Source organism: Strix uralensis, chromosome 2, assembly GCF_047716275.1.
Source record: "Strix uralensis isolate ZFMK-TIS-50842 chromosome 2, bStrUra1, whole genome shotgun sequence".
NCBI lineage: Eukaryota > Metazoa > Chordata > Aves > Strigiformes > Strigidae > Strix > Strix uralensis.
In genome coordinates, this window is record NC_133973.1 from 52,968,375 (window position 1) to 53,084,922 (window position 116,548).

General features: G+C 41.0%; 3 protein-coding genes and 1 long non-coding RNA gene across 13 annotated transcripts; 2 read left to right on the forward strand and 2 right to left on the reverse strand.

The window, feature by feature from the left end:
- Positions 1-29,006: 29,006 nt before the first annotated feature.
- On the forward strand, positions 29,007-61,566 carry AP1S2 (adaptor related protein complex 1 subunit sigma 2). 6 transcript variants are annotated; one of them, XR_012627543.1, is made up of 8 exons: positions 29,007-29,228; positions 30,604-30,782; positions 38,252-38,360; positions 39,268-39,405; positions 47,863-47,957; positions 48,459-48,496; positions 49,023-49,055; positions 55,807-57,218. XR_012627543.1 is itself a non-coding variant. In XM_074858729.1 (5 exons), exons 2-5 carry the CDS (start codon positions 30,604-30,606, stop codon positions 59,595-59,597), a joined length of 474 nt encoding a protein of 157 aa, XP_074714830.1. In that variant the 5' UTR covers positions 29,007-29,228; the 3' UTR covers positions 59,598-61,566. The 6 variants fall into 6 exon arrangements, 2 of the variants coding, with proteins under 2 accessions (XP_074714830.1, XP_074714831.1); XR_012627542.1 differs by lacking the exon at positions 48,459-48,496; XR_012627540.1 differs by lacking the exons at positions 48,459-48,496; positions 49,023-49,055; positions 55,807-57,218 and adding an exon at positions 59,550-61,566.
- Positions 61,567-61,633: 67 nt separating this feature from the next.
- Positions 61,634-80,029, reverse strand: ZRSR2 (zinc finger CCCH-type, RNA binding motif and serine/arginine rich 2). Of its 4 annotated transcripts, none has more exons than XM_074858727.1 (12): positions 79,955-80,029; positions 78,014-78,093; positions 77,773-77,872; positions 77,400-77,508; positions 76,984-77,070; positions 74,919-74,957; positions 73,013-73,128; positions 69,915-70,128; positions 67,612-67,667; positions 67,324-67,433; positions 66,205-66,682; positions 61,634-61,845 (listed from the first exon to the last, which is right to left on the reverse strand). In XM_074858727.1, the coding sequence occupies exons 1-12, from the start codon at positions 79,999-80,001 to the stop codon at positions 61,842-61,844; spliced, it is 1,440 nt and encodes a 479-aa protein (XP_074714828.1). In that variant the 5' UTR covers positions 80,002-80,029; the 3' UTR covers positions 61,634-61,841. The 4 variants fall into 4 exon arrangements, with proteins under 4 accessions (XP_074714828.1, XP_074714826.1, XP_074714829.1 ...); XM_074858725.1 differs by having other exon boundaries at positions 61,634-65,041; XM_074858728.1 differs by lacking the exon at positions 74,919-74,957 and having other exon boundaries at positions 61,634-65,041.
- Positions 80,030-82,094: 2,065 nt separating this feature from the next.
- Positions 82,095-85,648, reverse strand: LOC141940157 (uncharacterized). The gene is made up of 2 exons (XR_012627898.1): positions 85,524-85,648; positions 82,095-82,736 (listed from the first exon to the last, which is right to left on the reverse strand). It is a non-coding gene; the product is annotated as an uncharacterized LOC141940157 (long non-coding RNA).
- Positions 85,649-86,809: 1,161 nt separating this feature from the next.
- On the forward strand, positions 86,810-109,379 carry CLTRN (collectrin, amino acid transport regulator). 2 transcript variants are annotated; one of them, XM_074858731.1, is made up of 6 exons: positions 86,810-86,936; positions 87,301-87,359; positions 92,992-93,077; positions 99,888-100,004; positions 102,757-102,951; positions 107,002-109,379. In XM_074858731.1, the coding sequence occupies exons 1-6, from the start codon at positions 86,870-86,872 to the stop codon at positions 107,156-107,158; spliced, it is 681 nt and encodes a 226-aa protein (XP_074714832.1). In that variant the 5' UTR covers positions 86,810-86,869; the 3' UTR covers positions 107,159-109,379. The 2 variants fall into 2 exon arrangements, with proteins under 2 accessions (XP_074714832.1, XP_074714834.1); XM_074858733.1 differs by lacking the exon at positions 87,301-87,359 and having other exon boundaries at positions 86,874-86,936.
- Positions 109,380-116,548: the final 7,169 nt, after the last annotated feature.

Sequence of the window (116,548 nt, forward strand, 5' to 3'; positions counted from 1 at the left end):
GAAGATGCCTGCTGACACCGCTGTAAAACTGCTTCAACTTAGTAGAGCAGTCTGTTCTCTTCTAATTTCAGTCCTGAAAATAGCCAGACCACTTTTACTAAAACTTTCTTTCCCCCGGGGTCTCCACCCCACTCCCCCCCAAAAAATAACAAACCTGAACACCTAATCAGTCTACAAACATTCAGCAGGTACACTGAAGTTATATGTAAAGAGCAGCAGGGTAGTAACATAACATCCATGCCAGTTGTAAAGCTGCAATAGGCCCTGGATTTTGCACTATCCATTACCCTTTTCCTAGAATTACTCTTCCATTAGATTTCTAGATGTCTCCTTTTATTTTGGTACTGAACATCTCAATATTAGTCAGTGGAGTTAAGGTGGTGTATTTAATGTATATTTTCCAATGATATTTGGAACTTAGTTAAGAAAACAGTTTGTATTTCTTTAAATACAAGCCCCAATTTACTTGATACCTGTGCACATATTCTGCATTCTAGTATACTGACTATAAAGTCCAATTTGAACTAACATTATATTGCATGACTGTCACTCATGATTACGCAGTCCCCTTTGCCCCTTGCTTTTCACAAGCATTAATATCTCTAGAATTGTACAGAGAAAGGAAGCCCTGAAATACCTTTGCTGGTTTTCTGTACATTTCTAAAAAATCTTGCAAAAGGAGTTATGAATATTTATTACAATCATATATTTAAATGGCTCTTATAACATCTTTATCCATAAATGAATACTGTATAGCACAGAATGAATAAGAAATTGCTGAGTATACTGGAAATTCTGTATAACTTCCTTTGCTGTTCTAACACTCCCCTTTTGCTTTGCCGTGGAAGCGAGTTACTGAAGTCTGCAAGCAGCTGGTTCACGTCACACCACAGAGGAATACATCAGTCCTGACTAGCAAAGCAGAAGATGGACTGTACTGTATAAGGAAGGCTGGAATTGAGCTAAGCCATGTTAAATTAATGGGCAAAGCTTTCAGAAATACTATTTTATACATGAAGCTCTGCTACTTTCACAAGTTGCCCAAAGCAAAACTCCTTAGCTGAATTATTCACTGAGGGCAGAGCAAATTCTTTTCCCCCCGAGAACCGATTTTCTAACTCCCATTGAGGATGTATATTCTTTGGTCACAGCACTCTCCTCCATGCTGGATGAGGTTGGATTGATGCTTTGCAGCTGCTGCATTCCTTGGTAAATCTTGCCAGGACAATCTTGACAGTGTGAGGCCAACTGATTTTCCAGCTGCTATTCTCTCGGCTGATCTGCATTTGCTAGGAGACAACAGATTTGTACAACTCGTCATCAGCTTTTTGCAGACTGCAGCTAGATATAGCATCATTCATGCCTATTAATCTTTGTGAACTAAACAAATTCAAACAGGAGGCAGGGGCCAACCTCTCCCCAGAGCATTAGTTAGTGCTGAAAGCAAGTAAGGTGGACACCCAGTGGCACAGGTTGAGAAAGATTCAAGGCACCTAGCATGTGCTGGATGTAAACTGTAACCTGAATGAACAATATCCATTGTCACAGTCTTCCTTTTTAAAGTTTACCACAATGACACCTCTTGTTTTCAGGAAGCCTCCAGGAACTGGAGCCTCCAGGAGCTGGTCAACCCAACTTCTTGCAAGTGCCGTGGAGCAAGACGTCCAAGAAGTCTCTACTTCTTGTGGCAGCAGGGTATCACCAACTGGAGAGTCCCTGGTACCTTCCCCCATGTTGAGGCTTGGTTCCTCAAGTGCACCTCACACAGAGCTCTGCAGGGCACAAAAGCGCCCCATGTAGGGCCAAGACTTGTGGCAGGATTTGGCAGGGGAGGGTGCCCGCATCCTTCCCCCAGGGGCAGCAGGGTTTCCCAGCTGCAGGATTTGGCACTTCTGACTCCCTGCTCTTGTGAAGCTCCTGCTTGGGGTCACCACAACCCCCTTTGTCACAACGCAGGACTCTCCACCTCCAAGAAGCTGCTGCTCAGCAGCAGTTTTGCCAGCAGGCAGTAGTTTCAGCACTTAAACAGATCTCCATTTCTCCAGAGCCCAAGTCCTACTCTGCCCAGCCACTGAAGCTGAACTTGCATTGTCCAATTATAAAACATAAGTAGAACTCTTAAAACCAGTAAAAGGTGAAGGGGGAAAAGGGACATGCTGGAAAAGATGGATACTTCTATTTGAGTTCCAGGTCTGTCACCCCAGTCATTAATTTGTCACCTGTAGTCTTGGCAATGTGCTACCACTGAGTCAGAGATTTTGGATATAATCAGATATCAGCATTGTGAATCTTTTCTCATAGCACAGGCTTTATAAAGCTCCGTAGCAATCCTGAAAATTATATGAAAAGCAGGAAGGCTCTTTAAGCTAGAAAAGATCTGCTTGGTAATGAATGCAACATCAGTGCATGTGCAGAGGAGCTGCCAGGACTGGGACGTGTCCCATTTAAAGCCTTTGTAGCTTGAACATCAGAACCTAGTTCCAGGGTAGGGGAGAGAAGGATGGGTACCTCTGCTCAGGAGGGAAGATCCATAAATGATCACAGGCAGGTGGGATAGAAGAGCTCGGTGATCTAAAGCTGTGCTGAAGAATTGAAGAAAAGGTAGGAAGGGCATCCTGCAGGCTGACAAGACAGGTAGGGCGAAGACTGTATGTTGGACAAAAAGAGAAAATACAGTCACAAAGGATACTCCTCGGTGTGGAGGGACTAGATTGTCAGGCCCTCATGCTATCTGAGATGTGGGAGCAGCTCTAATTGCTAAACATCATGGAGAACTGTACTTCATAGATTTATTTTTATCTTTCTTTTATGTGTCTCTAATTCCAGTTTCTGTAATCAAATGACATAATAATTTTCTTTTCTAGAATAATCTTACTGTTTTGTCTTTATCTGTTAAAAGACTAAGTCCCTCCTGACAGACATTAGGCAGTGACCAATCAGTAAGCCACAGCTTCGGGAACCCCACATGAAATGAAGGGAGTTATAAGAACAAAAAGAAACCTTCATTCTGTTTCTTAGGGGAGGAAGCAGACATAGAAAGATTGCACATGTATCTACAAACCAGTGGAGCTCTTCGAAACCTTGGTGTCCTCTAATTATCATTGCTGCCATTTCTAGTGGGACTTCTGGACAAATATGACTTGGTGAATAGCCCTTTATTTCTACAAAACCCTTCTAGAAAACCCTTTACTTATGTAATTTTTTATATCATCCCTATTTTGTCTCCAGCTATGCCAGCAAGATGCAAGTTTGTCTGATTTTCAGAAAGTTGATGGAGAAATATTTCAATCTGGATTTCCACATCAAACAGATCTAATAATTAAATAATAAGTTAAAAAAAAATAAGTAGCTTCAGTCAACTAGGCAAGTTCATCACTGCAGCAGACAGCTTTTTTTTTACCTCAGTTCATAACTATAATGTAATATAAAGAAACCTCTATTAGGAGATATTCTAAAACAACTGGACCTTCAATAGTTTCATTGAGTAACTCGGGAAGATGCCATGCAGAAGGTATCCATTGATAAATAAGAAGTATTATTTCCTGAGGTCTCACTGTTAACCTCTCAGGCTTCATCCAGGGGGTTTGGAAGCATACGGAAAAGACCTGAGCAAAAATCATTCAGACTTGGCAAGCTTTCCTCAACAGCAGCCTGTGAAAGAACCTATTACGGAATTTAATGATGGACTACAAGAGTTCATTGGCCATAAATTATATCAGTCCAAAAGCTGGCACAGGTTCCAGTTAATGAATTAAAATACTTTTGCCCTCATGAATGGATCACAGGGACAGAAGAATAATGAGCAATATAATATCTACTGAGTAATCTTTGCACAGCTATTGAATTTCAAGTGCCAGCTGTCAATGGTGTTTGTATTTTTCCTAAATTGACTGACTTAACCTGAAAAACTACTACTAATTGGGCTAAATAAGGGAAGGGAAGCTGACATGGGAAAGGTGTTCTGGAAGTCGGTTACAGCTTCTTGACAGGCTGACAGGAAAATGCCATTTCTGCAAACTCTCAGCAACATTGACATGATGATCACCTTTCCCCAATGCTGGGCTGTTCTCTCCCATGTCCCAACAGCAGCACGCTGTGCTCTTGGTTGTGCCAAACAAGAAGTTCAGCTCACTGCAAAATGTAACCCTTCTTCCCATCCTTGACCTTGGTCGTTTTGGTGATCCAGCCACTGCTCAGCCCCAACAAAGACCTTGGTTGGCAGAGCTGAGGGGAACAAACACAGGGACAGCAAGGGCTGGTGCAGGCCGGCAGGAAGCTGAGGTGGTGGCGCTCTTCAATGAGGTTTTATATTAGCAGGTGACATGGGTCAATAGGAGCAGTTCTCCAGAGTGAAACAGTTGTGCTGAGGACCTGATGCCTATGCTATACCCATCCTGCATCGGACGTGTATCCAGCTCTAGCCCAGCCTTGTAAACCAAATGCTCATCTATGGCTGCGATGCATCTCCAACCCTTCAGTTTTCCCAATGAAATCCAGTCCCTGCAACCCAAGAGTGCTCTGTGATCACCAATGTGCAAGGGGGGTGTCTGGGCTGGGACATTTGCTTTAAAAGCTCACCCCTGAGCTGAACTAATGCATCAATGTGGGTGTACCCTGCAGCACTACCGTAGCCCTTGTTCAGTCTCATCTGCTGCCAGCAGGATGGACATGAGGGCAGTCAGAGAGTCTCTTAGCCGGTCATAACACTGCTGCATCCATGCTAGTGGCCTCCTGGTCTTAGGTCCAGGGCCACCAATGGCCTCTGAAGCCTCTCGGCTTCACTGGCTTCAGAACCAGGTAGGCATTGATCGATTTAAACTTTTCACTACTGTTTGCCTCCTCTTGATTTTATCACGCAGCTACCAGAGGACTCCTCACACCTTGCTTATCTTCCTTGGTCAAAAGTAGTCCTTCTTGATCTCCACAGCTCACAAACCAGGTATCCAAGTGACACAGTGAAGCCTATGGCAGCATCTGGCAGCAGTGGGGCATCAGGAAGGCTCCACAAACAAAGCCATCCAACACACTTTTTCTCTTGCCCAATCGTCCTACAGTGGGAACCCTGCCTCTCCTATCCAGGCATTGGATGGGGTCCCTCAACACTGTTGGTGGAAGAAAGGAGGATGCATCAGTATTGTGTATGTCCTCCATCTTAAGGACTAGAGTGATAACTCAGCCTCCCCATTAACAGCAGGTGGGGGAAATGTATTCTTGCACTGTAGTCTTTGTTTGTCCTATTACTTTTAGGTAATTTAGGTATCCACATAACCTATTCAGTTCACTCATTTCCAAGACTGGAGAAAGAGAAAGACCCTGGTACGGATTCATGGATGGGATTCCACAGTTGCTGGTTCCATAAAAAGCCTGAGAACAGGTGTATGGCATAATTAATGAGCCTTCTTTTTTTTGAATGGGACACATAAATGACAAACAGATAAGCTAAAATGCCTTTTGTTTTTGCAAAAATGCACCAAAGAGCAGAGTGACTCTGCTTTCATTGTCACATTCTGGACACTGTGCAATTCCTATGCTACAGCTACATGGATGGTTCTACAGCATTACCAAGAGAGTTTACTGAGATTACCTTTTTTACAATGGGTGACCAAAGAATTAATAAGGATTATGCATTTAAATGATGTGCTTGATAGGAATATACTATTTAAGTCTATTCAAATTTTGAAAAGGAGCCTGAGACTTTCTTTACCTAGGTTTTAGTTCATGGCTTATTGTAAGAAATAAATACTCCTGTTCAATTATTTACAATCCTAATGTTGTTGCTTTCCTTTAATTGCTGAATATAGATAATATTTTATTTATACATAAATATATATTATGTTTATTCAGGAGTTAGGGGAGAGCAATAATTAAATACACACAAAATATCTGAATAACTGCAAGGTAAAGAAATTAATAATAACTGAGGAGATAAAATTATGTTTATATTAGTAGAAATATTATCTCCTATTTGTGACTAAATTCTGCCAATAATATATTACTGCTGTCTTCATATTTTGCACTACAAAATTAACTTGTCGCTTCTGCAGTAATTCTTCATGAAAGATGTATTAAGGCCATGTCAGAATTTCTATGTAATCAAAAATATTTCACAAAGGCAATGATTAAGCATTAGAAACTAAAAAAGAATATGACTACAGGATTGCTTTATAAGTGCATTTTTAGCCACTGAATCCGAGTGTGTTGGAGCCTGTTAAGTATTAACAGACAAGTGCTATGAAAGGATTATCTTGGACTGTGAGCAGGTATGGTGAGAGGCAAGACCTTCATGCTGGGTCTGAGTAGAACTGACAGTGCAATATTTTTTGATACCTCTGAGGTGAAAGCAGGAAAGTGGATGCCTATTTAATATTCTAAATGGACAGATTTTTTTGTCAGAACATAAAGTAAGTGGAAATAAAAGGAATATTTCCAGTTCTTAACAGTGTTCCCACATTCGACACTTATAAAACATTGTAGATAAACAATGTCGAATACATTCTTTTTTAAAATCCCTTTATTATTTTACTTGACAAAAAAATCTGAGAACTAGTTTGTGATGGCTTTTTACCCAGGAAATCTAACTAGTGGAAACAAGGAGTAGGTTCTAGCATGTGGAAGGATGGCGATGGTCTTGTGAGTTTTCAATTAGTCTTTGATTGAAAAGACTGTTTTGATCTTTCTGAAAGTGTCATTTCAGACAGAGTTACTGAGATGCTGCAGTGGCATCTTGTTAGTATCATCCATGCTGTTAGAGTTGCAAAATAATCCTGACCAGCTTCTACAAACTAAACTGTAAGCAGGGCTGGATCTGGTAAAAGCCCAGTGACTATACTCAGATGGGTTATTTTGACACAGGAATCCCCCATAGGAGCTGTGGTTGGTGCCCGGGTGCAAGAGGCTGCCCGTCCTCCAGGCTGCTATGTGCTGGTGGCACACTTAAATCTAAGTATTTCTCTCTATTTTTGGACTGCTAAAAGCTTCCTAGGTGACTAAGTACGGGTCATGCAATTTTTCATAAATCATAGAATCACAGAATGGTTTGGGTTGAAGGGGACCTTTGAAGATCATCTAGTTCAACCCCTCTGCCATTGGCAGGGACACCTTCCACTAGACCAGGTTGCTCAAAGCCCCGTCCAACCTGGCCTTGAACACTTCCAACAACAGAGCATCCACAGTCTCTCTGGGCAGCCTGTTCCAGTGTCTCACTACCCTCACCGTAAAAAGTTTCTTCCTAATATAAATCCATAAGTTTGAAATCGTAGTCAGTGAAGGGTTATGGAGATTCAGAGATAAGCAGAAATGTAAACTTCAGCAGAAACATCTGAGGGGCTTAACCTGTTAGATAGACCACCTGGGATCAAAACCTGCATTGACTGCTCTGGGTGACCAGCCAAAGCAGGACTGAGGATGTCACAGCATGAGATGAGCTATAGGCCTGGCCTGGGGACAATCACCCTGCTGAAAGCAAGTCTGTCTTTGGAGAGACTTTTCACCCACCCTGTTGGAGATATGTCCATTTATCTGTGTCAGCTGACGGAACAGACTGCTTCTCGCAGAAAGCAATGAGTCGGGAAAGGGCTTGACGATTACGGTAACACAGAAAAATCAATACATAAATATCAGGCTAGGGTTGGAGAGTGATCTTACCTCCATATGCAGCAGTTGCAAGACTGCTGCTAAAACAGTGTGCCAGGAAGGGTGGCAGAGGGGGACAATTCAAAGGAAGGACACAGAAAATGATCCAGAACAGGGAGGGGATTCTTAGGATGCAGAAGGATTGAGTTATTCATCTTGTTCAATAAAGGGTGAGAGGTCTTACAATCATTTTAGATAGGTATTTCCACATGAAAAAAAAGATGGCTTGGGAGTTACTTTTGCAGGGATGAATTCAAGGGAAAGAGGAATGAGGAGGACTTTAATAAGGTTGCAATCTACTGACAGCACTGGACAGGGCTGTGTATTTGCTTTGTTAGTGATACAGCAGCAACAGCCACACATTCCCCCTTCCTCCCCCAGAAAGCTGCACAGCTCCTCCAGCCCCGGCTCTTCCACCCTGCAGACAGCAGTTTACCAGGATTCAGCAGCTAGAAGCTGAACTCTGCCAGATAAACTCAGCCTTGAAATAGGACACAATTTCCTTGAAGTAAGGAAATTAACAGCTGGAATGATTTACCAGGGGAAATGTACAGGCTTGTAAAATTAAATTAAAAGTCTTTCTAAACTGGCTGTCATCCAGTTGCAGAGAACATGTCCTGTTTATGCAGAAGACCAGAGCGCATGAACACAGGGGTTCCTTTCACCTCCACAATCTGTGACAGATACCCCCAATGTTTATAGATACTCTGGTTCCTGAGTGTGCTGACTTTGCAGCAGCGTGTGCTCCTGAGCTGACTCGAGGCAGGATGCAGTGCTGCTCTATCTGCTACTTGCCAAATTTGGCAGATACAGGGAGAAGGGAAATTGATCACCTTCAAAAAAGAAAAAATGCATTTTCTTCATGTTTCTTTCCTAATGTCAATCAGTGTAGCAGCTGATTAAAAAAAGGGGGGGCGGGGGGGGGCAGAGAGAAAAGAACCAACATCCAGTACAAAATTTCATCCTTGTTTGGTCAAAATTTCAAGATAAGTATGTGGATGTAGAGAAATTCTTCCTTTGCAGGCAGAAGTACCCATGCAGAAACAGGTCACTTGGATCTCAATAACCAGCTCTGGCAGTTTGCATTTCGTTCAGCGTTTGGTGTGGCACATCTGAGTGAAGCCCACAGCGCTGATGTCTGCGCCTCGGCTGACACGGATGAGGATGCACCTGGGACGAATGGGAATGCCATCATGCCCTCCACTTCCTTCTCTGATCCCGATGCCTGCTGGCTATGAAACGGTGGTGTATCACTTCTGCCTCACACACATGCTGGCCAAGCATTAATGTGCATTCAGAGCAAGCTGTTTTTCTTGGGCATGCCAGCTGCAATGCAGAGTAAAAGGAAAGGCAAACAGGCACTTAAATGGGCTTTGAAGCCCTCATTGCGATGCAGCGAGAATAAAAGCTTCTTTGCTGCCAAAGAAAAATCAATTGGAAGCGGTACAGTCTCTCTTTTTCACTGTATCCCCTGCTTGCTCTCACACCTTTACTCTGTTATGTTCCTCCACAAATTGACACCAGTTAAGACGTGGCAGCACGCACTGTCTCGAGCTGTTACATGGCTGGCCTGGGAGAGCTCCTTGCTCCTCTCTTCTCCTAACTTGCCTTGATCATCTGCCTTCCAGCACGAAGGCAGATACAGCACGGAAATGGCAAGACCTTCCCACATCCCTCTGCTTGGTTGGGGTGTGAAGCTGGGTGCTGACCGGGCCACCAGCACCACTGGGACCCGTCTGAGGTTTGCCCTTCTTGAAGGTGAGTTTTGGTCACAGCACTGCGGTGGGCTGGCTCGGCAGTTTTGGCCAGGCATTTCCCATCATTGAGCCTTTGGTTTTCTCCCCTCCCTCATTTTTCAAGCTTTTCAGGTCTGGGGCTATTTTCTTTTGCTGGGCAATATACGGTATTACATCAAATAACAAATAAACAACCTGTAACAACAGTTTGTGTTGCTCCATTCCTCCCCTGGCTCTGTTACTTGATGCTCGTCCATCCTAGTCAATCCAAGCAGGTTTCTGAGCACAGAACCATGCGTGTGTACCCTAAACTGCACCCTTCCCCCCATTTTGGCAGAGCTAGTACTCCCCCAGAGCAGCTTCCAGGCAGAGTCTGGCAGTGAAGGCAGCAGGGTGCCCATTGCTAGCAGGCAGTGTGCCTACAGCTGCCTCCATCTGCAAGCCAGATGGTGAACTGGCACTGACACGGGCTGTCCCACAGCGGTCGGTCCTGATGCCAGGGAAGCTTCTGGACATGGCTCATTTATGAGTATAGACACATGGATACAGTCAGCATGCCCGTGCGTCCATACAGCACCGACACAGCCACTGTCTGTATGCAGATGGGGCATAGCTGTACCCAGAGAGCATGTCCAACAGATGCAAACACTGTTTTTTAAAACCAAGCTGGACTGAACTCATAGCCCAAAAGGAGTGTGAGGTAAAGCAGCTTCATATTCTTTTTACTGCTTTCATTCCTCAGCTGTTCCAGAGACTGGAGTTGCCTCTGACATAATTAGGGCTCTATTGCTCTGCCTATAATGTGCCCTGTGCCAAAGCTCGTGGTACCGTCCTTGTGAAGAAACCCTGATGGCAGTTATCCTCTATTGCTAAAAGATTTCTACAATCATAACCTTGGCTTTTCCTTCATTTACTGAAGAGGCTGGAATAAGAAAGTGGCTCTTTATGTTGGACAAAACATACCAGAGCATTGGGAACAGCGTATCAAAAGCAATAGATTGTGTCTTAACTTCATGGGTAATTCTTGAATAACCAACTGGACTACTTTGTACTCCAGGCAGATTTTGCATTTTGGTATTCTTATTACTCAGCTTTGTACCCAAGGTTGACAAGAGAGGAAATGTGGAAAATATGAGGTAGTCCTAACAGCTATTTATATCACCCTAAATTATGGAAAACATAAGCTTTCCCTTGAATAATGCTTGCACCACCTTTTTCCAAGCAGCTGCACAAAATCATTACATTTTGCAAAATTAATATGTTTGCTTGACTTTGGAAGAAATAAATTGCACATATCAGCATTTTGTTTTGATAACTTAAAAAATTATTATTATCTCCAAATGCCAATTTCTAGGTTATGATTAATAGCAGACAATTTTACTTCGAAACTGTCCAGTTTTTACTGTAAAAGCCCGTAGGTCTTGGTGGAGGACTTGGGTTTATAATGAAATCTGAAAAGGTTGATTTAGTTATTTTGCATCCCCGAGCTGGAAGGATAATCGAACTAGTTTCTCAGAGGAGCAAGCTCAGGCTTGCGAGATGAAAATCCGACCACAAGATGGCATCTCGTTCTCACAATAACATTCAGTAATGGGCAGGAATATTTCTGAAAAGAAAATGAAGCGGTGATGGGCATCTCAGTAAACCAAAACCATTTTAGACAGGGCACTCGCTCATAGTGCTGCCCAGCATGGCATAGGATTGGAGTAACAAAAGATGGAGCAATGAGCGTTTCGTCCTCTAACCCCACCCAAACTGCAGTTTCCTCCACTCTTGGGTCTTAATGAACATTTTGACCTAATGTTTTTAATTGCTGCAATAAAAAAAAGAAATCTGAACCCACCATGAATATAATGCAGGCATTTTGAGGCTTTTATAGGGAAGGTTGATCATTAAAACAGATTTGAGAACCTTTCGATTGTGAGTTCCTCCAAAAGACAATCTGTGGCTGATTTTCTTGACAGCAAAATACTTTGTCATTCTCAAGGATGAGACAACCGTTTTCTGTAATTCTTCATTTCCAGTACATGCCTAATATCTGTGGTATGTTTCCAGTTACCAAAGAGTGATGAGACACAAAATAAGGCTACGGGCTCAGCTGAGAATTACTTTAGTAATATCACCACTGGGAAAATGTGACTGGCTCTGCAATTGATATAGTATGAAAGCCAAATTTTAAAATACACACATTTTAGCTGACACTGCTGTTTAAAACAGAAGGCTTTAGAAAATAAATGTCTTTTATTTCTTATGTGCCCTATTAAGTAGTACCTTTCCAGTCTCAAAGCACTGTATTAATTACAGACTCAATGCATGAGTGTGGATCCTCTCCATCCTTGGACATTTCCTCTCCCCCAGTAGCGCTGTGTCCCTCTGTGCCAGCAGCAGTGCTCCAGGGACCCCAGTGCCACAGAGGATGTGCCCGCAGAGCAGAGGGAGAGGAGAGGCAGTAGGGCTTCAGGCTGCCCTCTGCTCCGTGGCATCATCATCATCAGCAGCAGCAGCACATTGACCTCCACCTGGTTTTGTCTAGGGTTTAAACAGGAGCCATGTGATGCTGGACGCAGCAGGGAAGAACTGGTTACCTGCTGGCTCGGAGCTGCCCAAAATCTCCCTCTTGGCCTGAGTCATGACTCTCTGTGCTGGAGGCAGCCAGGATTACAGGCAGCCCCTGAGAGCAGGGGACCGGGGGCAAGCAGGCAGAAAGCAGATGTGCTGCAAAGCGGGTAGAGTGCCCTGTGAAATGCTCTGAAACATCCATCTATTTAGACAAGAGAGTGTCTTTTAAATCACAGTCCTTCCAAAGGCTGTTCCTCTAAGGGCACACGTGTACATAACTCCTTCCTCAGGCACGCTGCCCTACTTGCTGCTGCTGTTTTGCTTGCTCTGAAGTGAAATATCTTGTAAATGTTCTGTAAATCACAACCTAAGACAGGAAAAACGCTGCATCCAGCTGAAACTGCAGTGGGAGTTTCAGGAGTGAGGGTGCTATCATCTGTACTGGATTGACAGCACCTCTTCACAAAATTTGACGTGGGATCTGTAATGACCATGAGAGGTCATGGACCCACCACAATGGCTCATCAGGAAGACAGCACCATGTTTCCCAGTAAAATACTGAGGCTTCAGCTCATCTGCTGAGCCATGAATATTGGCTGCTGCAGCACCTTTGTCTAATTGAAGGCTTTCACTAATACATTGGACAAGTATCCTGCTGCAATTAACATCTAAAATCTAATAAACAAAAGCACAGCTCTCTTCAGCTGGGGCTTGGAGAAATGCCATATCAAAGTTTTCCCAAGCTCTGCCCATTTTGTAGCTGTGTAAGAGACTCCTTGTTCCAAAACATGAAGTGAATGATTGTGTGCTACTCCCATGTTTATTAGTGGGAGGCAACAGTTTCCCAAGCCTTGTCTGTTCTTGAACCGAAAGAACCATGCAATTAAAAAAAAAACATTATCAGAAGTGTTCCTAAAATATCAGGGAAAATATAATTGAAATTGTCCTTTTCTTTCACACACTGAATTCTGTGTCATTTTTATCCAGCCTGTTTAAAAATGGTTCTGTTCTGTTTGCAGTGGGAAAACAATAGAGCAGACAATTTATTCAGAACAATCACTTATTTGAGATCTGTTATAGTCAGACAGCTTCAACAAAGCCTGTGTCATCACTGAAGCTCATGAATGCTATTACATATCCGCACACACCTAATGTGACATTCCTGACACTCCATTGCCATCTGAATAGCTGCAAAAAAATATAGGACACACTTCAGAGCTGAGAGCATCTTGCAAGGGCTTCCACAACTTAAAACATAGAATTGAAGGGTTTATTTGGATAAAATTTATTAAGAAATTTGTACTTGGAATTATTAATATTTTGTTTCTACTACTGTGGCTTAATTTCAGCTTTTCTCCTCTGCACTGTTTTCACCCAGGAGAGCTATTTCTCCATCCTGTGCTGCACCAAACCCCTGACACTTGGAGAAAAGCCACTCTGCTAGCAGAGCTCTCCAGAATTGAGTACTACTCAGGTAGACATGACTGCTTTGCTTACATAGCATGAGTCTGAGCTTCCCAAGTCAAAGAGGGAGCAAGACTGACCCAGGTTTGAAATCTTTGCTCATAGTCGTGGGACCAGCTCCTTCATTTACTAACACCTGAGAGCTGGGACTTCACAATAAAACTGTTTAGCCCTGAAGATTACCCCCACTTTTACATCTGTGACCAAATCTGGGAGCACACTTGAGTTCTGGTGACTGAACTAGAGCAAGAACCAATTATGAACTGGCCTCTCTCCCCACTTCGGTTCCCATAGGCAGAATGATCAAATGAGAGTTGCAATGCATCTGCAGCTAAGTACAGGTGCAGCTTCAGCTTAAATAGCTTAAACTGAAGGTTTTCCTAGAGTATCAATAATATGAGCCCATGTCCTAAAAGACATGTGACATATATACCATATAATACATGCAGGCTCCTCAGATTCCAAAATGAGCGGATCTTCACTAAGGTTGTGCAAATAGTACAAAAAGATAGATTAAATAATAAATGCAACATGTACTTCCTTCACTTAGTATTCCTTCAAGTTGGAACTGAATCACCTAAGATATTCACACAAGTCCCATAGCTCCCTTTCTGACCATTACACATCTATTGTTCTTGAAGGTCAGCCTACCTGACATGGCAAGTCCTGTGGTTAAAAGATGTTCCATTCATCATACCTCCTACCAAAAGAGGCCTGTTGACTCTCTTTCTCCCTTTATCCCAAAACTGCTCGCATGGCTCCATATGGAACAATCTGCTCTGGAGCTGCGACCAGCACACAATGAATACTATGTTCAGTGAGACCTCCCAGGGTCCACTTCAGTCATGATATCCAAGCTTTACCTTGAATCAGAGTTCATTCAGATTTGCCAGTCATCACAGGGAAGGGAAGCCATACAATGCACAGTCAGTATAAGCTTGGGAATGCTGTCTCTGTAGCTCCACACTTCATATTGGTGTCACACTAGTACGGTCACAGATTATAGCGAAAATCTTAGAAGCCACAGGTCAGAAGACCACCCTTCCTACCCATGGCTGCAACCTCTAACAGCCTGCCAACAAATACTTCTTCAATGGGACTTCTGTTTTTCATCTAAAAAGCCATCTTCCAGACACATTTTCCCTTACAGATGTTTTATCCAGACGCTTATTTCTACAGAGAACCTGTATTTTTCCTTCCTTATGCACCTATTCATTTGTGGTATAAGGCTTGCAAATGTTTTAATATTTGTTCTGTTTTTACATGGTCCATAAGCACATTATTGTGACACAAAATAAATGTTTCAGTTCAGAATGTATATAGCCTAGGGACAGATCACAGACACAGATGCGTCTCAGAAATACACCAGAGACTGGTAACATTCACTGATTGGTTAGCAAGAAATTTTCTACTTACAGTAGTTCCTTCCCACCTTGGTTGCAAAATTTATTTGAAGAATGGGATTTAGGAGAGGGTACAAATGCTATTGTTCATGAACAAAGAACGTATTTAAGCCTTGAACAGATGCTTGAGCATTGCTCTGATTCCACAATGAGTGGATCTAATCAATTAGTAAAATCAGTAACATCTCTTCAAAATGATGTTAAGGAATCCTTATCAAATGAGTATTGTGCCATCACGGTACACAGAATACGCTACAGATCAATTGGCCTATAATCTTCTCTTTTCCCTGTGAAACAGGCAAAGGTAGCACCACACTGCCAATAATAGAAATAATAGTCTGATGTTGTCATTTCTACGTTATGTCTACAACATACCATTAAGGAGATAAAATTATATCAAAAGACCACTTTAGATGGAAATGAAGAGGACTTCTCTCTGTTTCACTTCCAGCTGCCCCTACTGTGACTTGATTTCTGTGTTCAGACCGCAGTTTTCAATCCAAGATGCTGGTGCTGCTCCAAAGTGGTGGTGAGGATGTCCCATGTGATGCTCAAGGGATGGGAGTGCTGACAGAAAATTGTGCAGACTTCAGCACTAACCCATACAAAACCAGCCTCGGTCCAGCTGGACACCACTGGATACAGATGGAGGGATGGGACCATGAAGCTCAGTGCTCTCATATCTGAAAGTGAGATACGAAGACATTTAAATGAACCCCTGATTCAGCCTGTAAGCATCCAGACTGTATTTGCACAGTGCCCAGCACATTGGGCTTTGGAAGCTCTAGGGATCAGAAAATAATATTATCTGTTTTCTAGACAGGATTTAAATAAGCACTATAGAACTATTTTAGAAAATAAATAAATGCATTAATGTGCTGGGTAGCTTCCTTGACTCTAAATTAAAATGACCTAATAAAAATATCCAAATGTTTTAGTCAACTCACTTTTTTATTCACGTGACTTAAAAAAGGATTATCATGTGGCCATATTATTTATGTATTTTTCAGGCATGATTAAGAAAACATAGTGATTGGAAAAGTATTCCAACTGGGACAGATAATATTTATGTGATACGTGGGCTGATTGGAGATTTAAAAGTGTTCTTTGTTATGCTACAGCCAGTTATGAAACAAATGATCTGGCTCCAACATAAACTGTTACACTGAAAACATGCCAGAGGGAGACAGCTGTCAGTACATTAAAAAGTCATTTTCTCAGACAACAAAGACTTAAACCAATCATTTTATAAACATATTTCTTTGCCCAACCAGATTTCCGTAATTCTAATGGTTCGTCTGCTGCATGGAGAAATAAAGTAAGTTTTTGCTCATATGATTTGTCAGGAATTTCTACTTGGGAAGAACAGATGGTGCTAAAAAATTGAACAAGGATAACAGCATTATCAGGCTTTCAACTACAAAATCCATTCTTTCTACACACGTTTAAAATGGAAGCAATGCATACCACAAACCTTTGACTGTGGCCAATCCACAGTTTGCATTTAAATGACACTGTTCCCAGTGTCTAGGATCACACTTTGGAGTTACCTTCTCCAGTTTTGTGACAAAGGCTTTGGATTCTAAATTAATGGCCAAACTTGCCAGTGGTGTAAACTTGTGTATCTCTATTAAATCACTGGATGTAGGGATTTACACAGCATAAGGATCCAAAGTCACACTTTCCAAACAATCTATGCCCTATTTCATGCTGACCCAGGTCATGCTGTCTGGACAGGTCTTAGGGAGATTGGTCCTCCAGACAAAACTTGGAGCACTGTTTTTTTCCCCCAAATCATTTTGTATTACTGTAGCATCATCCAAACAATTATTCTTGGATCCCCCACTGTCTTAACTCCTCTTCTGAAGTATCACCTCTGTGACCCTCAGCCAGCTAGAGAAACCAGAGATCCTGAGTTACTCTGTCCTTCTCCACCTGCATATCCAATAGCCCAGAAAGTAAAGGTAGCACTCAAGTGTAAAAGCCTGAAAGCCCAGCCCTCTCACTTCAGCAAATAAAATAGAATTCAGCACCAAAGTAATCCATTACCTGGACCGCTCTGGGTTAGGGTCCCAAGAATCACAAGTACTGAGGGGACAAGTAATCTCAAATTCACTAATTCAAGCTGGGGAATTTATGAGAAGGGAATGGGGTGGCTTTACAACCCTGCTAATGTCTGTGCTGGCATGGATAATTTTGAGCTGACAAGCTATTGCTGGATAAAATATATTCATTTACTTTGCCTTTCACTCTTGTTCAGCAAGCCAAGTCTTGGCAGAGCTATTGTCCCTGGTTTTATGTGAAACTTATTTTACCTGTAATCTTTCCTTAATGGCACAGTTCCTGGTCTTGTTTTGTAGAAATTATTTTTCTTTTCTTCTTCTTGATGGCTATTATTCCCTTTTTCCCTTCCCTTCTCTCCCTTCTTCTTCCCCTCCTTTCCTCCTTTCCTTCCTTTCGTCCTTCCCTCCCCTCTTCGCCCCTTCCTTCCCTTTTTCCTGCACCTAAAATCTTAGCCCACTGTAGAGAGAAAAATGAAAAATGACCTGTACGGATGCTAAAGACCCAGAAGCCAAACAGCAAGGAAAAGGAACCCTCCAATGTATTTATTTGTAAACTGCATAATTTGAGGACAGGCTTCTGTGGGCTTTGAAAACATGGAACTGATAATAAGGTCACCCACTAGGATTTAAAACCAGGGCTGTCTCTACAGTGCAGTATTGAGAGTGGCAGGTGGCAGCTGTGCACAGATACAATCTGTTAAAGCAATAATAATGATTACTACTCAGTGCTCCTCTCCAGAAGCAGCAACACTAATGAAAATGTGATCTGCTCTAACCTAAATATGTCATTACCAGCGACTTCTAAGACAAGTCTAATGGCACTGGTTGCATACACCGCTGGCGAGGCCCACAGCTTCTGCTTCCTGAGAGATGGCGAGGCACTGGCTCCACTCTGCAGCACAGGGAGAAAAGAGCAACCACATAAATCTGCTTGTCTGGTGTCTGGCAAATCTGCCTTTTTCTCAGAGACGGACCCCGCATGTCTGGCTCTGTCTGGCTCTGGAGGCGTCTGCCCTGCGTGGGTGGGAGGGTGCCTGTGCCCAGAAGCAGGAGCTCCCCAAGCCCCAGAGCTCTCCCCAAGCGCCAAAGCTCGCCCTGAGCCCCAGCCAGGCATGGCCCCTTAGCACGGCAGCATCTTTCCCTGGCATCCCTTCCCTGGCCAGGTGCTGCTCACCCCAGCTGAGGAGGATGATTCAGCACTCAGTAGAAGACAAGTGTAGATGCTGCCAAAGTCTCCTCCAATGTGGTGATGTCTAAACTGGAGAGTTATTCAGGGCTCTCAGCCAGTTTTTAGCCTGCACCTATCCATCACCCACTCACTCCTCAGTCTGGTGATTTCAGCCTGGCACTGCTTTAAGGCCCAAAACTCACTTCATGCCCGTCTGTTTCTAGGACTGGGCGGATCTGCAGCAAGGCTGCAGGCAAGCTGGAGCACCAGTAGCCCTGCACCCCTGTCCCCCAGCCCTGTCCCCCTCGGCCACGCCAGGACTCTGGCACGTGGCACAAGGGCAGGTCCCAGCACACAGAGAGCTACTGGCTCCATGCTCCACTACACACGAGCGGGTGCAGAAACAATGAGGCAATGGGAGCATCAATCACACTGTGGCATGGAAATGCTCCCACTTTGGCTAATGTGTAAGCTCTGAGCTGCTCACCTCTGAGAGAGGACCTCAGCCAAATGTACAGCGGGCATATACCCTGCAAGCATTGAGTCTAAACATGCACATCCTGATCTTAAATAAAACTTGCTGTGAAACGTGTCAAGTTACACAGAAAGAATTTTTTTAAAAGCACACCTCTCCTAATTAAGGAGATACTCTCATAAAAGCTGGTTTGAGCATTTACTATATATAAATGAAAGATAGGAAAGGAAAAACAATTTTTTTTTTTCTCAGCCTCTTAATATTTTTAATATAAACAATTAAATCAACAGAAACTACACCTGTTTCCAGCTCAGACTCCACCTGGTTTTTATGATGTTGCATTGCCAATGTACACAGAATTTTCCCAGCAAGGAACAGATGAATGTAGTCAGTACCTCTTTCATTTTGCAAGTGTACAGTCAGTAATCCTTTCTCAGACACAAACGCGCACACACACATGCACACACACCCTTTGAGCTCTTGCTGCATGGAGGTTTCTGACGCAAGGCAGGCTGTGAAGCCAACTCAGACAGTGAAACGATGGTGGTGGCACCCTCTTCTCTGGGCCGATTACAGCAACATTCTCCCTAACAAGTGACTACCCTGTTCCTCACCACTTGCTTGAACAGGAAAGTCAGCTTCACTGTAAATATTTACAAAGCAAGCATTGGTGTTTCCATTTTCAAATCACTGTTTGCTCATTGTATTGCCCATCCCTTTGATGGTGATATAACTGATGTTTTCTTCTATCTCCACTTTGGTATCACAAGTAGTTCCATCCAGTTGCCTATGAAGACAGAAACTTTCTTCTTGAATTTGTGAGTGAATTAGGTATCCAAGAGAGAGGAGCCCAGCTGAATTAAACCATTTTGGTGGGAGATATACAAAAACTGTATATCCTGTATGACAACTCTAGATGTGATAACCTTAGGTGTGAGGCCTTCTTTTTGGGAAATTCAGCTGAGACCCCCATTTGTATTTATTTCTTTTCTTTAGACAGTATTTTTTAACCAATATGTATCATAGGCATCTATTTGACTAGCCACCTTCATCTGTCAGTCATCACCTCATCTTAGCCAGCTTGGGTGTTGCATGAAAATAAAAGGATAATGTGGGAAAAAAACAGACTAGTCTAGTTCATCTGCTAAATATGGTCTCTTAAAAAGAGAGCCATGAGATGAATTATGTCTATCTAGCAGCTAAGGTAGCATCTGCACCTGTAGCCTCTACAGGCTTTAATAGCCAAGGTACACTCTGTGCTTAGGAGAGGAAGAAACCTTCTGAAAATGATCGTTTGTGCACAGAACTATCACTCAAAGCAGGCACCCATGATGGAGAAACCACTGACCTCTAGTTTTGGACAACCATGCTGCTTTCCTGGTTTTGCACTTGCATCTATTTCCTTTTTTTAGCTACTTAGCTGTGTGATGAATTGTAATGGGAGCTGTTCTGGGTAACGCAAGGAAGAGTGGGCTAAAGAAGGCGAGCTGCTACATAAATTGTGCCGTTTGTTACAGCTTTTAAGTTGCTTAAACAGCCATACTGATGAAATGTTGGTAACCATCTGCTACCAACATTTGTAAATAAATATAAACCAACCTAAATATTCCCGGGCTTGTTGCTCTGTTTCAGGCATGGGTCTCTTTTTTGGTTGTTTTTGTTGTTCATGCACAGGCTTAATTTCTTCAGACTATTTAGCTGCCTGGGGGTGATCTCACTACGCTGTTCTTTGGTACCCCACAATGCAAATTACTCATGACTGAAGAGAGAGAAAGGATGCCTAATTCTGATTATTATTATTATTTATTACTGATATTATTTATCAGTGGCAAAGCAAGCTGTAAAACTGTAATTTCTTCATGGCAGACTGGGAAGAGAGATGAATGATAAGCTTTCTTTACATGAGTTCCTTTTGCAAATCTGAGCAAGTGGGACAAGACTGTTCTACTTACAGAAGGAAGAGATTTCATAGCATTTAGGAGCCCTACCCAAACCTCAGCTGTGTTTGGCTCTATAGAAATAAGAGACAGGATTTTGAAAGTTTTAATCTTTAGTTTTGGCCTGACATCAGGGTCAACGGTATTATACACAGCAGCTCTGGAACACGACTCATTTCAGTGCGTCCTCTCCCACGCATGCTTCCTCTCTGACTTGTGATCATACAGTATCTCCTTTGTTTCCACAACAGTTGCTTACTAGGAAAAATAATATTACGAAAATTGTCCTAGAAATCAGCTATTGGGTACTTCTTCAAGCATCTGCCACAGTAAATGCTACTTGTTGACTGTTGCCATCACTTTGCACCATAGTGCCCCAGGGAAGTAAAAGCTGCTCACTCTCAGGTCCAATTTCCTCTGCCTCTAAGTTAAGAGTGCTCAAAGGAAAACTCACATTTTGCAGAAAATGTTAAAAATATTATGAAGAAATGAAAAGACTTCTTGATAGCCAGATTTTCGTATTAGAGTGTTACTTTCTGACAACTGGTAGTTAAGTTTTACAACATGATTTTACAACTCCTCCAACACATCAAGGATTATGCACATTTTGGACATCTTTTTTTCTTTTATTGATGCTCTGCATTGAGTTATTATCTCTTATTGAACATGACTTCTAAATAGATTGGTGAGATGTAATACAGTAGAAATCTCTTAATTTTTTTTAAAAAAGTTTAAGTATTCCTTTCCCACTAGAGAGCTAGATCAAATATGAGCATAGCTGTATTATTTTGCACAAACCAATGATCTTTTTTGCTTCCAGATGACTGCAATGCTTATGAAAGCTGCCAGGATGCATTAAAATCATTCATGAATTTGTAATAAGGGTCTTAAGTTCCACATGGCAAGTATTTTGCAGTAGAAAGGACACACTGCCAAAGGATTCATCCTTGTTAATAGCACACTCTGCAGTTTTGAAACACTGGCCTTCCAGACTTGAGCAAGTAATTGAATGTCCTTTTGGCTTTGTTCCACTAATGACCCAATGGAATAGGGCAGAATCCTAAAGCCAACGAGTAAATGGGGTCTGCTTACTGGGACAGACCTCTAACTGTATTTCATATGCTACTACATAGATGGAAGTAAAAAGTGAGGCTTGCACTTGAGGAACAAAGTGTTCAGGGAAAAAGGAGGAGCTATGTGGTTCTCTTGCAGTGCTTTGTAACAAATACTAAGATTGGTATTAATGGAGTATGAGTGGAAGTGTGTGTATGTGTGTGTGTGTGAAAGTGCCAGAAAAAGCAGCAGAAGACGTATTTAAAAGGTATGCAAATGAAGAGAAGTAACAAACTGACCTAAAGATAAGGTATCAAGACAAAGAACAAGTCCAGAGCCATAAAATACCCAAAGGCAAGACATTAATGAATTTGTGAAGGGTGAAACCAAACAGTGAGGCAAAGTATCCCAAACACCATCCCCTCCTAGGGAGTATAAAAGCAAGTCCAAAATCAGTTCACTTGTCAATCAAGAAACCCAGAGACACAATGAGGACTTAACAAACAGCATCCTTATCCTCTGTGTGATCACACACATGATCTTGGCCAGACCATTTGAAAACACACATTTTGGTGCTTCTGAGTATGTGGGTGTGAAAGGGTAAAGGGAGACAGTCAGCTGTTTTACAGAGATTTTGTTTATAAAATCACATTGCCCTTCCATAAGATCTCACAGTGAGCTTTATCACACTCATTTCCTATGTTCTTTAGTTCTTCAAAATCCTTCAAAACCTAGATATTCCGGATACGCACTCTTTCAACTGATGTACACATCCCCCCCGACAAAAACATTTGCTGTAATTGCTGTTTAGCAGCCTTAAGGTAGGGCGAGGGTGGCACTGGGAAGATAGGCTTTACAAAGCAATGGCAAGAGGGGGTCTAGACAGCTTGAATAAGAATCCATATGGATAGAATTTTCTCACGTGTGGCCACAGCCAGCTTAAAATCTATGCATCACTTAAATTCTTCTTGAACCTTTAAAATTAGGGAGTAAATGGTTTACAGGCCTTTGGCTGCCCCAGTTTCATCCTCTTTAAACACTTAGCCAAAAAGAAAATGGCAATAAATGAAGGCTTTACAGACTGCATCGTCCCTTTATGGCAGTGGCAAGAACTAGGCAGATCTTGTAATATATTTTTTTTAGAATGACAGAGGAATTTGTACTGAGTTTTCCAGAAGGATATGAAATGAAAGCTTAGTGTAATACTGTAGGATCAGTGTGGAAGCTTGGGAGATTTAGGAGTCTGATTATAACATGGAACATTTTAGTTTTGGGTTACCATTTCATATTTAGATCAGCTTCCAAGTTTCCATGAAAAGTTTCTGTCTGCTGAAAAGACACATGCTATGCAAGACTGCATTTTCTGTCCTGGTTCACAAACCAACGTGCCAATCTGGGAAAAGTCGGAAGCTGGAAACTCCTTGGTGCAAAAGACATGTTGTTACCTTCGGAGCTGACCAGGCTCCACGCACAGCTGGATCAAGAGGCTTTGCAGGATCATCAGTTGGGCGCTGTTGCGGAGGCCCTCAAAACAGGTGAGGCAGGTACTCAAAGTGAGATTCAGTCAAATCAAAATTGCTTAGCACCCTGACAAATGCTAGTAAACTACAGGTTCGGGTGTCTGCCAAACAGAACTACTGCTGCACAGCTGACTTCAGAATCGCTAAACTTGAGAACGATGACCCAAAACGCGCACTCACTCACCCAACAAGGCGAGGGCTCTCAACCTTGAGGAGTGACCTTGGCGGTGTCCCAACCCAAGGGGAGGGTCCCTGATGGCAGACCCCCTGCTCTGAGGAGGACTGGCTCAGCCTGCCCTGTGGTGGGGCTCCCTTTGCACCCTGGCCAAACCAGGCCTGTGGTCGTACCTGGTCATGCCAGCTCTTGTGGGCTGAGGGCCCCGGTCACCGTAAAGGCGTGAAATTAAGGGCACAAAAATAACTGGCAGAAAGCCCCAGTCTTTGTCCGGGTGGGTGCACATGCCCCAGGCGGGTCTCATGGCAAGGGCAGACAGGGACATGTATGCCTACATGAGGGCTTCCGTGGATTTAGGGTGGTCCAACCATGCTCCAGAAAACCTACGCGCTTACTCTGAATGTGTCTGACTTCACAGGTGTCCTATCCAGAGTTGTGCTCTGGTATATTAAAAAAAATTCCTCGTCCTGGGGAAAACTGAGCAGCTCTGCACAAGCCTGTGCAATTACTTCTTCATCTGAGGGGATGGATCCAGTACCTACGTACTGCTTCACCTGCAGCACTTCACAAGCCACTGTGGCAGCTACTGCCTTCTCAGGAGACCCAGAGGATGAACAAGACACATGTGAGATGCTGTATTCAACAACTCCTTAAAGTATTGACACAGTCTCAGAAATCCCAGCCTCCTCTTTCCTTTCCTCTCTCCCTTTCTCCCAGCAACTACGTTGTGAGGCTGAAGAGCCAGGTTTCCTCACACACTTCTTTCAGAAACCATACCATTCTTTGCTGCACTGTGGCACAGTTTGTAGCAGTGGAGCAGGAAGGAGCATTAGGAGTCATGACACTTCCTTCATAAATGTCTGCAGAGCAGTTAATTTCTTCACTCCTGGGGCCTCGGAGCACTAGTCCAACATAAACGTTGAAAAACTAAAGAGAAGAACATCACCTAAGTAAAAGAGAGATATCTGCAGCTCACCAGCCCAACATACACAACACTACCTGCTGGTTTCTGGATGTCTTACTCAAATGGCTGCCTTGCACCAGGATCAGGCTAACGAACATGGTAAATAAGAGGAAGCCCTTGCTGACTGGCAATTACCACACTCCCTTACCTCATTTCTGCATGTTCAGATACTTTCAAAAGCAGGTTTTTATTTTTCAAAGCAAGTGACGTGGTTCAAGCTCTTTAATTCTCCTATCCCAGGCTGCAAGACCACACTTCAGCTTCAAACTATTCCTTCAGCTCTGAAAATTCACCTTCGAGGACGAACATCCGTGATGTTTGTTCTGCAGCTGTGCCTATCACACATGTGGCCTGACATCCGTGTTCCTGAGGGAGAGCCATACACGACTGTTAGAAACCGATCGTGTTTAAAAGAGTTTCAATGTCCAGAAGTCTCTTACAGGCAAACCTGTGACCCCTACACAGAAAAGACAGGCGGTTAAGGATTCCAGGCATGATCTGATGATTTACCAGCATCTAGCAATCAGGCTACTAGATTGCACTAAATAGTATTTCATCAAGAGAGAGAGCTCCATGTAAAAAAAGGAGCGTAGCAATGAAAACTGTCGTTTACGGTCTCCTGCATACTTACTTTGGCTCCACTGAGATTAAGTGTTCTGCATGAATCACAGTGGCACACCGATAGCTTGGCCAATGCTCAGACAGTACATCAGGGAAGAGAATTGCATATAATAACGCAACATCCTGTTTGGAGGCTTAAGAGGCAAAAATCTAGCAGTAATCACTTCCAAGGCTAGTAACTCAGTTCTTATTGCCTTTGTAATGACTCCACAGTTATTCAGTCAATGAAAATGGAGTCTGATATTGAGCATCAAGAAGATAAATTAACAATAAAATGAGTCTGACTTGTACATCCACAGCCTACTTTAGTGGAGGCCTGCAAAGATACAATATGCACCTTTAAAGCACGTTGCCCTCCTCTTTAAGGTGCTGAGATGGTTGAAAGGGAGGCAAGAGCAAAGCCTTTCTTTACGAAATACTGGGTTGCTTTCCTGAAGGGAAAAAAAAAGCTTCTAAAATTTAGTAAACAAATTTTCCATTGGAATTAATAAATAGTTCATATTATAAAGGCCTTTTGGTTTACCCATCATTTTGGCTAAGTGAAAACACAACAAAATTCTTTTAGGGGCTTCAGATTTGGCACTAACACCATGCATGAAGTGCCAAATGCCAGGATTTTTGCCTTATTACTTTTGGTGTAAGACCCAGTATTCCAGACAAACCTACTATATTCTAATTAATTATAAAACCAAACAGACACCCCCAAGCAACCAATGAAACAAACAAAAAACCTCCAGAATTGACATAAAGCATACCAGGCAAACTCAAGTAAATTTAATCTTATTTGATGCAAGCTTCCTCTCCCCTCCCCCCGCCTCCAGCTGCAGGCAGTTCTCTTCTGTGTCTCAAGTCATGCTGGAAAAAACCTCTTGGCTGGGGACCCCAAATGTCTTATGGTCAATGGACACATCCCCTGAAGACTTGCCTTACTTCTAAAATGGAGCACCAAAGATTTTACAACTACAGCAGTTAAAAAATCCATCCATAATAAACCAGGGGGCTATCATTCACGGCTTAGAAACGAAAATACTGAGCTCATTCTTTAAAATCCATCTTGTTAAAGGTGGTTATAAGACAATAAATAAAGGCTAATGAACAGAACACTCAGTGTCATGTCTAAAATTAGGCTGCATGGCATTCGCATTGTCACGGGTTTGTGGAATACTCAAAGGCTATTATATTCTTGTTTTAAGCATCATATGTATCTTTATCAGTTTGATAATTACAGCTAGGTTCAGTATATTGCTAGTTCAACGGGTAAGCAACAGTACAGGTTCTTATAGGAACAAATGATGGAGCCAGTATTAAGAGGGATAATTAGTACATATTGCAACATGGAAAAAAAAAAAAGCAAAAAACCCCCCAGCAAGTCTTCTCAAATTCCTGAAAGAAACAGCACAGACAGAAAGGAGAGCATTCCCTCTGTTCATCACTGCCCTCCTGACAGAGGTACTTGATCCTGAAACTGACTCACTCGGTTATTGTATCCTCACCTGCACAGCCAAAAGCAGCCTCGTTGGCAGTGCCCTGTGAGAGATGCCGCAAAGTGCCAGCACAGGAAAAGGGATGGGAACACGGAGCTGGGAATGAGAGGAGGGTGTGGGAGAAGTCGGGATTTAGATCATCTGAAACTGCCATGGAATCGCACCTTACGCTGCTTAAAATAAGAAGGCTCATTTTGAAAGAAATGAGTTAAAGAACGATCATATGAGTGGCAATCCGGGCAGGCTTGAGAAAATTGCATCCTCTGGCTGGAACAGTGACGAGGAGGCAGGGACACGCTGAGGAAGACAGAAAGCTTCAGCTGAGCTACACCTGGCCAGACACAGTTCCCACCATGCCTGACATACCACCTGAAACTGCATATAGCAGAGTGATTCTGACCAGGAGGAGATTAAATTAAGACACTCCAGGTTAAAGTCTGAAGAAATTCAGCCATGTAACAGAGACGAGGGAGAAAACCAGTGGAACAATGCCCCTGTATCACTGGATGAAACCATAAACTGAAACTGAGTCAGAAATCTGACAAATAATTAAAACAAAGATACAGGATCAAAAAAAAGAATCCATGGAGCTTTGAGACTGTGTCCTTATGATACCAACATACATAATGTTTCTTGAACCATCTGTGTAGTTCAGCTAATTTCAACCAGCTAAGCATTTGTAGAATATGTGGTTTGATCCACATGCAGAAATATTTCACTGAGCTGGGAAGTGACAAATCATAACACAAGTCTGGTGTGACTCCTTCAGAAATTCCTTTCTGAGCTCCTGTTACCATAATGATGCTAATATACTGGAAGTAGATCCCACAAAGAGAAATAGAAGTTGGTTGCTGGATTAAATAATAATTTAGAAGATCCAGAAGCACCTGAAGTGTGCATGCGCTCATGGGTGCTAAATAGGATGCTAAATCCAAGAATAGCAAAGTGCAGATTAGGAAAGAGATCATTTATGAAAGCTTTCTGAACAACAGGATAATGTAGACCGTGCAATAGCTTCACAATAAACAAGCAGAGCTGCAACGCGTGGCAACTACGGAGGACAAAATAATAACACTGGCATAAGGGAGGACCCTATGAGATAACAGATCCATACACATCTGTTCCTGTGCTTGATGAGAGGCAAGCTCAAATGAGACAGGATGGCTGCTAAACAAACATTAACTGTGACAGGAACAAGCCCCTAAGAACAGTAGTTCTCACCTTCTACGTGACCTCTAATATCGTCATTGCCTTCTCCATTCAGTTCGGTTTCATGCACGCCTCCTTGTCCTCAAGTCACTTTTCTCTTACAATTATAACAATGGGAAATATATCTGCAGTTTTCCTCAAGTACAATTGATTATAGCATTCCTTGAAATGCCAGAAAATTGGCTTTCCTTTCAGACCATCCACATTTTTACACAAAAGCATTTCCAGAACTGGTTTCTGCTGCCACAGCCGTTTTGTAGCCAGAAAGAATGGGCTCTTTTTTTTTAAGTGACAATAATAAAAAGTAATAAAAGCATGACACATCCCGAAGCGCTTGGAGCTACTCCAACCAGAGGGGTACGGAGGGGAGCACAATCTTTTTCCCCCAGTCCTGTCAATCACCGTGTTACACCATTAAAGGATCAGCTGGTTAAAGTAATCTTTTCTGACTACTGACACCTTCAATGCTGGTGGGGGCGATGAACACTAACGATGTAGAGAGCTTCAAGTCCTTAAAAGATTTAAGGTTCTCCAACTTTGGTTTGGACGTTTCTCTCAATTTCTTCCAACTAAAATTTCACTATGCATTTTCAGTCTATCTCTGTTAGAACTAAAAAAAAACCCCAAACGTCCAACCAACCAAAACCCCAAATCAAGCACCTCTTTAGCTGCAAACCGAAAAAAAGTGTCGATGAAACACAACACCGCTAAATATATGACGGCGGCTCAGCCTGCGAATCTAATTACCGCTCGCAATCAAGGTGACTCTGGGGAAAAAACTTCCCGGCCCCGGCCCCGGCCCCGCTCCCCACGCACCGCGGCCCGGCCCCCGCCGAGGCGAACCCCCCCGCCCCGCGCGCGCATCTGCCTCCACCCCCCCACGCGGGGCGCGCACGTGCTGGAAGGAAACACGGCGCGGCGCAGGCGCGCTCCGGAAGCCCCGCCCTTCACCCCCCGCCTCCGGGCGGTGGCGGCGGGAGAAGGAGTCTCCATCTCCGGGCGCTTGATTGACTGATGTCATTTCCCCAAGTCCGTGCTTCGCCAGCCCATTGGCTGCTTGCAGACCGCTATCTGCATCGCGCTTCCTGGTTGGCTGTTGCCGCGCCGGCTGTTGTCCTATCCTAATTCGGGCCACGCGGATTATGTTCTCTAACCCCGCCTTCTGCCCCAGCCCCTCCCACCGCCGCCGCCGGCCCCGCCTTCGCCGCCTTTTCCTCCCTCTCATTGGACAATACCGTGCTCCGCTCCTCCCGCCCACCGCTGCGCTGAGCTCCCCCATTGGGTGGCGACGAGCTCCCTCAGGTTCCCCCCGCGCTCGCGGCACTGCTCATGCGCTCAGCTCGGCGCCCCACCACCAAGTTGTGTCGGTTCCCCGTCCCCGCGCCCCCCCCCCGCCGCCGCGAGCCGCCGATCTAATAAAGTTTTGTTCGGGGAGAAACGGGGGGGGTGGGGGGGAACGGCGGCGGCCACGGGCCCCGCCCCCTTCCGTCCTTCCCCGCCTCCGCCTGGGAGCGGCGTCCGCCAGCCCGGCCCCGCCCCGACCTGCCCGAGCGGGGTGGGGGGGGAAGGGGAACCGTTGAGGCGCGCGCGCGCTCGCGCCGAGCTTGAGCCGGCGGCAGCTCCCCTCCCCTCCCCGCCCTCCCCTCCCTCCTTGCTCTCCCCTCAGTCCCGCTCGGCAGCCGCGGCGGCAGCAGTAGCAGCAGCAGCCGCCTGGGTAGCGGTGCCGCGTCCTCCTCCTCCTCCTCGTCCTCCCCGCTGGGGCACGGTGAGCACAGCCGCGTGGAGACGGGCTCGCCCCCCCCCCCCCCTCACCGCGCCGGGATGCGGAGCCGTGGGGGGCGCGACGGGACGCGGGAGGGGTTCTCGGTTCTCCCTGCCCGGGTGGCGGGACCCCTCCTCTCCAGCCCGCCCCGGGGAGCGGCCGGGGGAGGGGGCGGCCGGCCGGCGGCTTCTCCCTTTCGCCAGCCCGCAACGTGCGGGCAGACGGTGGCGAGCCGGGCGCAGCCCCGGCGGCCGCGCTTCGCGCCGCTCCGCACCCCGGGCTGGGACGGGCGGCGGCTGCCCCTCGCCCGGCGGAGGAGAGGGAGCGGAGCGGGCGCCGCTCTCCTCAGGGGTCGAGGCGGGCCCGCACCTCTGCGGCCGGCGGCGCGTCTCAGGCGGCCCGTCACTGCTCCCGCCTGGGGAGGAGCCGCGGCGGCTGCTCGGGGACGGCGGGGAGCCGGCAGCGGGTGTTGTGGCGGCGGTGCCGGCCCGGAGCGCTGCCCCCACGGACGGAGCGCCCCAGCACCGCCGGGCTTCGGAGCCGCCGCCGCTGCTGCTGCTGCTGCCGCCGCCTCTTGTCTGTGCTGGTGCTGGTCGGAGTTGTCACCCGGGACTAGGCTGGGCTTTCTCATCGTATTTCACGTCTGTCATATCGCCTGGGAAACTTCCTCAGCCCGATACAACTTTGAACAAAAAGGAAAAAAAAAGCCATTTCCTTTAATGTTACAGCTGCTGGAAAACACTGCCGACAAGTTCCTCTTAAAATATAATTGCAACATCACTGCTTTAGAGGAAGCGAGACCTGGAACATAGGACCGCAGGGAAAGCACTTAATCGCTACTCCTTTTGTGTAATGTGAGAAAAGACTAGGCTTTTCTATGCCGTAGGACTCTCCGTTGGGAGATTTAATGCCTTTTAAAGTATTCTGAGGCTTTTCAGAAAGATCTTAAGTGCAAATTGCTCCTGCTGTACGGCTCTAATCCGGTGAATTGGAAATGAGTTTGGGTGTTTGAAGAGACTGCTGTGCTGTTTTTTTGTCATTTTCTGTAGTAAACGTAAATGCAACCATAGCAGTGCCGGACACGGTTTGTGTGAAATAGGGGTGTATTCACTCGCTACCTGGTGGTTCTAACATCCGTTTCTGAAACTTGTCTGCGTTTTCTACTATTTTTGCTTTGACTGACCTTGTTCAGCAGAACCCTTTGTATTATTGCTGCTTCCAAATCTTGTGTAACATCTGCCACCGCTGTAGAAATACATAATGTAGTTAGGGTTTTGGATGGCTATCTTGCTTCCTGTTTGGTTTTCCTCACAGAAATCTTTTTATAACTAAGAGACTGAGATTAATCCTTTTTTTCTTCCTCCTTCTAATTCAACAGATGCAGTTTATGTTGCTTTTTAGTCGCCAGGGGAAACTGAGACTCCAGAAGTGGTATGTCCCATTATCTGACAAAGAAAAGAAGAAAATCACAAGGGAACTTGTTCAAACAGTATTAGCTCGAAAACCGAAAATGTGCAGCTTCCTGGAGTGGAGAGACCTGAAGATTGTCTACAAAAGGTTGTTCTGTCTCACTAACCTCGTAATTGCCATACATCACAAACAGTGTAATAAGTAGCAAGAAAATCATGAAGGTTGATTTTTCCCCCCCCCCTTTCCCCGCCCCCCCCCCCCCCCCCCCCTTCCCCTCTGCTGGTTATGGAGAAGACTGACTTTTCCCTTGAATCTAATTTGATAACCAAGTAGGAATCATTCATGTGTGGAAAATCACTCATGCGTTTAGAAATGTGCTGAAGAAAAGAAATGAGGTTTCCTTCTACTTTCATAAGGAGTGGTGGTTCTTGGTTTTATGTTTAGATTCACATGGTACATAAATGTGTACAAATATGAAGCATATAAGATTTAATAGGTGATAAAAACTAAATTTTATAAACATTTACCTCAGGCAATGACTTCATAAATCACCTGAAAATGTAACTTGCATTTAAATGCTCATAGAAATAAGGAAATTATTTTTCAGAGTACCTAGTTTCTTTTTTTGTTGGGTTTTTTTGTTATTTTTTTGCTATGAATACAAAAAGGCATTTCTCCTAATCAAAGAAATCATGGCTAGCTTTCTTTTGGTGGAAGTGCTGTATAATTTTCTTTGCAATAGTTTCATTTATCAGTTGTTCCTAACTTTTCTGGAAGTATTGGGCAAGCATTTTTTAGCTTTGCGCTGATCTTTAGAATGCATTACAATGTAGCGGTGTGGACATAATTTTCTCCACAAATAACTAATCTTCAGCCTGATTTTGTAGCCTGCATCTCTGCCAGCTAAAGCTGGTGCTATGAAACCTTGAGTTATCTCCTTTCCCTAGTTAGTTATAAACTTCAGAAGGTTTATGCATTCTTACTTTCTCATTGATACAGTAAAGAATTTGTGCCCTACAATAAATACTGCAGTAGTCTCTCTGTAGGTAGGACAGAGAGAACTGGAGCTGAAATGAAGAGTTTGTAACTTTGTTCCAGTGTACCAAATGGGTAGAATCGACAAAGTTTAGATGTTTTAAGTCCTGGTTTCATACATATATGAGTGCATGTAACATCATGCACATGAATGTTACCAGTCTGTGTAACGCATGTAGTTCTTTAATATGGGGAGGAGGAAAGAGGAGGAACAACGCGTAAGGCTGTGCTTAAAGAAAGCGTACACAGTTTTTCCTTCTGCCTCTTGATTTCCTCACAAAACTTCTTGTCCGTACATGTACTTCCTCAAATGCTTTGTGTGCTCCCTTAAGCCATAATGCCTGCAAGTGCTCTTTCAGCTGGGTTTTTAGGGGACTAGATCAGAAAAATTAGGCCTGAGTAGGCCAGTCTGTTCCCTTTCTTCCCAGTCCTGAACAGCGGTAGCTCTTCTGGTGGTGAGTTGATTCCACACAGCTGCTTTCACTTCCTGTCTGTTTATTGCTGTTAACAACTGCTTGTCCTTTTGTGTCTAGGAAACTGGTGGAAATTTGGGTATGACTGTTGAGTGCTGAAAGTTGTGATGTTCATGCATCTCAGTAGCGTGCTGTGGCTCCTGTGATCCAGGAGAATGAAGACATTTGCTGGGAGATGTATCCAGGCCATTTTGGGCTGGGTGTAGACTGTAGCCCATCTGCTAGACTGCTGGTGTGCACAGCTGACTGCAGTAGCCTACTTCACTATCTGCAAACCAATCTGGCACAGTTAGCCTATGAAATCTTCCATAAGATTAGCTTGTATCAAGCTAATGAACATCTCAAATCTTGTTTTACTTTTGCTTTTTTGGCATGTTTCGTTAGGCTAAAACATCGCCAGAAGGACTGGGTCTAAGAGGTGATAGTTTAAATTTCTGTATCTGATAACATTAACAGCTTTTAGGTTTGTGGGGCTTTTTTCAACCATCACACCGTAATTAGAGTTGATGAGTACCAACTAGTGTGATTTCTTTGAAATGGGAGATCTGTTATAGCTCAGAAGTAGATAATCCCAAGATGACAACCGTAATAGTTGAAGTCTAACAGTTTCTGAAAGGTGGGTGGCTAAAAGAGAAACACATCCACAGGAACTTTATGTGGTTTGTGAAATTGCAAAAGATGTTCCCAATTGCCCACAGACAAAAGACTCTTGAGCCTCTCAGTGTAAGATCTGTTCTTGTCTGATTTATTACTGGGAAGGATCTGAACCTCCTGGTGCAAATGTTTTTCAGTAAAAGCTATAAATAAAGTATGTGCATAGTGCTATGGTACCTGTTATATATGCATATTGCTATTATGAGTCTTAAATTGCTGAAATTGATGTGCTGTTCTTGTTTTTAGAGTGTATTTACTGTCAACATGTAAGAGAATTGACCTAGATATTGCAACTCAAAGAATGGTTGGCATTATTAGAAGTATACTCAAGGGTCTCATTGATGTACCTTTTTGCAAGAACAGAATGAACTCAAATGCAAAATTGGCAAGCCAGTAGCTTCTGCTGCCTTCTGATCCTTAACATTATCAAGAAAGCTGGACGGTTTTGATTAGCCTCCTTAACTCTGTAGCATTTCATCCTTATAAGATGCTTTCTGAATGAAACTTCAAGAACACAGAATTAAGTGTTTTAAAATCCATCTGAATGTGTGACTAACTTCTATTTTCCTTGGTTTCATACATGTAGCGTAGATAATGGCTGCAAAATAGGGTCAGTTGTTGCCGCCTTAATTTTTTTCTGTAGTGCTATGAAACACAGATGGAAGGTGCCCTGCTTTTGACATGGCTCATGAATTGGGATGTATGTATTCTGTAGCTGGTTTGGAAGAGAGTTTTTCAGCCTGGTAGACACCAGAAGGTTGAAAAAGGATGTGAGCTTCTAACCTCAAGAGACAAATAGAGATTTGAAGTGACTTGCTGGAAAAAAAAAATTCAAATGTGGGAAACCAACAACAATTGCACTTTATGAAAATAGGGAGGAAGTCATCTGCAGACAGCTGATTAGAAACTTGGCAAACATAGTTAATGGCTGCTTTTCATATTTTGTCATTTTAAAAACTAACTGTAGTGGTATTGGAGCATATAGAGCAGAAGTTCATGCACCTTTCCCTTTGTGGCAGAGAAATGTGTTAAATGTTAAAATTTCTAATTTTACTTTAAAAAAAAAAAAGGAGCTTAGGATGTGATTCCCCACCCCCACCCCTGAAGATCTCAGCTGTTTGCTATTTTAGCTTCTGGCAGTATGAGTTATTTTCATTGTGTAGTATACTGCAGTCAAAATCAGAAATTATAGAATAACTGTTTTTATCTGAATTTTACTTTGTTAGCATTTGGTTAACTGAGATCATGGGACTTGGTTATTATTGACTGGTAATTTGATTAAGGATTGTGGCTTTGGTTTTGTGTGTCAGTTTGGAATTGTATTTGTAGTATAAAGTTATAAAACTGTCATAGCTTGTGCTGCCCTTAATGTTGTGGCAATCGTCTTTAACATAAAATAACCATAATCGTAGGTTACATTAAAGACTTAGGGAAAAATAAGTTTTACAAGTTTCTTATCCTCCTGCCCACTGAAAGAAATAACGAAATAGCCCAGTCTGCAAGTAGTGAGCCTCTTAGCTCAAAGTATTGTGAACTGAAGGTGAAGTCATGTGGCTAGGGGTATGTCTTTATGTACATCTAAGGTGCCAGTTGTATCTGTTAAATATGTTACTATGGTGTTGATTAGGTGGCTCTGTAAAACTTACTGAATGTGAGGATTATGGTGAATTAGGTACTTGTGTTTGATTATTTTAATCTGATCAGGGCCTCTTTGTAGAGGATTCTAGTTCATGTGGCACTAGGAGGACCTCAGCATCAAAAAGCAGCAGCTTTTTCTTAAGAGGATTACCATACCAAGCTTTTGTTAATTTCTAAAACTACTGGGGGGTATAGCCTTGCTGAAATGAGAAACTGTAAAAGAAATGCTTCACTTATTCTTAAGTTAAATGTGTTATTGTTGTGGATTTATGTATCATTGACTGAATAGTGACTGATCAGCCTGTCCTAGAGTCTCAGAACTTCTTGTTTTATTAAAGAAATGTGTAAGTTTTTTGGAGGAGAAAAAAATCTTTTGCCAAACACAACTTTTTAGTGGTCCCAGTTTTCACTGGGTCACCTATCACCAAACCATAGATTCCTGGGCTCCCTTAAAGCATCTGTCTGCTTGGTTGTCATTTGCCGTTCAGCTCTGCTCCTGCCGAACTCTGTAAGCTTTAAATTCCTTCAGTTAGGATCTACATGCAAAGTGAGTTAGGTGCTGACAGATTAACGGCTTGCAGCTTTAGCTGGTGACAAACTTCCAGGGATTACTTCCAGCAGGTGTTCTCTCATCTAGTAGGAGAACACCCCTGAACTGGTAGGATTTGCAAGTTATGTTCTGCCCACAGCAGCTGGATCTCCCAGCAGTTACTGAACCTGGCTGCGAGCAGTGCACTAGCAGAGAACTCTGCCAATTCTGAGGCTTCCCACTACTGAACTATTGCAACTACTGAGAGGGAGCTTCATGAATTTGGTTCCTATCACAAAAAAAAACCCCTAAGGTTAACTGTCTGAAGGCAGGAATTTGTGTAATTATTTACGCCTCCTGTGTTTCCTTTTTTTGGTCTTTTATTCCGTACTACATTTTGAGGTGATATTTTCCAAACTATTTTTGGTCTCTGTTTTTGGTCCCCTTTCTGCTATGTGGAGGATGTTTATCATAAAATATTTCCCTAAATGAGTGTAAGCAGCTGGGTTGGGTCTGAAGATTCTGTGAATAATACCTAGAGACACCCCCCCCCACCCCCCCACCCCCCCCCATTACAATAGGAATAAAAAGGGCAGATTGTTTCTTACAGACTGCATGACATTTGCTGCTGTGTGATGTGGCATACTTGACTATCAGGATTTGCCTTTTCATTGGGTGCATATGAAAGACAGGCTTCTGTCAGGCTCATTAGGAAGAAACAATGCTTCTGCAGAGCAGAAATCTTTTTCAGCCAAGTACAGTAATCTACTTGTCTTTGTATGGACATTCTCCATGTAAGCTTCTACACTTGGCAAAACCTCTTGTTTATCTGCTGTAGACTATATGTGGACACTTTTCTGAAGCTCTGGCCTGCAGAGAAAAAAAATTACAATAAACTATTGCCTTTGAGAATTTGTGTCTGGAGAAAAGTATACCTTTGTACTATGCTCAAGCCCTTTGCAATGATGGCTGACTTGTTTATACTCTTCCACTATTTGCCATGTAGGCTTATTGAATCTGCATTTGTTGGGTTTTTTTGTTGTTTTTTTTGTTGAGTAGTGATCCATTAGTCACAGTTGCTACTGAAAAAACAGTTTGAAAAATATTTTTTGTATATAATGATAGATACCTAGGTCTCCATTTTGTGTTAAGATGCTACTGTGTAGTGTCTGGTTTTTTGGTATTCTTTCTCCAAAGCTGCAGTAGGAAGAGCTTGAATATGTAGTCTAGTCACTAGGGGCCAAATAAAGTCTTTGAAAAGTATGCTACGTTTTCTTTTAAATGAGGACACTGAGAGCAGACCACTTTGTAGGAAAGTGTTTTATGTTAGGTAGTCTGTCTCCCTCTCTCTCCCACCCTCATTTCCGGGTATTTGCATAGAATAGTTCAGTGCATCAGGAGACTCTTAAGTAGTAGGGAAGCACAAAGGGACTGCCCCGTGTGGATAAATTTCAAATATTTGAGTCAAACTTGATTTGATAAGGTCTGCTGGTATGTGATTCAACGTGTGTTTAAGCACTGTAATGGAACAGTTTAACTATACTTCATAATCAGTGCTGCTTATCTGAATATGAAGAAAGCTTTGTTTAGATGGATTTGGCCTGAGTGCTGGTAATTAGCATAAATGTCAACTAATGTGCCAAGCTCTTTTTTTCTCTAATGAAATACGATAACATGAAGTTTGACTTACAGATTCCTCAGTAGGTTTGAAAACGTTTTACTTTATAGTATCACTTCCAATATTTTTTTTAAATAGCTTTATCTAAAAGATGCGTTATACAAATTGAATCTTGCAAGCTGCTACAATGACTGTAAGTGTCCTTGAAAAATTAGGGAGGCACAAACACAACAGTGTAAAATCCAAAGAACTGTGCTCAGATAGGACTTCTGATGTGCTGGTCACCATGGTAAAGAGATGAAAGAGCAAGGGAGTTAGTGTTAAGTCCTAATGGAGGTGTCTAGTCTCCCCCCCTCCCCCCATCATGTTTTGTGGTAGGATGGAAAGAAATTGTAGGCAGTAATTTTTTTTTTTGTAATAGTTGAAACTTTTGGATAGAAGTTATTCTTATTAGTTGTTCATGGTGAAGCCATAGCAGTTTCACTTCGAGCAGAGTGGGGGAATGTTCAGGTCATAAGTGATGCTAGGTGAGTGGCTGGGAGACAAATTTGAACATACTACAAAATACAACATTTTTTTGCAGGACTTCTAGCCAAAAATCCTGACAATTTCTTTGGGAGCTTACAAAGTCCCAGCTGATAAAATATGCCTAACACTTAAAAGGTGTATGCAATTCTGTGTGTGGGAAACAAATATGCATCTTAAACTTGGGATTCACATCTCAATGACTTATTTTTTCAAAAGGTCTGGCTACTCAGAGTGCTTAATGTGGCCAGTTGTGCTCTCTAAACAGCCAAACAAAAGCTGTTTCTGGTTCAATTATCAGTTACAACAGGTGTTACTTGAAATCTCATTTGTGCCATGTGTGTCTGTATGGCATATGGTTTGGGCACTTTAGAAAAGCCTAAATGGGTTTTTCAGCTTTCATTCCTGTTTTGTTTTTGCATCAGCTTTTTTAAACATGACTTGAACAAGTGTGTGGTAGAGCAGAGTAGAACTTGATGGTCTTTTTGTTAAATTGGAACTCAAGATCATACCTGAAGTAAAGAATTCCCTGTCTTCCATGGTGTAAGTGGATTGCTAGAAACTAGCTGATGGCCTCTCCTTAGTCTGATACTAGGACAGTTGTTAGTAATTGAGTTGTTGACTTAATAGCCATTGGAGTATATGACAGTAGTGTTAGTTTTGGAGATTTTAGGGCATTTGTTAAATTCTCTATAAAGACCAAATCCCAATTGATAATTAAATTTACTTTTCCCAAAGCGTTTTCTGTAGTTTTTAATCTCTCTGTGTGTAGCTTGTGTGATAAAAATTTAAGATTGAATCTCTTGATTAATATACCAGTGTTTGGATTTGATAGTAGAGGAAGTATCTTGCCTTAGAACTCTAACAGGAGGCCAAAAAATCAAATACATTTCCAGCCACCTCTTAGGCTAATTTAATTCTGTCAGCTAAAGGATGGTGAAGACTGAAGTCTTGATTGACTTGAGGAGGGAGATCCCTATTGTACATGCATACGTCTGCTGGTCTTTCAACCATTCTTTGGCAGAACTTGCATGGCTGTTGATTTAGAGTAACTGTATCCTAAACTTGAGTATGTAATACATCTCATGTGCATTCATTTTGCTCATGTTCTTATGCTAACTTCAGGATTGTTTTGTTATTACAGATATGCAAGTCTCTATTTTTGCTGTGCTATTGAAGATCAGGACAATGAACTAATAACTCTGGAAATAATTCATCGCTATGTAGAACTTCTTGACAAGTATTTTGGCAGTGTGAGTTAGTATTTTCTTTTTAATTTTTATATATTCACAGTCTCTTTATATTATATCATTTTGTTTTATGCCCACAGTACTTCTAAAAAACATAATCAACTAGCTGTTGAAAAGGTGCATCTAATGCATTTTATGTTGTTTGCTTGGCCAAATTAAACTGTTAAAATACAAAATTAAATCATTAATTTTGGAGAAAAACTGCTATTAATCTGGTGTTAATTGCCTGTATTTATTTCATTTCCTAGTAGTCTCACTTGAGGTCAGATAAAATCTTATCCTTAGCTTTCTGTCTAGGCACCCAGCTTTCCTTCTCCCTGGCACTGCTCTAGGGCGCTTCTGACATCTGTTTCTGAAGGAGGCAGTTGGTTGTGAACTGGCAGGAGTGGTAAGGAAAGAGAAGACAGATATCTGCTTACCCAGATAACAAACACAAACAACTGCAGTAATGTGCATTAGAAAAACTGCTGTTTATCCTTCTGCCCTCATAGTCCTTCTGACTAGGAAATGCATAGAATGAATAAGAAATTTGAGATGATTGTGTTTTCATATTTTTCTGTAAGATTGTATAATCTGCCTTTGGATACTGCAGGCAGGAAGAATTTTTAGAGGGATATTCTCGTGCTTCATGAAGAGCCACACTATACTGATGGTTGGGAATTGAACCCTTTTTAACAACGAAAACGTTTTTCAAAGAGGTTGCTGTAACTCAAGCAAAAAAATGTTTTTTAAATTTTATTTTTCCTCAAAGGACTGATTTTTTTTTTTGTAGCCCCATTTCTTAAAAGGTGGTAGCTTGAGGCTAACATCTTGATTTGGTGAAGCTGTGAACAAGTTAAGTTTTGTGAGAGGATATACCTCAACAGATAGTATCCTCCCACATTGCAATAATGCTTTATGTTCTTTTTAGGTATGTGAACTTGATATCATCTTCAATTTTGAAAAAGCCTATTTTATTCTGGATGAGTTCCTTTTAGGAGGGGAAGTTCAGGAGACTTCCAAGAAAAATGTTCTCAAAGCCATTGAACAGGCAGATCTTCTACAGGAGGTAAGCAAATTCAACTTCTCTGGCCAAAGCATCAGCATGGTAGGCTGTGAGTCGAAAAAGCTCCTGTTTCTATAAGCTTGTAGAAGGTGCTTTTTAGCATGCTTAGCATGTAGTTTCTAGTTATTTGTCGTAATTGTGCAATATGATGATGTTACCTGCTCTTTTCATTTTGTTTGGCATGTGTATAATCTGTGACTTTTGTATTTTGCTAGAAATGCAAGTGGCTGTTTTATGTGTATACTTAGATAATTATAGTTCATGCTGTTTTAACTTAGTTCACGTGTCTTTCATTTCTTCTCTTTATTAATCAACCATTAGCTTTTTGTCATACCTGATGCATGTTCACTTCTTTACTGTTTCATTGCTGAAATCCAGAAACTAGACTCTCTTCTTTGAGACTCATTCAGGTATAGTTCTTACTCTGAAGACCTGCCTTTCTGCTATAGGAACGTTTCTGGTTTTTAAGTTGACAAAGCAGTAATAGTAATGCTGTAGAAACATACAGAATGAAGTATAAGAACATATGTTTTTTCACTTTGAATGCTTTTGTTGTTCATTACTAACTTTGAAGACAGAGTGCACCTCTACTGTTTTTCTTTGGAAAACATTTGATGGGAAGGGGTTCAGTGGTAGAGAAAAATTTAGTATCATTTCCTCATGTTTCTCCATCCTATGCTGTTTTTTTGGGGGGGGTGGGGTGGGTGTTCTGTGTGGGTTTTTTTGGTGTTAAACTGAAATGCTGTAGTCTTGAGGTCAGTGTTAAGGTCCTTTAATGTCTAAATGGAAGTCACAAAATTCTGGTGTGCTAGAGGAGCCATCAGTCTTGTGTGCAAGTCAGTGGAATGTACGTTTTAACAGGGATGATGAACCTTAATTTTTTTAAATGTAATGAGGTTCACTGGTAAGAATCTACATAAATGTAGGCTCCTCTGTTTCCCCCCTCATGTGAACCTTCAATTTGTTATTTCATCCTGTGAGTTAATCGCTTAATTCTCATATAAATGTTCTGTGTTCCACTTGGTACTCTTTTTTTGTTGAACATGGTCTTAATAGGATGGGGAAACACATAATGTTCTTTATCCTTGTAGTTGTGTTTGTAATCCTTTCAGAGTACAGGCAAATCCACAGCACCTTAAAGTTCTTGTCTGTCAACCCCTGGTTAGTGTCATGAACGAGGTCAGCCATTACACACAGATTTGCTACCCTGTTTTTCTAGGAAGGAAATAGATGCACTTATTTACTGCTTGTGTTCTGATGCAGTTTTTCTTGAGCCCTCTTTTACTCTTAGAAGGACTTATCTTAACCAGAAGTCCTGTTCACAAAGGGGAGGGGGAAATAATCTGTTTATTCTGTTAAAATCTTCTGTTCTTCTTCATATGAAAACAGATCTAACAAGTTAGTTATTTATTTCAGTCTGTCTCCTGCAAATGTACTGTTAATTATACATAGAATAGAATTACTATTTTTTTTCTTGTTCTCACTGGTTTTGAATTTTATTTTCACCATTTTCTTAGGGCTCTTCTAAAGCAAAAATGCATTCTAGTTCTAGGAATTACTGATATTCTGTTTAAATAATTAGCATTCTCTTTTTAGACTTAATATAACTTCAAGTTAAAAATTTTATGCAAAAGGAAGTATCACTTTTTCAATGGGAGATTTTTCCCTTGCCCTGATAGCTTTACTCTGGTTACGGTTCCTTTCCCCATCTCTGAGATTTTCTGTTCTGTCAAGGTTTATTAAATCTTTCTGATTAAATTGGAATGTAACAGTTTATTACAGCACCACTGTAGTCTTACGTTTGATTTTTATGTTTTTCATTCTTCTTTATATTGACTGTTGATCAAGTATAAAACTATATGTCTGATTTTTAGTTTATAAAACCTGTAAAAGTCTGAATTCATATTTAAATTGAGCTTCCAATAAAGTTGGACTCTTTCTGCAGAGGTTTCTGTATCAACTGCTGCTATGTGCATGCTGAGTTTGATGAAGAGGGTTGTTAAAATAATAGTTTGTCACAACTGGAGACTTTTTGGTACTTTCAGTTAATTTCTGCTTCCCAGAATACTTCAAAGCTACTGGAATGAAATGTGGTTTGATTCCAAATGCAAACCATTTATAGCAGGGTGGTTGTGTGTTTGTTTTTGACCATGTCAGATTCTAATTATGTGCAACAAAAGGACTTTTATTTGGCCCTGAATACTTATATTGCCTAACTTAAAAATTACTAATCAGTGTTGAATACACAACGTTATTAATTAGTAATGCTACATACATTAATGTATGAAGCACCTTAAAGATTAAAAGCTGTACAGAATACTTATACAAAGGAAAATCATTACAAATACATTAAGGGGCTATTTATGTGATGTTAAAAGAAAATATGCAGAGGCATAAATTGCTGAATAGTGAATTAGTTCTTAATAGCCTTGCCTACTTGTATTTTCTGTGGCAGTTTTCCAGGATGTACTTCTGTTTCTGAGCACCTACTTCAGTTTGTCATTAAGTTCTTGGTGCTGTGCAGTTCACTTACTGCTAGAGTTTGTGTGACTGAAACATAGGAACTTTTTAAGCCTTTTTCACCTCCAGTTTCTTGTTAGCTCTTCAATAATGTACTCAGTTCAAATATTCATTCCTTACACCACCGTCACCCCCATTTATTACCAGCTGATAACTTACCAATAGTCAGTTGTCAATACTGGCTGTGTTAACCATGTGACTGGTAGTAAAAACTAATTATTCCAGTGCTTCCATGCTTCCTTATAAATCTATTGCTAGAAATACATCTGTTCAAAAGAATGCTGTCCCGTGTCTTGTTTGATAATTTTATATCGTTTACTGTAGAAATTTTAAATACTTAACTAGTGATTACAAAGGCATGCCTTTCTAAAAAAGGTGGTTTTTTTGCTTGTGTGAACAACTTAGTTATACTGAGAGAAGAAAATGGGCAAATGCAGTATGTTGTTGCATGAGTTATATACACTTGTGTGGATCAGCTAAAAATCCTGTGCATGATTTCATTATACTTATTTTTAAAGTGCATGAAGCTAGCAACAAAATATGTTCTATGCAAAAGAGAGGATCTGTTTTTTTTTTTTCTCTCAAGTCTAACTGTTGTGTTTTTATTTGATGGTCCAGGTAATTCAGTATGGTGCTTGGAAGTTCATGGTTATTTACTGTGCTGAAACACTAAAATTAAGGAGTTAATAATTCTAACATCTAAACCAGGCAGTTATATAGTATATTGTATATATTTAAAAGCAAATCTATACAGATTCACTCACCTTCATTTGAAGTAGAAGAAAGTTCCTATACATTGGCTTTGAGTGAAAATTCTTTTTGTTATCCATCCTATGTAACTTTTATAAAAATATTTTGGAAATTTTCCCCATTTTGTCCACCACTATTTTATAGGGTGTGTATGTATTCTTTGAGTGGTTGATTGCAGAACATCTAAAATACTTAAAAATACATATTTTTTTTAAGAGGTGTATCAATAAAAAGGCCAGTGGATCCATGGACAAATCACACTTGTTTGGTTCCATCTCTATTTTAGTAATGATCAAAAAAATCTAAAAGCTGTGTGAATGTTTTTTTCTTAGGCTCTTGCAGTTTGGCCTCAGGTAGTATTTACTAGTCCTTCCACATGAAGAATAACAGATATGCTATCAATTAACCTTATTTCCCTTGCTATTTCAAGCCCTCACCTCATCCTACATCCAGAAGGGTGTTTAAATTGTTAATGTCAGCTGACTTGTGTGCGATGTTTAGGGCTGCTATGTAGATTTAAGCTTTTAGTTTTAGAATGAGCATCTTTGACTGGAAATGAAAATTTGGTGAATTTCCTGCATATGCCATGAAAATTTTCTTCTTGGAGATGAAATGTGCTAATTGGAAACTATGTTTGAAGGTATGCATAATAGTGGAGAGATGGTATTCAGTTCTCCTTGAGATACGACAAAATAAAGGAATGTTAGCATTAGCAATGACAAAAGAAAATCCCTGAAGCCTGGAGTGGGTGGGAGTATAAGGGGTTTTGTCTGGTTTAGCACTTGTTTCTTACTAGTCTCCTGAGGAACTTACCATAATTAATGCAATTAATTCAGTCTTCACTTAATATTAGCTCTTAAATATAGACTACTGAAATAGACTGCCTTCCTAGGTTGGCAGTGACAGTATTTGCCTCGGCTGTACCTGTATTCCTCTCCATGTGAAACAAGAATGAATAATGAAATCTTTATTACAATGGAGAGCTGACTGCCTTGATTGCTGTCTGTTCTTCATGTGTAACTTCTGGCTCGGTTTCAGGTAGTCAGCTTAGTTGGTCAGTTTAAGACATGTATGTGCTTGATTTTAGGCATAGATACTGGTCTGTAATTAGTTTTTAGAAGATACGTATGGGGAGCTATGAGTTATCATGAATGAGAAAGGGGTATGTTGTTAGTTCATTAATTAAGGATTAGGAAATAGCTATGATCTTTGTGGATTTGGTTTCCCTTCCAATTTGTAGGAGATAGAGTAAGTTGTGGTAGTGTTTTGGTAGCTGATGCTTTTGTAAAAAGCATTTCAGACTTCAGTCCCTGAAGGGTTGACATAGCGCTGAGGGATATGCTGTAGTTGGGAACTGTTAATGTTAGGTTAATGGTTGGACTGGGTGATCTTCAAGGTCTTTTCCAACCTAGACAGTTCTGTGATAATGCAGTTAGATTGTTTGATCTTTTAGTTCAAGTATGAAGTGTGTGCCTTGTCCATTTATACTGAAGGTATTGACTCGGCATTGATCAAAAATAAAGTGAGCTTGTTTATGGTATTGGTTCTAGACATTATTTAAGAACTCAGAATGAAACTATTTCTGGTTTTATGTGATAGGTAAAGTCTATACATAAACAGAATATATAAGTCCAATTTGGGAATGTGCATTCAACATAATTACTTTCTTTTTTGAGGCATCGCATGTTTTCTTAATTGTGCTCTTCAAAATGTAGGTGCTCTTTAAGTAGTATGTGAGAAACTGCATGCATGTGGAAATGGCTTTTTGTAAGATACTTCGAGGTAGGTTTCCCCCTGCCTCAGTCTTGGGAATGAAAAGTTGAATTGCTTGTCCTTAGATTGGCATAGTTTGTCATAAAACATTCCTCAAAAACAAGATAAAGCATATTGGGCCTAAATGAAGAGGTCAGTTGCTTTTGTGTTCATTTTTCCACATGTGTTGAACAGATGGTTATTTTTGAATGAAATAGGCCTTGTGCACATGCTTGACTACAGTGGTGCTCTATAACACTGTATATATAATATCTTCACTTTGGAAGAATTTATTTGCACTTTGTCTTAGGAAAATTTGGTTTTGTTGTTCAGTTATGGGTTGTTCTTGTGGTCGTTAACAGTTAACACTGCTGCTTAAATTCAGTGTTCACAGGACGGGGAGCAAAGGGATACTAAAGTTACTGTTTGATTGTGTGGAACTGTGCAAATGTGGTATTTCCAAATGTGTCAGTTACAGTTCCAGGCCTTGTCATGCTATCATCTATTCTTTGTGTATGTTTGTGTTAATTACTTTGCTTTGTAGCATTCTGTTCAAGTAAAAAGTGACTTAAAATATTTATAGAACTGTATTTCTGACTTTATACGGCTATCTTGCTTGTCATTGACTGTAGACTACTGAGTTTATAAAGTCACTGATACAACCTGCCAGTGTTTTTTTAAGAAGTCATCATGGCTTTGTAAATACCTGATGTAAATTCCCCTGGACTTCAGATGGAATGAACTGTAAGAATACACTTAATCAGGAATCATAGGAACATTGCTTCTCTTTGGGACAAACCTCTAAAGACAACTAGTTGTAAGTTTAATAGTAGCAGACAGATCTGTAAACCTTAATATTGAAGGTGTTTGTGTATTTTTAATAGATATTTTTGAACTGTCCTCCTTGTACTGTGGAGTAGGCTTTCCTGCAAATCCTTACCAGATCATACTCTTCTGTTTAAAGCAATAGGAATTGGTCCAGTAAATTGATAATAGAACCTTCACCTCTGTTCTACTCCCAAGTAGGAATGGGGAGAGGGGAAGTCAACCTTTTCAGATTTAAGTGTCTTCTCAAAAAATTGTCATTGAGTATCCATGAAGTTATTGTATGATACTTCACCTTCTTCCTATTCTCAGACTGCTTTTTCTTCTGGTAACATAAATATTTTACTGGTCTGTCTGTGAGTCTTTTGATTATTTTTTTGGAAAAATGCAGTTCGGTATCTTAATGTTCTTTGTGAAGTTTCTGGCTTTTCTAGATGTGTCATGATGCTTAGGATTTATCATGGATTTGCAGGCTGTGATTTCTAAATGCTTTAGAAATCCAGTTGTCTTTCCAGAAACATGTTGTCAAATCTTAATCTATCCTTGGCTTTATGAATTGAAAATGTTAGAAAGCAGTCTGCTTTTCACCTAAGCATTTCTTGTTCAGACCTTTAAAATATCATTTCAGTAAATCTGTCTCCATAATATTCTCCTTTTTTTCTGTATGCATGTAAGATGTGAGTAATCTTATTCTATTAAAGAAATCAAAATGCTGATTAGAAGTTCTTAAGACTCAACAAGTTGTGAAGAAAGGAGTCTTCCATATAAGTATTAAGTATGCATTCAGTCAGCTTTGCAAATTGAAACATGAGGAAGTTTCTATTATAAGTAAGACAAATCAGCATAAATGAAGTCCTTGCTGTCTGATAACTATTCAGTACCCTCTCTGATGTGAATTCCAATGCTGATCAACAACATCCACTTTGCAAAACTACCTATGAAGTTGATCATTCACTGATATAAGCAATTCTTGTAGAACTGTTGAGGGTATATTAACAGTACACCAAACTCCTCATAGATTATAATTCTATTCAGGGTATACTTATTATCTGTACACTGAACCAACAGATTTTTCTCCAGAGATACTCTTCTGTTGCAGTCTGTAGAAGCACTGTGTCAGGGTGATAGATGAAAATTTTAGCACTGTTGCATATGCCGTAGCTGTTTTCAGGAGCTTAGTTGTGTGCTTTTGGTCAATAAACATAATAAATTCAATGAACAATTGCAGAAGACTGCTTTGACAGTAAGGAGTATCTTATCTTCAAAATTAGATGCTCTTTCTGAATGAGCACATTAATCTGCATTTTAATAGAATGTGTTCCCTGAATCTGGCAGAATGCTGAAAAGAGCAATGTTAATGTTTGGACCTTGAGATAGTGAGGAGAAAATTCAATTTTTACTCTGGTGTCTGAGATGATGTGTCATGTTGCAGTTCTACTACCCCTTCCTAAAATTTTCACTACCTGTGAAGATGACTTTAGAGCCCCACAGAATAGTAGGTGAAAAGAATATGAATGTCCCCAGGAGGCATCCCATTGTGTTCACTTTTTAGATTCTCATTTCTTTGTGGTCTTATTTGTGTGTTGTACAGATGTCAGGCACGTTGCTGATGTGTGTTTGGGGGCTTTTATTTATTATTTTTAAAGGAGAAGTTGTGTTTTTTGTGCCAAGCTGTCTAACAACAGTAGTAGTTCCGGTGATGGCTATCAAGATGCATAAAAAGTGTGTATATTTTAAATCTTATGCTGAAAACTTGATTTTAAAAAGGCACAAAAAAAAGTCTGAGAAGACCTGTTCACAATTCTTTGAGAAATCTAAGTATATTTGATTAACAGATGGATTAAAGGGAAAATGTTCAACTTTTTGCACCAAGGATTACTACATGGAACTGACTGGCTTATCACATACAGCTCAGCAAGTGACAATGATGACTTAATAGTAAATATGATTACATAGCTCTTGAATTAAATTGTTTGAATTACTTCAGGAATGGTAGGTAGATAAGTTGAATAAAACTTCTATTTCCTTTCATGGAACGAATCTTACTTTAACAGCAATATTAGTAATAATACCGTGTGAAACTTAGTCACTGAATTAAGTATATGTAAATTTGGTAGCATCCTATTCTATTACACTCTCAATCTTGTTACAGTAATGAACAAATGATCTTAAGTTCTCTTAAAAAAAAAAACCAGTCTTTGAATTGATATTCCTTCAAGCACAGGTGAGCCTTTCTAAACAACTCTCTAGAACTTACTAATTTAAGGTACTAATATCCTTTATCTTGTTAAGAAATGAGAAATAAGAGTTTTTTAATGCATCTACTTGGAGTCTTTGAACAGATGTTTTTTTTACTGTTGCATTTCTGTTGTTTGCTTTGTTACAGTGAACTTTTAGTAGGACCTAATAAAATTGTATTAACTTAAAGAATAACAATAGCTGAAACACATTTGAGTGAAATAACTGAATTTTGTATATAGTTTAGAATATTTTCTAACTTTTGTTTTAAATTGAAATAAGCTGTAAATAATTGGGTGGGTCTTGTTTTGTTTGTTTTTTTTAATTAAGTAGTTGGTATTACATTTTCACTGCTGCTTGATTTTGTGTTTGTAGAGCCAGAATGAAGACTGGGGAGGTTTGTCTGAGGATATCTTATGATTAAGAGCAATCTAAGGCATTAGCCCTTTTGACCCCCATCTAAATGATTGGTAACTACCAAGTTTACCATTTTGGTGGCATGGTTTAAATGGGTGCTATGCAAAACTGCTGCACGCGTAATTAAGTCCTTGCAAGGGTAAACAGAAAATGGGTGATGGGCTTAACTTTCTGCAACACTTGCATGATGGTCTTTGAAGAGTGCTTTGAGTGTTCCCTTTTATTTTCCTTTTTTGTACTAACCGCATCAACTTGAAGTGTCTGACTTCTACTAGCTTTCTTTGGTGTTGATAATTAAGTGGGATAATGCAAGTTAGAGAAATGGATACCAAAACTAATAACTAAACAGATGTTTGGCTTTGTTTACTTACAATCAACCCCTGTAAATGTGTATTTACTGGAAAATGAGCTGTTTACATCTGCTGTGCAAAGAAAATGGGCCCTAAAAAGACTGGGTGCTGCTGCAATTGACTGTATATCAAGTGCCGGATGCTGCATGACAGAACAAAGCTTATTTGCATATATAGTGCATTGCAACATATTTTTGTCCAAAGCGTAAGTGGAATACATTGTGGCAGTCCTACTAATAAAGGTAAGATTTTATTTTACATAAGGCAAGTTTAAAGCACATATGAAAATTATCAGCTGGAGAAAACTTAATTAGTCCTCTGCTTATTTGATATCATGATAACAAGTAGTTCAGTAAACAAATTGGCTTTTGTAATGTGGAACGGCGGTAATAGATCTAATTTCATATGCAGCTTTATAAATGCCAGGGTTTAGTTTCCAGACAAAAGAAAATTATTATAATAGACAAAAGTATTTTGTAACACGTTAAAAATCAAATTCACTCTTGGTGTACGGGTGTTTTTACCATTTAAAAGTTACCTAGTATATGATGCAGCTGTTGATCTGCGTTGAGGAGTGGAGAGTAGCTAATAACCTGTCTGTAGATTTAGGGCAGCCAACAAGTCATTTGTTCAAAATAGAGTTTATGTGAGTTTGGACATATTCTAAAACAGTGATAAGAAAACATAAATGCTCAAGCTTGATTTTTTTTTTCCACATTTTTTTTTCCCCATGTTTATTGCTTTTTCTCTCCTCTTCATGATAACAAGTTCATGTATGAAGAGTGTGATTCTCATGGTGAGGTTAGTATTAATGCTGCAACTGTAAAAGTTTCCGTGTGATTAAAACTTTTAAAAGTATTAATATTGTTTGGGACCTATGTCAAGCATAGAGCTTTCACTTAGGAGTCTTAATCTTTTTTGTTGTCTTAAATGGCTACAAAGACCAATTCTGGAACATGCAAGCTCAGGCTTAGAGAATTCTGTGTGACTCCAGTTTACTTGTCTACAGTATGTCCCTGATGAATTTTATGTATGGGCACAGTTTTAGTTGAAGAAATGTGCTTTGTCCCCATTACTTTAAACGGAGTGGCATTGTCAGATGCCCATGGGATGCTTCTTCCTGGCCTGTACCATCCCTGGAAGGAGTGGAGGAATACTGGCTGTGTACAGAGCTTAATTTATATGGTTGTCATGACTCTACAGAATATGGAGAAACAGGGATGGCATCTGCTGGGGTGAGTGGAGAGGGACAGATAAATGGTTGTACATGATAAGAGATGGGGATAGTTTGCCTGCAGGAAGGAACTGCAGCTTGTATATAGGAATGAAGATCATCTGTGGTAAAGAAAGGTCTCCTGAGGTGAAGAAGGTTGCCTTTGGGCAAGGGGCAGAGTTTGACTTGTATAGCTTCTGTGCTTGGATTAACCTGATACTTAACTGATAGGTTATACTCCTTCAAATTACTTAATCAGTGTTACTCTATCAAGCATAAACAGGCACTAAATGAGTAGAATTTGGTTTTTCGATGGCTGTTTCAGAGAGATTGGCTTGTAAACTAGGGTGTTGAGTTCTTTTCGTGCTATATGGCAAGTATAATAAGCCACATATTCAGAAGTAGTCTATTCCATACAGAACTTGGTTAAATTTAAGGTAAGTCTCGTATAGTGTTGAAAGACTTAAGTGGTATACAACTAGACAGGGTGAAGTTTTTTTACTGTACACTGAAGTTCTACTAAATAGAACTTGCGCTTCCTATCAAGAGCAGTTTACAGGTGGAAAAGTCATGGTCTTGAGTCAGGGTGCTGTTTCCTCGTCACCTAAAACCATGCTGACCATGACTCTTGTTGAGAAGGCTGGATTCATTCCTGCTGCCACCTTTGTGGAGGCACACTTGCTCTGTGATTATGTGGCTCCTAGCCTGTTAGCTAAAATCTAAGAATATGAAGGGAAGCATGAGGGCACTGCCAGGAGGAGGAAATCAGTGTCATTGAAAAGGGAAGTAAAAGGCAGCGGCTTCTGGTTGCAGCCAGGACTTCTGATAAAGCTAATTGTATAACTTAAATTTTTATTTTTAACAACTCACAGTGTAAGTGTTCTAAAAAGTCAGTGTTGCCCATGTATCTTGTCTTGACTCCTGTCTGCTGCGAGCCCCCAAGCCAGCCAGCTTAGTTAGGTAAGTTCTAATTTACCTGTCTTACACTGCACCCCTGCTGTTGGCCTGAGGAATGTGGCAAGGAGCTTCAGCAGCAGTATTGATGTATGGAGTTTTCAGCTGTTCTTTCCTTCTCTCTTTCCTTTGTGCCAGAGAAGCTATTTATATGACCATTCTAGAACTGGATTTCAGATCCATTTAAACTGATCCAATTTAAATTGCTCATTTCTAAAAACATATAGTCAGCAGCTTTTCTGTATTTACAACTTGGCCCTGCAAACATTTGTCCAAACAACTATAAGAAGGCAAAGTGCTGCAGGAACAGGAAGGAAGGGGAATGCTTAAATGCCATTGCCATGGAAGCTGAATGATATTGGATGTGACATGGCTTGTTACAGCAGTATATTCTGGTCATCCCTTCAAAGCTACAGCCCTGCAGTTTAAGAAATGGTTCCTTAAGCAGAGGGGAATAAGTAATGCAAACTTGGAGCTGCAGTGCTGGAATAAAATGGAAGAAAACATTAATGAATCCTTATGTGCGTAGTTTGGCAAGCTGCCAAACATACAGACACTGTGGGATTATCTGATAGAGAACTTGGTGATTTGTAATAATTTTGGCTGTAGCTTCAGATACGAAGTATTCAGCTGTAGTACTTGCTTAAAGCATTTGCGTTTTTGTGGTGGGGAAGTGGAGCCTCCAGTGGATGCTGAACCATCCTTACACTTAAAAATTAGGCTGTCAGTTCTTCATAGCTCACTGCTAAGCAACTGATTGGCAGGTATAAAGCACTGCCTCCTGGAGCGATTATCACCTCTGATCCAGCAGATCAGAATAGCAACTAAGAAGCAGGAAGCACCCACTATTATCCAGTTACAGTACATGAAGTTTCCACTGATATTTTCACTTCTGCTGTTGGAGAGGGAGGCAGGAAGGCCACTGGCTGATCTTATGTCATATCCTTCTGCTCTGGTCTGTTGAGGTGATGTTTTAGAGCCGAAGTATGTGCATGTGCTAGGATGTTTTGATGAATAACACTTGCATGATGACCGTTGCTATTTCAGACTCTTGTGGAGTATTATGTTGATTAATTTGCACCAATCTTGAAGATTTCTTTTTTTGTCTCCTCTGTATAGGAAGCTGCAGACAAGATCTTGACTTAGAGTTGACACTGATGTAGGATTGTTCTTTGTTTTTGAGCAGCATCATAGTTAATGTTTATCTCTGAACATGTCCAAGACTTTGTGGGTGTTTCTAAGTTCTCAGAAAATGCTTTGCTCTCCTTTGGAAGTGAAGTAAATTTTTCTCAATAATTCTGTAATTGGAGTATCTGAATAGTTAGCTAACCAAAGATTGGGAAATAGATACTCTACTGTTTTGAAATCCCTGAAAAGGCAAGTGAACAGCAGCAATTTCCTAAAGCAGCCTTTCATTAGAAATATTTCCTAATAAGGATTCAGGAGTGTAAAAGTAATTGCTTCTGAAGCATTGCTGAAGAAGTGCTTGTTAAATGTTAATCTCTTCCTACTGTAAGAACTTCGTGTTTCTAAACAAACCCTCATCCCACCTCTCTTTTCCCCATAGCCTGTTTCTGTAGAATTGTTGCCAAGCTGCTGTGCACTCCGTGGTCCTGCATCTTGTCTGTTGTTCTAGCTTGGGGTTTGTTTAGAGACTGGGGGGAAAAAAAGACAAGCCTTCATCAAAGGTAGCAGTTGTAATTTTTGCTTACAGTTTAACATGGCTTGCCTTCATAGGCTTTGTGCTGGTTTTGATGGGAAAGAGGTAAAACAAAAACCTAAGCAAACTTTCCGTGAAAAAGGTGTGCCACTGCAGCGCTGCAAAATGCTGAACTTGAGTCAGTTTGGTGTAGGCATAAATAATTTCTTGTCTCTCTCTTGCCTGAGGAAATAGACTGTTTTCTTGTCCACTGCAGACATAAAGTAGCTTAAATTGCAGCAAGAAAGTAATTTCAAAGTAGATGTTAAGCAAATTTTCCAGTGGTGATGATAATGAAGCATTTAAATAGATTGCCTGGGGGGCATTACAAAGTTCCCATCACTGGGTGCCTTTTAACAGATCAAATACCTCTCAGGAATGTTACAGGTATGCTGTTTGGGGGACTGGATTAAATGAAATACCTTCTAATTTTAGTTTGATTATGATTTTTAATTAGGTTGGGTCATGACAAAGTTGGCTGACACAAATGTCAGTTGGGCTGGGCTGGCTAAATAGTTGACTCAAATCAACTCTACCATTTTTCTAATTTGAAAATCTCTAATGACTCAGGCTGACAATTTCAGAGAGTATTATTAGTTTTTTAAAATGACTTGTAAACACAGATGTCAGTTTGAGAAAGATGGATTCTAGTAACTTTAAAACATTGTGGAATTGCAGTGTGCAGTTTGTATTGTAGAGCTATTAACTGCTTTGGCAAAACTAGGATGTCAGCCCTATGTGTTAAAATTCAGATAAACAGTTATCATCCACATTTTTAAGTAAGTGAAGATTTTTCAGAGGTAGTATTTCATATTAGTTTGCCATCGTACTGTGCTGTAAGGATACCATTGCCTCTTCCCTAGGTGCTGGATCAACTAATTTATAAACTCATTAGATCAAGATAGCTAGCTATTGTAAGGACATGCTTCACAGGCTCAGATGTTTGAGGTCTGCAGAGTTGCACAGAAGGAAGGCAAGGTACTCTAGATACCAACTTGTAGAAGTTGACATCTGTCATTTCCCCCAAATTGTCTTTTCTGGTATTCAGACCAGCAGGCCAACTTCTCTGGAGACAATATGGCAGGAAACACAGTAAAAAATGTAGCAAATCATAGTTGGAGCTTGTGATATACTGTAGTTCTGTGATGACAAATAATTTGTCAAAACTTCATTTTCCTTTCTGTTGCTTGTCAGGCTGCCCACAGTGCAGACCCGCTGTGCATGATGGTCTTGGACATCCTCAGTGGGGTACAGAGGTCTCACTGAAACTGCAGTGTGTTCCATCTCACAATACTGCTGTATTACCGCTTCGTTATCTCAGTTACTGTTGTCTTCCATTTAATCTTTTAGATTCACCTCTACAATGTCAGTTTATTGCTAGTCTAGTTGCAGGTGGTGTTTACATGTTCTGTAAGCTAAAAAGCTGCCAGGAGCGAAATAACCCCTTTCTTCCTATTGTTATCTGACAATCTATCTTGCTTTATCAGTAGCTAATAAGTTTCTGTCAAGATGAGACACTAATCCCATAACAGCAGTTTGAATCAATCACCTTAATTTTGTGTACCAGGATTTTCTCATCTAAGACAAATAATTCTTCAAGTTATAAACCATTGAAAATATGAACAAGGCAGGGAATAGCCTGGGAGTGTGGGCAAGAGTAGAAGTTTGGAAAATACTGGAAGGTAACAAGTGGATAAACGTGAAATGAACACTTCCATGTCCTCATTTGTTGGTACCAGTTGTGTGTAAGGGAACACGGTCAGTGCTTCCAGGACAAAGAGTGTGCTAAAGAATGTGTGCAGCCTGGGATAATCTTTGAACACAACAGTGAATGGTAATCAGACTCATAAAAGTGCTAGAAAATGAGCTGCTCTCATTCTTCTTTTTGTCCAGAGAGCTATTATAAAATTAAGGAGAAATCTGTTACAAGATTTGACAGGCATTTCAGTGAAGACACCAACTTGGAGGCTCCAGGTTTCCAAGGGAGAAACACTGGAAGAAATGAGGTTTTTTTTCAAGGAGGAGGAGAATCAGTCACACGTGTGCATATATGTTCCAGGTAGAAACTGAAAATCTGAAACTGTAAAAATTGGGCATTTGAGATTGTCACAATACGCCTGATTTTCAGTTGTCTTCATGAATCTGTGTCATACCAGCGGTGTAAGTAAAGCAGAAGTTTCCCATAAGTACCTCTCTGGGAATTTTTTTGGAGGCTCCAGCAGTTCTAGAGCTAATATTTTCTTTTTAGTCAAAGCTCCTACTCCTTGGGGCTAGTACTGTATACTGCCATTGTGCAGTGCCTTTTCCAGTTAGGAGTATGTGTCAGCATTTTGTTTTTAATAACACTTGACTTAAACAGTAAGAGAGGTTTTAAGAGTTAAAATTCACATTTGTAATTCTCTGTTACATACCAAATTCTTTTGAGTTTTACCAAAAATCACAGCAGACTTCATACAACTTAATTGTAACTGTCACTGAGCTATAGGTGCTATTACTTTGACAACTACCGGATTTGTAGTTGGCTTGTTCAGAATAATTTTAACTACTATGGAATAATGTTCAGATTACTGATACACAAAAGCCGTATAAATCCTGTAAAGCTTCTAGGATATTTTTGTGCTTTTTTGTAATTGGAGATTAGAATTAAAAATATACAAGCTTGAATGTGTGAATAAACTGAGATGACACAGAGGAAATTGTTAAGTTTGGAAGTCATGGGAACTTTCTCAGTTCTGTTGTAAGGCTTCTGTAGTTTTGGGGGCTGGTATACTAAAATAGATTGAAAATTTTAATTGGTACATCATGAAAGATAGTGACTGAAATGTGGAGAGTTGTGTTGTGTGCCTTTTTTCCTCCCAGAAGATGTGTAATGGGCATATGTGGGGCTGATACTCCTAAACTGCTATTACTCCTTTAACAATGTCCTCATCTGTCTTCAAGGCACTGATTTTAATACAAAAAATTGAGTATTGCTTGCTTTCTAACTCATCTTTCAACAAATTGTTATACTAATGTTCATGTTAGTAATGTAAGGGTACTAAGTTCAGTGGCATAATTCAGAAGCAAAGAAAACTACCTGCTGTGAGAGGTGACTCGGATACCTACCATTTTTTCAACAGGCACTCTTTGATAGATAATTTTTGTTGGAAGTAATGCAAGTACTGCCCTGGCATGGTGCTGCTCACAACCGTGTTCTAGCGGCCTGTTACCAATGTATGTTTATCAGAGCAGATATGGTAGGTGATGTCAAATGTTCCCTTAGCCCAGTGCCCTGTCTGTGACAGTAGCCAATAGTCAATGTCCACTGAAGAGGCCAGAATGAAGCAAATACATAGGGTGGTCCATCTCTGGAAGAGTATCTCGGCTTGAAACAAATTTTGGCTGAGAAGAAATGCTGAGCTTACATAATACAATAATTACGAAATTGTCCTGTATGTTGTTGGACCCAGCATGCAAGTATAGGGGGGTAAAATGATGATTCTCCCTGCCACCACTGCCCGCCCCCGCCCCCCCCCCCCCCCCCCCCCCCCCCCCGCCAAGGTCTAGAGTAGTCAAAAATACAGTATTGTATTTCTGTATCAAATGTCCTTTTCATGTCAGAGATACAATAGTGAGACAATATTTTTGTTTTCTTGCATATCTGTCCCTTTCTATTATGTATAAGAATATGTACATTTCTTTTGTAGCCACGTCATGAATACTTTAATGTCCCAGTGTACTAAATGGCTTCATTCATCATGCATGCAGAATTTCAGAGGAGATAGACCTGTGACTTACTCATGGCAGAACATTATCATCAGCTTGGTGAATCCAGTCATCTTGAATCTAATAGAATACCACAACCATTCTCTGCTGTTGTACTTTCCTCTTCCCCCTGTTTTACGGTGTTGTCTCTTCGCATGTCTCATTTCAACAAAACTTGTGCTTGTTGGCATATGGTTTAACTTTTTTATTGTGTGTAAGCTTGAAGTCTTATGCTTAAAAGATCTGTAGAGTTTTCTGAGCTAAACATCTATATACTGCAACCCCTATGCTGTAACATTACTTGACCTATGTTTATCTTTCAAATAAGTTGTGGTGTTATTTAAACATACACTTAAAACCTGTAGATGAAGTTAATATTTGCGGAGAAACTAGTGAAGGAGTAGTAGTATTTGAAACGTGTATACACACAAGTATTAAATGATGTTACACACAATTCTGCACAGACCTTGCATCTTAATTAAAGATGCACATACCAGTATCCTTTTCAGAGACTGGCACGGTAGTGTGACTTAACCTTGTAAAGAGGAGAAAGGCAGAATTGATTAGTGCAAAGAGAACGATTTACAATCTGAAGTTACCACATTTGTATTTAAATGTTCAAAACGCTCTTCTGAGTAATTGAACAATTGCTGCTACTGAAGGAGAGAACAAGTTCATTCCTTTACAAATGGTTAGGATTGGAAAGATTTTTAAGTCCATTAGCAGCATACTTCAAATATGTCTCCTTCAACTGGCGTTTCCAGTTTTGAGTGCAGACTACCTTGTCTATGAGAGAACTGCCACGAGGATGAATATGATAAGTACCTTTCAGTTAAAAAGTGTGGGCTGAGAGGGCATGTATTGCATCCTCTCCTTGCCTAGTAGAAGAAAATAATTTGTAACCTAAAACCAGTGCTGGTTTTGAAAATTATTTAAATACAATTAGCAAGGAGGTGGTTACTGAGATTAACCACAGACAGCTAATTACACGTGCTATATGTGGTAATGCACTACCTTTCAAATGTTAAACTGACATAAACATGAGAGATGTAGGGGATTAGACAAAAGATTTGGATTGGATTTGCAGCATTCTGAAATCTTAGAAAACAAGATCATAGGAGTGGTTTTCCATTTCCAAGTTTGCCTTTTTTCTGTAAGACATTAACAATGTGTTTGAATGTCTGGTTAATGCTGCTTTAGCCTGCATTATTTCATGCCTGTTGGCTTAAAATGCTGTGCATTGAGCTGTAATGAGATGCTGTTTTTCTTGTTATCTGTATACAGCTGCTTGCTTCTAAATGACTAGGTAATGAATTAGCTTTCCTGGCATGTTTGAAATAAAGTATTGCATGCACTTTTGTCTCATGTGAATGACTTTTTTTCCTCATCTGTGTTCTGATATATTTCAAATTTGCATTGTTTGCCTTGGGTGATTCTGAGCAGCAGGTAGTGTATAATACTGCAGAATGTTTTCCATAACAATTGGATAAAATGTTTGACACCTTCCTAAAACAAATAACGTGAACAAAACCTAATATAATTCATTCTATTTGTTTCTTAAAAGTCATAATTGATGAAATTACTCCTCTAGCAAAACACATTAGCCTTTAGGTGCTCCTTTTGAGATTATATTGTTGATGTGCACATAAGGAGGCATGTCTGCCTCAATGTTACTGCTCTAGTATTAAAATCTGACTGAGTTCTAGTGGTGAGGTGTCTGTGGACAAGTAGCCAATGTCCTTGAAATACATTGCTTTAAATTCATTTTTAGCCAATGGCCTTGATTTGCTTGGAGAAATTTTATCTTTATTTAAGTATATGCCTGTTGAAAATTACCTACAATTTTGAATTGGCAGTGGAGACAATAATACTAAACTGCTCTAAACTGCTCTAAAGATAGTAGCAGCAGTGAACTGTATTTCTTCATAGCTACTGAGCAACTTTTTTTTCAGGTAATTTAGTGAATACCTTGTTTCACCACTGAGTAACTGTAAGTGTCCACTGCTGCCTAATCAATTTAAAACTGTGAAAAGTTATTTTATTAGAAATATTTTCAAGACCCTGAAATGCTTGAGAAGTTATATTCTGTTAGAATAGTCTGGAGTTCTGTTGCTGTAGTTAAGAATGTAGGATTTTTTTGGGTAAAATGCTGTGAGTTGGAGGATAGGGGAGATGCATGTTCTCTAAAATGAATGCAGCAAAGTAATCTGGGAATATAATGCGACAGGTTTTATTAAAAATGCTGCATGGTCTTTTCTTCAATCAGTGTCTCCTTTTGTGGGATTTGTGTTGAAATACACATGTAAATCTTTAATCCTGCCATCCTGTCTGTTTTTTTCAAGGTCACTGCAGTTCTAAGAGTATTTAAATACTGCATCAGTGAGAAAGACCCCACTGTATCTTTAATACACCGAGTATCTTGTTTCCAGTTTTAACTTGCCTTTTTTTTTTTTTTGCAATTTTTTAATTTGCTGCTGGATTTTGGAAGCCATCTGGAAGTGCTCAGAGGTGGCCCGTTGCAAGCACTGACTTACTTTCAAATGAAGTTGCCTTTAAAATATGATAGCTTGTTCCTTCAATACTGCATCACCTTTATACATGAACTGAATGAGGATTGTAAACGTGATCATTTTGTGCTGCATAGTCAAGGTTGATAGAGACAATGTTCTTGTGTTATTTTCAAGCTTTAAGGTGTTTAATTATGTATTTTACTGACAATTTTTTTTAATAAATATTTAGAAAGCAGTTGAAAAACAAATTTGTTTGCTGCTTTAACTATTGTCTGCCTTTTTTTCTGCTTCATGACATGTCTTGTTTTAGGATGCTAAAGTAAGTGTATTTATACTCTGGATACTAAAACTGTTTATGTTTCTATAAGGACACAGTATCCCTTTTTATTTACTATGTTATTGTTAATAATTATGGAAAAGGACAGCCTAATGTTTCTAATTAAACTATTATTTCTTTTCAGATGCTATAGGAATAATGAATACAAAACTGAAAGCCCTTCAGAATTTTGTATTAAACAACTTGTTCTTAATCTAAAGAAAGCTTTTTAAGATTAGAATTAACCTAAAACTTTGCCTGGTGTGGAATAATACAGTTCCAATCCTGGTACTTCCTCCACTTCTGTAGAAGTCAGTTTATTGACACCAGGTATACCAAGGTACCTTGACCTGGTTTTATGAACTAAATGGGACTGGTGTAAAAAAAAAAAAATCTCAACTCTTAATAAAGGGTGTAAGGGATACTGTATCTTAGTTGCATCAGCCATTCCATTCGTCCATTTATTCTTTCTTCCCTAACAGATTTCTAGAGACCTATGAAACAATTCACCACAAAAATCACTGGCTCCATTGCAAGATGCTTCCCTATCCCTCCCCAATTCATATCTCTGTTAACTGGGTTATGATTTTTTCCCTGCTGGTACATCTGAATTGCTTTATTTTTATTATGCTTAAGGGCAATAAAATCTACCAGCGATTCCTGTGAACCATGGCAATCTAATTAACAGCTCTTTGAAAAGTGCAGCTAATACCACGTTTGCGATCTGCAGTACTTTTATATTTTCATGTCTTTCAGCTTTTCTTTTTTAATTAAGCATCTTTCATACTAACTCATGTATAGTACTGTTCAGTAGAAGCACAGGGTCCATTTACCACTGTCTCAAATTTTCCCTCCATAGGAAGCAGAGACCCCACGTAGTGTACTTGAAGAAATTGGATTGACATAAATCTTCACTTCAGCTGATGACATCTCAGTGTTTCATACTGTAAATGTTCACTGCCTTCATTGTAATGTTTAGCTAATGGTGTAAGATGCTGTTTGTCAGTATTACTGTTTTGCTAAGCTGCTTCATTCAGGCCTACAGGAAAAATACTCCTCTGAAAAGGGAGCAAGAAACTAAAGTCCAAAAATCATAAATGAAAGGGAATTAGATTTAAATTGACTCAGTGTCTCCCTTCACTGCATTTATAGGAAAATTGCATTTGACTTCAATAAGTGTACTGTTTTTTATAAGCAATCTTGACTTCAGGAAATAAATGTATCATCATGACATAGCATATCTAAATGAAAAGAAACTACATGGACAACTCCAAATATGAAACGTTATGGTGTAGAAATTGTGTTTATGCAACCAAAGACTTTTGTTCATCTACATTTTAGTCACCATTTGTGATAATTCTGCTTATTTCAGTTGATGCATAAAGATTGGAAATACCTGTTTACTACTGAATTTGTCATTATACCAAAGAATCCTGTTTGGATCTGCATATCAAACTGGTAAAAACTGTTAAGGTGATACTGCTTTTTGCAAGAAAACTGCAAACTGATCAGCTCACTAGGAGTGAAGGTGTATTTACGTGTAGCTACTTTGAGCAAAACTGTGCAAGTTACTATACTGAAAAGGGAATGCATGTAGTTAAAATTCCACATAAGGAAACTATTTTTAGATCTGATACTAGCTTGCTCTGAACATAAACACAGAAAAGGAGGTAGGCTTTTCTGACTGTATAGAGAGATGCATAATGAAAATTGGATACTTTTGAAGATGGGAAAGAAGGAGCTTTCTAAAAGGGACTTTTTATTATTTTCAAACTCTACAAATTAATTTGTATTTATTGGTGTTCTATAGTTATGCTTTAATGGGTGTATAGGTACCTTTAAAAAAAACCCCACCCTAAGTGTCAGTGTCATTTTAACTGCTTTTCTTGACTTACACCTTTAACATGTGACACATCCCTTAGGAAACTCCTGTGTGATGTACAGTTGAACCAACTAATTTGCAGTGAGAGCTTTTAAATATTAGACTTGTATAGTAGATTCACTGCAAATCACAAAGTGACACCAAGTACTATTTTGACACTTCTAGCGGACTTTCAGTAATTATTTTTCACCTGAGGAAATTTGATTCATCTATGCTTTTGAGTTTTGAGGAGGTAGTGCCACACTTTGGAGTGGCCAAGTTCTGCTCTGTGTCTGCATGGTCCCTGAGAAGGTGGCTGGGCTGTTCCCCTCCCTCCCTGGTAACTTCACGCAAGGAGTCAATGTTTTAGCTTGTTCACTTGAGTAAGTAGTGCCACGTTTTCACAAAATGTTGCTTTGGTGTTGTTGCTGGAAGCAGTCACGCAGAGCTAGCGTAAGCATTTACCCAGCCATCTGGAGAGCTAGACTGTGGGCTTGATGCGATCCAGGTTAAATTTAACCCACCAGGAAAGGCTCAGCCTTGCTACTTGCAAGTCCCCTGATCCAGATCCTGGTATAAATGCTTGCGGCAGCAGGAGGGCCAGCTGGGGCAGGGCTGGGACTGCATGCTTCTGCGGCAGTGCCAGGGTGCAGCCTGTGAACTCATGGTGTTGAGTTTGTTTGCTTAGGCCCTGTCTGGGATTTAACCATACTGGATTGCTTTTATCCTAGGGCACGCAAAAGCAGTGGTTTGCATTTCCCTGGTGCACAAGGTGTAGGGATAGATGCGGATGAAGTGGTAGCAGAATGACCCCTGTGTGTGAGATTGAAGTAGTAAAATTACCTTAAGTCAAACCTGAAGCAATTTTATATGTATGAAACATGTTTTTAAAGTTTACACTGTCACTTGTATGTGCTTGGCTTGGATTAAGCTTTGTTGTGATTGTGACAAATAAATTGTTTGACCTCTGTCTGTCACATTGGTTTAGTTGTAATAAATGTTCGTTTTTACACCATTGCTGTGTGTTTATATGTAATTAGTTCTGGTGTTTGAGAGGAAAGAAGAGGCTACTCAGTGCTGGCTTAAAAAAAAGGGAAATTTTATTACAGTGCTTAACCTGTTCTTGAGCACTTTATTAAAAAAATGTGTGAGTATACTGTGTCCAAGATTAGTTATTTACATCCATTTAAATTGTACAGAAAGCAATAAATTAGCAAGTTTTTGGAAGGCTTACCACATTAAACATGAAATTTATTAAAGTGGATGTTAAATTGATGCGGTAGTGCCACTTCATCTGAAAATTAAAACAAACCACATATTGAGAGAGGGTTCTGGATAATACAGCCTGAATATTCAGTTCCTTAAATGGAATTATGAGCAAGTCAATGAAACATTCACAATCCTAGTCTCAACCAAAAATGTCTCAGATTAATCTGTTCTCCAGCTTTCTAAAAGAGCTGAACTGGTTGATGTTATCAGCAAAAGCATGGGGAAAACTTAACCATTTTAGGGCATTTCTTTAACAAAATATTTTTTAAAATTTCCTATCTTACAGAGAAGGGGTGGGGGAAAGCTAAAGAATCAATTAGAATTTCTGGATTGTTTAGGCAAGTGATTGTTGGCTTGAGCATCTTCGACTTCACTGAATCCTAGTCTTCACCTTGAAGAGGCCTTCCTGAGCATCTGCTGTGCCTGGGTTAACGTCAGGATGGCGGTCGCCCTGTGGCTGCCTTTGTTAAGTTACCCTGTGCCATTGGTTTTGCTTGTACAGCTTGCGTTGTAAACTCATAGTTTACTGAAGTGTAATTTGTCAGTGTTATATGGGTTTTTTTAATCAGAGATAGATACTGAATTCAGGTGATACATGAGTGCTAAATAGAAGGTTATGTGGAATAGTTGGGGTTTATTTTAATTACAGTGAACTTACAGTGAAAACAAAATCAGCTGCACTCTTTAGATGATGTAAGAAAGTAAATTAAGCTTTTAAGTTATTAACTAGTATAGACTTCCATGTTTTGTAAGAAATGCGATCCAGGACAGGCAGCAAGAGCATCTGTAAGCAGCCTCTTGCGTTTCTTTTGAAAAAATGTTATTTAGCCCACAGGAATGTCACTGGTAAACTTCAGGGCAATTTCTGATACACTGAATGTGGTAATGCAGAACTGGATCTGAGAAGGACATGTGGTCATCAAGGGACATGAAGCTGAGAAGTTACTTGGGATGTACAAGCAAGGGAAGGCCCAGAGAGGAGAGGCCTTCCCTGTGTGCTTGTTGCCCTCCCTCACCCCTGGCAGCCTTGCTCAGCACACGGGCACGGTGGGTGGCTGCGGGAAGGGAAACCCCATGGAAGCAGCCAGCAGCCACAGCTGGAGCCCAAGCCACTGCGAGGGGCAGGCCCCGGTCCTGGCTGCCTGTGTGCTGCTGCTGGGCAGCGATTGGGCCTGTGCCTACAGCAGCTCCCACCTCGCTCTCCCCCTTCTGCCACGGGAAAAAGGGCATTCTACTGCCCCAAGGGTAGGAGCAGCGCCTGCTGCCCACCCTGACTGTGAAACGAGCTGCCTGGCAGGCCCTAACCCCCTGGCTTCTTGCAGCTGTGTAAACGCCTGCTTTCATAATCGCTCTAAAGCACCTCAGTGATCCTTGCACATTTCACAACTGAAAAAAAGAATTTTGAAAGCTGCTGCTTTTAAGCAGTCATTAAAAACAAAACAAAACTTGGCCGATATTAATTCACTTTATAAGGTCCTTTTATGTGGAATAGGCAGAGTAACACGCAGTGAGAACAAGCTATTCCTTGCAAATTTAAATCCTTTCTGTGTTCTTCTGGGGCCTCTCCCCTTTGCAAAAAGAAGAATTAAGCTTAACATTTAAAAACTTCTAGTCTCTTTGTCTCTTCAGAATAAATAGCTCAGCTAATAAACACAAAACCATGCATATAACACTAATTAAGATTATGAAGTAGGGAAACAATACTGAAATACATGAACTCTGAAGTTAGAAAACTGGTTGAATTCCAGGTTTCATGCTAACAAATGCAAACTAAACGTCAGATCTACAGCACTCAATTTCTGTGTAATAAACAGACTGCATGTCAAAGTGAATGATAATTACAGCTACCAGTCCTACACTGCGCAGGTACAGTCAGTAAGTTTGGGTCCAGACCTCAAGAAAGAAAAAAGCTGAAGCTTCAGCCATTATATTAGCAGAAATAAAGTATATTTAAATTTTTACATGCATCTCTGAGCAAGTTTTTTTTTTTTTACTTACAAGAACTTTTTTTTTTAAAAAAATACAGCAGCTCAGCTTCCCAGATCCCATTACAAAACTGTGGGGACAAGGAGCCTAATCACCTGTAGAATTCTCACGTGGGTCTTAGTTGGCACTTGGTTTCTAATCCTACAGAGGCCTGCTTTGCTTTTTTCACCCGCCTGGTCACAGCTTCCCACCACCCATTCCACTGCTGCTGTTTTGAGCTCAGTAATTGATTTTGCTCAGATAATGCTCAGCGATAGCCTGCTGCAGGACATACAACATCCTACGGCCGGCAGGACTCAACTCCTCCACCTGAGAGCCTTCACCAGCAGGCTAGTTCAGCAGCACGAGTTGCAGGAAGCAAGGCAGCACCAGTGAAAGGAGGATGTTACTGGCCTGCTGGTGGTACGTCTCAGCAAGTAGGAAATGCCCGTTCGGTTCTGCTCCAGGGAACTGAACCAGAGTTTGCCATGTTCTGCACAAGTGACCCAACTAGACAAGTGAGCATCTATGAAAAAATAGAAACCTCGGGGAGAATCTGTCTGTAAGGTCTAGTCAGAAAAAGATACATTGTGAGAAACTGGTGGTCACAAATTTCTCAAATATAATTTAAAACTTAGTGCTGTCTATCCTTTGAAATATGCCTTTCAAACCAAGTTATTATTTCAAAAGTTATGCTATTAAATTACAATTCCTACATCTGTTAATAACTAAAACATTTAATCAAATTAACTAAGCTACAATTCTGCCTACAGTTATGACAATATATAGTGAAAGTTGGGTTTGAACTGAACATCGATATATAGCACTTTCGTTGTGTTACTCCATATTGGACAACAGTTACACATGAAAGAAGGAAAATGTATAATCAGCATGCTAGGTGCAGTATGCATTTAGAAAAGCAAAAATATATATATTATATCCAGAAGCAATGTTCATTCACTCTTAACTATCCTGGGGGAAAAACATTCTTGCTGTGAAGAATGCTATCGTAAAGTTTGGAAATGCAGATTTTCTACGGGACTTTGCGTTAACATTGTTGGAGATGTAACAAATACCTGTTTGGGAGCACTTCGTGTCTACTTGAGGCTTCTAACTTAGGTGGTCTGAACTGTACTCTAAAAGCAGGAGCCCAAGTTCTTTGGAGAGGCTCAAGAGAAGGAGGTATCTCTGCAGACCGTTCAGGGCAACTGCACCTTCAGTGCCACAAACTGCTCTCTCCGAGCGCCTAAGGACGCCTAGTGCCAAAGTTAACCTGAAGTTAAGCAGTGTGAAGTACAGTCCATTTAACAGCACAACTCTTTCGTTTAAAAGTGAAGAAATATTTGTCAGAAATATTTGTCAGCATTTATCTAATTGCAGGTACATAGCTGTCATCTGAAAAACGTTTTGTCCTGATAACTTCATTTTTATGTACCCTACCCTCCACCTTGACCGCAGGGTGCCTTGAACTGCTTGTGAAATAAGCCTAAGGCAGCTTTAAGTCAAGTCATCCTCTCCCAGAAACCTGAAGTATTGTTTCAGGTATAAGCCCTTTGGATTCTTTAGCCACTCTGCAACCATCTTGAGCCTTCACAACTACACGTGCATCTTCAGTTACCAGATGTACACTTTTCCACCACTCCATCACAGGTTAGGCAGGTTGTTTTCAGCTACAAATGGTATGCAAAGTATTTTCTATCCTCACTTGAGCATTACAAGTGCATGGTCTCCACTCTTTCTTAGGGATTAAGGTACTGAATAAATTGATTGTTTTTCTGTGTACTTCCTACTTGGTTTTAGTCTGCTGCAATCCCTACAGGCAATTAGCTCAGCAGCTCAGTCAGGGGAGAGTGGAAAATCCAACACTTGTGACCACAAAGCTCCTACTGGGCAAGTATTATACAAACAGTGATGCCTTTTAGATCCCTTTTCAACTCATAACATATTCCTTTGTCTAGAAAGAGATTTCCCATAAACAGATGGAAAATATAAATGGCAGTCTTCTACGCAGACTTCAATTTGCAGTATGCTGTGGTGTGAATTTACAGCACACTGGCTGTTCTGTACTAACTCCTTTACAGAGACAGTAAACACTTAACACACACATAACACAGAAATAAGCATATACTGAATAAGCTTTACTTCTCTTTCTATTTGTACTCAGTATGTGTCCAGATGTTGCAGCAGTTCAGAGGGACAGAGTAGCTAGAGTACTTGACATTCACACCTTATATAGGACTTAAACTTTTAATTTTCTGAAGCTTAGCACACAATAAACTAGGTTCCTTTATTAGGAAGAAACATTTTAATGTGCAAGAACACTTTATTTGAAACTCAAATATATCTGATGCCCTACTGGAAAGATTTCTTTGTCAGCTTTATGTCTGATCAATTAGCAATTTCAAAAAGTAATTCTCACTTTGTTTTGGGAGTTTCACTATTTTTTCCTCTGCTGCTCGATCTCTTTTTACCCCTGCTCCTGGATCGAGAGGAGCTCCGACTTCTGCTCCTGCTGCGTGTTCGACTATGACTTCTGCTGCGACTGCGGCCTCTCCTCTTTCTCCCCCTGCTGCGAGACCTCCTCCTTTCTCGACTTCTTGACCTTCCAGATCGGCGCCTTCTCTTGTTTTTGCGGCGATTCTTTTTTCTCTCAGATTCTCCATTTCTCCTGTAAGAATGATCTGGGCTTGGGCTGCCCCTTCTCCTTGACCGGCTGTAATAGTCATCACGATGGCTCGTTCTGTTTCTCCTTTCAGAGTTTTTAGACAACTGATTAGTCCGTTCAGGAGAAATACGTATGTCTCTATTGGCCTCCCAAAACTCATTGTTTGGATTTTTGAATACATGAAGAAAGTTGCAGTGTTTCCCTCTTGGACACTTCTGCCTTTCAAATAAGCCTGCAACAGATTAGGGTTTGGTTTTTTATGAACCAGACCTGTTAAATCTCTTTCTTCATTATGTACCTACTGGAAAGAAACTTAATAACCTGAATTTTGCTTCTTCAAACAGAAAAACATGCATCTGACCACCTATCAATTTAATTCACGCAAGATTAATTTTCAATATATACTTTTCTTGTAATTAACTTTTTAACAGCTATGAAGGTTTTAGCTTAAAACAATTTTCATAGATAATTTTACTACCTTAACCTAAGAATGTAAGTACAGATAAGTCAAATGTGATAGTTACTGCTAAGAACTGTTGATGGTTCAGAAACTGCTGTTGCTTTTTAAAGAGATAAATTAGTACTTCCTGTAGTTCCACTTTAAGATTATTATATCCAAAGTCAGGATCCAAACTTTCTTTTCCAGTCCAAGGTAGATCCACTAGAATGATTCAGACACTTAGATGACATGGTAAGAACATTCCCTTTCTTTCCTAGATCTACACAAGCCAGTTACCATATCTATCTTCCAAACAGAAATGAACTACAACATTAGGCAGATCTGAAAGCTACAGGCTAATTCCTTCTTTTGCACTTCCATTAAGTACTCTTTCAGTAACACGCATTCTCTTTTCCAAGTCTCCAATGACTCACCACATATAGCAGTTTTCCACCTTGTCACAGGACAAAATTCACAATGAAGCTGTCGACCCGCATACCATCGTCCGCTGAATAGAGCAAGAGCTGCCTGACAGTCCTTCTCCCTTTAAAAAGTAAAAATGACACATAGCATTATCATTATACAGTCATTTAAGACTGTACCCTTACCAATTTTAGGCTCCCATTACAGTATGAGAATGAACCACTTGGATTATACAAACAGTGTTCATTACTGGACTTTGCAGTTTAGTTCTAAAACTTAGTAAGATTGAGAGTACTTACGACTGATACTGGACATACACATTTCCTCGCAGGTGAGGCTCGTAGTTGCAACTGACCTACGGGATGGAAAAATTAATTTAGCACCACAGAAGGTTTATGCTATACAGCAGCTCACGCATGCTGAGATGGGAGTCATTCTGATTTATGACAACTCATCAATACGAACTTATATATGATTTGCTTCTGAACAGTTAGTTTTAGCCAAAAAAACCCAACAAAAAACTCTGGAACCTCTGCTTCACTTCATCCACAAGACAGGTTGTACTCAATTGTCTTGCACTTGTCTGGGCCAATCCTACTGTGCAACAGCCAAATCCTGCTCTGAGAATATTTAGTAGCATCCTCATGTGGAAATGTGGGATTCATTATGGTAAGAGAATCTATAGAGCAATTTACCTTCACAGCATCCCTGTGAGATGAGTTAGAAAAGCTGAAGTCACTAGCTTTCACTGTACAGTTCCAAAACACTTCTTTTCATAATGATTTAACATTCAAAGTATATCTAAAGCTCTCAAAAATACACAATTTCACTTCCTAAAAGCTTGTTGCTACTTACAAAAGATTCTGAGACAGGCTGGGCCAAGGAGGCTAGAACGCAGTTCTCCAGGGCAGAACTGTGAGCCCAGCCTCTTTTTCCCCCAGGCCTCTTCCCATACCCACACCAAGCAGCTCCTTTCATCACTGAACCCTGACTGACCCTCAGGGTATACCTCACTGGGCACCGGGTAAGGCAAGGGCTTCAGACACAACAAGAAGCAGTTGTATAATTAAATATTACAGAATAAGCAAACTATTTGAGATAAACAACATCAACACAAGAACAAATGAGAATGATTTTGCCATGGACATTTTTGTGGGGGAAAAGAAGTGTGTTTTGTTAGGGTCTGCCAGATTCTGAAGTAGCTTCCCAGGAAGAACAGCAAGAATAAAGCCTTGGAATACATTGGAAAGGGAAGTCAGCTGAAAGAGGGGTGTGTATAATCTGATTCTAAATGGTAGCAGAGACTCCACTCAATCACAGTTAAGATCCCTGCAGCCAACACATAATTTCTACGCATCTCTAATATAATGGAAATGCCCATGAGAATCATATTATAGTTGCACAATTGCTTCAGAAGCCAAGAAATGCCACATTAAAAGCTCTTACCCCGTTATTAGTCATTGAGACCCAAGTATGCGCAACTTAGCACAGTTGTATATACCGATACAAAGTCGAGATCCGAGTTTGATGGTAAGACAGCATTTCAACCCACACTCCTTTGGGAATCTACATCCCGTCTTCTAGGATGGAGCACAGCTTGCTAATATCTCTCATGAGTCAAAATATGGAGAGGATACTCCTCCAAGCAAGTGAAGGTTTCTTACCTATAAAGCTCATTATACAACTATTGAAAATTCACTTTTTCTACTCTCCTCTTGCTTGAAATGCTAATACAATCTCAGTTCTGAGGCAGCTGTCAGCAGATTAAAACAAAAGGAGAAAAGGCACTGTGTACCTCCTGGTGACTGCAGGAAACCACTCAGGAATGGCAAGCAGAAAGGGATGCTGCAATAGATTCTGCTACAATGAGATTTCACTATCCAAGCTGCATATTTTGGGGACATGTTACTGTTAACACACATCATTCATCTCCGAGGTCTCCATTGACAGGTCCCTCTTCCCGCCCCCCGCCATAAGAAATCATAATATAAATGGGAAAAATTTAGTGCAGAACGTTTAACAAACCAAATGCACAAGTTAAGGATGGATGACAAATCTCAACACCATTTACATAACTTACCTTTTTATAATTCCTCCTTCTGAAATATCTACTACCTTTTCAGTTCATTTTCATTTGATTTTATTTTATCCAAACGGTCCTAAAATGACATTGTTTGGGTGTATACTCAAAATACATTTTATACCCCCACAATTTCCTTCCTTAGGCACAAATACAATAGCCCAGATATATTTATATTGTCTAACAGTCTTAGTGGACCCTCTGGGGCTTATCGTGGGCTAAGTAAAGAAGGAACTGTTGAGCAGTATGAATAACTTGCAATATAAAAGCACAAGTTTATTAACAGTTCAGGGGAATGGGAGAAAAGATTTACCCAGAGTAAGACAGTGCTTTGTAACAGCAGTGGCAAGTTTACAGGTGACATGAGAGATGCAGAGTTTGTTGTAAGGACACTCCATAGTTCTGTAATGTATGTGGGATTTACCTAGGGGATGCGGGACAGAATTCCCGTTAAGGCTAGTAAAACACAACTTACGTGGTATATGTTACATATTTAAGAAGCTATTACACTCAGGGGCATACCTTGAATTGAACAACTTTCCCCACATTCTGAAACTCGGGGAGCACATCCTCGTAGAACTCCAGGAACTGCTGGTAGGTCTCCTCGTCACTGTACTCGAGACTCGCGTCTGTGTCGTAGTCATCTCTCCGGCACTGCTCCATGCCAAAAGTAATGAACATCCCTCGGACGAGTAGTGTCTTACTAGATGTTGGATAGTTATGCTTGCGAGAACACCTGGACATTTGTAGTGAAGAAAGAAAAGCGGAAAGATCAGCACTTTCAGCAGAAGGTGCACTTGTTGAAGCTTCAAACACTTGCCATTTTTAAGTAACAGTTATTACCAAAAAAAATCCATTAGTGGAAGATCAACGTATTTCAACTATTAAAACGAATTTTTCAGAAGTTAGTTTGCATATAATCTTAATGCTTTCTGCCACGCATAAATACATTCTTGCTTAAAAAAGCACATCTGCAAAAACTATAGATACCAGTAACATAATAAGAGCTAAAGTAACTTCTTCTAGAGCTACTAGAGTTAAATGTGTTCCCCATTTCTGAGGACCTTTATAGAAAGACTACTGACAATCTTTTAAGACATTTTAAAGCAAGTCCCTGCTCTTCTTTTTGCAAACTGAACAACTTTTACTGAAGTTGTTATCATATGAGGGGTGGGGAGAGGGAGTGAGGGAAGGAAAGCATGTTTAGACACGAAGTGGGATGAGTACAAGATTGGTATTTTTCCACTTCTAAAAAAATGATTCTTCTAAGTAAGTCTTATCTTAATCTGCATCTTCTTGGCAGCCATAATTATTAGATCTTCCTCACCATCCATCACATTCAGGCTACCTCCCTCACATGCTGCAATACAGTTCTCCCCTACAAACCTTTAGATTCAGTAAGAACATAGATGTGAGCCTCCATGTTTATTTCAGTGTGCTTTATGATCTCTGTTTCAAACACTTCCCCAAGCAACTGGGTCATGCACTCTCCAACACATTTCTCCTTTTCATGACATGATCAGAAAAACAGACTAGTCTACTCTCTCTCTTTATCTAGCAGTAGCAAAGTACAGACAAATTGGAGGGAGGTCAGGTCTCAAAACGGGCAATTACAACCTAGACTTCAGGTAGGAAGTTTCTTTCTGCATCCAGTCAGCCAGAAATTGACTCTCACTTTCTGGTTGAGACCTTAGACTTCAAAAATAAGAAAAAACAAAACTCCAAATCCAAAACTAAAACTAGAGACATTTTTTTTTTTTTTTTTTTACATTTTAGAAGCTGCCTTCTTTCACTGTTCTATCTGAATGACACAACTCAAAATATTATACCCAACTAATATTGCCTATACAAACAATGAATATAGCACATGACAGAACAAAAGGAACCCCGAGGAAAATGCATGACCCAAAATCCAGTATTACTACAAAATATTAGGGTTTGAATTACTGGGGAAATTAATAACAGCCAGTTTTAGCTTCTACAAGGCATAGTGAGCTTTGACAAGTACTTTATTGATAACACTAGCTCTCAATTTTTCAACCTTGCAGGCCATTTCAGCTTCCAACCCATTCTTCTAGTCCTTATTCTAGTTGTATCTCAGCCCTTCGACTTATGGTCAACACCAGAGGTTGAAATGACCAGAATATGAAGGAAGCAGGTATGTGAGGAAGACGAAAGAAGATGAAGGAGAGGTAGCTGAGATCAACAACCATAGCTGAGACAAGGGCAGAATATGATGCTTCTCAGGATTTATTTACCAAGGCTATTCATAGCTCAAAGCAAAACTGATTTTTATGCAATTCATAATCAATCCAAGGAGGTTACGCCCATTAAATACCACTGAAACAAAATACTGCAAAGATTACAAAGAAATAAATATTTGAAAAGCAAAACCGCTGCCTGCAGTGGAACAGCTGGCCAAAGTTTTATTTAGGAATTCAACACATATTTCAGAACAGAAAAAAGATGTGGACTCGAAGCTTCCATAGAACTGAATTATCACATAATTATCCACAATACACATCACACTAAAACAAATTAGTTCTACGATAAAGAAAACTACAATAGCTGGACCACACATGTTTCAGTGATATAAGCTAGTAAAACAGCCTTATTAGTTTATGCTGAAGATTCACGTAATAAGTATCAGTCTTTCCCTGACGAGCTATCAGTTCTCCTTAACACACACAAAAATTCAGGGATTTTCTAGTCAGATGCTGCATTTGGGTCATCATCTTTAATGGTCACCAATAAACCTGTACTTCATGAACCCATTTATACTTTTGGCTTTCTCTGTGTCCTCTGGCAACAAGTTTTGCCATTTGTTTCATATGAGAAAGTACCTTTTTTTTTTTTTTTAAAGCTGGTAAACACTCAGGAACACCTAATTAAACTGTTTCAAAATAAAAGCAAATAATCCTTCCCATCCTACTCATGAGTTCAATGTTCATCTACCACATCCCTCTTCCAACATCTTTTTGAAAGTAAAGTCTAGACTAGTTAGCCACTCCTCCGACAGAAGCTGTTCCTCATCTCTCATCATCTTGTCCTCTGTTCTTGGCCTTTTATTATACTTCCCTTCTGATATAGGGCACTCGTAACAGTATACAAGAATCAAGAATGAATATATCACACATTTAAACAGCATGCAAACAGGAGAATTCTGGAAGCTACACAACAGCTTTCCCAACTGTGCAGATGTACGTTCACTTGCTTTAGTCCATTTGAAATTTGATTCTATTTTTTAGACAATGTGGCACATGCAAATTAGACAAGATAAAAAACCATCATCTGACATATCAGCCCTGTACTAATAACAGAAAGCAAATATATTCTGTCTGAATATATCTGCCCATGTGTCAGAGGTAAGGAAAAGTCAGTTTGACCTATGTAACCAGAATGCACCATCAATAATACGCCATTACAATAAATAGTTCAATTCCAGCCAGGAATGCTTTTGCTCTCACTGTCTAGTTCCATCATGAGTAACAGAACCACATCCAAATGCATGATAGTAATTTATATAGCAATTTTTCTTCAGTTTGCATATGACCTGAAGAAGTTGCTTCCCTTCCATCTCTCCAAAACACTTCTATGCTGATAAATACTCAGTTGATTACCTGTCTCCAAATCGGCAGGAACCTGTTTTAATATAGAAAGGGCAATTCGCTCTGTCCTTCTCCGTTCCTATATTCTCTGGGGGCTCTGGATTATGCCAGGTCACACCATTTTCCAGCTGTGAAAAAAATGTTAAAATACACAGAAGTTAGAAAATAATAAAGAAAAGTAATATCAAACCAAAACTATCAATTAAATCCACATGCAATTATGAGTACAAGGTAAGCTGAAACTGTTTTAAGCGTTGTTTTACAAAGCTGCCCAATGCCTTGGGTCTGGTGATGGAAACCTCTTTTCTTGATAATTGTTCAGTTTTAAGAACAAGTCTATATTCATAATTTCCTTTTAACATAAAAATCATTGAACTGGATGTTTTCTTTTGCTAAACGAAAAGCTTCTTAAGATTTTATAACCAAAAGAGTTGCAATATACTTGCTCCTCAAACAGCAATTTCATTTGTTATCCACGAGAATTACAAACAATGGGACAGGTTCTTTCCATTGAGCTAAACCTGTTCACCCCAGGACCCGCTGAGCAGCAGTTTATACACCTGGCAGATAGAAAGCTACAACTATTTACTTACTTGTCTCTGCAACAGCTCAAAGCTCAGTGAGGTTATAATTAACACTTTTTATGCAGCTAGAAAAGGCTAAAATAAAAGTAACCTGCCAAAGGCCAGAAATAAAAAAAATTAAATTCAGATTTAGTACTGGAAGTAAAAGCTTCCATACTGATCATCTCGGGCAATTAAGATTTCTATAATTCAAAATGGGATTATCAAGCTGCAAGCCTTGACTGACTACAAACAAAACACACATTTTAGTAAGGGAATTTTCATTTTACTAACCAAAAGATCTGTAAAGCGGACTACCCTAAGTTCTCGTTTTAAATCAACTGAAAACTCTTGTTTATTTACAAGTAGCATTTGATCCTCTTACCAGTTCTGTTCATGACTCTCAGTCATAATTTTCTTTCCACAGAACAGCACTGTCACTTCAACAGTAACTGAACCCTCAACTGATACTATAATGAAGTCTCTAATATGCCAAATTTCTGCCTATTCCTTTGCAGAAATGGCTGCCAATGCATCTTCAGCTCTGGGCAGGTAGTAGTTCAGAGAATTTTTCTACCCATATTACAAAATAGAGTTAGATTCCCTACCTAAAGAACTGTTTAAACATAACTTGGAACTGAACGCAACTCCAATGTAGCTATGGCAATTGACACACAATAGGTTAACCAGGTTAAAACTTAATTTTCAGATTCATCCAGTGGTTTAAGCATAGCAAGAATCTTTACAAGTTTAACCATATGACAGGGATAAAATGCCAAATTGTTCTTTAAGACAATAGGAAAGACTGAATCATCCCCTCTAAGATTCAAATGAAAACTGCAGTTTTCTTAACTACACACTGCCAGCTCGAGATCCATGCTCTTCCAGGCAGCCGAGCAGTCAGCTTCTCCCTCCCCCTCCTTTTTTTTTCCTTAAGGATCTATGCCCTCCTCTACTGCTGAATCCTTTTATTTAGAGCCTGCCATCTGCTTAAAAAGACAAATTTGTCTTGCCAGCCAGAAGGACTGACATATTTACTTAGAATTCCGATTCACAAATAAACCATCATGCATACTTTTTTGAACAACACACAGCAGTGTTTCCAGATTCATTTTGACTCAGATCTCCTGAACAGGAATGAGTATGCACAACTGCACTGCCACCAACCAGCCAGAAATGTGCTTAATTATGTTCCACCCAGTAAATAATTGTTTACAGCTCATGCAAGCCACTACATATTAAATTTATTCAGGCCATTAGGTTCTTGAGAGCAGATGGACAACGTGCTAGAAGGCAAACACCGGACAGCAATTAAATTACTTTTCAGTTCTTTCTCAAAAAACCCCTGAGCATACCTGGCTTTCAGCTTGATCCAGCATCCTCTGCACAGCTGCCTATAAATGGTGCAAACACAGGACTAGTGAAAACCCTGAGGACACCCAAAACATCTGGTTTCTTTAGTTAAGAACCTAATTTACAATACTCAGTGATTATGCATAATAAAAGTTTGATGGGGTTTGCTTTAAAAACGGAAGTTTTACTTTTGCTCTGTAGCAACTGATGTACTAAAAAGCTGTTAAAGGATACATCAGACAAGAGCCTCATGCAGATGATTTTCTAATCTAAATGCTAGACAACTTAAAAAGTTTAATTTTCTTCTTTTTTAAAACTATCAATGAACTACTGAACACTTAAATATATCTTCTGCTCTAGTGCTCAGTCTGGTTAAGTTCATAATCATTTAGTTACACTAAACTCTTTAATTAAGAACATTCTATGTAACACACAGGAAAACACATTGCTTAGTGACCCTCTGTTAAAGCAAAGCATGTAACTGTTAAGAAGCTGTAATATCATAAGTGCACTGTATCTAGCCTTCCAAATACAGGAAAACAATTATTATATTCTTCCCCTTCCTTCTTCTAAGTGGGCTGAACAAGACAATAAAGTCACTCTCCAAAACTGGCTGGAAATTAGTTCTAACAAATTATTCTAGTAAGCTCCAAGAAAAAAGACATTTAAACATAACCAACACAAGAAAACACACTAGCACTGTTCTAATTTGGAAGAGAGTGAATTAAATTTAAAAAAAATGTATTTTTTAAAATCAGTAAGTCAGAATTTGAATAAGCTGCTGTGTCAAGAGACAGGCCAAATCAATTGAACAATTTTCCGCTGCTGAAACGGGTGACTCTGCTCCCAGCTGGGTACTCAGTTTTCCTCTGGGTGCCTGTCAATGCCCTCTATTAGCCAATTTAATTCACTAAACCAGTAAAACATTAACCCAGAAAAAAAATAAACCAAGACAAACAAACCAACAACCAAAGAAAGAAGAAAGTGACTTCCATCTAGTTCAAGGAACCAAATTAGCCCACTGAGGGCTTGGGCAAGCCCAGACATAAGGAGAGGGAAGGAACAAAATCCCGCTGTTACCATGGCTTAGCTCCTTGGAACTATATCTCAACCTTAAATAAAGAACTCGATCATTATTTTTTCTTCCTACTCTGCAAAGAGACAAATGAACACTTAACACAAGAGGAAGTAAGACAGGAAATACAACAACTGCTGTTCTTTTTCATTCCTCATGCAAGTGTTATGTAATCAGTGACACAACCAACTATTAAATGCAGGGGATGATACTGTTTGCTTATGTCTCTTCTCCTGCTGTGGCTACCAGACACAGTAGCAAAACACCTCCCAGTGAAATGACTGGAATCTTTTGTGATTGTGGTGAAGCTAAAATGACCAAATCCTAGAAAGCTGCAATCACCCTTTACTGGCGATAGGCCAGTCCTCACGTTGGATTTCTGTACAGGACATCTTACATCCAGGTCATTCAACTTCTAAAACTCAAGAAGAATGTATCATTAACAGAAATGTCATCAATGACTAGTATCTTCAGTATCATTTTTTTTCCCTCCATCGAAGGAGCTCTGAAAAAAAGATACGTCCTGTTGGATGAGTCAGGTAAAGAAGAGCTGTAATGTATCTTTTGATTAAGAACTGTGTTAAGGAACAGCAGCGATGTAATTCCATATTCCATATCCTCACTGGGCATTTTCTTCAACACTGACTGTGTTCAACTGGGACATTAAATAAGGATTATCTTTAATGCATGATGCAAAAAGTGCACATATCAGAACCTGCACTCCCAGCGGTGCCTTTGTATTTAACTGATGTAAAAAACTACATACTATGAACAACCAGATGCATTAAAACTAGTTACCCTTCTAGGTATCTGGACTCACCAGATCCTCTTTAACAGTGAATAATAGTTTCACAAATTTAGACAGAATGGAGAGAAGAAGGAACTAACACATTTATATGTTTGCTAATTAGAATAAAATCCCTCTTCAACTGTTGCATCCGATAATGTAAGAGGATATGTAACATGTTTATCCTCCCACTGCCAGGAATCACCTCTCTCTCTCTCTTCTCCTGTTGCTTCTGCTGTGCCACTTCTCTCTCTTTTCTTTGCTGCTCTTCCCATTCTTCTTTGATCTTCCTCTTTATGATTAAAAAAAATTTTAAAAATTATTTAAGGAAACAAATGCTTTATAATCAGTCAAATGCAAAACTATCATGTTGTATTACAACTCCTTGACTGTTAAGTTTTCATCCAGTCATAAGCAACTAAATCTCTGGACAAAAACCCTTTTAACAAGTCTTTTTTTCTTCCTTTTTAATTTTGCTCTTCTAGAATGGAAGAAAGAAGAGCTTATGCTTTCAAACATACCAACATCAAGAAAACTGGGTCCACTACAGAACAGTAGAAGATATTACACTAAGTCTACCTTACTGCCAGACACAACTCTAACACTCAGTTTATACATCACCTCTTCTTCTTCTTGACGTTTTCTTGCAGCCTCTTCTTTTTCTTTCTTAAGCTTGAATTCTTCTTGGGCCTTTTCTTCTCTCAGCAACCACTGCTCATGTAGTTTTTGTCTACCAAGGAAACCGCATACCACTTAAGACAAAATTTAATGACTACCCACAACTCATGCAATTGTCATGCATGCAAGTCAAATTTATTAGTTCAGCAATAACTACATCTTATCTAATCTTTAGGCTTTAGAGAAAAAACTGTGTAGCCTGAAATATACAAAAATAATTCTATTTTACAGAATATACTGAAACTTTTCAAAGTATCAAAACATAATTGACTACAAATGTATCTACTGCATATATGCCATTTTCTAGATTTTTCACCTTTCTGCCTCAAGTTTTTTTTCTTCTTCTTCCTCTTCCTCTTCTTCTTCCAGTTCCTCCTCTTCCTCCTCAGACACCGATTCATCTTTTTCTGTAGCTTCTGAGAAAACACACAAAACAATGCATCTAAATAACTGGATGTTATTGTCAACAAAGATACACAAAATTACATCTTTTTAAAAAAGAAAAGAAAAAAAATCACTACTAGTTTCACTGACAATAGAAACCACTTCACAGTTACCTGAGTCTCTTAGTTTGGCAAGTGCCTGACGCTTTTTTTTCCGCTTTTCTTTCTTCAGAATAGCTCTGTATTTTTGATGGCTGGAGAGAATATTGTTTACGTTAAAACAATCAAACAAAGGACTTTTATGGTTATACATGTACTCAATTTATATCAACACTACAAAACCCCACAAACAGCAAAATTAACAGCTATTCACAGGAAACAGTAACTCTACAGGGACATCTGACATGACAATGAGATCTGTAGCTATGCCATTAGAGCTGCATGTGGACAGCAGCAACGATCACATTCGGACACAACACACAAAATCTCACCCTTCCTGAGCTCTACAGTACTCGAAGTTATCATCAACTCTATGAAATCTCCCTTAAGTTTCTGAAACTTGGTCACTAGGTAAGATTAGGGAGAAAAATTTGGTGATCTCCCACCCTATAATTCTGGCACACCTTTCAGCACATTCTAGTTTTCCTCTCTTTTACAGAGTATGAAATGTTAAGTCCTGTCACTTTCCTTCTCCCTTGATATTCTCTACAGGCATCAGTCTTAATGTACAGATAACAAAAGCACACTTAACCACCACAGGTAATGCTCAGGTCTATTCTTCTGCTACTGAAGCTTGGCCAGGCTCATCCTTGCTTCTCTGACAGTCCTGCAATGCTGCCTAGAAACAGCACATTGCTTTCATTATGGTTAGAAACTGTCTAAGTATCTGAAAGCTTTTTCATATCAACCCTTTTCTGTCATTTTTCATTCTAGCTGTATTCTTTCTAGCCAGTTCATAATGGAAAAATAGGAGGGAGGGATGACCTTCAACTCTTGTCATTCTTCCATGCCAAATACTGATGGGAGATCAAAATCTCTCTGTTTCAGAGTATGCAATTTTAAAAGATTCCATAGGTATAACTCAGACAGCCAAAACCTCACCCGCATCTCTAACCTGAGGCTTCCATGCAGGGTTGCTCACAACCTCACCATCTGCACACCTGTGGATGCCATCAGTAACCCCGTGCTGGTTATCCCGGCAGTGGAGCACCTGCCCTCAGAGCCCAGTGCCTGACTGCATGCAATGGCCACAGCTGAGCCCTCTGCCTTTGATCAAGCAAGCCTTGCGACTCCTCCTGTAATGTCACCTGCCTGGGAATCTCATCCGCTCAGCAGGTGCCTGGTGCTGACACGCGAAGATACCTCCCTCCCTGTTCCCTGCCTTTCTTAGGTGCTCCTGAAGCCCAAGGAAGAAAGAGAGCGAGCAACTCTCCTCACTTCCAGGCCACACACAGCAGCACATGAGGAGGCGGGCAAACAGCTTCAGGACTGGGGCTTGCGTCCCTCTCCCGCCACACGGCACTGCCGAGCGAGGCCGCTCCAGCAAGCGCAGAGCGTAGCTGCTTACAAACACCCCGAGGCCTGGACCAGGGATCCCGTCAGCTGCGGAGGGGGCCGGCCGGGGCTCTGCCCAGGCACGCACACGCCGGCTGCTTCCCCGCGCCGCGGCCCTCGCCGAGCCCCGCACCGCCCCCCGGCCCTGGACGCTGACCCCAGCGGCGGCCCCGCGCAGCAGCGCCCGCTCCCCCCGCGCAGCGGCGCCCCCAGCCACTGTCGCTGCCCCCCCCGCCCGCTTCCGGCCCCGCCCCGCGGGCGCCCCCCGCCGCCCCGCTCGCCGCCCCCCAGTGCCAGGCCGCGCTCCCACCCGCCGCCCCCCACAGGCGCCGGTCACCCCCCGCCCCCGCGCGCGGCGGCGGCCGGTCGGCCATGGCCGCTGTCGCACGTAGCTGCGCCACTCCCAGGCCCGGCCGCGAGGCGGCCTCAGCCGCGGCCGCCGTGCGGCCGAGCGGTCTCAGCCAGGACCAGGCCGTGACCCTCCTCGGGGACCCCCGGGCCCTTCCCCTTCCCCCTAGGGTCGGCGGGGAGGCCCGGCACCGGCACTGGCCTCGGCCTCACCTCAACTTCCCCAGAGGGGACTCGGGTAGCAACATGGGCGCCGCCATCTTGCGTTACCGGGGGATGTCACGTGACCCCGCGGCGGAAGGGCGCAAAATCCCTTCCGGCAGCCGAGCGGGGAGCGGGTGGGTGGGGCGAGCGCGCGCACGGGCGGCTGTTGGGCTCCCGGGCTCCGGAGCCGCTTGGCGTGGGGCGGCGGGGCCCCGGTACTCGGAGACGGGGAGCGGCGGCGGCGGGGGGCAGCGCAGTGACGGGCATGGGGCGGTCACGCGGCCGGGTCCTTGGCCGGGTCCTTGGCCGGGTCCTTGGCCGGGTCCTTGGCCGGGTCCTTGGCCGGGTCCTTGGCCGGGTCCTTGGCCGGGTCCTTGGCCGGGTCCTTGGCCGGGCGGGCAGCGGCACCCGCCGTCCCCCGGCGGCCAGGGCCGGGTCGCTGAGCGGAGGGAGGGCTGGCGGGCGTGGATTTCCCTCCGCCCTTCCGCCGGCTGTAGGAGCCGCCCGGCGGCAGGGCTGTGGCCGGCTGGGCGGTGAGTGCGGGGGAAGAGAAACCCAGCTTTGGGTGGTGGGGGGTCACGGACGAGCAGAGGCGCTTTCAGCGTGTCAGCGGTACCTTTGCAAAATTCGGGAAACAAGACCAGGGCTATTCACATCTTAGAAGATGAGATGGAGTTTGTGTAATTCCTCCTGTCAAAAGCACTTAGGATTCAGTGAACGCACGGAAAAGCGTTTTAAATTCCAGTTTACTAAACTCTCTTTAAAGACCAGAAAAAACGCAGTCCACCGCATCTTGCATTGTGATTACCTGTAATTTGCAGTGCAACAGCAGCCCGCGTTTCTTCTGCACGTTGCGGTGCCGGTGCTGTGTGGGTGCTCCTCAGCTGCAGTAAGGAGCTGCTGTCAGCCTGCGCTCTGGAAGCTGCATCAGGAAATATGTGTGGAAACGTGAAGTGTGTGATGCCTGCCGCGGGGCGAGCTTCTAGCGTGCCTCTTGGCTGCTGTGAACGTGGCTGATGGGTGGCTGCCCTGGGCTACGGCCTCGCAAAGAGGTGAGGGGAGTCACAGCTCCAGTGTAGCAGGGGCACACCAGACCGGTGCATTGATGAATTTAACTGATGCTGCTGATATATTCTCAGCATCATCTCTGAGGCATACTACCTGTCTTGATTATAAACATATTTCATGGGAGGAAATGAGCCACAGTGCACAGACTGTCATGGATATGATGGGTCGAAATATGCAAGTTGTCAGTAATCAGTTCCTCTGTGACATGCATTATAGATTGCAGCCTTCAGAGGCAATGAATTCGTAGGTTTTATTTGGGCATGTTTTACATAGCCATTAATAATACACATTGTTGATTAAGATCTAAGTTATTGTCATAAACCACAATGTAGGAGGTTACTTCATATATCCTAGAGGTAGTATATTGCATAAGTAGTCTGAGCTGCTGGCAGTGAAGCATACCAGAGCAGGCTTTGTCAAAATCAGACTAATTGACTGTGCTGTTCATTAACAGCATAATGAGTATCCTCTTATTTATTCTGAAGCTCAGGGAAGAAAGCAAGCATGTGACTGCTGTAGTCAGCAGTTACATTTGCTATTTGACCAATGAATATTCAGGCCATGACCTCTCTTCTATTACTTAACCCTGTTTCAGATTCTAGATTGTCTTTTAAAATGGAGGAGTTGACATCACTATTACTGTTTGCTTGTGCAGAACATACATGTAAAATAACACATAATTTGCTGCTTTTTAGATACAGAAGATGGCAGTATTGTGCATTTTACAACTGATGAATAATTGACACCCCTGAAAGTTTTGAAAAAATACAACCAAATGTGTTTCATAAATCTTATTTCATTAAGGATTTAAAACTGTAACTTTTCATCCTCCTTTCCACTGAGTAAGTGCTGTAACAATAACCTTCCTTTATAAGTCACATTTGAGGAATTCAGTCATTTCTTTCATTAGTATGCTACATTTCATTATGGCATTTTCCCAATATACTTTGGGAAAGAACCACCTTAAGCTTATATATTCCAGTACTGAAAAGGAGGATCTCTATAAGAAAACAAAATACATCAGCTATTACAGATATTCATAATGATTCTCGAAAAGCTGTCATACCTCTGAATAGAATAATTGCATTTTTCTCCATTTTATTTATTCTTATTAATTTATACACATAACAGCAGCTTGATATTCACGTACAGGCTCAGAATTCCATACAATTTAACTGATATGGTATCAGAAAGAAACAAATATGGCCATTCCAGGCAGAGGCCATTCACATATCCAAAGTAACGTAGCATTCTGGTCAGTAGCTGTTAGCCCTTAGACTGGGATGGTAGACTGCAGGCCTTTTCAAGCAGAGGTTATTTTTGTGGAAACCTTCAAGAAGTTTGTGGAACTCACTCTTCAGTGTTTCCTAAAGAAAAGTATACCTGCACTGTATGGTACTATGTGAACCTCATCATGAGAAGGTTGATACCAGGTGCGCTGATCATACCTCACAGAATAGCACAGAACAGAGAAACTTTTCTCCCGCATCTTGAACTTACATACCATATTACATTATAAATCTCTGCATGTCTTTTAAGATGTATGCACAGAGCCGTGCCTGTGCAGTAGGCCAGCTCTGAGCAAGAGTACAGATACTCTGTTTAGCACACATTTGCACTTCATTTCTACGTGGTTCTGTTCTGTTTCTCTCATATTTCCTACCAGTGTGGACTGACATCAGCAGATAAGAAGCGTTCACTCTCTTTGTTCTATGCCCGAGCCCTGTGTGGAAAAAAAGAAAGGTACATTTTGTAGGCATATGGATTATCTAAGAGTTGTCCTCATAATTTTTGCCATATGTTCCTGTAGAAGAGTGGTACCATTCCTCATGGAATCCTACAGGTTTTATTTTCCTGGCTGAAGAAAATGGACATAAGAGAACACGTGGGAAATGGCAGTAAATCACTAGTGTGGATTTGGTCAACTCAGAAGATGCGTGTTGACTAGGAGATGTTCAGGAAGTGTGGGTTTGAGATAGGAAGTGGTCGGTTTTCATTGACACTTCAGGACTGTAGATTGTACTAGAAACTTAACAGTGAAGTGGTGGCAGCAGTACCATCCTTCACCATCCCCTCTACCCTGGAAGTTTCTGTTTGTTCCTTCTCAGTACTAGCCCTGTTGCAGGTGATCCTTGGTGCTTTCCGCTGCAAAGTGCACATTTCAAGGCAATATACCTGAACTCTAGGGAGTGTGTCCTTCCCCCACCTGCTGCCAAATGGCTACACTGCTGTCTTGAGGGGTAAACGATTTCTCACATCCTCTCTTCTTCTGTGAGCAGTGATAAAAATTCTGTGACAATGTAAGTCACTTTTGCATTATTACAATGATGATAGTGGTGGCGGTCCTCCTTCAACACCCTGTTCCCCCAAAAGTTACTGGAAAAACTCCCATTTAATGAGACTTAGGCTGAATCCATATCAGCCAGCCTGACCTGTTAGATTATACTGACGTTCACTTAGGTCCTAATCTCAAGTCTGCAAAAGACGTGCAGCGTTCATCGTTTCCATTGCACCCGGGGAACTGCAAAGCACTGTGTACAATTAGATCTGCAGTTCTCCAGGTACATTTCCATGAGTGACTAATGCTGACAGTAGCACATTGACTCTTTGCTCGTAAGAGTTGAACAGAACTATTTAAGACTAAAGATTAACTTCCTTAGAGTTTAAAACTGTTAATTTGTCAAATTTGAAAACTGAGGTTAAGTTTGGCCATAGCTGTTAATTAACTTATATGATAGCTATCAATATTTTACTTTCCTGGGATTTTCCATTTCAAAGACATTGAAAGAAGCAGCAAAGTACATTGCTAATCACATCGAGAACATGGAAGGGGTTTTGTTTGTTTTACCAAGTCATATGCTTTCTTGAAATTTCAGTCCTCTCTTGATTTGTTTGGCAGTCCAAATTATGGTATACTGTTACGTATATACATACAGATAATACATGAATTTATGGAGGTCACAAGCACTGAAAAAATTCTAGTGATACTGTTATTTTTCAACCAGGCAGACAAACTCATTTAGTACAAGAGAAATAGTTCTTTGCACTAATTCAATGATATTTCTGAGATGCAGATCATGCATTAGATTCTGTATGGCTGTGACCTGTAGCTCCACAGTTGTTAGGAAAAACGAAGTTACTGTGAAAGAGGAACTATTTAAAAATCTAGAACCTCACAAACTACTGAATTAAAACCATACCTTGCATATGTGCATGTAGATTGTGATTTGTTCAAGCAAACTAATACCTGACTGATTAATCAGTGGCAAACAAATGGAGAGATGTTTAAACAGTGCTACATATCTGGCCGAAATGGGAGAAAAGAGTCTGGGCAGAATGTTATCCATGCATGTAGATTTATTACAGAGATACAAAGTGGCAGAATGTCTGTCTTTTTAGATTATGCTGATATACTCCATTTGCAACCAGAAAAGTTACAGTGCTTTTTAAGAGAGTATTTTAAAATGTCATTGATTTGAAGAAAAGTTAGCTTTCTATTAACACCTGGCCTAGGCTTGCTTGTCCACCTGGCTTGTTTGAAAAACACGCTGGCTTTGGAAAAAGATTTATAGATATGCAGCAATCAGTTGCTTATATGCAGCACCCTATGCATATACAACTGAATAAGCACATGGGCAGTCAGCTGGATGCCTTTGGTACACATCCAACTTGCCGGGCATGTATATATCAACTGCACCGTGCTCTCCATGTGAGCTCTGAGCTGGGATGTTTATCATGCTGCTTCTTCTCCTGGCCTCCTCCCCTCTCTGCTGGAAAAAATCAATTTGTCTTGCCAGCCAGCAAGACAAATTGGGGAAAATCAGCCATCCTGGCTGGAAGTCAGCAGCCCTGATCAGGGAACCCAGTCATGTCCTCTGAGGTTGTTCCTGCTGGGCATCGTGTGCCTTCGATGTACTTTGACATCAGCTCCATGTGATTCTGAGGGAAAGAACTGATTTACAGTGGTTTACAGCGGGGAGAAGTGGTGATGCCACGTATCAATGCTTGGTTCCATTTGCCTTCTGGCAGCAGGAAAACAACACTTGGCTTTTCTGCTCTCTTCCTAAGTTCTCCAGTATTTTCCCCAAAGGTACAAAAAAGTTCAAATGCTCATTATTGAAGCAACACACATGAATTTAGCATGAAACTGATTACATTCATGTTCTTTTAAGATTTCTTTAAAATTACAAATTTTACAGAGAACTGATAGTCTTTCACACATCTGTATATATTTTAGTGCCCTCCTTTTGATGCACGTACATACAGCGTGTTAATTTAAGCTGTCATTAGAAATGAATACATCACTTTTTTGTTTTCATAGGTATAGATTGAATGTCTAAGCAGATAATGTATCCAACAGTTCTGTACTGAGAACTGGTTGCCTAGCGAGAGTAAACAGATGCCCCGGAATCAGGTTGATTTAATGACTTTTAAAGATGGGATATCAAGTCCTTTAACAGTGGCTTCTAAAAAGAAGATTAAATTAGTGAAACAGTAAGTTCTCTGTTACCTGAAAGTCCAAGTATTCTTACGTAGTAAATACTGGTTATTGTTTTCCATAAATTCAGTCCCACATTTAAGTAAAATTTTCTCACTGGTAGTCATTCTTGTGAAGGTCTTTGGGTCTGCAGTCTCAGGACACACTTCTGTGTGCTGAAGGACCAACTGAAAGTAATTCTGAAGCAATCTTCAATTTAGGAACTAACCATTAATCACAGTGGCTACAGGGGGAGTACAGCAGCAGAGTGGAATAAAATAATCCTGTCTTGCTGCCCAGATTGCAAAGACTGTTCAAGTACTTGCGATAGATTTCAGTTTCTGAATTCTTTCTCCTCTGCATTTATTTATTTGTCTTGGTAAACCTTTGACTAATAGTGTAGAGTGCATCATTAAAATATTTCCATACATGCGTGTGTATATATATACACATTGTGTCATGTCTACAAAACAAGAATATGTCCTTATTCAACATATTTCCTATGAAGTCCTTTTATTGCACCTTTTCTTATTCCAGTTGCTACCGTAACGATCCTCCAACAGCAAGAAAGTATTTCTCCACCTTTAAAACTGTTCGTGCAAAGCAATGCCTTGGGTGTGGGGGTTTTTGTGTGGAACAAGGTGTTTGCTTTGCCAGGCTCAGACAAGCTCCTGAGCCAGGACGCGGGAATGGGACTGAGGCAAGGATGGGGGGGACATGGTACTGGGGCCACGATGGCCAGCCCTTCAGAAGTTCTGCGTTTGAAGGCAAATGAGGGGCAAATCCAGAGCCCTGTTTTTTGGGGCCAGGGCTTCTGTGTTCATCATGTATTTCTTTCGGAGGGGTGAAAAGGCTGCCCAATCTTTCTTTATCCTCAAGGGCCCTCTGTGGAGCCAGCCGGTTTCCCAGGGAAGCCAGGTGGCATCTTCTTTTGGGATCTGGTGGCAGCTGCACTTCAAATTCACCTGCAGTGGGTAACAGCACAGCATCCTGCCACTGCAGCCGCCAGCTGCTCTGGTGCGACATCCCTCAGATATCTTGTGTGCCTGTCTGACATCGCATCTGGGGGAGAAAAAAGGTTGGCCTGGGCACTGTGTGAAGTTTTGTATTATTCTAAAAAGAAAGAAGGAAAATTAAAAACTTGTTATAGGTTTGTTTTTTTTTTTTCTTCTTACTACAGAGAAAGGTAGTAAATAACTAACAGAAGACAGTTGTTTCTGGTGCCTGTTTTAGCTAAAATAATGGGAGTTAATTATTAAACCTTCTACTTGGTTGCTCGCTTGTGCTGCTGATGCTTTAATCCCGGGTCACAGAAAGTTTAAGAGTGCTTTACAGGGGAGACTCACTTCTTTTTGCCTCAACCTTTCCACACTGACAGGATGCTACGGGTTTTGCTGCTTACTCTCTCTGTAGTTGCCGTTGCTCATGCTGAGCTCTGCAAGCCAGGTAAGTTTTGGAGCTGATTTCCATCCTCCCCCAGGTAAATGTAGCTATGAGTTTCTGCCTACAAAGCTGACAGCTTCTCAGATTTTTATTTTAACTGGTTGTCTCCAGTTTGAAGATTGAAATGCTGAGCATTTACTTCTTTTATGAGTTTGCAAATTAAGTACAGAAGTTGATCTCACTTAAAGAGGTCATGGTAAACCTCACTGAGACTCTGTAGGCTACACCTTTTTTCATGCTAGTAACTTCTCCTAACCAGGTGATCTGTTAGAAGCTGCCATCTGTGAAATAATTAGAGAAGTAAATGATTTAAAATCCTATTTTGGCTGACTATCAATATATGTTTGCTTTTTTCTCTTTGTGTCAGATGCACAGAATGCTTTCAAAGTACGTCTTAGTATCAAAACAGCTTTGGGAGATAATGCAGTAAGTAAAGTATCTTCACATATTCTTCCTAACTGAATATCTGCCAAAACAGAAGTAATATATACTGTAAAATTTCTGAAAGCAGCACAAGCAATTTGTTCTGAAATGTTAATTGTAATAGATTGCTCAAGTCATGATCCAGGCATTTCTTGACATTTGACTTTAGCCTACTCCTTCAAATGGTGTCCTTTAAGAGAAGTATAAAGCTTGCCTTTTCGTAAAGATAATTTCCTGTCAAAGATTTTTCTTTTTCCTGGAAAACCTCTATTTTTATGCATAGAGGTGCTGCATAAATCTAAGTCTGTATTTTGGGAAAAGCACTTCTGCTTGAGAGTGCTAATTGTGAAGTCTTAAGCATGTCTGGGAAGAGAAGAGGAAAAGATTGTTAGGTCTTTATGAAATGGGACTTATGTCAGGCTTTCAGACAAGCATGATCTGTAGAGCAGATTCAGGACTGAAATGCTTTGGTTTAATTCAAGTCCTTAGGCTTAATGTGGAAGTACTGGTGTGAGCAATAAGGGTCTGTAATACATGAGAGTTTGGGACATTAGATGACCGAATGGTCCTTCCTGATCTAAGGTGCTATGAAATATGGCCAAGCCCAGTACTTCATTTGCAGCTTTGAATGCTTAGAGCAAATCTGCAGTGTGTTACAGGGCTCAGCACAAAATTAGATATGAAATGTCTTGGACAGTCATTTCTATTGGAAGTCTGGTGTCTGATTATGTTAGGAGCCCTGGAAAACAAAAAGCAGCAGGTTACATGTTATAACAGATTGGAGAGATGAGAGTCTCCCTATGACTGTAGAATCTGTTCTAAAATTACCCTGAAATATCAGGTAATTTAAACTAACATTAGCAGGGACCTAATTCTGCTGGTAACTTCATAAACCAGACAAATTGGGAAGAAATATTCAAGATACGTGCTAAAGTATTTGTCTGTGGAAATTCATATTGAAGTCAATTCTCTTGGGTGAGAGACTTTAATTAAACAGGAATGTGAGCCTGGTTTGTTTAAAAATATATTAAAAATAGTGTAATCCTATGGCTAAAAATATGTGAAAATCATTATTGAAGCTCCTCTTGATGATAATTGCTAATATTTTGATTTAATCTTGGTTCAAAATAGTGGCAAAGAATGAAAATTGCAGTTCTCAGTAATGCTCTTTCTTAGTGCTTTTTACTTCTCCAACTATAGTAAAGTAAGGCATTCTTGTTTGATCATTTGCATTTTTTTTATTTTTCATCCAGAAAGGGTATGATATAAATCATTAATCTTAAAGGCACTTTATAGTACAAGAAAAAAGTAATAACCAAGGAGTCTATTGTTTTTTGTAGATAGATAGTAGTTTATTTCATAGGACAAAGTGTGTGAAAGCCCTAAGAATGGGACAACGTAGAACAGCATTTTAGAACAACAACATGCTGAAAGTGGTATGATGCCATACGAAATTACCCACAAATAATGAACAATTTATTAAGTGCACAGGTAGTAGTTCCTTTTCATAGCCATTGCAATCTTCTCTGCAAATTGAAAACTTGAAACTGACTGAAATTGAAAACGAAACTACTATCAAACTGAAATTCATTTTGGTTAAAGAATTTGGGACACTTTTTTATTTATTTATTTAGCAAAGAAAAGCATAATACTGTCATTGTATCACAGTAGGACACAGCCAGCTTAGAATATCTTGATATGATGCTCTGCTACTGAATTCCATTTCATTAATTTTCAAGTCACTTCAAGCTAGATGATAACAGAAAACCCTGACACTGTGGTGGGCATTTTGCTCTAGGACTGGCAGGATAACTCCAACGTACGTTCAGGGACATAGAAAATAGTTTAGTGTAGTTTTTCACATGCTTTAGTGCATGCCATCCAATTTGTGTGAGGCTGACAGGACACCATTTTTTAATTTGTTCATAAGGTAGGCTGTACTTTGAGGTAGGGAGTGCTATTTAGTGTATTTATATAGTTCTTATCACAATGGAGCTGAAAAGAGCAGCTACGATACATTAAGTATTTAGCTGTTATCATTTGATTTGCAAATAATGAGTGTACTTGACAGAGACATTATTTGCTAACAGGTGGGAGGAAACATCATGTCTGCAAGCCTAAATGGAAGGAAGGTGATTTATGAGTCTCTCTGAGGATGGTGTTAACTTTATGAGTGGCTTCTGGAGTAGCTGCTAGTCACTAGTTGCTTCCTATTCATGGAGTTAGCAGAGTGCTAGAGAGTTAATTCAAAAGGGCCAAAGACAGCTAGGGAGTGAGCAGCAGTGATGTGCACTGGGTAGTCTGTGTAACTCGGTGTCACCACTCAATTTAACCATAAGAGTCAAAGAGCTGGCAGCTCAGGGACTGCAGCCAGGTGAAGTAGGAGGTGCACTTCCCTTCTAGCTAATGATTCCAGGCTGTTTCCAGGGTAGAGGATGAAGAGGAGAAAGGCTGACGTGGACCTGGTGTCTTGCCACCAAATGGGACCCAGAAGTGGGTTCATGTGCCTGTAGCCACACTGTTGTCTGAATGGCTGTCTAGTCAAAACACAGAACCATTCAGGAGGGAAGGGACCTTGGAAGGTCCATAGTCCCCTGCTGCTCAAAGCCAGGTCAACACTGAAATCAGATCAGGTTGCTCAGGGCAATGCTGTAATATTATAACTTCGTTTTACTAACTTAAATTTTTGTCTTTCTTACAGCACTACTATAGCATTTCACTGCATCAACAACCTACACTCATCATCTTTTACCCATTATTTCATCAATCTCCCCTTTCACTAACAGCCACTTAAGACTGGGTTTCACAGTCAGCTGTGCCTAATTCTGCTCCTCCTTAACATATAAAGGATAGTAAGTGCAACTGAGCCAAGGTGTCTGTGTTTGTTCCTTTGTAGAGCAAAGAAGATGGTAAATGTTAACAGTTCTGATACCATCGTGTAAGGTTTCATTGATAACAGAGTAATCTTATGTTAATAGTGTGTGGTTGCAAATGATATTTAATACATTTCCTCTATAGCAGCACAAATTGTGCATCAAAAGCTGTACTTCATAGGAACATAAGAACAGAAGCAACATCCTCAGTCATCAGTTGCAGTCCAGGCCTTTGCAATTGGAGGATAAGGGTGACACTGATAAAGCCCCATAGTAGAATGATTCAGGTTTCTTTGCACCTACCCCTCTGCCTGGAGAAAGCTGATGATTAGAAATTGGCTTCTGGCAATTCGTGCCCACTTGTCCTGAGTTCATACAGTTTATTAGCTTAAAAGTATTCTTGCCATACTTTTTCTCCTCGTTATGTTGCCTCCCCCCTGCATATTCCTGGATGCAGTCGTGTATAAAGGTTCTTGTTCATATGGAGCCCACAACCATCTCCATCTGCTCTACCTCCTATCTGATCACTGTTTTCTTGGGACTTCTTGCCCTTCTGCCCAGAAGGTTGTCTGCAGCATCTTCTCACTCAAGCAGGCCCCTGATTTCTGCTGAACTTTCTCTGCCGGACTCCTCCGCCATTTCTTGCAGCTTTCTGTTTATTCTGCCTTTTTAAAACTGCTTACTCTTTCAGCTGGGACTGGAGTTACTACAAATTATTTTCCCTGCTGTGAGATACCCTTTTTGTTACTCTGACTTAAAGAAGGCCCAGGCTACTACATTATTTATGAAAACTGAATACTGGATAGTGACGAATTGTTCATATATACATGTACTGCACTAAACATACATATCAAGTACATATACTTGGTAGTGCTGCATTGCATTTGTGTCCATGTGAGCATGAAATGGAGTGTGCTTCATCATTATCCATTTTCAAGACAACTGATTAAATTATCTTTACAGCTGGTTTAATCCACTGGATAACAAATGATTTTTTTTCTGTCCTTTTGGACCTGTTCTCAAAGACTGCAGATGGCATGTAGGAATTCAGTCAATAGTACCACACACAGAAAAAGGAAGATCTCCCCTTTTAGTGCTGCAAATCGTGCAAATTGTTTAAATACAGATGTCTTTAAAATGGCGATAAATAGTTTTATGGCTCTCATCTATATTAATTCCTCTACTGCATTATCTCTTTTTCTTTTAGTACTAGTTGCTGTCATTACTGTTATGTTTTCATCAGTGCAGTGGGATCAAAATACAGGCTTTTATAATTTCTTTTCAAAGAGTTTCTTTCGTTTTTTTTTTCAGTTTAAGTTCCCAGACTGGCATGCATTATCACAGTATGCTCTTACACCACCCTTCATTCACAAGGCAAGAGTGTTGAGTCAGAACCCAGATTCCCAGCACTGTATCTGGGTTTTAATGCAAGTTGTCTGTTGCTCAGCTTTGTTGTCTCTGTCCTACAGCATCCCAGAGAGCCCATTTCACCACTCATCATTTGCCTAGGGATGATAAATATGATCAGTATGACTCTCTGCCCTTGAAATGACTGCCTCCTTTCCCGCTTAGGTTCCCAGTCCACAGGATGTCAGAGCAAAATGAGGGCTCATGCCCAGAAGTTGGATTCCTTCTTTGTGCAGAGAGATTGCAGCTCCATGCATCCAAAATCAGAATTTAAAAATCAGAATTAAGATTTGGCATTTTCAATGCTGTTTATTTGACTGCTTTTTGATGTACATTGCTGGTTTCTGAATGTGTTATAAAGGCCCATGAAAAAGCAGGTCCAAGTTGTCAACAGGGTTGAGTATCCACACTGTTGGGTTTCTGGTTTGGATGATTGCAGATTTTTTTAATGTTGGAAGTTAAAGATTAGATTTGTGTTCTGATTGACTGAAGAAAGCTGCCTCTAACCTCCATTAATATAATTCTGAGAAACTATTAATCTCTGTAATCTGCTGAAAGGGGAAATTCAATTAGTATGTCTCAGTCATGGCTCTTGTTATAAAAATACAAGAGATGCAGTTCTTAGAGGTCATTAGAATTGCGTATGTGAATGAAAGCCCAGGGGAACCTAATGAAGCTATCTCAGAAAACAAAAATTATGGAAGAATGATTTTTCATCAAGATCACAGAGAACAGTTTTTGGAGCCTGTATTATACTTCTTATTGAAGTAATAAGGATGCTACTTTCTTTTGTCTCATGTGTGATGTAGTAATTTGTACTATAGTTGAGTCTGTCTTCTTGTTGCAAGGGTGGTGTGCAGCAATAAGGCCATAATCTCATTTTATTTCCTGGTGTCCTGAAATTGAACTTCCAGAGACTACCTCCAACATTAGCTTGTTTCTTAATTTTTGGGCAGAGCCAAATGGTCTTTGAGAGTGGATTTAAACCTTCTACATTAACAGGGTTTATCCAGAAAAAGAGGCAAGGCATGGGTGCAGCTCTGTGGGGAGAATTCTAGTAATATGCCTAGTCTTTGGTATGAGAAACTTTACATCTCCAGTTTGGTCAGCTTCAGAAACATTCAATTCATTCAGTTTTTGGAAAGATTCTTTGCACTTTATATTGTGCTTTATAACAGCTGTTAGAAAAAGTCCTTTGTGCACACTAAATAATGGGCAGGAATTTATTTTTGTAGCATTATCAGAGAATTTATTCATTTTCTTGATCAATAGCATTTCAAGTTCAGTGACTCTTTTCCCTCTTTGTACTGCCAGCACTGGTGCTGAAACTGATTGTTTTCCATCTTCCTTTACAGTATGCCTGGGATGCTAATGAAGAGTACCTCTTCAAAGCAATGGTGGCTTTTGCAATGAGAAGATATTCCAGCAAGAGCACAACTCAGTAAGCATCTACTCTGATTTGCCTTATACATATTAACAGTGCTGCATGTGGTGGCCCATTCTCTGCTGTACCGAACTGTAGAAATCCGTATATACAGCTTCTAACAACACACCATTCTGCTGTATTTCTTTGACACCCAGATATATATGTTAAACATCACACTCTCTCTGTCTTAAGCAATGTTCAATCTTTGGACCAGCATCCCTGCTGATGGGAAGTGACACAGCTGTGGATCTCAGTGGGGTTGTGCCAATTCACTCTAGCAGAATCTGGCAGTAAGACATAATACCTTCTGGAGACCATACTGGGAGGAGGCGAAGGAACACATTGGTGAAGTCAAGAACTGCAATACAGATCCTTGAATAAGCAGCTTTGGTGCACATTTTCTTAGAGCACAGCTTGAGCAGTATGCTGGAGATGAGCTGACTCAGAGAACTGGAAGGTGGATAGCTATGCTAGTGCTGTGTTCTGCTGGGGGTACCTATCCCTCATATTGCAGCGGTTGAGTTACCTAGCATCAAGAAGTTTCAGATGTTGCAGTTCAGACATAAATCATCCTTTAATTGGTTTGGGGATTACATATACCCTGAGGTACTGAATATTCTTCTCAGGCTTCTGATCCTTGCTACTTATGAAATTAGGTACCACATTAGACAGACCATTTACCAAGCTGTGTTTTCACTATGTTCTTATCTTTCTTAAATGAGAAACCTTGTAAGTGTGTTTCTATAGACCCATTATTTTTATTTGTTTTTCAATCTTAAAGGAAAGATTTATAGTTCTGGTAGGCTAATGAGGATAAGGTTCTCGGTTTACTTTAAAAAAACCCCCTGCTTCAGGCTGCCATTGCATCAGATGAATCATATTCCACGTTTGCAAAGATATTAGCTAACTTTAGTCACATGATGATTATGGTGCTGCTGAACTTTCTCTTAAATAGAAGGTGATTTCCCCCTCCATGTAACAGGAATGTTTGGTTCCTTGCTGTTTCATTTTTATTCCTCAGAAGTCGTCTTCTTTGAGCAAGAGAACCATTACACCAAGCTTAACAAAAACAGCCAAGTATGCTACTGCACACAATTAAAATGACACTTGAAAAAATGAGTTCAAGATACAAGCTAATTAAAAGTGATTATGCAGGGCTTTTTCTCAGGTTTTCAAATTAGCAGGGTTTTCATCCAGTATCTGATCCATAAAGATTTACTTTTGTATGCTTATTTTAGTCCCAGGTTCTTTTTTAAATTACTGTCTTCCTTCAAAGTCATGGTGCTTTCTCAAAGCAAAAAACTTGTGTCAGAAGCCAGTGATCTTTAACTTCTTTCATACTGGCTTGATTTTTTCCCATTCCTGCACAAATTTTCTATTAGTTGAGTCTGCGGAGAGCCATGGTGCTTGAAGAGGATGAAGTTTTAATGGAAGTTATCTCTATCCACTCTGGGAAATCACAGAATTTATGCTCACTTTATTCGGTTTCCTACCAAGACAATTATTCCTATGGACAAATATGACAATGTCACTGTTACTCCAGTTTGGAGGTGGAAGTGCATACATCAATAATTTCCTGCTACTATGTTTGTCAAAGGAGAAGTCAGTATAATATTTGGAAACAGCTAGGTGTGGGCATCTTTACCTCTTTTTAAGATGGTATAGGACTTCCTCATGAGGTATAACTTGTTGGGGTGTACCTTGGAGGTATAACTGATAACTTTTCTAGGACTTTTAGATACCTTTGGGGTCACGTGTAGACAGCACGTCAACCAAAGGACAGCTGTGCAGCTCTGAGATCTGGTACAACTTACTAGGCAACAGGCTGAGGAGTTTCCTGTCTGTAGATCTCTCCCAAATCCCAAGGGACCTCAGAGTCCCTTTTCAGTGATGGAGAGCTAGATGAACCTCCTAATACATGCCAAATAACCTGCCTGTTACATGGGAGTGGGAAAGCCGTGAAAGCCTCCATCCTGTTAAAAGTCCTGGAAATAATGCACTCCTTTCTCCGCTCTTGTGGCTGTCAGTTGGAAGGAAGTAGGTATAGAGGAAGGAGTGCAGTCCATCCCCTCTGCAGGGGGTATAGAGGTGTGGGAGCACTCAGCGTCTCAGAGGGTACAGCAGCATGCCGTGCACGCAGGAAAGGCACTCTTGCATAGCTGGTAAGGATAGTGGCAGGGGCTTGCAGTGTGGTGAAGAGGGAGGCAGAAGCAGGAGCTTGTGGCAAATAAATTAAACTATAGGAGCTCCTACAGATAAATGCCAACAGATTTTCTTTGGGAGCTGTAAAAGATCAGTGATCAATTATCCCATCATAAAAGAACAAACAAACTGTGACTGCATTTTGGTAGCGTCTAAATTTACCCAAATTTTGCATCTGGCTAATTAAAGATTTTTGTTAAAATAAAGACTTCTGAAAAATTCACCAGTATTTTGCATAACCAAATAGTGGTTCTGCCAGTGTATAAATTCTGCACAGGGCCATAATCAGGATGTGACAAACCTCTCCTTTAACATCCCATTAATTTCTAACACACCCACAGCCCTGCAGTAACTCACAGCCACAACTGACTCCCACATGAGACCAAATGCCATTAACTTCAGCAAGCTGAATCAGGCCCCCAAATAATTTGTCTGGTAGATCAGCATAACCATTGTTACAGTCTGTTCCATCATTTTTCAGATTCAAAGTCACCTTTTGTTAGGCTTCTGAAGCTGGATAAAAGCCAGCCTGTAGCGACAAGCATTTGATTGTGCTGCTGGACACAGCAGTTGATGCTGTTGTTGCTCTTGTGTAACCAGCGAGTGACCCAATGCAGAATGGACAGGATTGCACATTATATCTTGAGTTCTCTACAGTTAATTTCTAAACTAAAATTTAATAAATCATGGAGCTGTGTTTAATGTTTGAAAGGCTTATCAAATTTTCAAGTTTGTGTGAAGCAGAAGAAAGACAATCCATCAAATTACTCAGTATTATTAATAGAGATAAAATAAATACTTCTTTTTCAGTGGAGAAATAAACCCCCTTTATTTCCTGCTCTATATATGGCCTTTCAATTCATTCTCAATACATACATTCATGAACTACGAAAGGCAACCTTTGATCTCTCAGTGTTAAAAAATTATTGTCCGTAGTCTGTGTTTGTAACCCTGGTTTCTCTAATCTGTCACTCATTTGAAATAATACGCATCTCTTTTGGGCCTAAGACTAGTTAATCTTTAGAGCAGAAAGAATGTAATCACATTTACTTCCATTCAAGTAGCAGAATCTACTTTTGGTACATCTTCCCCCCATTTGTAGATTTTAAAAAGCTGCAGTTTTCATCATGAAGTGACTAGAAAAAATTTCATCAACATTATCCATCTTCCTAAGACAGGCTATTTTGATACTAAAAATATTGTGACCATTTAGAACAACAAAATAAACTTCTAGAGTTAAAGCTGTTACATCCAGGTGATCCCATGGCTGAAGTTCACAAAAAGGAAGAAAATAAGGGTCCTTTGAAGGAGCAGCTGCACAGCACTGTGTTGGAAGAGGCCTGATGCTTTTGAGAGAGCTGGAGATAGGTGCTTGGGACTTGTGAACTGTGGTTCTCCCACAAGCTACTGGCCACTGTAGGCACCCTTTGAGTCTCTGGCAGCTCTTTCTTACCCCTAAACAATCCTTTCAATCCCCATCAGGAACAATGACGGTGTTTCAGGCCAAGGAACCATCCTGCACTCTACTCGTTGGTGTTCACTTGCATATATTAAAGGAAATGCAGTTTTGGACTTTTGCCATGGTGCCGTAAGGCAGAACCAGGATCCTGTCATTTTGATGATCACGGTCTCCTATAATCTCCATGACAAAAGCCTATCATCTGCTAAGGAAATAAAAAGATGTCCACATATATGTTTACAAATGCACTTAATTAGCATAGTGCATGGAGAAGTCAGGTTTCTCAAATCTAAACAGTGTAAAGGCATAGTTTTGTAAAGCTTCTGCATGCTGGGAATCAAACCAGTGTGCCAATAGCGCGGGGGAAAAACAAAAGGCGTACTGGCTGCAAAGAAATTACCACATTGGTGCTTGTTGAACCAGTCTGTTTTGGTGTTAACTCAATCCCCTTTGAACTTCTCATAAGCGGTACTATTCTCTTTGGAGCCTGAAAGGATTTACAGCATTCAGATTCCGCTGATGAAAAAGTGGCAGTGGTGAAGCCTGGTTTTGCATGCTTATAATCAAGAAAGGATTTTAGATACAACTAGGAGCAGAAAGGAGGCAAAGTTTACATATCCTAGTGTAAGCCTTGCTGCCCAATTGATTCAGTGCTGTTTGTTCTAGAGAGAGAGATGCTGCCCCTAATGATGACCGACTGCCCCATCTCATGTTGAAAGCCTTGGCATTGTAGGGAAGACCCCAGGTTGAAGAGTCTGAGTCTCTGCATGAGAATGAGAAAGTCAGGGTGTTTTGCCAGTCTTTACCAAACTGATCTTTCTCTTTGGGGATCAAACTTTCCTCACTCACTTTGTTTCAGGGACATCTGTAGGACAACACAGATTTTCTGCCTGGACTAGTTTTTGATTGCACCACAGAAATTCCAGCTTTAAGAACTGCAGTAACATGAAGCTTTAGGTCCTACTGCTATAAATTTTCCTGATGGAAAACTTCCTCTGCAGATACAATTTTAGATATTCTGTGAAGTCAGCAAGAGTGTCAGCCACCAGCCAAAAGTAGACTCTTTTTTTTTTCCCCCTTCTGTAAATTTTGTGCTTTGCTTTTGTTTTGGAGGGAATAAATCTGCTTTCATCTTCTAACTGTTGCCAGCAAAATGATGTGAACATCTTTTCAAATTCCAGACAATGGCTTTCCTCTTTTATCCATAAAAATTCTCTGTATTTGCAAAATTGACATTGTCGCAGAGGTAAAAGTGGGTATTTCACCTCTGCAAAATCATTGCTTTCCATTTTATTGCCTATCTCTATGGAATATATACCTTTTCTGTAAAGCAAAAGGTTGCACTATGCAAGGCACCCAAAAGACCACCCAAAAAAGCTTTCAGCAGCAAGTCAAATATTTATGTAAAATGTCCGTAATGAACTATTGTGATCAAGCCAATGCCTGTCCTGCCTTAAAAGCGAACTTGTTCTTTTCTGGATGGAGACTACACATTCATCAGCAATTTTGGCTCCTTTATATACCTTCCTACCTCGTGCTTCCTGCTCCTCAGGCCACTGCAGAGGTCATTTAATTATATTTGTAATTACCCAGTAGATGGCACTACACAGCAGAGCTCTGTGGCAGGGGAGCTTGCTTGCAGCCGGAGCTTTGTCACCCTGAGAAGGAGCACAGCTGGAAAGGCAATGTTAAAACTTGCATTTTGATGATGGACAGGCCAAGCCTTGAAACCAATTATAGTAGTTAGTAATGGGGCGTTACAGACATCACTGCAGCTAATTAAAAGAGGGGCTGCATTCTTCTTCACTGGCTCACTGCAGGGTGTCCTTCTCCAGAAGAGTAGGTAGTATCTGGAGACTGATCATCCCAAGCAGGGTCTGTCAGGACAGGGTGGCTGTGTTGTGCTTGTGGCCAGGCAGACATTGTGCAAAGGTGAGCCAAGTCCAGGCTGCTCTCTGGAAGTAAAAATGATCCTAATTCTTGGTCCTGGACTTTCAGAATATCTGCTCGCTGCTTGGACATGGCCAGTAAATCTGATTCCTGAGCCAAATTCTTTGAGGTTATTTATTAATGATAGAAAACTAAGTATTTTTTCCCATTTTTATCTCTCTAGCTATCTGTCATTGAATTCATAAAGGCTTTGACTGTCCTTTTGTGATACATACTATGTTTCTTGCCATGCTGTAATAAATGCCACCTTCTACAATTCCTGTGTATTACACAAATTTGACTGGTTTGTTTCTTAGTTGTGTGAATAAACTAGGAACAGATAGAAGAACATAGGGACACTTATCTATCCTCAGTCACTATTATGATACTATGCATTAGCCTTCACTTCTTTAGTTTAAATACTCAGGATGATGTCATTCCATGAGGTTTTTCTAATGATAGCGCCACCATTTACTAGTATTAGTGGTAGAAAACAAATTTGTAAGAATTGGAAAAAAGGCATTTAAAAGACATTTTGCACATTTTTTACATAGTATGTGTGCCTGTGCCCTTCCACTATTAACTTCACATAAAGCTCAGCAATCTTCTTTTAAAACAGATAAGATAAATATTTGTCATAGCATAAGCTAAAGACATAGGCCAGTGCCAGTAGACTGTCTAAATTTAGCCTGTTGCCTCCACTCTGTGCCTGACTCTGTGAGCAAAGATGTCAAAAAGAATAAGATCAATTTTATTGCTTTTTCCACCAACAAAGGTATCCTGTAGAAGGACTGCACTCACTTGAAAGTCATGTGGGGAATCCCCCATGCCTGGTCCCAGTGGTATTTATTAGCTGTCAAAACCAAAATTCTTAGTTCACCGATGCATTTGCCCTATTATATTGCCTTTGTCACAGCCCTGATGATTAAGATGCAAATATGTTTTTTTCCATTTGGTTATGGTAAATATATGTCCAAGACCATGCAAGTTTGTAATAGATTCAGAAATTCATTTGAAGACTCAAGTTTGGTCTCAAGAAGCTTAATTTTTTTTATCATATTGGGAAATGGGAAATGCTGTGAGTGATATTTCTTCCTTGAGCATTAACTGTTAACTTTTTTAAAAGTAAGAATTTTTCCCCCTTTAGATGAAAACAATAATTTAAGAAAATCTAAAATGTTTCAGTAATTCCTTCCATACTTCTTAATGATGCTTTTTGTTTTAACTATGTGCAGAATTTCCAATGTGCTTCTCTGCAATGTGACGGATCGGGTGTCATTTTGGTTTGTGGTCACAGATTCTTCCAAAAATGTGACAACTGTTCCTGGAAGTGAGGTAGAGGCAGCCATCAGGTACAGTCACTGCTTCTGCAACCTTTTCTTCCTTGCTGACTGAGGATGCTTTCTCTCTCTTGGCCTTGTATGAATGAGCACTCTGCCTCTTTAAGGATGAGCTAATCCAAGTAGGTAAAAAAACAAGGGGTCACTACTCTTTCGTGTGTGTGAGATTCGAGGATCTTTAACAGTCCCACAGAATGCAAAGCATGCGAGCCTTGCAATTATAACTTTGCAAGGAGTCTCTCTTGATCCTGGAGCCTCAGAAGAAACCTAGTCCCTTTCCAGAGCCCTACCTGTAATTTGCTGTCCAGTGCATGGCACATACACTGCTCTCATCCAGCTGCTACATTTCCCAGTGAGAGCCTTCTCCCTCAAATGATGGAATTGCACACTTTCTGAGTGGGATTTATATCATTTGACTTTCATTGCATGCCACATGCTCATCTACACCTGGACTAATGACCATAGGCTCCCTTTTGGTGTTTCTCAAGTACAGTTCATCTGACTTAATTTAGAAGTCATCTTTCACATGAGAAGAGCTCATGTGAACTCTTCACAAGCAGAGCTGGCTCTGTCCCAGCTTGGCTTAAACAATCTCATACTCACATTCTTTTCATACCAGCTCTTTCTAGAATGCCAGTCAATATCATAGCTGAGCATTGCTTGTACAAAGTACCATGTGGTACAAATCGGTCTGCTTTTTACTAAATATCACATTCTGTAGCCAATAAAAGCAAGAGTGTGGAGCTGAAGAGGGAAAAAGAAAAAATGGGTAATCTGACTTCAATGGTCTACCAAACCTGCATAAGGGGTTTATAGAGATGACTCCCACAACATAACTCACATACATTTCTCAAGCACGGAGTGGAAAACAGACCTCTTTGTTTTTAGGCATTCTGTACTTTGTCTTGAAAATTCATGTTATCTCTATGGAGATGTAATGCCTAATTCCTGATGAATGAGTATGCGTTCTTTTGGAAAGATTAACTTTTAAGCTTATGAGCAGATTAAACTATTTCCTACAGAGACACCAAACAATAGCTTCATAGCATTAGTGGAGGAAGCAGATTATTTATTCACTGAAGCTCTCTGTAAGAATGCTGGAATGCAGGGTTTTTGCATTTCTGTTATTCTTTGATAAATTCAGTAGCATAAGCTGATTTATTTAAGTCTTTTATGTGCCCTGTTTGCCACAGAAATTAGATGCTATTATAGTATGTTTGTTTTTTAACTGTCATCTGTCACCTGATAAAGAATACAGTATTATTGAAAAGTTTTAATTCCTACCTAATTTAGAAACAAGAAATAAAACGGTCTATAAAACTACAGTACTTTATTCAATTGCTTCTGACTGCAGGCTTCTATACTAAACCATTATTCTAATTCTTCATACTACAGTAGCACATAAGAGCACTCACTACCCATGGACCAGAATTTTATTGCGTGAGACTCTCTGCAAAGTAAGACTAGAGAGGAAGGCAAACCTTCTCAGAGCTCTGTATGATACCCAAGATCTTGCATAAATATACACAAGGTATATTTATGCATATACAAACACAAAATACACCTTTAGTTGCCTGCATGTGTTTCAGCACATAATTCTGTAACTCCAGCCATTAGATGAGGGTAAACAATGCTTATTTCAGCTGTTCACAATGATCCTTTCATATTAGTAAGGATGAAAATCTTTTCTAAATCAAAGACAGCTTATTGTACGAGTCTTATAATATGCCATGGCTTTCAGTCCTCTCCAGGAATGCTAGCTTTCCATTAAGGCTAAGAACTTCCTTCCTCTTTAAGGAATAGTCAAGCATTATGATTTCCAAGAACAGAAGTTTGCAAAATCTTGCCTGTATTTCCCATATATTTGTTCTTAGGAAATACTTGCTCTATGGTAGATAAATTGAGTTGAATACAAGAAAAAGCTGCTGTAAATCATATGACTGCAATCAAAAAGAATCTCTCAAGACCAATATATGTAATACATTTTCTAAAAAACTTCTAACATTTTGAAAAAGCTAATGAAAGATACTGCTAAAGCCTCATAAAGCTGCTTAGATTCAGATCCAGAAATACTTGCAAATGCTTAGAAGTAGTGAATGTGGGTGGAGATTTCCATTAAAGGGTAGCAGTTGTACTAATATGAAAAAGCATATTTCTCAGACTTACAGTTTGTCCCAATGGAAAAAATGTGCAAAGTACAAATCCCTTTAGCTGCATCCTTCAGGGAAGAAGGGCATAGGTTGGCAATAGGGGTGGATTCTTCTGGACCAAATTGTATCCTGTGCTTCATGGACCTAAGAAAATCTACAGCAGCAAGAGCAGATGTACTGGCCCATAACATGCAGGATGGTTCAGTTTTAGGAACCAAGAGGCATGGATAAGTAAATCCTCTGAGCATTACAGGGTAGATCTGCCACTCCCATGCTAATCTTGAATGCTGCATGAACAAGACAACAGAGATGCCCTTACACATTACAACCTGCTATGTCTTCAGCACATGGTCCAAACCAGAAATAAATAATAACACTCTACTTCACGTCTCATCTATATTTCCCAATTTTTCAGATAAATGCCTACGAAAGTCTGGTGTTCAAAACCTTGTAAGTGTGTGGGTCTGTGTAATCCTACCAACATCATGCTGCATCAAATTCAGCCCTGCCAGACTTGCAGCACATGCATGAAAATTCCGTTTTTTTCCTTTCATCTTTTTAACTTATAAAATACCTTTCTAAAGAGTTGTGATGTTCTTTGTGTTTTTATGAAGGCTGAACCGGAACAGAATCAACAGTGCCTTCCTACTGAGTGACAAAACACTGCAGTTCCTGAAGATAACCTCAACCTTATCACCTCCTGTTGAACCCTCCACGCCTGTCTGGCTTATTGTATTTGGTGTTGTTCTTTGTCTCATTGTGGCTGGAATTGTTTTCCTCGTTGTTGCAGGGATTCAGCAACGCAAGAAGTAAGCAGCTTAGCTTTTCTTCTGTTTTAACTGAATACTGGCAAGTTAAGTCAGCTGGGCTGGTTTTGCTTTCCAGATCAGAGAAGTTATAGCTGTACCCCCCTTCCCTCCGTAGGTAAAGATAACCCATGTGTCCTTTTCCAAGGAAAGGGGTTAAATTTTTTAACTATGAAGTATAGATGCCTTAGTAATGTTGGGGTGTAATGAGGAAACAGGGAGTATAAGAATACAATCCTGGAGGCCACCTAACTAGAGATGATAGCTTTACAAAGACATTTGCTGTCATTCTTCTCAAGGTTTAGTGTGCCACAGGTGAGCTTCCTCTCACAGACTTCCCAAACAGTTACCAAGATGGAGAAGGCTGGCAGTAACTGTGTCCCTTCCAGGGCAGTACTGTCAAAAGCTGTCAGGGCTAAAAAAAAATTTGCTGCTGCAGTTTGAGAAGCCTCAGCAGAGGACACAATAATGATTAATGTATGGCTGAAGAGGACCTGCTCAACCGAATGCTGCATGGTCTCACCTACCATTCATGACCTCATGAGTCCAATGTACCCAGCCCTTCACAGGTTCATGACCAGATCTCCCCATGAACCTATGTGTTTGCTGTTTGGCAGTAGGGTAGAAGAGAGATACTCTCTTTTCCTCTCAGTTTCTGCCCTGTGGTGGCAGTGGTGAAAAAGAGAAGACTATTCATGCTTCCCTAGTGTGAGCATGTTGGAGCAAGACAGAGTAGGTGTTTTGGTCCTGCCATCTCTGTTGGCTCAGAGTTGGCCATAAGGAATAGAAATTTTTCAGCTGAGCTGCGATTCTGCCATAGAAGTTCAGCTTCTGCCATGCTTTAGGCTGCCACGGAGGTTAGATTAACACCAAATTATGGATTCAGCAAGAGAGTTGTACAAGAACAGCAGAACTGAAAAAAGCTAAATTTCTGCTGACAACTAGATAATGTTAAAAATTTTGATTGTATGGTGGACTGCATCCACCAATATATCAGAACAAGGGATTCATATATGAAAAGTGTTGTATTGCAGAGACTTTTCCTTTCTGCCTCCTTATCACCTTGAACAATGTTAAAAGACCTCAGAAAACCAGCACTTACTGCGAAGGATAAGTGCTTCTCATAGAGAACCCTTAGTAGCGTAGTCAGAATCCCTTCAGTTATATTTTACATTCAGAAGAGTGGCACAAATTTGCAAAACCCCTTTCTGTTTTCAAAAAACTAAATTCAACAAACAATAGATGAGCGATGCTGTTAGGGAAAGAGTCTGGGCAGGTACTTGGGATCTGTGGATAATTTAAGCCCTGTCACAACCTTCCATGTGGTATGGGCTGAGTTATTTCATCCCCTGAACCTAGTCAACCTCTTCTGTAAAACTGGAGAATAATGTCCCTTCCTGAAGCCCATACCTGCCTTCTGTGTAGTATCATGGCTCTGTGTGTCTGTGTAGTGCCTAACTTCAAGGGGGTCTTTGAAGATTTCAAATAAGTGTAATATGAATAAATTATACTAAATAGCTGTGATTTTTCTAGATAAAATAATAATTTGTGCTTCATATCATGCTGAAAGACAGCATCTCCCCCCCTCTATTTTTAAAATAATTCAGCTGAGCTTGAGCAGTTCCCCTCAATGTGGTGTAAACTACATGTTCTTATCATCATGCTACCAGTAATATGGCTTGTTGCTGCCCACCTACAGTCACTTGGCATCCTCTCTGTCTCATGCTCTTGTCCTTTTAGTTGTTTTGCTCCTTTTCACTTCTTCCTCCGTTTCTCTGCTCTGCCTTTGTGTATAACCTTTCCTTAGAGCAGATTTATCTGTGACTGAACTCTAACTCTCCTTTCACATCAATGGCATCTGCAGGCAGGGGTCGGAGAGTGAGAGAGATGGTAAACCAAGGATACATTTCTTCCATCTACTGTTGCAAAGACTAGAGAGGTAAAAGGAATGGTCTGGTCTATTTGGCTTCTTGAAAGAAGAGCCAGATATCGGAGAAGAGAATTTTGAAAGTGCTCATCTCTCTTTCAGGCACTGAAGTATGTGACCAGGTTGTCAAAGACTTCAGCATGTTCAGTAATGAGTTTTCTTGGAAACCTGTGCAGGGCTGACATAATGGCAGCTCTGTTGCCTAGCAAGCTGGGTTGGAAATCTGGCCACAAGAACAGTGTTGACTTTTCATAAATCTGGCATTTTGTCTTTATAGGCCTTTAAAGTACCAGTTAAATATCTCAGTTCAAATAAGCCCAAAAGCACGTGTTCCACTCCGTTCATACTCAGGGTGGTAGGGAAGCACATGATTAGCCTATAATGGAGTTTTATTAATGACTTAGATTCATGCGTCATTTCTTGAACTGAAAGATTTTCTTAATTAGGTCTTCACTGTGCATCACTGCCAACATGTAAAATTCGAAGCCACAGCTTGAAGGGCTTCATGTGACTGTAGCCCCTGACTCTACAGTGAGCTGGATCAGACACTCTGTCTCCCAGCCTTATGTTTGCTCTCCTGTCATTGCAGCAACAGGACGTCTCCCTCTCCGATAATAGATTTGGCACATACCCAGGGCAGGACCATCGTCTACTGGCTATGCTGAACTAGACTGACGTCTACCCCTACCCCCCAAAATCCCATCTGCAGCAGAGGCCATAAACATTTGCCTTGGGAAGAGTGAAAACAGAGCAAGCACACACAGGTTTCCCTCTATTACTCTCCCAGAATCTAATTTGCAACTGGGGGACTTCCTAAGCTGGATTTGGTCTCCGTGTATTGTGTGGTAACCCACAGTATTTTCTCTTCCATTAACTTGTTGAGTCTCCCCTTGGACTCACAGAAATTTTTAGCTTCTCTGAATTCCTATGGCAATGAGTTCCACACATCTACTTCTCTCATTTCTTTTGAACCTGCTTCGTAGTATCTTCTTTTATGTTCTGCCCCCACATTTTTTGTACTAAAGAACACTCCTTTTATTACTGTAAGAGCAGATACAGCAGCCAGAGGTCAGAGGTTTCCACTACTACCCCCACGTTTACTTTTAGCAAGTCTGTAATGCCAAGAATCTCCCAAAGGCCAATACAGTTTTATTATTGTTAATATCACTGTTATTAGCAGTTACACTGAGTCAGGTTGTTATGATTGTCCTGAGTCAGATTGTTACAGTACATGTTGCAGGATAGGAAGAAGCAGTGGCACTGACCTTTGAGTTTCTTATCCTCTGAAACCGCTGATGCTGCAGGCTGTAAAGTGCAGCAGGTTTTTCGACTATGAACTAGTAGATCGCAAGGTCACAATAAATCTGGAATTAAAGGAACATCGTGACATGTTGACTGATATTTCTGTATTACATCTTCTCATGGCTGAATTTTTAGATAATTTTATTCAGCAACTATTTTAATATGCTTTTGGTGAGAACTGGAGCCTGGAAAAGTGAAAGCCTTGCAGTTGTTTGATCTAGAAAACAAAAGTATAAAATACTGGTTAGGAAGGTGGCTATTAATGAATTTTGAACTAAAAATGCAGATTTGCAGCATTAAGAGTACCTAACTCCTGGAGAAGATCATCAAGGAGTGTGAGGGCACTTAAGTTTCCACGATCTGTTTCTAAAAAGTACGTTTTAATTTGTCCACATCATGGGGTGAAATCTATGACTTACATAACAGGGTCAGACTCGATGTTTAGTGGAGTCCTTTCTGATGTAAAGCAAAAACAGATTTAGAGATTTTTTCCATTTTTGTTTTGCACCAGCTTTTCTTTCTGCACCCTCCAGTCATTTTACAGAATAAGGAGGTGAAGTAATATTTATAGCATACTTACAACATGTTTACTCTAGGTTTTCTGATTCCTAATCCTGACCTCAAACCACTAAACCAGGGCTTCCAAGCTGTGAGCCTCCCACCTTCCATGGTATATTTACAATGGCAAAGAGGTGCACCAGGTTATGCCTTTCAGAACATAATCTACAATAAACTTCTGATTAAATGTAGTTTTCTGTCTGTGGAATTGTGGTGGAGTGCTGCAGGTCAACAGAATAAGATTATTTTCTCTTTCTTGTTTTTAGAAGGAACAAAGAGTCAACAGAGAGAGAAAATTTAGAAGAGAAAGGCGAAGTGACAGTAACAGTAGAAAATGGGATTCCTTGCGAAGCACTGGATTTAAAAGCAGGCCACATTAATGGAGTCTTTGCAGCAGATGATGAACGGTTCACGTCCTTATGAAATGCTGCCATTGCTATCTGGTGTTTTTTTGAAAGACTCCTGTGCCTACCTTATCTCGTCACTACTCCTGAATGTCAAACATGAAGACAAGAAAAATATCCTTTCACTTAATTTTCCTCGAGGGACCCTTCTGCTGATAACACATACACTCAAACCTCCATTACAAAGCTTTTTTTCATGAGCAAAGAAAATTAGAAGACCTCAAATGAGATCCATTAAAGATTTCTGGAAGATGTGCAGCAGAACAGTGTTGAAACCTGCCTTGTGTCAGGCATTTAATTTTTAATGATTATTTAAATATGTCCATGGCTTGTTTTTCCCTAATATAAATATGAAACTGCATTATTCCCGAATGTCACAGGGGAGATCATCTATCATTATCAATTTTTGCTGGGCTTTCTTTCAAGCCGTATACAAAAGTTTCTCTGTAAAATGACTTCTGTTTGCTGATATGCAGTATGCCTTTGGATGGAATAGTGATCAGTGCATGAAAGTTTTCATTTGTCGAGATAAAAAAAAAAGCAAGCTTTCACAGCCTCCATAAGAGCAGGTTAAAAAGTGTCTGGGTCATCTATAGCTTTGGGGCTGGCAAAGATCTGGTTCTAAAAGTATTTTTCACTTAACAGTCAAAGTCACAGATTACATGACCTGGAATTTAAAAGTTGCAAAAGTTTGAAATTCGTTGAAATTAAAAGTTGCAGTAAAGGGCAGATTTTCCGAAGGTGCAGCCTGTGGTTAGTGGCCCAGCTCTCATTAAATCTATGAGGGCATTTTGCAGCTCTTTGAAAAATCTTCCTTACATTTTTTAATAATAAACCTAGAGTAGGTTTCCAAGACATAGCCAACCTGGGGTCAGATGAACATTCATGTGACAGCTGGATAGCTTTTGAAGAGATTCAGTGCTTGAAACACCAGCTGCTGGGCTTGGTGCACCTGACCCAGATGAGAACGTGTAGGTCGTGGCAAGTGGGCAGAGACCATTCAGACCTGTGTTTCCTATTTGTGTGGCTGGGAGTTGAGGGCATCAGATGGTGCCAGACCCTAAACTGCACTGCTAGATTACTTTGAAGTCAGGCATACATACAAACTATGCTATCTGTGCCCTAGTTTCATTCCCATTTAAATCAGTGATAAAATTCTGACTGATTTCAGAAGAACCGGGCCCCAGTAAAGGGGAGTTGTATGTATGGGTAACTGTACACAGAGAATGGAAGTGTGTTGAAGCAAAATATGGTATCTGCAGTCACCAAACAGCTGCCCACGTCACCGGAGGCAGGATTTTACCATTAGCCATCTTGTTTCCAGTGTCATGTTTGGAGGCAATATTAGAAAACCCATTTCCTTATTAGGGTTATTCCATCAAACTCCTCACCAACAGGAACAGGGTAAAACAGGGTAAAAGCTGCTTGTAAAGGACCATCCAGTGTCCTGAAGGGTACAAAGGTATCTTGTCTCCCAGGGTACAAGTCCTTCAGCATTTTGGCTGTATAGAGCACCTTTGGCTGTCCATTTGAGTTGGCACTGGCTCTTGGGTATGAGGAATGAGGGGGAGAAGAGGAAGCAGCGGCATGAAGGGAGGAAGCTGAGCCGGGGAAGCTCGAGGCTAGGAGAGGTGGTGAGAGGAGGGATAAATGCAAAATAAAACTGGAACCCACTGATCATTTGCCTCACGTGGTCTCATCTGTCACGGTTGTCTTTGATGCCCTGGTGGTGGGTCCCTCTGGTCAAGGACTGTGTCTTCTCTGTGTCCCAGAGGGTGTGTTGCTCCATTCTGGAAAAGAATTAATGAAGTCAGTTATTAGTGATAATATCTCAGTGCTTCAAAACTGCCATCCACAACGTGGAGATGTATTTCTCACAGGAATGTCAAAGATTAAGCTTGCCAGTGTTTAAGATCATTTGGAGGGAAGATAGAGTACAGTGTTATTATTACTTCCTCAGTCATTGCTCCAAGGTCTTCCACTCAGGCAGAGTTTTATTGAGGTAATTCAGATCCCATCATTTCTAAACTTTCACACTTTTCACATTCTTTGTATGACAGATAGCTAAACTGCAGTGTGACCACAATGGATTGCTGTAACTGCAGCACCTCTGCAAGAGCCCGTGAAAGATTTTGGTGAGAATAGCTTGGTGGTGCAAGAGCAACCTCGAGCTACCAAATAAGAATTACTGTATTGTAGTATATGATAACTGAAATAAAATTCACTTGATATGAAAAAGGGCCAAGCATATCTGACCATACTTTTCAAGACCTGAGTGAAGGTTCAATTCAGTCTATGGCACTGGCCAGCGATTTGAAAATAGATTGAAAGCCTCTGAACAAAACATTATGTGATGTGGGCTGACTCTGGTGGTAAGTATTTAATCAGTGACATCCTCCCAGCTCACCTTTTAGCCGCATAATTACTTTACAGCAGTTTGGTGTAATTTTCTGCTAATGATGATATGGGATTTGCCCAGAGCATACATCTTGCTTTCCTCTCTGCTGACAGGAAATGGCTTGAGAGAAGCAAATGATACATGAACAGGCAGGTATCACACTTAGCAACGCTTTGAAGTCACTGTTGGTATTAGCTCTTTCACTGAAATAGGTATCACAAACTGGGTTAATCAAGGGCACACTGCTACAGAAGAAATAAATCTCTTTTCTAGTCTCTTTGTGCAGCAGGATCGTATTAGGAAACAAAGAGCACTTTGATTTGGTAAAGCCTGTCCTCCAGAGCCTGCAAATGGTACAACAACAATTTATATCCCTTGAGGATCTGGCCCAGATGTTTTATGTAACTTTCACTGTTTTTTTTTCACTAAACCACTTGCTGTGGAACGACCTGATAATAAAAAAGAAAGTGAGTAACAAGCAATATAGACTATACTGCAAACTACTTCCTGAAACAATGAGTCGCTTCTGCTTTCAGTTACATTTGTGCCATGCCAATGAATTTTGACAAAGGAACATGGTGTGCCTGAGACTGAACTGTTTCATTTTCAAGAACCACATTTGAGAAAAGAGAGGAGAAAAGAAAATCCAATTAAATGAAGCAATAAAGTCAGAGAAGTTCAGTTTGAAGAAAATCTGCAGTGTTTATCACTAGCTCCACATCCCTAGCGAGTTGACATTTCAGGAAGGACGTTACAGTTCTGTTCAGCTTACTTGAGAGAAAGTATTGATGTCTAGACTAAAATGAGCACAAATCATGCATAAGTAAGTTGTTTATGCTGTCAGTCATTAGCTACACATTTGGCGTGCTGGAGAACATTGGGAAGTCTGCAGTGCCCTCCTTAAATTAGTACCGCATTGGTCATGACACAATGGTTTGCTGTGCACAACCTTCAGCATTGTATCGACCACAGACTGGTTTTATAAATGAAATTAGTAGTTCTTGTTTATCATTATTTATTTAGGGAAGATTGCAAACTGTGGGCAGATGCTAAAGTCCTTACTCGAGCCATTCTGCTACTTACTTTAAGGAAAGTTAACCACTCTGTCCTGCAAGCTGATGCTTACTCTGTGTTGGACAAAACTAGACTGAAGCTTTTTCTGTCACATCAACATTTGTCTCTTCTCTTCCAGGACAGCGTACAAAGTCTGGAGAGAGTCTGTCTGGGGTACTTGCCCTAAACATCTCCCTGTTAGCCCACCCTGAAGTCTGGTACTCACAACTGGACCCAGTACTCCCCCAGGGCTCTGCCGGTGCTGAAGAGCCTGGAGGGATGACCTCATGGGCCTCTTGCAGACTGTATGCTCTTATTTGTCTGTCCAGGTATGACATTCGCTTCTGTCATGGTGACCTTCATGGAGAACCCTTTCCTGGCTACGCCTTCATAAAGGGACACCTTTGTTCTGCATTTTGAGGGAAGACATAACTGTAGCCAGTTCACTGTTTCTGCTGTTGTTCACAAAACAGAAGGGTGAAGTGGGCACAAGGAGCCTCAGGGTAGGATTCAAGTCTTGCTCCTTCATCACTGTGAGAATGAAATAGTTCCCAAATTAATACAAATCACGGCATTAGCACAAGAGCTTTTGCTTTGATAATTTGGTTCCAAGAACTGGGCATCAGTTTTGACCAAGCAAGGAGCGTTATCATATCTTGACAGAAAGAGTTTTTCATGTGTAACCTCCCACATGTGGGAAAACAAAAGAAATTACTGTAAAGCTTAGGGCAGAAGTGCAACAAAGACTTAAAATAACTCCCAGTGAAAACTGCGAGTCTGTGTTTCTAGATACTCTTAAAAACATGTCTCAGATGCCCTCAGGAATTCGATCAGTTCATCAGTGCAGTAACCTGTGACTCATGAAATGAGCTGTTTTAAATGCACAATGTTTTTATAGAAAATGCATTCACCAACTGTCAACAGTCCATTAGCAATGAGCAATCTGCACTTTGTTTTCTATGAGCAGTTCCTTTTGGCCTCTCATGGATTTTGTTTCCTTTCAATGTGGTGTGCAAGAAGAGATGTGTGCAACATAGTGACACCACAGCTTCCTATGCTACCGGTCAATTGTTAATGAAAAATTTGCGCTTTTAGATATGCCTAAGCTGATGGACTGAACTTGCTGGTTTTCAAATCACATAAAGCTAAAGTACGTTGACAGTGATGAGTGATACACACTTGCCAGCACAAATGTATCAGTATATTCAGTTTTGTGAATCCATTAAGCACTGTGGGTGCACTTAGCATAATACATCTGCATTTTAGCTGGATATTCTGTGGCTGGATTGATGCTTTCATTAATCCAGAGAGATTCCACCTTTATCATGGACTCAACTTTGTTCTCAGTATCAGCAGGTTCAGTAGGAACTGAATTTGACTTAAGATCAGAAAGAAAAGTTTGATTTTGCTAGTCTGTCATCTTCCTTCCTACTGTGTTTCCCTTTCCCTTAGAGGTGGCAATCTGAAGCTATCAAAGCATCTTATTAGCTACAGCAATGGCTAAACAGAAAGCATTTAATTCTGGAGAAATGGCAAGAGTGTTCTGGCATTATATCTCTGTCAGTTTCTGCCTCTCTCCTATCATTTAAATTCTAATTGCTACAAATTACAGTGTATAGCTTTTATCAGTTGTGGACCAACAGGAATTTTAGACTTTGGACTAATGTTCTCTGTGATACTGTATCTAAACGACATTGTAGATGCTGATGTGCTGACACATGGTCACTCTGAAGTGAACTGGGACCACTCACTCCCACCTTACTAAAACTGAAATGAGAAACAGGGGTTGCCTAGATGAAAGGCTGTGTTTCACAGGATCAGTACCTTTCCCTTCATTTCTGGGGCAAGGTGGCTTTTCTAATGGACAAGGTGAAAGGAATACAGAACATTGTGCCCCTGAGTGGTCCCCTCTCCTCTGCCTTCTTAACATATGGTCTTGATTTTGACTGTAGCCTTCAGCAATGACACTTCATGATATCCTAAGTTAACCTGCAGGTTTGCACACTCATCTGCCTTCCTGAAAATCATCCAGCTTCGGAGCTTTCTCCTAAACCTTGCAAACCCCCTTTGGTTTCCTGATGCTTCAGGCAACTGACAGCATCTTTACTCAGCTCCCGATGTTGTCTTCAGATCTGGGGCTTGCTCCTGCCCACGGGGCACCTTCCCCCTTGTCGATGCTGAGCATGCTTTGACTTGAGGAGCAGCCATCAGCCTGTGTCTCACTTGGAGCACAAGCAGTGGTGCAGAGGCGACAGCTTCTCTTTAGCTCTGAAATCCAGGAAGTGAAGCAGCTTGCCTTGGGAGAGGAGGTTACGGAGGGATGTGGATTAGACATCCAAGGCAGCGGCCCCAGCCTTGGGCCAGCGGGGTGCAAACTCAGGAAGGTCACCGCGATATGGCCGCATGGCTGAGCCAGCTACAGGAGGTGGGTGCAAGCCAGGTAGCAGCCCCCCGTCATTTCTTCTCCTCTGAGACAGAGATCCCAAGTGTGGGGCATTGGGTGAGGAGTCTCTGTGCTCTGCACTCACTGCCTTGACCTCCGTTCCTGCTGGGCAACGGGGAATTAATCTGGCTGGCTGCTGATCCGCCCTGTCTCGTTCCTGCAGAGGAAGAGCCAGCTAAACCAGCTGATGCTGGAGCCAAGGCTGGCTGCTGGTACGTGCCTTTTGCATGGGAGCTGGTCCCGGGTGGCTCAGAGGTTGAGCAGGACAGGCTGTGCCTGCCTGCAGAGGAGCAGAGACGTCCATCCTCCTCGCTGCCACACAGCTCTGCTCCCCACCTAGAGAGCAGACACAAGGATCTTAGGAAAACCCCCTCTTATAGGAGGGCTCCCAGTGTGGGGACAGCCCCTGTCGCATGGGCTGAGGGCAGCTGGTGAGCCAGCACCCTGGCCCCAGCACCAGCGGGAGGGCTTTCATCCGAGAAAAGGCGGATGTCACGCATGCAGAAGAGTTAGTCATGTGGGAAAAAGGCTGCTCCTCGGGGGATTAAAAGGACTATTTGCCCAGCCCCCAGTGTGAAGCACGAGGAAGAGGGAGAGGATCTGGGATTGCCCCCAGCGATGCCCAGGTACGGCTGCGGCAGCATGGCCTCTCTCCAAGCACTACTGCCGTTATCAGGGTGATGTGCGGAGGGGCTGAAGCCACCCCCGGGCCGTCCACTGCCTCCACAAAGCCACTTTACGGCGAGTCCTCAGAGCAAGGATTTGCCAGGTATTTAACCGATGTGAGTCGCTCTTTGGCAAACGGCAGAGGAGTGGCAGAGAGTGGGGCAGCCGCAGTCCTGCGCAGGTGGTGGGCTGGCTGGCTGTCCTGCGGCAGCTTGTCCTCCCTGGGGATGCTCCAGACCAGGCAGCCCTGGCGCCATGCAGCCACAGCCCTTCAGAGCCCCTCTCTGCAAATCGGTCACTGAGTAATGCTTATGTCCATCTTTTATGCACTAGGCAGAATTACAAAGTGCAGCAGAGAGCTTAAGCAGTGCTCCTGCCTGGAAAAATGGCCTGATAATGGTATTTTAAGCAATTTTAAAGATGTGTGGTGCCCAATATGCAACACAGTAGTTTCTTATTGAGGCATGCCCAAAATGCAATTCTCTGTTATTGCAGTCCTAGTTTCATAGCACAGCTCAGCCAACAGCATGAGTGATGAGGCAGAAAACTGCTCTAACAAACAGAGCCAAGGTACAGATGAACATTGGTGGGCAGCTATTTAAGCAGAAGTCAGACAACTCGAACCCTGGAGACTACAGGACTGGGAGTATCAGGTAGGGGCTGGGAGCCACAGCTCATGCTGCAGACCCGAGGGGTGGAGGGGAGGACTAGCACACTGGAGGAGAAGGAGCCTGTGTTATCTTGTCAGGTTACCCGCAGCCTTTGTACTGTAATGGTGGCAAACTGACATAGGCATCTTTGCTCCAAGCCAAGCAGGCTGACTGCCATCACATACAACAAAGTATTTGATTGAGACTGGATTTTGACTCCAAGTTGCTCTTCTCCTATCACCCAAACCCAATGGCTGCTGCCTTGCTGCCCTTGCTGGAGGTTCACATTTCCTGAAAAGGTTCAAGGTACTTCCCGTTCTCAGTTGTTTACTGTTTCCTTTTTGTTGTGGTACAAACTGTCTTCCTGCTCCTGCCAGCTCTCCAGACCAGTCTGAAGGTCCACCCCAAGAAATGCTACCAGCTCATCCAAGAATGGATGGCATCCTCTCCCTGTAGACCTGCCATCACCGTCTCAGGCTACACAAATCACTCTAAGCTCGAAGCTTATCCATCCTGCAGAAAGCCTGCTGTGGTAGTAAGGCTGACATAAACAAAGTCTGTATCCAGTGGTCTGCTCAGTGGGAGCAAATCCATCCATGAAAGTGTGATGTATGTGGAGCCCAGGGCTCTCCACTGTTGTAAGGCTGTTTTTCAAAACATAAGTTTGTGCTAATTCATCTTACAGCTTAAAGGTTTTTCTCTTGTGTTAAGGCAATGGCAAGAAAGATGCAGTGTAATTCTTGTATTATTCCCCAAATATGATACCAAGGATTGCATTTAGGTACAAAATAAGAAAAAACGTAGAAATAAGGGTGAAAATTTGCAGCATAATTCAGTGTGACTCTCTCTGCTACATTTTCAGCTAACCACAATGCTTGCACACACACTTAGAAGCAGGTGCAGATGCACTCCCTATACAAAATGAGATGACACCCTTCTCTCCCCTCCAGGTATTGCCCAAGTATCCCACTGCTTGGAAGCCCCTGGGTCATGCAGGCACCCCTCAGGGTCTCAGGGCTGTGCATGGGCAGGTGGCAGCCTCAGGCTGGAGCTAGGTGCCCAGGCAACTCCTGCACCACGACAGGGAGACAACATCTACCAGGGCTGCCCCTGAGGAAGACACCAGAGCACTGTAAAGGGGAAAAAAAAAAATAACACCTGCATGTGAAAAGGGAATTTTGGATCTGCCAGCCCTCTTTCAGTACCCTAAAAAATACTGGGTTCAGTGATTGTGCAGTTAACTTACCAGCATAGAAGAGAAAATAAAATAGTTGAAGCAAATAGTCAACATAGTTCCTGTTCTCCACTGGAGGAGAAAAAATCATATCAAGGTAATAATAGACATAATTCTCTGCTCTGTCAGACAACAGATGAAACAACAACAGAAAAACTTATCAGCATTTTACCATGTGACAGTCTCACTGGCAGATTAAGGACAAATGAACTAGACAAGAATCACAAAAGGCACATAATTACTTAAAAAACAGGCTCCATGATTCCCAGTTAAGAAGAGGGTCATTTTAAGTGATAGTTTTCCTGGGCCTTGCTATATCCCATATGATCTGGATCTGGGAAGAGAAAACCTATCTATTAACAAGTTTGTGGGCATTGCCAAGCTGGGAGTCCTTTGAAGGATTACAATTCCAAATGATCATGAAAAATTGGAAAAATGGTCTGAAATCAGTGCAATGGACTTCAGCTCAGACAAATTAAAAATACACTAATTAGTGCCACCCTAGAATTAGATGTATAGAGACAAAAAAGGGAATGGCTGAGCAAGTAGCAGTGCTACCAGAAAGATCTCAACTGGGATATAAGTCAATGTTGCCTAATGTCACCAGAAAGAAGGGGTGTATCAGCAAGGTACAGCATGTAAGATGCAGACGGTGAGTGTGCTACTGATCATTGATAAGATTTCGGTTATGATCAGCTGTGGACAGCATTGCTGAGGAAGCACAAAATGTGGCAAGTCTGGATGGCACCAAGAAGAGCAACACACAATTTAGGTAATGTGACCTCTGGGGAACAGTTGAGTGAATGTTGTTGGCCTTCCCTTGAAAAAAAAAAAAAAGATTGTTAGAGGATTGCACATGGGTGACAGAGATCACTTGTCCCTGGTCCACAGGACATGGGTATCAGAAGATATTGAAGCAAGGTGCTTCCTCAAGGTCCCTGGTTCCTAGCTCTGTTTACTGGGGA

Coding starts and splice junctions, on each gene's coding strand:
- AP1S2 (XM_074858729.1), top strand. CDS start 30,604: ATGCAGTTTATGTTGCTTTTTAGTCGCCAGGGGAAACTGAGACTCCAG. Junction 30,783..38,251: donor CTGAAGATTGTCTACAAAAG/GTTGTTCTGTCT, acceptor TTGTTATTACAG/ATATGCAAGTCTCTATTTTT. Junction 39,406..59,549: donor AGGCAGATCTTCTACAGGAG/GTAAGCAAATTC, acceptor TTCCCTCCATAG/GAAGCAGAGACCCCACGTAG.
- CLTRN (XM_074858731.1), top strand. CDS start 86,870: ATGCTACGGGTTTTGCTGCTTACTCTCTCTGTAGTTGCCGTTGCTCAT. Junction 87,360..92,991: donor CAGCTTTGGGAGATAATGCA/GTAAGTAAAGTA, acceptor CTTCCTTTACAG/TATGCCTGGGATGCTAATGA. Junction 102,952..107,001: donor GGGATTCAGCAACGCAAGAA/GTAAGCAGCTTA, acceptor TCTTGTTTTTAG/AAGGAACAAAGAGTCAACAG.
- ZRSR2 (XM_074858725.1), bottom strand. CDS start 80,001: ATGGCGGCGCCCATGTTGCTACCCGAGTCCCCTCTGGGGAAGTTGAG. Junction 77,509..77,772: donor AAAAAACTTGAGGCAGAAAG/GTGAAAAATCTA, acceptor TTTCCTTGGTAG/ACAAAAACTACATGAGCAGT. Junction 70,129..73,012: donor TCCTGCCGATTTGGAGACAG/GTAATCAACTGA, acceptor ACAAATGTCCAG/GTGTTCTCGCAAGCATAACT.